Below are 121,896 nucleotides of genomic sequence, written 5' to 3' on the forward strand. Positions count from 1 at the left end.
GACCGCTGCGGATAAAAGTAGTCAGACCATTTTTTTTTTATGGGTGTTCTTAGGAGGCAACCTATTTTAGGGGTCTCTTACCCCTAAAATATTATTCACTAGGAGTTTCAGAATGTCTGCGGTTCCTCTTTCTTGCTTCCCCACATCATCATCCGCCCCATCCTCTATATAAATGAATGCGCAGTTGGCCAGGCCTTACACAATCCAGGAGAACATCTGTATGGATGCCTACATCTCTACCTCTAGGTATTCATTGTGTCACCAACTAGGTGGAAGCAGACCTGAAGAACCTGGGATTGATTGTACTAAGGACCTGGGCCATTGACGGGTAATCTGCTGGAAGATACGGTAAACGTTCCCCATAACATTATGGGCAAGGAAAGAAAATTCTGCTTTCAGGATCCATAAAAAAGGTAAAGTGATGCTTTTATTCTTTGTGTCGATATTAATCATTCATATGAAGATATAGGTGATGGGCAGAGACTGAGAAAAGACTTAGATATAGATATAAATAATTTTAACATCTCCTTCCACTTCCAACTTGTCCACTTGCTGCAAATTCCCCATCCGATGAGCGTAGTCGAAGCAGTGCCAGCCATTCACAAAGACTTTAAATTGCTTTTCTCCACTGCGGATAGAAATCTGGAAGAAACAAGACAAATCTTGAAGGGGTTGTCTCACTTCAGTAAGTGGCATTTATCATGTACAAGAAGTGAATACAAGGCACTTACTAATGTATTGTGATTGTCCATATTGCTTTTGCTGGCTGGCTTCATTTTCCCCATCACATTATACACTGCAAGTTTCCACGGTTACAGACCACCCTGCAATCCATCAGTGGTGGTCGTGCTTGCACACTATAGGAAAAAGTCAGCATCTCTGGTGGCTGGGACCATTAGAGCAGACATGGGGTAGTGTTTTTTTGCCTATATATTGTGCAAGCACGATCACCACTGCTGGATTGCAGGGTGGTCGCAACCAAGGAAAAGAGCAGCGTATAAATGTGATGGAAAAATTAATCCAGCCAGCAAAAGAAACAATATGGAGAATCACAATACATTAGTAAGTGCCTTGTATTCACTTCCTCTACAGGATAAATGCCAGTTACTGCAGGGAGACAACCCCTTTAAGTTATTTATTGCTACAGACAAACTAGTACTTTGGCCCAAACAAAAATCATTCAGATGTGCACTTTTGTTTGGAGAGGAAAGCTTTTACCACACTGTCCTGCTTAGGTCCACATTTTGTATTTCATTTCTTAATTTGTACGATCATGCAAAGTTCCAAATCCCTACATCCTTTCACAAAACCATAGTTAAAAAGGATACCATTCTAGCTACCTGCAGCCACCACTAGATGGAGCTTACATCATACTGTATATTAAGCTCAATAATAAAATCAGTACGCAGGAAGTTCTTTGGCTCCCTCTAGTGGTGGATTTAGATAACCATGAATTTATCATTTAAAAGTGGTATTCTGGTATGTAGATATTTTTGGCCTATGCTCAGGCTAGGTCCTTTGAGGCAATGAACCAGAAGCACATGGTTCCTTCCCCAGTGTAGTGGCTGTACGGGGGTACTGCAGCTTCGCTCCTATTCAAGTGAATGGGAGCTGAGCTGCAGTGAGTTAGCATTGGAAACTGCCCTTCCATCCACTGTATAGTTTCAGGTGATTTAATTTCCCCAGTGACTCACATCAATAAATTCTCCTTCTTTGAAGGGATTTTTCACCAGTTCAAGCTCTTCCTGTCCCCAGGCTCCATTTACAAAGCTGTTCCTGACCACGGTCTTCTTGTTAAGACGAGGGTTCAAGTGCAAAGCGATGTCGTTGTTAAAACCAGATTTAAGATTAATGAAGAAGCTGGAGAAACATAATAAATGGGTTAGTAAATAATAATTAAGTCGGCATGCTCCAAAAGTAACCTATCAAAACATGAAATAGACCCTGACACCAGTTAGGAGACCCTATAGTGGTGGTCCCTAAAATAAGTCACAGCTTGGGAGCCCTAGAATGAGCGTATTGAAAACAACTGAAGTCATGGACTGTCCTTCCATACTCATGGTGGCGATTTTGGTGCTATCATCCATCAAATATATATGGGGATCCAGCAATTCTCCCTGAATGGCAGATTGAATTTCAGCATGTCCGATTCTTTATTTCCTCTTGTTCGCCTCTACTTGTTGATAACATACGCACACTCTGAGTATAGCCATTTTAAAAGGGTACAGCCACACATTGTGGCTCCGCTGTGGATTTTTTCAATTTGTCTTTATTAAAAATATTGAGCCATTCTGTCAAAAAGGGTTAACTGTTTTTTCTAGCTGTGTGAATGGTACTTTTTACTTTCATTGTGCTGGTCATCTATTAAACTCTCTCTCTACGTTACTAAAAGGTCATAAACACCTATTTAAGCCATATCCTAATCATAAAAAAAAAAAAAAAAAAGCATCATAGCTCAATTATTATCTTGCTAAGGTCAGAGATCAGGGGCCATCAGCTGAACTGCCTGACGGAGCAGAGTGAAAATGCAGATCCTGCTACAAGAGAAACTCAAGGCTGCACAGAGACAGGGGTTAAACACTTTAAAGGCCAATAAAAAAAAAAAAATTATAAATTAACTTCTGCCCCCGATAGGTCAGATTTGCAAACCCTATGCATGTGAACATGGCCTTAACTAGGCATCAGTCTTTCATGGCGTTCTCTGATCACACAATCTGTAACGTCATTGCTCACCTTTTGGCTTTAGATTTTACCATTGCTTTCACCACCACAGTGCGTTTCGGGATCATCCCACCTCTGATAAATGTTGAGAATGGAACTGCCTGAAAAAAAAAAAGAAACACATTACAAGTTCAGTGGCGAGAATCATACTGAACTCTTGATGTGAATACCGACCAAGGCCTCATTCAGATGACAGCAATGTGCAATGGCCTATGCGTCCGTACAACAGCCACAAATCTCTGCCTGACTGCGGGTCTAATGATCCAAGCCAACTGCCTCATAAGGATCTATATGGCTGTAAGTTCTAATTATTAAATTCACGGTCAGGCCGGGATTTGTGGCCGACATACAGATGCTAAAATGCATCCACATAACACTAGACTGAATGTAGCCTAAGAGTTTTAATAGGAAGAACTGAGTACTTACTGGATTTGCAATAGGAGGTCCCATCATAGGCTGTATGAAAATAAGGAAAAACCGTGAGAAGCCGTACATCTGCTGCCCCATTATCTAGGCATTTCATAACTGGTTTCTTGCAATGGACATTCCCTTTAACTGTCTGGCACATTGTTAACTATTGTTCCCAATTTTCTAAATAAAATGATGTCAATATTAACCCTACCACCCACTACCCCGTATATACTGACCACGAGATTGGACTGTGCAGCCGACAACACGAGACTCTGAAATTAATACACAATGATTAGTAGGACATAATTTTATTATTATTCTTGTATCAGATTAATATTTTTTTTTAATTCAGACACATTCCAGGAAAAAAAAAAAAAAAAAAAGTCCCCTACGGGGTTCATTCACAAAGCAATTACCTACCCCCCCCCCCCCCCCAACTAGTAACATCCAGCTGGACCTTCATTTCAAACTGCTAGCAATTCATTGATAATGTCTAGCAGGAATAAAGAATAGATGCTAAAGAATGGTTACTACATAGGGGATGTAAGTAGATACTGAGGCAGACAAGTCACACTAATGTAATCGGGGTTGCCTTAGACAGAATCTATTGCCCATATATAACGATTACGTAAAAACAGTAAAAGTCTGATTGGTGGGGAATGTCTGACTGCAGGGACCTCTGCTGAAAGGGAGAACATGGAGGTCCAGATACCATTTCTGGCTGAGTAGGTTTGGGAGTCTTGCTGCATTTGCCCTTAGTATATGGTCAGGGATGGATGCTCGTTTCAGTCACTTTTTGTGGATTTAATATTTGAGCTGCGGACTAGGGCTGAAACGATTATTCGAATAACTATTAAATCGAGTCAAAAAAAATTCATCGATGCAGTTTCCCTGCATCGAGGAATCGTTTAAATCACGTGATCACGGAGCGGGAGTGAAATTAAGCGTCTCACTCACCGCTTCCGGGGGAGAAGGAAGGAGAGAAGGGAAGGAAGGAGAGAAGGGAAGGAAGGAAGGAGAGAAGGGAAGGAAGGAAGGAAGGAAGGAAGGAGAGAAGGGAAGGAAGGAAGGAAGGAAGGATGAGAAGGGAAGGAAGGAAGGAAGGAAGGAAGGAAGGACAGAAGGGAAGGAAGGAAGGAAGGAAGGAGAGAAGGGAAGGAAGGAAGGAGAGAAGGGAAGGAAGGAAGGAAGGAAGGAAGGAGAGAAGGGAAGGAAGGAAGGAAGGAAGGAAGGAGAGAAGGGAAGGAAGGAAGGAAGGAAGGAGAGAAGGGAAGGAAGGAAGGAAGGAAGGAAGGAAGGAGAAGGGAAGGAAGGAGAGAAGGGAAGGAAGGAAGGAGAGAAGGGAAGGAAGGAAGGAGAGAAGGGAAGGAAGGAAGGAGAGAAGGGAAGGAAGGAAGGAGAGAAGGGAAGGGAAGGAAGGAGAGAAGGGAAGGGAGGAAGGAGAGAAGGGAAGGGAAGGAAGGAGAGAAGGGAAGGAAGGAGAGAAGGGAAGGAAGGAGAGAAGGGAAGGAAGGAGAGAAGGGAAGGAAGGAGAGAAGGGAAGGAAGGAGAGAAGGGAAGGAAGGAGAGAAGGGAAGGAAGGAGAGAAGGGAAGGAAGGAGAGAAGGGAAGGGAAGGGAAGGGAAGGGAAGGGAAGGGAAGGGAAGGGAAGGGAAGGGAAGGGAAGGGAAGGGAAGGGAAGGGAAGGGAAGGAAGGAAGGAAGGAAGGAAGGTCTCTCCCTCCCCACTGTGCGCGGCTGCCGCTGAACACCAATCTAGGACGTAGGAGGAGGGGAGGGACTGTGGCCACTGCACTACCAATGAATCTGCCGGCCATATCCCACAGGGTCCCCCTCCTCCTCCTCCCCCCTATATCATTGGTGGCAGTTTGCAGTTCCGATCGGAGCCCCAGCAGTGTAATGCTGGGGCTCCGATCGGTTACCATGGCAGCCAGGACGCTACTGAAGTCCTGGCTGTCATGGTATGTTAGTGAGCAGAGAGCAGCGCATTATACTCGCGTGCGCTGTGGCCGCCGGTCGCTCCTTCTCATAGGTCTGTGCGGCGCATTGCTAATGCTGTAAGCATTAGCAATCCGCCGCACAGACAGAAGGAGCGACCGGCGGCCACAGCGCACGCGAGTATAATGCGCTGCTCTCTGCTCACTAACATACCATGACAGCCAGGACTTCAGTAGCGTCCTGGCTGCCATGGTAACCGATCGGAGCCGCAGCATTACACTGCTGGGGCTCCGATCGGAACTGACACTGCCACCAATGATGGGGGGGGGGGAGGAGGGGGACCCTGTGGCCACCGATGATTAATACTGGGGAGGGGGAGGGAGGGGGGGGGGAGGTTGCGTTACCCGAGGGGGGAGGCAGATCAGAGGCTGGAGGGGGGGGGGGGGGGAGGCAGATCAGAGGCTGGAGGAGGCAGATCAGAGGCTGGAGGGGGGGGGGGGGAGGCAGATCAGAGGCTGGAGGAGGCAGATCAGAGGCTGGAGGGGGGAGGGGGAGGCAGATCAGAGGCTGGAGGGGGAGGCAGATCAGAGGCTGGAGGGGGGAGGGGGAGGCAGATCAGAGGCTGGAGGGGGGAGGGGGAGGCAGATCAGAGGCTGGAGGGGGGAGGGGGAGGCAGATCAGAGGCTGGAGGGGGGAGGGGGAGGCAGATCAGAGGCTGGAGGGGGGAGGGGGAGGCAGATCAGAGGCTGGAGGGGGGAGGGGGAGGCAGATCAGAGGCTGGAGGGGGGAGGGGGAGGCAGATCAGAGGCTGGAGGGGGGAGGGGGAGGCAGATCAGAGGCTGGAGGGGGGGGGGGAGGCAGATCAGAGGCTGGAGGGGGGGGGGGAGGCAGATCAGAGGCTGGAGGGGGGGGGAGGCAGATCAGAGGCTGGAGGGAGGGGAAGGCAGATCAGAGGCTGGGGGGGGGGGAGGCAGATCAGAGGCTGGGGGGGGGGGGGGAGGCAGATCAGAGGCGGGGGGGGGGGGGAGGCAGATCAGAGGCTGGGGGCAGGCAGATGGAGAGAGTGGTTAATGGAGGCTGCAGGCACCACCTTGGTTTGTATAAAGTTATTGGTTTAGAGAGGGGTTAATGAAGGCACCTCCAAGGTGCTTCCATTAACCTCTTCAAACCAATAACTTTATACATGCCTAATGCCAAGGTGCTTCCATTAACCCCTCCAAACCCAATGGGCATGTATAAAGTTATTGGTTTGGAGGGGTTAATGGAAGCACCTTGGAGGTGCCTTCATTAACCCCTCTCTAAACCAATAACTTTATACATACCTAATTACGTACGTTATTTTAAGTGGCTTTTTCTTATTAGATTACTCAATGAATCGAGAAATATAATCGATAGAATACTCGATTACAAAAATATTCGTTTACTGCAGCCCTACTGCGGACCTACATTCTCCATGATAACTCTGGAGTCACAATCGCTCATTGATACTTACGCCCTTTACACCAGGTCCACTGCCCACAATGCTCAGCTCTTGGACGGTGATATCTCCAGACACTTGCAGCCAGTTCACTCTCTCCAGAGGAATTTTGTGTCCAAACTCGTAGAAAGACTCACCATTAGCAAACACCTGGATAATGTGGAGGAGAAAGTGCAGGAATGAGCAATTGTGTCACACGTTCAGGTTCAGCATCTCGTACAGAGGCTTTGTAGATAAAGGGCGACTCCTCCATTAATGTTTTTGCACATACCCTATGGTAGTGCGCATGTGTGACCATCCCTTCATGCACTGTCAGGCCTGATGTTGCTAGCCAAACACTGTACTCAACCATCTCAGACAGTCCCATACACACTGAATGGAGCATGGTCTATGCATGCCCACTGTAGTGCCCTGAAGCAAGGGTAGGGTACTTTGGACTATGGACATTTGTCCTTATTGCTACTATGCAAAACCCATCAACTCCCTACTTTATTTGCTGTGACTTATGCTGTTGTGTGCACTATATATGTTTATTGTAACATATTCTGTTCATTTGCACTGTTAATAAACTTTGTCTGCACTGTGGAAAGGGTTAATGCACATCCAGCTAATACTGGGAGACTTTATGACTTTCTACCCATGTAATGTTTTGATTGGGGGGGGGGGGGGGGGGAATATATACATATACTCAGAGCCCCTAGTCATCTGTCAATAGGGACTTAGTAGAAGAGACCATCAGAAGGGGACTCTGATAAGGATGCTGAGCCACAGATCCTGGGTCACCAGATTGACGACTGGCAGCTTTTCCTCAGCACAAAGCCTTCTTCTGCCTGGGAGGAGACTGGAGAAGCCAGCTCAGGGGCTTTCCTCCATTAAAATCAGCACACTGGTTTACTGCAGACCCTGACCGTCTGGACATATTTCTCATTGAGGAGCACAATGCCTTACCATTCCTTCCAGAGAGGAACAACACGTGGTGACACGAACTGTCAGGGGTACCCAGCATAGCATTGGGGAGGGGGGGGGGGGGGGGGAGGGTCACGTGTCACCCCCAAACCCAGGCACTGTGCCACTATTTGTGTGACTGCTGGGAACTCCAGTGGTTGGATCATCAGCAATCAGTGTCAGGAATATGGATCATCATTTAATGGCAGCCATGATTCTCATTTAATTCACCTTTGTCAGTGTACATGCAAAATAAGTTCTCACTTCAACCCTCTGCTTGCCACAGAGGGGCCCTGCTTCAAAGCCAGCAGATGGCAGAAGACCTTTAGCAGTCCACCACTGTTTACAACTTTTCACACTTCCATCCAGTCAGCCAGGAACCAAGCAGAGGTGACAGGAAGAATCTCTCAGCATGAGGTCTAAGCCATTCGCCACTTCATTTAAATGATCAGACAGGTTGGAACCAGCGGTTCATAAGGCATTATGAATCACCCATGCATTACATACATAAACCAGATACACATTGGTGCCCCTGTGGCCATGACGTACAGGCCCGTGGTCAGTCTGGCGGTGGGAGGCCAGGGAAGGGAGATATACACATCTCCCCACAGAAACCAAATAACAGTACCATGCTTGGACTCTACTGGTAGCCAGAAACTTCTCCCTGTGACCTTCTGGTCTGGAGCTATGAACCCTAAAAGGGTTTTGTGGGTTATTGAGCTGCCAGGATCAGCAGGGAAGGGGGGGGGGGGGACCCTTCCCAGAGGCAGGAAGAGGAGGGGCCGGATACAGTTTAAAAGGCTGGTGCCAGCAAGCGGGCGTGTCTCTCTGAAGGGTCACATCGTGCCATGTGTTTAGGAGGACCTGCAACCAGCTGACATCACTGCCCTCCATGTGACTACAGCAAAGGATTCATCACAACCCAAAAGGACTCATCTGGTAAACCGACTTGCGCTCTGTTTAATCCTGTTTGTACTATGCCACCGGTATTTGTAATCTCAGACCACTGTATATATCCTTGTGTGTATGGTGTATGGTCTAGTGAGCCCTTAAGGCAATTAAATATATAATTTAATCTTGTGCTGTCTGGTATCTCGATCATAATACCCCATGTCCGTGTTCTGGCCTAGTAAAACGCTACTGCGGGTTGGTTTCTTACCCTATATAATCCAGTTAGTGGGCCGGGCTTATATCAAACAAGAAACTGGTGGCATTCTTCCTGGGCTAAGAACTAGGGCAGTAAAAAGGCTCTCGGCTTGTTGTCTCTGTGCCTGTGTGGATAGGAGGAGTCTGAAAACGGTACCAAGACTGACCAGGAGGGTGTAACATCACGTCTTGGTTACCAGTGACCATACCGTATCTCGCTGGCTCGATGTCTGTCAGGGTACGGGGCATAGTATTCGTCACACATAGAATGACATATCCTGTGGATAGGTTGTTTGTCCCAAGACAAACAGCACCAGAGGTCAACAACTTGTCTGGCCAGACCAAGATGTCCATTATGGGATTGGATGAGGAAGTTGTGCACGGACAGGTAGTTTGTCTCAGAGCGATATCTTCAATATGATGCCTGTGTGCATCTTACCTGATAGTTGTTGTGAGTCACCTCGATCATGATGAAGAAGACCTTCCCGGATTTGAAAGGCATGTCTCGCTTCATTTCCTCTTCTCCCCAAACATCACCTTGTTTTGAGTTGAAGACGACGCGGTCACGGCCATCATATCGAGCACTCATGTGGAAGCCCTTGTCTGAATGCTCATCCTGTCCAGCGGACAAGTTGACAACAAACCTTAACCAAACCAATAAAGAAAGAATACATAAAACCAAAATCGTGGTGCAAGATAAGGCAAATAATTAGAAACCACACCTCTGATAAGCAGTGGGTGGGGTGATGCGTTCCCAGAATGGTGGAGAAGGTCATGCCTCCAACCCTTCCCACTACATGATTTGGCCAGATACTAGCTTCTAAATGTGGATATACACCAGAGATTTTGGTCAGCCAAAAAGGTCAAGGGAAACCATTTCCTGCCAACCTTCAACATACAAGGGTGACAGATGCCGACCAATGGCAGATATCTGTTGAAAAGTTGCTTAGCCAAGTTGGATTTATTTCAGTGACTGTTGGACGCTGTAATTGAGGAATCTGTATCCCTTCAGTGGAGGTCCAGACCAGGCCACAGCAGAGATCAATGAACTGTTGGTTTAACTTACAGCATGGTCGTTAAAGACAGCAACCTTCATAGACCAATAGTCAACGATAAGCCTTTCAGTAAAATGGACGCCCGTATTCCCTAATGGATTGAAAGCTTATCCAGAGCATGCTCACTGCTACCTGTGGGCAACACACTGACGATGCTGCTACTGAGGGCTCAGCTATTGTGTTCCAGACTTATTTTTTGTGTATACCCCGATGAGATTTCTCATTTATTAAATAAAAATAAATTTTGAACTAATCTTACATAAGGCCGTAGGAGTGGACTTACCTGTTATATTTACTAGGGAGCGTGGCCTGAACACACACAATCATCCCGGGGCGCAGGCCACCAGCAATTATAGAGGTAAATGGGATGGGCTGCAACAAATCACAGTAATACAAGTGATTAGAATCTGGAATTTCTTTCACATCAAATAAAGGCCTCATGCACACGACCGTTTTTTTTTTAAGGTCCGCAAAAACGTGGTCCGTAGGTCCGTGACTGTTTTTTCGTCCGTGGGTCTTCCTTGATTTTTGGAGGATCCACGGACATGAAAAATGAAAAAAAAAAATCAAAGTCAAGTTTGCCATTGAAATGATAGGAAAAAACTGACACTGATCACGGACACGGATGACAATCTTGTGTGCATCCGTGATTTTTCACGGACCCATTGACTTGAATGGGTCCGTGAACCGTTGGCCGTGAAAAAAATAGGACCGGTCATATTTTTTTCATGGCCAGGAAACACTGATCACAGATGCGGCTGCCAAACGGTGCATTTTCCGATTTTTCCACGGACCCATTGAAAGTCAATGGGTCCGCGAAAAAAAACGGAAAACGGCACAACGGCCACGGATGCACAACGGTCGTGTGCATGAGGCCAAACTGTGTAAAGGTCAGGAAAGTATTTCCCTAAACTAATTCTAAAGGAACTCTATCTTGAGGATTTCCTTAAAGAGGAACTGTCACCTCGCCGGACAGGTCTGTTTCAGTAACTAATTGCATTCCCCCCCCTCTTGTAATACCAATTCTGTAGAATGTATTTTAATGACTATGTTGTGCCATTCCTTTATTACTACTTCTAGAAGTTATTAATGAATTTCTAGCAGTTTTTAGTTAAGGTCCAGATGGTTGTTACCAGTTGGGGTGTGGTTAACACCCATCTGGACCTTCCCTACAAGCTGCTAGGAATTCAGTCACAACTTCTAGCAGAAATCATAAGGGAATGGCACATCATAGAGTCATAAGAATAGATGCTCCAGAACTGTCAGTACATGGGGGATGCAATTAGATACTAAACAGGAGAGGCGACAGGTCCTCTTTAAAAGAGGTCTTATCTATTGACATGTCTGGTTCAATACATACTTTGCTTTCCCCATAATATAACAATTCTGGATAATCTAGTATGTTAGGTTACTCTTACTAGAATTTTTAATAATTAAACAGGCAACTGGGTGTTACGTGTGTGTGTCGGTGGTGTCCTGCACAAGCTGACTGACAAAATCAGTGCTACCATTGTCAGACTGTAGGGATGCACCCTTTTAACAATGAGAATAGTAACACCCAGTTGTCAGTTTATTCTTAAAATTTGTAGGAGGAATAACAAGAGCAACACAATGTAGAGAGAGAGTTATAAATAAAAATGCTGCAGAACTGATATTTCATGGGGATTATGAATTTACTAAAATGGGCAAGAGGTCAGGGGAGGTGGTGGACTTTTGTTAAAGAGGACCTTTCACCTAAAAAAAAAAAAAGTTGGGAGAAGATGGAAGGCATGACCGGGAGAACTTTTAAAGCCAGCCCATTTGAGGCTGGCTCATTAGCATAAACGGCGGGAATTATTCTGGGGGGCATAGCGGACAAACGGGGGCACAGAATGAAAAAAGAATTAACGTTCAAGAAATCATGGGGGCATGTAAGTAACACTATAGTCTTAGTTTAAATTTTTTTTTTTAGGTGAAAGGTCCTCTTTAAGATGATTTAAACATTGGGTTTCTTGAGGACACTTTTGCAAAACAGAGTCAGTATGAAGTTGAACATAAACATCATATTTCGGATGTCTGTGGGGTCCAACATACAATTTGCAATTAATTTAGGAACAGGTTTTCTTCCATCTTAATCATCTACATCAGGGATGCGCAACCTGCAGCCCTCCAGCTGTTGCAAAACTACAACTCCCAGCATGCCCTAATAACTGTAGGCTGTGCATGCATGCTGGGAATTTTAGTTTTGCAACAGCTGGAGGGCCACAGGTTGGGCATCCCTGATCTACATTAACAAATACAGCAGCAGGATAGGTCACAACACATTGTTCAGTGAGGACCAACCTTTGGAACCCCAACTGTGTGAGGAGAGTAGGCCACATACTCAATCTCTTCTCATTATATAGCTAGTGCAGCGTTTCCCAACCAGTGTGCCTCCAGCTGTTGCAAAACTACAACTCCCAGCATGCCTGCACAACCAAAGACTGCCCAGGCATGCTGGGAGTTGTAGTTTTGCAACAGCTGGAGGCACACTGGTTGGGAAACACTGAGCTAGTGGGACCTCTTACTAGGTTCAACCTTCCTTGAATGTATGAAGGTTCTCATTCATCCAGGACATTGATAGTCATCTGATAGCCCAAAACACCTTCAAGAAGAAATACAGTCCATTTACTCTGATGTCTTACTGGTGACCACTTCCTCGAATGTTTCAGATTTGCTAACCAAGCTTTTGACATAAACCAGGCATCCTCAAACTGCGGCCCTCCAGCTGTTGTAAAACTACAACTTCCACAATGCCCTGCTGTAGGCAGATACCTGTAGGCTGTTCTGGCATGCTGGGAGTTGTAGTTTTGCAACAGCTGGAGGGCCGCAGTTTGAGGATGCCTGATAAACGAAAAGAATCTTCAAGTACCTTGTGCCAAGAGATGTCTGAGGTGCCTTCAGAATGATCCTAAAAGGCACCTCTGATAAAAGCAAGCAAATGTGAAATCCATTCCCTATAGTTTAGGCTGTGGGATTATGCCAGTCAAAAGAGCTTTATTACTGTAAGGTTAGGTTAGATGGACATAGACCTCAACATATTGTTGGCACCAATTTTGGCAGGGTCTTCCACAAGTCTCAGGTTTATAGGGACCTCTCATTTGCCATTAGGAAAAACGGGGACTTGACAATTTAGTTTTTTCAACCTGCCTGGACCCTCTGCTAGTTTCTTAGCAGAAAGTTATCTGGCAGATGCGTATGTCTGATGCCATCTCTACCAAATCAAATGAGAAGATAATTTATTAAGGAATCAATGGTGATCACTGTGGGTTATTCTGTAAAGTCCCCCAAGGGTCAATGATGTGCTTTGTACAACACCTTATGTTTCCCAGCCTGAATACAAACATGACTTGGAAACGAGACCTGTTCTTTGTTAGAACAGTTGACCTCATGGCAGGAGGGGTCTTTTTCTAGCATTGCAAAATTGGTGGTGTCCCTAGGAAGTCTCATCTTGTGGGTGGTAGCCTACAGATTTGCTAATGCAGAGGAGGACATCTGTTCAACTTTAGAACAAAAGCAGCAAGACCCCAGTGTTGTATTTGCCTAACATTGTCTCCTACACAGTAAACAGGAATGATATGCAATCCATACAAGTCTACATCCCCAGCTTCTTCTGGACCAATATATACTCTAGTATCTCGAGTCCCTATATGGACAAAAACATTACATAAACCCTAAAAAGCGCCTATACCTGGACTATGGAGGCAAAAATTGCTGGACTACCATAAGGTATTTCTTATGGAAGAGAACAGGATCAGGATCTCCTATGCTCTGGAAAATAAATAAGATAAATCCAGCCCTGTTTATTGAACCCTTCACAAGATAATTTGATATTTTTTTCCAAAAATTTCACCATGACCTGTGTGCATCCTGAAAACAAAAGTCATTTGCTACCAATGGGCCTCAGACTCAAGCCATTGAAAGAACAAAACCCAAACTGTTCCTTCCCTTGGGACAAAACTTCAGATCACTGCCCTAACCCTGTATCTAAACACTCTAAGGTAGCTTATTGGCACCTACATTAGCACCCCTCACCTATGGCTCTGTGTGCCCTCCCTAAACCCTACAGAGGACCGGACCAGAAGGCTTATTTAGACCATGAAAGTCATTAAGTTCTTTAACTTGCAGTATATAAATCACGCTATCATTAGTCGATCGCCTCTTCTACACGGGTCGCAGTTTGAGGCAGACCAAAAACAGTAATTTTGGCCATGGTTTATGCACCACATGTTGGGTGTGACTTGTTGCTGCTTTCACAATGCAGACCTTGTGATCGGTCTTCTCATGGACGGCATTTCAGACAGGGTGTCACTGAGCATGTGCAGGTCTTTACCCATTCATCCAACTACTGACTCACATGGGAGAAGAAAAAAAAAAGTTATGATTTAGAAAGAACATTTATCCTTGGAAGTACGTGTGTTTTTTGGCAGCAATTTCTCACACAATTTTCTGGGCAAAATCCAGCAATTTTGGCCTGTGTAGGCAAGTTTTCTAAATGGTCTAAATTTAAGGGGAATCGGTCACCATCCTCCACAGTTTATAACAGGTTGTACAGCTCTGTAGCTCTGCTCAGAATACAGCTGAATACAGCGTAGAAGCAAGGAGCCACGAGTTCTCTCCACCATTACCCTGCCAATGGCGGTTCAGTGCAGGCAGGCGAGATACAGCGACATCACCACACCTGCTGCACTGAGACATGGATAGCACAGACAGGCCCTGAACTATTCAGTGTGGAAACGTGGGATGAATATTCAATGAGGGAATAAGGTGGCATCACTGTGTATGAGGGCGCTTAAGGGTTTTTTCCAGTTTGCATCAACAGCCTTTAAATCTGATGAAGGTCGCTGTAATTTTGTAATTTATTTTACCTTTATTGCTCCTCTCTCCCATTCTGGGCTGTTGTCACCTGACCATGTCCATGCAGCTCTGTCTTATTTCCATGGGCGGGGCAGTGATAGGGGTGTGTCTATGTAACAAGCTGGGTGGGAGGGGCTATAAAGTAGGTGGGCTTTGTTAGCGAGAAACACTGATGCTGGATGATACGGATCTGGCGCACCTTTAGACTGTATAGAAGCATAGTTGCCAACGGTCCCGAATTTGCTATGATTGCCCTGATTTTCAGAGTCAGTCACTGCAAATTTGCAGTGTCCCTGGCCAAAAATGGGCAGGCTAATGCAAACCCCACCCACAAGTGGGTGTTTCTGGGAGGTTTCAGAGTATTCCCTGGGGCAGGGCTTACACGTCACGATTTTACCAACTGAAACGTTGGCAAGTATGTAGAACATTGTTGCCAACAGTCCCAAATTTGCAGGGACTGTTCCTAATTTTCAGACAGTGTGTGGGTGTGCCTTATACAAGCCCTGCCCATAAGTGGGTGGTTCCCAATGTTAAGTTCAGGGGGTGTTCCTAATGTTAGCAAGTATTGTTTATTTGCTGGTCTACTTTAAGAATTTTGGTCCAATTTCTGACAACAATTAGGTGCACTCAATAAGTGTGGCCCAATGTTATGCTCAGGCCCTGGGTATACAAGAACGTACTGAAGCATTTAGCCTCCATTATACATTTTGGATATGGTTGATATGTACGCCATTTTTTGGGGGCCAAGATGTAAAGGTTTATGTGGTTACTGTGCCAATTTCCTCCGTGAAATCATGTGATGACTTATGGCCCAGCACATGCGAGCTGCCTATAGAAGGCTATTCTTCATAACCACAGATCAGGTCTCATTGCTGCAGGTATAATGGACACATTCTGCTTGTACAACACTGAGGGAGACTTAAGAAATGGCCTCAAAGGAAAACAGACTGTTGCCTATAGCAACGACAGTGCAGCTTTCAGACTACAAAATTAAAGCTGCGCTGTGATTGGTTGCTATGGGCAACACAATCTGTTTTCATTTTAGACAGTTTCTGTAACAGGTTATGTCTAAGGATACGGCCTGATGGTGCAGCTGGTGGGTCATGACAGCCCACAGGAACTAATGACTGCATGACTATCACAAAATCATGTGGTCCTTGGTTGCCACGGGTGCATGTGGCAACCCGCACTGTCAGGCCATACCATTAAGGCCCCCCCCATACATTTTACAAGTAAGTTGGCAAGACCAGACGGCCATCTTCTGTGTATGGAGGCTTTCCTAGTCACAGAGGATGTCAGGGGAAGGATTGGGCATGTTGAATTTTATCCTGCCTGATCCTTCCAGTCAATAAGTCTCCATCACAGGCATCTGACAGGGACTCCCCCAGTCAGAGTGTATGTGTATGGGGGAGTTGGGAAGAGCAGCTGTATGCAAGCAAGAATGTGTGGGGGTTTAACCCTTTAATGACCAGGGATTTTTTTGCCCCTTGATGAACAGAGCAAATATTCACTTTTTGGAAAGCTACATACTGCAAAGAGTTTTTTTTTTTGTGTGACACATTTAAAATGAGTGGATACTAATTAGTCATTTAAGTCTCATCAAGGGACAAATTGTAAAATAAAAAGGAAAAAGTAACATTTTGCCTTTTTTCATGCTATGTTTATTTAAGAAATTACTACACCAAAGGAAAAAAAAAATTAATCCTTTAATTTTCCCCTACATCCCGTGTCATAACACATGACAGAGCAATTGGCCAAAACAAATGCCTAACTTCACACGGCTCTCCCTCCCTTAGCTTTAGAAACTGCCTCTGGACATGGAGGCTAATCATCCAAGGACAGAAGATTCTTAAGGTGCATTTACATGTGCTGAGGAGCAGCAGGTCGGCTGCTTGCTCAGCGGAGGAGGCCACTGCATTTACACGCAGTGATCTCCTTTACAGTATGACGACAAGGGATTGCTAATGCGATCGCTCGTCCTCATACAGCCGGGGGTGCACCTCCAATGAGGCCAGGTGAGGTGATTGCCTCAGGCGGCGAAACAAGTAGTGGCGGTGGCAGGGCTATGGAAAATGAGCGCTTCCATTGTGGAAGTTCTCTCGCTATAGTCAACTGTATCACAGTAAGCCTTTAACAGTAAGGCTGGAGGGGGGCGCAGTTTCAATTTTCGCCTTAGGCAGCAGAAAGGCCAGATGCACCCCTGCATACAGCTGCATTGTTTCAGGGCAGATTATGACCGTTTAGACGGCACGATCTGCTGCACGGACAGGAACACCCGATGAACTTGCTCATCGGGCAATTGGCTGTACCTTTAGATGGGCAGATTGATTGGAACGAGTGGTCGCAGGAAGGTTCGTTCCTAATAATCTGCCCAGTTATCTGGCCTTCTAAATCCACCATTGGTAAAAAGCCATATTTTTTATTTAGTGATTTTTCTATTGTTTATTTTTTTCACATTTCATTTATATTTACATTTTGTGTACACTTTACATTTTAATTGCTTATTTTTCACAATTTATTTTTATTTTCCCTCGTTATTTTGTAACTTTTCCTGTATTTTACTATGGGGCACAGATTGTGAAAATATGGGGGGGGGGGGGGGATTTATCAAGCTGGTGTAAAGTAAAACTGGCTTAGTTGCCCATAGCAACCAGATTCCACCTTTCACAGCTTCTTTGGAAAATAAAAGGTGGAATCTGGTTGGTTGCTATGGGCAACTAAACCAGTTCTACTTTACAGTAGGGCTGCACGATATGGGAATTCTGTGCGATTGCAATTGGGGCCCTAAAAATTGCAATAACGATATGCGATGCAATATTTTAAAGGAAATTGTGCTAGGGGTCTATTTGCTTGGATTTTCAAGGCAAAAGCACACAAATTACTGATAAGGCTGAAATGTAGTTATGCTCAAGTACTGAAATGCAGTGTTTTTAAAATAAAACATCTGCATTACTGCAAAAGTACAAAATACAAAACTTGCCATTTTCTTAATAGCACTGCACAGAAAAGATAAATAAAATAGATAGAAGAACATGTGTTCATTAAAATAAGATTTTCCGAACACTGAACAAACAGGAACTTTTTAAACACCACCATAGTCAGCAGCAGCAATATGAGGTAATATACCGTATTTTTCGCCTCATAAGACGCACCTAGGTTTTTGAGGAGGAAAATAAAAAATATTTTAAACCGAAAAAGGTGTGCTTTTGGTGTGTTTTGAACTAATGGTGGTCTGTGGATGGCACTGTCCTGGAGGGGGGGGGGGGGGAATCTTTGGATGACACATATAGCATCTTAGGCTATGTGCCATCCACAGATCCCCCCCATAACAGTGTCCCTGCAGTGTTAATGACCCCCAATAGAGGGGCCGGCATCTAGAGATTAGGAACGACAGCGGGGACCGGTGCGGTCCCTGTATTCTAATGCACCAGCCCCGCTCACTGTTGTATAATCTTATCTAACCTGTAGGCATTGTTAAAATATAATCATCATGTGTAATCCAGCTGTATTACTTACAACTAAATTAGCATGTATTGCTTACATCTAGTAACAGAGGGAGGAAGCAGGCCGGCGCGTCACTCACCATGTCACGCGCCCGTGCCGCCTGCTTCATTCATAAAGTGGGCTGCGCAGGTGCATGACGTAGTGAGTGACGCGCTGCCCGGCCCGCCTCCTACGGAATTTAGTTGCAAGTAATACAGATGGATTGCACATAATTTTAACAATGCCTACAGGTTAGACAAGATAATCCAACAGTGAGCGGGGCCGGTGCATTAGAATACATGGACCACACCGGTCCCCGCTGCCATTCCTAATCCAGATGCCGGCGCCAAGTCCCTCCTCCCTCTGTTAATACACCCGCCGCCTGCGCTGTGCGGCGGCCGTGTATCATTGTAGATAATCAGAGCATTTTTGGGTCGGCCATATCGCCATCATAGATTATCGCGATACGATTGCTTTGGCGATATATCGTGCAGGCCTACTTTACACCAGTTAATGAGAAATCTCCCCATATACCAGTCACTAATAACGGGGATCTAATGGCATATTAAAAGATCAGTGCTAGCAGCGATCTGTATACATAAGCAGGCTGATCACATTCTCTGCATGCCTCCAAGTCCCCTCTGCACAGAGGATCCATATGAGGTCATCACTGACATCATGGGGTTCTTTAGCAACCACCTGCAATTTGGGCAGAGCTCCTGCATCAGGAACACAGCATTCAATAGGTGTTGAGGGGCTCTGACAGGGAAGGATTATTTCTTCTCCCAGTACAGGATTAAGGCCATACAGTTGGCCATCAGCATGCAAAGCACCAAGTATATTAAAGGCTGCAGGCACAGGGACCATGCCATTATTCATTCATGTACATAGTCTGGTCCGGAAGGGGTTAAGAGGAACCACTGGTCCGATGGCCTAGAGTCAAGCACAGTAGTCCTCTGCCTATAGACTGCCCTGCGGGAAGGAACCTGCTGAAGAGTGTGTACTCCTATGTAAATTATGGATATCTGTAGGCCAATTAGACATCCAGGGAGGGACATGGGGAAAGGCTGCAGAAGGCATTAGATGTCATGTGAAGTGCAGACAAACATGTTGACACCATGCATACCTTAACCAGGTTTTGCAGTTTAGAAAACCCACCATATTAGAAAATTCTGCATTAACAGAGGGCGTCCACTGTTTAGGATCTTCATCTAATGACCAGCGTGTGGAAGGGTTGCATCTCACCCTGGAGGACATTCCTGTCCTGCATCACACACAATCTAGTGATTTCAATGGGTAAATGTGTAGTGCTCAACTTCCCCTGTGGTGGCGCTACAGGGAAACTGAATAGTTACTGCCAGGGTTCCCCACAGATTACAGCTGATTGCTGGGGGTCCCAGCTGGGGGAAACTTTTAGTCTATTGTCAGGAGACCCTACTAACAAATAGGAACTGTCCAAAGCAGAGAACCCGTATAAAAAGGAGAGGCCTACTTGGTCGGAAGAGTCTAGGATGCCAGATATGCCAACACGTTGTAGGCTGAGCATGTGCACTAACCCAGACCTGGGGTAGGGGGAGGGGAATCTGCAAATGTTATGTTATATTTTATGGTTATGTTTGTATACTAGCAATGATGAGGTATGGTTGGCAGGGACAGGGTTAACCACCCTGTTCCTCCCCTATTGGTAGGAGTGGGTTGGTCCTACTTCCTGCCAGGAGGGGTCTAGCTAGTGCAGTGAGGAAGGAAGCACATTCAATGGCTCCTACTCCCAAGGGTCTTAGAGACCAGCAAGACTCGAACACCAGAGAGACTGGAACACCACCAGGAAACCTAAAAGCTACAGCAGTTAGTCAGCAGAGTGACCAGAAATCCACAGCTAAACAGACCCTGCTGCATGTGAGGAATGGCAGCTTAGACACCCATCACAGATTGTATCCAGGCCGGACCAACTCATCTGGATCCCATTATAGTCAATAGGCTCTGGTGGTGAATAGCAGTATCTGGCTAAGCTGGATATGGTGACCACCGGATAGCTTTAAAGCATATGGGAAACTAGCCTTACCTGCAGCCAAGGGTAAAATGGACTGGACAGGTTGCATTTTACCCTATTGTTTCCCCTGCATGTTTGCCAAGAAAAGGTGGAGATGAGGGGACTATGTCCTGGATAAATACTTGCATCAGACAGACATTCATCCAGTCCAACCAGGGTTAACCATGACACCGGCATTAAGTTGTTGGCACATCATGCCAACATTCTAAAGTTCTTCCAGATTAAAGCTAATGTTCATGGCCAGGGTAAAGGACGTGTCTGCAACTCATTTCACAATGTTCTATTCACTGTGCCTTCATCCAGTAACATTTGGTTCAGTAGAGATTTCTATTTGCATCTATTGACAGGCAAAGACCTCTGCATTCCTGTGACCCGTCACTACAATACCCAGTGCACTCTGCAGGCTATAGAGCAGGAGGAGCTCTGCAGATTGATAGATTTTTAGGATTTATGCATTGCCTTAAAGGGGTTGTCCCACGAAAGATATTCTACAGTTTTCAAACCAGCACCTCGATCTGAATTCTTTTATAATTGCAATTATTCAACAAAATGTATGTTATGACCACTGCTGTAGCGCAGATACGAGGAGGCCAGGACGGAAGATGCTGGGCATGTGTACCTATGCAAGCTTCCACATTTATGGGCACCAGAGAGGCTGGAGCGTATTCCATAGTGTGCAAGCACGTCCACCACTGCTGGATTGCAGTGTGGTCATAACCCCTGGAAACAAAGCATCGTAAAAGGTGATTGAAAAGTGAATCAAGCAAGCAAAGGAATCAATATGGAGAATCACAATACACCAGCAAGTGCAGCATATTAACTTTCACATGCCATTTGCCAAAGTGAGACAATCCCTTTAAGTAAAGAAAAAAAAAAAAAAAAGGCAAAGATATAAATTTTGTTTTACTGAATCTTTTCCCGCAAAACTATAGCAATCTGCTCAGCTCCTCCTGGTCTATAACTTGCTGCCTGCTGATTGCACTGCATTTCATGGTGACAGATCATCTTTAGGCTGGGTTCACACGGGTGTTGCGGGAAAATGCACGATTTTTCCCCGCGAGTGCAAAGCGTTTTAATGGTACCCATGGTGATGGATCATGTGACTGACCATGTGATGAGTGCAGTGATGTCACCACAGGTCCTTTTCCTCAAAAGAAGAGAAGCTGGGCTCCGCGAACAAGTGGATTAAGGAGAGTTAATTTTATTTATTTTTTTGAATCCCTCCATCCCTATTTTACTAAGCATTCTGTATTAAGAATGCTATTATTTTCCCTTATAGCCATGTTATAAAGGAAAATAAAGATCGGGTCCCCATCCCGATAGTCACCTAGCAACCATGCGGGAAAAATCCCACACTTGCTTGCGATTTTCACTCGTGAAGAATGCACAATATAGAGCATGCTGCAATTTTCACGCAACGCACGAGTGATGTGTGAAAGTCACCGCTCATGTGCACAGCCCCATAGAATTGAATGGGTCCAGATTCAGTGCGGGTGCAATGCGTTCAACCCGCGCGGAAATCTCGCCCGTCTGAAAGAGGCCTTAAGAATGGAACTCAAGAGCACAATGCACACTGACACACCCTGACAAACCCTTCTTCCTTGTGCACCGATGTGAATCGCTTGCTCTGTGCTTGTCATGCTTACACTGTCAGCAGTGGTTTTTGGCAGAGTATCTAATTTTCTGCATTATATAATAAAAAATTAAAAAAATTAATGAAATGAGAGGTCGGCTGGGGGCTCTGCAGCTCATGGGTGCTCAGAGGTAGACCACAAAAATTTCAGTCCCATTAATTGATGCCTGTTTATAGGTTTCTGTGAATAATTGCAATTTAGGGGCCCAAGACAGACAGTCAATCTACCACTCATGCAGTCTCTCATTCACCAAAAATTGAAGGTGAAAAAAATTAAATCATTTGTGGAGATCCTAGTGAGGTGGGCACTTCTATATGGGAGGATTGAGGTCCTCCACCTTCTAGAAATGTACTCCAGTCCCACTGGTGCAGTAGACAACAAAATCTGTAACGATGCCCTAGAAGTATTATCCTTTCACATTCCAGACGTGCGTCCCAGCCCCACCAAGGGCTAATGACCCTGTGACTTCAGTCAGTCTGGGACACCAGTCCAGAGTATGGAATCCAGCCTTACACAGGGTTCACACCTGAGAGTTTCTGAGACGCGCGTTTTAGTCGTGCGTTTTTATGCGCGTTTTTTGCAATAGTAAACGCGCGTTTGTGTGATTGACTGCAGTGTTGTCCAATGAGTCTATGGGCCAAAACGCGCGACAAACGCCCAAAAAAAGCTCAAGAACTTGTTTATGCGTCGGGCGTTTTACAGTCCGTTCAAACGCTCTGTAAAACGCTCAAGTGGGAACCAGGGCCATAGGGAAGCATTGGTTTTCACGTGTTGAGCGTTTTACAGCGCGTTTGAACGCGCTGTAAAACGCTCAGGTGTGAACTTACCCTTATGGTACTGCTCTCCTCATATGGCCTGGATGGACCTTTTGGACCACTTTAGGCTCCAGGACACAGGCACGACTACAACCTCCGCACCCCTTAAATTTACCCTAATGACCATGCTATCTGTTGCAAAAACAACATCTAGAAGGATATCCATAGAAGTATGGAATAAATCCACTGTATAGAAACAAAAGCAAAAACCGTATGGGTCCTCACAGGAAGGTTGGCACAGACGCCCAGTAAAACAGTATACAGTACATAGAAATAACTGGGTGAGGCTTTGTCTTGTGTCCAGCACCATTCCTCTCAATTTCCCAGGACAACCCAGTAAAAAATTTTTGGGAGGGGAAATCACACACAGGTAGGTAGATTTAGCTGGTACCATTCTAGAATTAATTTTTGGGGGTTAAAAAACTTTTAGTAGTCAAAATGATTACAAAAATTACGTCAGTCTGCCATTATGGTGGCTTTCACAGTCTACTTGTAATAGGTAGACTAGATGTGACAGACATTATGCACAAGGAGATGGATGATGTGAACACAAGTGAGACACACCTAAAATGCCTGTCTGTTGAATTCCAGAAGACCTGTAAAATGATACAACCTGGAAGAGGCAGAAGAAGAATTGTGTGTAGCCTGGGGGTGGGGAGAGGTGTATGTGGCCGGTTCTGATGGGTCACCAACATACCGCACTGCTGTGACCAGGCTATCTAGATACAGGGTGAGGCAAACAACTGTCCCAGGTGAAGGAAAGTCTAGACCTGGTACAGAAGACCTTGTACGTCTCAGATTTTAATACATAAGGGTCGTACCAGGAAGTTTAAAACATATCCAGCTCTTAGAAGGTTGTAGATGTCCTACAGGTCAATACAGGTATGATATTGTACATATGTAGAGGTTGATTGATTAAGTAACATAGGTCCAGGAACATGCACAGATACGAGGGGGACCCATAAAAAAAAAAATGGGGATCCTCTCCTGTTGTATAATGCCGTCACTTCCCTGCCATTCCAAGAGGGTGTGGTCCTACGCTTCGTCCTTTCCATCCAGCCGAGTAATCCTCACTGCAGGTTTCCCACATTTTGTGATATCTGCGATAAGGGGGGTCCTTGTGCAGATTCACCGCACCAATAGGGAAAGAGAAGAGATGTGCCCCCCAATCTACATAGGTAAAAATACCTGTATGGTACATGCATAGATCCTTTCCACTTACAACCCCCCAAACCTGTGGTTGCCAGCCCTGTAACCCATCTGCATGTCCTATCCTAATACCGTCCTATGGAAAGTCCCAAATACTGTTCTCAGAGTAAACACTCCCAATATTGGCTTGTAAAAATGCTAAATGCAATGAAATGAAGGAAATGATTATAGTACAGCTGTACATGATCGCCAAGCAGTAAGTACTCACGGGGTTGTAGGCGGGTTGGTAGCCTGGAGCGGGTACAAATGCCATGTTTGCTGCGGTGAGGAGTTGCTCAATACAAAAATTTTCAAGAAGACGAAGGATGCTTTATACCCCCGAGAGAAGGGGCAGGGCCGGAGCTTGTAGTATGTCTCATTAAAACTGGAAAATCCACTTCATACCACAAGTCAGCAACCTAGGGAGACTCCTGCTGGAAGACACACACAGCGTAGTGGTCACGTGAAGCAGATCCAGAGCCGCTTATAATAGTACATCAGTGAGCTTACTGCTTCGTAATAACAGAACTAACAATACTTCACCAAGATGGGTGAAAAAGCATGGCCCTGATTTAGCACTTTAACTCCAGAATTCTGGCTTTAATGAGGCTTTTGCAACTTTTTGGACTTGTGCAACTTTTAGCATTTTTACGCCCCTCATTCTAGTTTTGCAGTATCTGAAGGAAAGTGGGCATGGTTAGCTATGCTAAGGGTACTTTCACACTAGCGTTATTCTTTTTCGGTAAAGGGTCTCAATACCGTTTGGTCCCAATGCTTTCTAAATGGAAAACAATCCGTTCAGTATGCATCAGGAGGTCTTCTGTTCCTTGTACGGTATTTGAACGGACAAAATACCGCAGCTTGCTGCAGTACTTTTTCTGGCCAAAATTACGGAACACTACTGCACTTGCTGGATCAGGCATTAACTTCCATAGAAATGTATTAATGCGGCATCTGGTACCAAGTGTTCCAGAAATTACTGCATCGCCGGATCCGGTTTTCCGGTCTGCGCAGTTCTTTCTAGCTTTGAAAAAAATAAAAAAATTATACCGGATTAGTTATTCCGGATGATAACAAAAAGACAGATCCGGTATTTCAATGAATAAGTCTAACGGATCCACATTCAGAAAAAAATAAAATTAAATAGATATCCGTTTGCATTAAAGTACCCTAATAAGTTTCACTCCAGATTTATCCCTGACTTTTTTTTTTTAAGTCACACAAGTCGCAATCTGACTTACGTAAGAGGGTGGAGTAGCAAACACAATAGTGTTAGGTTTACATGTGTGCACAGGTCCTGTCAGGGTTAGCAATCTGTAGAATTTATCATGAGGGTAATAATTTGGAGTCTGCTTTGGTGGACTTTATCAAATGTCTCATGTTTGATAGGTTTAAGGAAGAGACAAAATTTAACACTTTGTAGGAAAGCTTCTCCAGTTTTTCCTACTCCGCCCTCCTAACGGAGTGAGATTGCAACTTGTTGTGCTACTTAAAAAAAAACCTGGAGTGAAACCCATTAAGGCTAATTTCACACTTGCGTTTCTATTTTCCTGTATTGAGATCCATCATAGGGTCTTAATACCGGAGAAAAACGCTTTGACAAGGAATGGGAACAAAACATAACTGGACAGAACGGAATGCTCCAAAAAACATTTTGTTTGGTTGTATTCCCATACCTCAGAGCAAACTACAGCAAGCTGCGATTTTCTCTCAGTCATGGGATGCGGAGCAAAACTGATCCGGCATGACCCATAATGCAAGTCAATGGGAACGGATCCGTTTAACTCTGACAATCGAAAACGGATCCATTCCCCATTGACTTTCATGACAGATCAGTCTTGGGTATGTTAAAGATAATACAACCGGATCCGTTCATAACGGATGCAGGCGGTGGTATGATCAGTAACTGAAGCGTTTTTGCTGAGCCCTGCCGGATCCAGCAAAGACGCAAGTGTGAAAGTAGCCTAGCACAGCTAACCATGCCCACTGTCCCACCCACATTTCAAGTGAGTGGTGTAAAACCCAAAAAGTTGCAAAATTGTTGTGCAAGTTGAAAACAGTCAGCGTTTGTAACTTTTCTGAAGCCGGAATTTTGGAGTGAAGGCATGATAAATCAGGGCCATGGATCGATTGCTAACACCCACATGCCATGAATTGATCAACTGCCTCCAGCATAACCTACAAACATCTCCATTAAAGCACTTAGGGCTCAAGCACATAAGAGTATTTTTTCGCCTGTGTCAGTTTTGTTTTATTGCAGCCCATACACGGAACCATTCACTTCAACGGGATCGCAAAAAACAGAAATTACGCAGTGTGCATTCCGTATCCATATGTTTGCTCCGCGAAAAAATAAATTAAAAACAACATGTCCTATTTATGGACTAGGATATGACTGTTCCACTATGAGCCAGCCGTTCCACAAAACGCGGAATGCACACAGCCGGTAATTTTGCGGATCTGCAATTTGCGGACCACAAAAAAAAAAAAAAAAAAGGGGTTGTGTGCCCTTAGTATACGCGTCAATCAGAATGCATACACCCACTCACCATTTTAAGGTGGCCTCATGAGTGGGTTCCTACTCTAATTTGGCGCAGTGGCAGATGGCATCCACCACTGCAGTTAGTAGACCCAGCAGACAAACAACATTACTAGGTATCAGGCTAAGGCCCCACAGGCACAGCATCGCACAATGTGAACAGATCGCAAAAGCTCACCTCTCCATGTGATCTCAGAAACCTAAAGTGAGCCCAATTAGGAGCTTATTAACCCTTATGCAGACTTCTGCTAATTAAAACACCTGAATCGAATGGGAGGAGTGCTGACACCATGGAAAAAAATAAAAAAAGTAAAAAATGAGGGGATAGAATGCAAATTTAGCAATCTGTAGAAAAAAAGAAATGGGGGTGATTTATCCAAGACTGGCTTTTGACGTAGGTCTTTGATAGCTCGTGCTGCCAGAGGATGAGCCTAATTTAGGACGAGGCGCATGCATTAGGCCCATCCTCTGGCAGTCCATGCGCCAGGAGTGAAAACTACTCCAGTCCCTGATCGGATGCCTGTATCCAGAAGTAAATGTTAGTGAATTTGCCAGGGCCAAAATATTGTCACACGGGAGTTAAAAGGTTGCAAAAAGGGGTCTTGCGACTTTTTTTTTTATGCCAGACTGGTGTAAGTAAATGACCCCCATGGATCCCACATCCACATGCCATGCATTGACCCACTGCCTCCCAGCATAATCTACAAACACCTTTATTGAGGCACCTAGTATACGCTTCTGTCAAAATGCATTTATTTTGGCCTCATGCACACAACCGTTGTTTTGGTCCGCATCCGAGCCGCAGTATTTGCGGATTGGATGCCGACCCATTCACTTCAACGGGGTCGCAAAAGATGCGGACAGCACTCCGTGTGCTGTCCGCATCCGTTGCTCCGTAAAAAATATATAACCTGTCCTATTCTTGTCCGTTTTATGGACAAGAATAGGCAGTTATATCAATGGCTGTCCGTGCCTTTTTTTTCTGCAAATGGCGGAACGCACACGGACGCCATCCGTGTTTTGTGGCCCCATGTTGTAGTCGGGTCCGAATTACCAGGGGGTGGGGCTAACACAAGTAGACTGGGTCAGCAATACCATAATGCAACACAAAAAACCACAGTGCAGCACAAACTACTGCTCCAGCAGAATCTAATACTACAGTACAGCACAAAATACTGTCCAGGCAGCATAAAATACCTCTCAAGAAGCTGCCCATCTTTGGTCTTCAGTACCCGCTGCTGCATTCTGTCCTCCTCCTCCAGTTGTCTCTAATTATGATATGGAAGAAGGGGCTAGGCAGGTGAGACGTGGTCATAGCTCTGACCCATCCCTACCATCAGCAAGCTGTCTGTATTCCAGCACTACCAAACATAAGGAGAATATAGCACTACATACCTATTACATCCAGTGATCTCTTGTCTGACGTTCTCTAATGTTCTCTTTCCTCATCTTCTCCATTCTGCCCAGAGCACCATGATGACCTCTTTTAGGCACATCTCATCTCTGCAGAGTTTGCCTCACAGACATTTTTTATTCCTCATTTCTCCATCCTCCTCCTTACCCTCTCAATACAAACTCCCCATGCTAGTGCCCCAACAGTGTCATCCTGTTGTCACCCTCTATACTATGCCTACTGTGCTTCTTACTGCACCTAAATACTATGCAATAGTGCCTCCAGTAGTACGAATGCCCCCTATAGTGACCCCAGTAGAGTAGATCCCAGTTTAGTTTCCCTAGTAGTTACAAACCCCCTATAGTGTCCCTAGTAATAATAATGCTCCCTATAGTAGCCACATTAATAATTATGCCCCACTATAGTGGCCTCAGTGGTAATAATTCTCCCTATAGTGATCACAGCAGCAATAATGTCCCTTATAGTGCCCCCACTTATAATAATACCCCTATAGTGCCACCAATATTAATATGTTCTTCAATAGTGCCATTAGCAATAATAATGCCCATATAATGTCAACTTCATAAATAATGCACCCTGAATTCCTTGATCAATAATGCCCTAATAGTGCCACCACTAATGCCCCTATAGAGCCCCAGTATTAAAAAAGACCCCTATAGTTTCCCATATACTGCACCCTGTAGGGCCATGTGGATAAAAAAAAAACCTTACCACAAGTGTCTTTCTTGCCCAAGCCACTCTCTGCACCCTTTTCCCCCCTGCTTCCACTGCCAGTCTATGGATCTAATTCTGACTGATAGGGCCACAGTCATCCCACCTAGCCTGCCAATCAAAAAGGAGAGGGAGGAGCTAGCAGAGGAAGCAGAAGGAGCAGGGGTGCACAGAATGGCTTGGGCCCGCCCCCAGTGCACTTAACTGCTCATCTGCATATGGATTAAAAGTACTCTTTCTCCAAAATGAAGCAAAGGATTGCTAAGTGAAATATATCATTGCATTCAGCTAAGCTTAGCCATACTCATTTTAATTAAAACAATGTTTATAACAACTACTTCCCTCTATAAGTACAGGGTGGGCCATTTATATGGATACACCTTAATAAAATGGGAATGGTTGGTGATATTAACTTCCTGTTTGTGGCACATTAGTATATGTGAGGGGGGAAACTTTTCAAGATGGGTGGTGACCATGGCGGCCATTTTGAAGTTGGCCATTTTGAATCCAACTTTTGTTTTTTCAATAGGAAGAGGGTCATGTGACACATCAAACGTATTGGGAATTTCACAAGAAAAACAATGGTGTGCTTGGTTTTAACTTTATTCTTTCATGAGTTATTTACAAGTTTCTCTTTGTTTACAGCCATTGACATGTCGCCGAGGTTAACACGTGCGGAGCGGATAGAAATTGTGTTGATGTCTGGTGAACGCAGTAACCGGGTCTTTGCAGCAGATTTCAATGCAAGACAGCCTACGAGACCACCCATCTCCCATGCTACAGTTAGCAAACTGCTTGCTAAGTTTCGTGAAACTGGTTCAGTGTTGGATTTGCCAAAATGTGGACGCATGAAATCTGTCACTAATGAAGAAACATCAGTGGCTGTCCTAGCTTCATTCAGCAAGAGCCCACAGCGTAGCACTCGCCGCATGTCACTGGAGAGTGGCATTAGTCGAACATCCCTTCGGCGGATATTTGCTACTCACAAATGGCACCCTTACAAACTCCAGCTACTGCAGCATCTCAACGAGGATGACCCAGATCGGCGCACTGAATTTGCTGAATGGGCAAAACAAAAATTGGAACAGGACCCTCAGTTTACGCAGAAGATTTTGTTGGTGAAGTTAACAAACAAAACCACTGCTATTGGTCTGACACTAACCCACATTGGATAGATCCCTCCAAGACTGTTGTAACCGAAAAATTGATGGTATGGTGTGGTATATGGGGTACAAAGATAGTGGGGCCATTCTTCATCAATGGAAACCTCAAGGCCACTGGATATGCGAAATTGCTACATGATGATGTGTTTCCCTCTTTATGCACTGAAGCTGGCACGTTCCCTGAGTTTTTCCAGCAAGATGGTGCACCACCACATTATGGGTGTCAGGTCCGAGCATTCCTAGATGAACAGTTTCCTGGAAAGTGGATTGGTCGTCGTGGGCCAGTTGAATGGCCCCCAAGGTCTCCCGATCTGACCCCCTTTAGACTTTTATCTTTGGGGTCATCTGAAGGCAATTGTCTATGCTGTGAAGATACGAGATGTGCAGCACCTGAAACTACGGATACTGGAAGCCTGTGCTAGCATTTCTCCTGCGGTGCTGCTATCAGTGTGTGAAGAGTGGGAGAAGAGGGTTGCATTGACAATCCAACACAATGGGCAGCACATTGAACACATTTTATAAGTGGTCAGAAACTTGTAAATAACTCATGAAAGAATAAAGTTACGTTAAAACCAAGCACACCATCGTTTTTCTTGTGAAATTCCCAATAAGTGTGATGTGTCACATGACCCTCTTCCTATTAAAAAAACAAAAGTTGGATTCAAAATGGCCGACTTCAAAATGGCCACCATGGTCACCACCCATCTTGAAAAGTTTCCCCCCTCACATATACTAATGTGCCACAAACAGGAAGTTAATATCACCAACCATTCCCATTTTATTAAGGTGTATCCATATAAATGGCCCACCCTGTATATTCCACAGTAAATAAACAGATGTGTTTTTTGCTTCTTTATTGGATAGTTTCTGGAGATATCAATTCCTAAGAATGTTTGTTTCTGTTCCTTTGTCATCAGAATTTACTTTGAAATTACTTTTTTGCTTTATAAGACGCGCCTGATCATAAGAAGCACTTAGGGCTTAGGCTACTTTCACATTAGCGTTCAGGGCTCCGCTTGTGAGTTCCGTTTGAAGGCTCTCACAAGCGTCCCCGAACGGATCCGTCCAGCCCTAATGCATTCTGAGTGGATGCGGATCCGCTCAGAATGCATCAGTCTGGCTCCGTCTGTCCTCTGCTCCGCTCAGCAGGCGGACACCTGAACGCTGCTTGCAGCTTTCGGGTGTCCGCCTGGCCGTGCGGAGGCAAACTGATCCGTCCAGAGTTACAATGGAAGTCAATGGGGGCGGATCCGTTCGAAGGTGACACAATATGGCGCATTTTTCAAACGGATCCGTCCCCCATTGACTTTTAATGTAAAGTCTGGACGGATCCGTCTGAATACAAATTGTACTTAGGCTTTTTTAGTGAAATATAATGCAGACGGTTACGTCTGAACGGATCCCATCGTCTGCATTATAGGAGCGGATCCGTCTGTACAAATACCAGACGGATCCGCTCCGAACGCAAGTGTGAAAGTAGCCTTAGAGGGGGAAAATACGTTTTTTTTTCATCAGACCCCCAGTTTTCATAAGACCTCAGATTAGACCCCCAGTCTTTATCACACCTCAATTCAGACCCCGCCAGTCCTCATTGGACCTTAGATCAGACAGTAAAATAAATAAAACAACTTACCTCTTCTGCTCCGAACGACGTGCTCTTCCTGCACTCACCATCAGGTATGTGCACTATGTCCTGTCGCTATACGCAGTCAGGACAGTGCAGCGTGCGGCCCAGATGAAGACCAAGGAGGGGTGAGTAGGGTGGTTTCAGTCCTTTGGCTTTCTTTTATCTGCCACACTGTGGACTATACACAAAAGGTGGCTTCTGTTCATTGCACTGTCTCCCTGAGGTGAGTATGTATGCCAGGAAAGGTGTTCTAAAATATCTCTAGGAATTACAGTGGTAGTGGCCCTGCTGAAGTGTTGTGTCACTATGAACTCCCTCAGGCTGTCGCTCCCTGGTGATTGGTGCAGTGGAGATATAGTACTGAAGAAGGACTCTACAGTAAAATGCCACAAAGTCTTTTTTACAAAGTGTAACGTACCACTTGAAATGCATACATTTCACCAGGATGTCACCAGGATTTTGGGTATAATGCTGAGGACATGGGTTGCTAGATGGCCACTAGCACATCTGCAATATCCAGTCCCCATAGCTCTGTGTGCTTTTATTGTGTTAAAAAAACAAAACGATTTGATACATATGCAAATTAACATAAAAGAGTCATATCTTACTTGTGTGACCAGAGAAGAGTCATATTTTCAAGCTCTGACTCATCTCAGGTTAATTTGCATATGTATCAAATTGGTTGTTATACACAATAAAAGCACACAGAGCTATGGGGACTGGGTATTGCGGATGTGCTAGTGGCCATCTAGCAACCCATGTCCTCAGCTCTATACACAAAATCCCGGTGACAGGTTTCCTTTAAGTGCAATTCTCTCTGGCACCAGCAAGGATTTGGAGGCAATTCTGCACTTAGTTGATACTAGCCTAGTTGTTGTTTGGTGATGGGTGGCTTGGCTGTAGTCCTTCACCTTACAGCAGTGTCTGCAGATGCAGAAGTAGCCATTCACTCTGATGTCTGGAATCTCAAGGCTTTTTAAATGAGGACAATTTGGAGTAGTTATTGCTAGAGAAATCTGTAACAGGAGCACAGCAAGTTGCTTTCTGTCCTCTCTGTAGCGTCTCAGCAACTCTCCCTCTTGGCAGGACCAGCCCACACCCACCAAGAGGGTTAACCACCCTGGTACTGCCAACCTTTGCCATCTTTTCCATGCTGGGAACTATGGCCTGAAGCAAACAGTAAAATACACAACACATAACAATAAGAAATTTGTAGGACCGCCAGGTCTGGGGTACTACACAGTGGCTTGGGACTATTCCCCCCACACCGCCACCTTGGTGTTTTCTTGCGTTACAACCCGAAATAAAAATACATTTTTTTAAAATTTTATATAATGGATCTGACAAATCTGTACAAATCTGTACAGGGGAATGGAAAAAATACCCTGTATGAAATATCAATGACTAAATAAAATGACTAAATAAAAACTGAAAAGTTGTGAATGCATATGTATTCACTCCCTTTGCTATAAGGTCTGGTCCAACCAATTAATAGCCAGAGTCACATAATTAGGTAAATAAGGTCCCTATCACCACAGTAGCCTTCGCGTCTGCTTTGGGCCCTGCAGTAGACGTAGTACCTGGGTCATAATGGATGTTTGTCATCCATTACAGGCTGGGCCTCACTCCCTGGCCTGTGCGGTGACAGCATTGTGCCTGCTAGGCTAAGTAGAACAGGGTACCCGCCGAGGATCATTCCGCAGCCTGTCCTCGGCCCATGCACTCTCTCTTATCTCAGCAGGTACAATGATGTCACTGCATCAAGCTTGCTGGGCAGAGCATGAGGAGTTTCATTCATTGGGGGAACAGGGCTAGGTGAAGATTAGTGGGAGCATTTCTGTAGGGGGGTATTAAGAGGCCAAAACTACTGTTTGGGGGGCAAAAGGGGGCCATTTTACTGTGCATGGAGACACTAAGAGGGCATAACTACTGTGTAGGGAGCAGTAAGGCAGCAAAAGTACTGTGAAGAGGGCATTATATTGTATAGGTGCACTTACGCTCCTATGTGTCTGCAACACTACTGTTTAACTGGGGGGTCAAACTGCTAGGATTTGAGTTATCTGATCCCGGCAGTGAGAGCTGGCTGCCTGCTATATAATATAGCCAACTTCTACAAGTGATGATGCAGATCCCACTCCTGAGCCTGTGCCATTGCCATAATGTATTATAACAGTTTAGAGTCTATGACTTTGGCTTTCCAAAGCTTAGCCAATTCGATTCTATATGCAACAAAAGTATGAGTGATCGAAAATCGGGTCAGAGGATTCAATTTGTCCATGTTTAATAGTGCTAACTCAGGAGAGATCACCATTGATTTACCTGTCACCATACTAACTAGTGTGGTCATATCTTCTATTCTTATGGCTCTATGTTGTGCCATTCCTTTATTATTTCTACTAGAAGATATGAATGAATTGCTAGCAGTCTGCAGTAAGGGTACAGAGGGGCGGTAACCAGTTGGAGGTGTGCACCTGCACAGATTAACTCTATCCAATCAGGGTTGTCATTTTCAGACTGTGCAGGTACACAAATCCAACTGGTTACCACCTGTGATGGACTGAACCGTCACTGGGGATGCTGGAGAGGCCTGAGGGCTAGCCTCCTTCCTATGGACTATGGACCCAGAACTATAAAGATCCCCCCACTTCCCCCTTTCAGTCTCTTGGGGTTACAAGGAACTATTAACCCTGATTTATGTGTGGAGTATTATAGGCCATGTTATGTTTTATTAGTTCAGTAGAGGAATCTACCAACCCCAGACCACCCCCCTCCACTGGCTCATTATTCTAGAAAGGGAAAAGTGTGTAGCTTCTGCCTGTGAGTGATTACGTTATCCCATTGTGTTGGTTAATTGTATCACAGGTGGGTGTTTTCTGCCTCTAACTGCATGTGATTGGTTTATGTAAAAAACTGTCTCAGTCTTCCACAAGGTCCCCCATGGAAGTGTCCCTTGCTGAAGGACCTGCATAAAAGGCTGACATGTTGCCCCATTAAAGGGTCCTGTTCTACCCTTCATGAAGTCTGGGCTCATGTTTGTTGGATTGGAGAACTACACTCTGGGGATTGCTATAATCATTATACTCTCCAGAGTATAATCCCTAGCTCTTGTAAGAGCTGTTCCTGTTCCTGCATCGCTCTCTTCCTTCAGTGCACCCACTGGAACCTGGAAGCCTTGTTGTAGGTCCAGGGTGGGTAGAAGATGGCAAGATCCCAACCAAGCTGCGGCAGTTCGAGGGGTCTGCAGTGCTTATGGTGTCAAGTGGAGTGCTTGGAGTCCTCGGGAAGCACTAGGAACATCCATTAACGGAGGTACCTATTCAGGGTGCCAGGGGATCCGTTACAGTGGTGGCAGCAGTGGTATGGCGTCCTAGTGCGAGGAGAAGCAGCTCGGAGACACCGTTTGTGGATTTATAATTAGGGTAACGCTAGTACTTGTACAGCGACCCTGGTGACCGCAGCATGGAATCAGCTAGTTCTTGGACAGCGTTCCATGAGGAAGAGGAGGATCACCCAGATAACAGGGATGCAGTCCAGAAAGGCATATAGCACGAGGCCCTGGAGGACGTGCAGCGTCGGCGGGGCGAGAGTCTCCCGAGTGAGGAGCAGAGATTGCGAATGCGATAGGAGCTGCGAATGCCTCTACTGGGAGAGCAGCCCCTGAAGGGGTGTGTGTCGGAGCGCGAGACCCTGGTATAGCAGGAGACCTGGCTGGATGATGCATACCAGGCACTATGGGAGGACCCACAGTCTGCAGATGGAGATGGGACCGAGGTCTCCCTACCGGCCCTGCAGGGATGCTGGGCAGCCGGCCCAGATCCCCGGTGGCCGTGTGTTATAAAGGGAGAAAAGACAACCAGTCTCTCTCCCCAGCTGCAGCCCGTGTCACAGCAGCAAGCATCACTGGGAGTGGAGATGGTCGCTACCCCTACCCATCAGCATTCCAGGGAGAGGAGATAATCGGTCGATCTCCCCAGCGGCAGAGGGCATTCCAGGGAGAAGAGGTAGCCAACCTCTCTCCCCAGCGGCAGTGTGGTTACCCAGGAGATGATATGGGTGGCATCACTCTCCTGCAGCAGAGTCAAGTGGACCAGTTGGAAGAGGTTCTGTATGCATGTCCGACTAACCCAGGTTCAGACCAGTTGGGGGTCTGGTAACTGGTTAGTCTACTGTTGGGAGGGGAGAAATGTGATGGACTGAACCGTTACTGGGGCTGCTGGAGAGGCCTGAGGGCTAGCCTCCTTCCTACGGACTATGGACCCAGAACTATGGAGATCCCCCCACTTCCTCATTTCAGTCTCTTGGGGTTACAAGGAACTATTAACCCTGATTTATGTGTGGAGTATTATAGACCTTGTTATGTTTTATTAGTTCAGTAGAGGAATCTACCAACCCCTGACCACCACCCTCCCCTGGCTCATTATTCTACAAAAGGAAAAGTGTGTAGCTTCTGCCTGTGAGTGATTACGTTATCCCATTGTGTTGGTTAATTGTATCACATGTGTGTGTTTTCTGCCTGTAACTGCATGTGATTGGTTTATGTGAGAAACACAAGGTCCCCCATAAGAGTGTCCCTTGCTGGAAGACCTGCATAAAAGGCTGACATGTTGCCCCAATAAAGGGTCCTGTTCTACCCTTTATGAAGTCTGGGCTCATGTTTGTTGGATTGGAGAACTACACTCTGGGGATAGCTATATTCATTATACTCTCCAGAGTATAATCCCTAGCTCTTGTAAGAGCTGTTCCTGTTCCTGCATCACTCTCTGAAGGAAGAGAGGTGCACCCACTGGAACCTGGAAGCCTTGTCGTAAGTCCAGGGTGGGTAGAAGATGGCGAGATCCCAACCAAGCTGCGGCGGTTCGTGGGGTCGGCAGTGCTTACGGTGTCAAGTGCAGTGCTTGGAGTCCTCGGGAAGCACTAGAAGCATCCATCATGTATAACTTCTAGTGGAAATAATAAAGGTATGGCACAACATAGAGCCATAAGAATATGCTCCAGAATTGTTATTACGTGGGGGAATGCATAAAACTATTAAAACAGGCATGTCAGGAAAGGGGACAGGTCCTCTTTAAGAATAGACCCCCACTATTCTAACAAACAGAGGTCATGCATAAACAAGCAAGCAAGGATCTTCATTTTCCTTTAAAAATAAACTTTCAGATCAAAAGAATTAGAACCTTTGACGACAACCTTCTTACATCTTGGTTAGAAACCTCCTGAGATGCCTGGGTAAATTCCGTCATAGCAGTAGAATGCGCTGTGGATCTTAAACCTTTTCCCCAAGAAGTATTTCTACAAAATTTTTCAAATCCAGTTTATTCATATGGAAGGGTTTATGAATTGTATTGAGATCTAACAAAAGAAAGGTTGTACACCACATCTAGTGCAACCATCCGTATGTTCACGATGGTCAACAATCATCGAATTTAGCATTTACCAAGTCCCTGGGACCTCTACACGTTCCCAAGCTCATACTACTCACTAGTCATGTTGTCAAGGTCAGGGTAAGCAACAGTTGCAGGCTAGAAGAGGACAGTAGACAATATCTAAAATGGCAGCATTCAGGTAAGTAAAGGCCCCTTTACACTGCCTGATGTTCGCTAACGACCGATTGTATGAACACTCGATATTCTGCCGGTGTAAAAGTGCCGATGAACTAAAGAAACACTCACTCATCAAGTAATTGGATTGTCGATTCGGACATCTATGGGCCCCTTTACATGGCCCGATGTAGCAAGTCTGACCAGTGTCACTTTATGTGTGAATAACTTTAAAATGCTTTTACTTATCCAGGCCATTCTGAGATTGTTTGAACGGGCACACCGCAGAGCGCAGAAGGAAAGGAATGTCATACGGTTTTTGTAAGGCAGATTTTGCTGGACTGGTTTTTTGACACCATGTCCCATTTGAAGCCCCCCTGATGCACCCTTAGAGTAGAAACTCCAAAAAAGTGACCCCATTTTGGAAACTACAGGATAGGGTGGCAGTTTTGTTGGTACTATTTTAGGGTCACGGACGCGACAATACAAAAGCATGAAAAAAAAAGATTCTTTAGTGTCTCCACATTCTGAAAGCCATAGTTTTATTTATTTTTTGGGCGACTGTCTTGTGTAGGGGCTCATTTTTTTCTGGATGAGATGATTTTTGATCGCTTGCTATTACACTTTTTGTGATGTAAGGTGAAAAAAAAATGGCTTTTTTTTACGGTGTTCATCTGAGGGGTTAGGTCATGTGATATTTTTTTAGAGCAGGTTCTTACGGACGCGGCGATACCTAATATGTCTACTTTTTATTTATTTATGCAAGTTTTACACAATGATTTAATTTTTGAAACAAAAAATAATAATGTTTTAGTGTCTCCATAGTCTGAGAGCCATAGTTTTTTAAGTTCTTGAGCGATTATCTTGGGTAGGGTATAATTTTTGCGGGATGAGATGACGGTTTGAATGGAACTATTTTGGGGTGCGTATGACTTTTTGATCGCTTGCTATTACACTTTTTGTGATGTAAGGTGACAAAAAATTGCTTTTTTACACAGTTTAAAAAAAAAATAAAATTACGGTGTTCACCTAAGGGGTTAGGTCATGTGATATTTTTTATAGAGCAGGTTCTTACGGACGCGGTGATACCTAATATGTCAACTTTTTTTATTTACTTAAGTTTTACACAATACCAGCATTTTTGAAAAAAAAAATGATGTTTTAGTGTCTCCATATTCTGAGCCATAGTTTTTTTATTTTTTGGGTGATTGGCTTAGGTAGGGGCTCATTTTTTGCGGGATGAGGTGACGGTTAGATTGGTACTATTTTGGGAGGCTTACGCCTTTTTGATCACTTGGTGTTGCACTTTTTGTGATGTAAGGTGACAAAAATGGCTTTTTTTTACACCTTTTTTTATTTTTATGATATTTATCGGACAGGGTGGATCATGTGATATATTTATAGAGCCGGTCATTATGGGCACGGCGATACCTAATATGTGTGTTTTGTTTTTTTTCTGTTTTTATTATATCTGTTTTTTACTTTATAAATTTTATTAAAAACATTTTTTTTTTACTTTTTTTTCCTTTACTTTATTTCTGATGTTAACTTTTGGGGGTCTGATCCCCTCTGCAATGCATTACAATACATTTGTATTGTAATCCATTGCCTGTTCGTGTACTACAGTGAGTAGTACACTAACAGGTTGCCTAAGAGATCCAGCCTGAGGCTGGATCTACTCGGCTCCCCTAGAAGGCAGGTCCTGATGCCGTGCACGGCATCGGGCTGCCTTCTGAGACATCGAGTCCCCGCCACAGCAGCGCGGGGACTCGATGCGCTCCCTCAAACACAAACCCCTTCTATGCTGCTACCGCGGCATAGAGGGGGTTAATCCGCCGCGATCGCCGATACGATGTGGGTCACAGGACCCCCCTCGGCATTGACCCAAGGTGCCTGCTCAATGCTCTGAGCAGGCACCTTGTTCCGATCACTGCCTGCCGTGCGGCGGTGATCGGAAATACACAGGGCGTACAGGTACGCCCTGTGTCCTTAAGTACCAGGACATCAGGGCGTACCTGTACGCCCTGTGTCCGTAACAGGTTAAGTCATCGTTTGCAGGCAGCAGATCGTGGAGTCTAAACAGGTCTCTGCAGCAGACAAACAATGATTCTGTATGGGGACGAGCAATGGCATTGGCGATCACTAGTCACCATACTCTGGAGGAGATTGCTGCATGTAGTAACGGCGGTCTCTTTCACAGACGAGCAGGCGTCTGTCGCAAAGAATCTTCTGCTCAATTGAGTAGTGTAAAGGGGTCTTAAAAGGGTTTTCAAGATTTTTTTACTGAAAACCTAGGTCATCAGTATCTGATCGGTGAGGGTCCGACACCTGGGACCCCCGTCGATCAGCTGGCCAAAAGCTGAATTTTCGTTTTATGCCTAGGTTCTCATAGTCTTTAGGCTTCGCCCTTCCTGGTTATGGCAATGTGCAGCAACGAAGAGGATGAATGTGTTCCCTTTCTCCTGAGGTTATTGTATCAGGATCTTGGGAACCAGAAATACCCTGGCCTCAATTCTCACCCTAGCAGCGTTTACTGTGGCTGGGTCTGTACTCATTGCAAAAATTAGTGCACAGTGAATTTTGGGGATCAGAGTAGACCTGTGCCCCCTATAAACGCAGATTTTTTAAATTGAATGATCTAAATAGTAATTATTAACTATAGTAACCAGGTACTGTACATTCCCCACTGCTAATTAAATATTAACTACGTATAACTAATCCCGTGTCTTCTACAGTTTCAGTAAAGAATCGTGAAAATACAAGAAGCAAAGATCTCCTACATAAGCTTCACCTGCCCCCGGATTTAAGTTTACAATTGTGACCTGATCAGCAAATCAAAGGTTTAGGGCTTTTTTACAGGGCCCGATAGAACTGATCATTTATAATTATGGGAAGGAACGATCGGCACTGCGATCATTCGTCCCCATGCAGATTCATAGTTTTTTTGCTTGTTTTTTAGCAGCACATATGATGTCAGATGATTTTAGGTGCTATATAAAAGATGCAATCACTCAACAAATGATGGCTAAAACTAGGGTCCTGAGCCCACCATTCCCCTTCACTTCCCTTCGAGAGAGGTGAGAAGTTTGGATGGTAGAGCAAACAGAGAGGTGCACCCTGAAGCCCCATTCATAGTCTACCGGACTGATGGAAACAGTGGGGTCCTGCTCTGCTGTGTTTAATATGGATATCATGTGCTTCAGAAGAGTTTTTATTGTTCAGATTTTCCTCTCCTGAATTCTGTCCCTACTTTTGAAAGGTTTACATAGAAAGGTGAGACCCTGGATCCAGGCTACTGGGAGATGTGTAAGCACTCAGGAATGTCCCCTTACATGAAGTATTATAAGGAACAAGTACTTACCTGTTTATAAGTACTGAGACAGTTAACTAATTGTATGCCAGTCTTCTACCTGCAGAGCATAGACCATATTCTTTACCTTCTTTCCCTGGATTTCTTCTAGTTCCCAGTGGCTGGAAGAGCTGTAGGGAACTGGGTGGTGGAAGCTGCTGAAGGGTTGACCACCTTATACTCTAGCCCTACCTTAAAGCCCTCATACAGTATATGTAAGAGTGAAGGTGCCCGAATTTACCAGTCCCAAGCCTTTACAATCTATCCATGGTGTAGTAGACCTGGAATCAGTGGTACCCCAGAACTGACAAAGGTAGGGATACATCGATCAATGACATCCTCCAGCCATCTGTCGAGAGGTCAGGTATATCCGCAGTCCATTTACAGAGGGTGGGGAGCTTTATCAAACCATTGGTTATTGTTGGACTGTAATAAGACAAGGGCTATGTTTCTATGAGTAAGAAGTTCAGATAAATTTGGTAAATGAGATTGACTCTAACCTAGGTCATTGCAATCTGACAATAACCCAGGTTTTCCAAGAAGGTTTTGAAACTCAAGGGCTTCGCCTATCTCATAGAGAGGTAAGTGCTGAAATTCCAACATCTCATCATACTTACTGTATGTCTCCGATTTTGAAGAGTCTCCTCTGTTAACGGTACTTGTCTTTCAATCACCATGATTATGGCTGAACTATCTCAAGCATTGGACCACAGAAGAAGCTTAAAGGGGTTATCCCATCTTAGACAATGGGGGCATATCGCTAGGATATGCCCCCATTGTCTGATAGGTGCGGGTCCCACCTCTGGGACCCGCACCTACAACGAGAACGGAGCCGGGGAGAGTTGTGGCTGGAGGACCCCGGGTTTCCCAGGGTCCGTCCACCACCAGGCACAGCTCCCCGCCTCTCCCATTAAAGTGAATGGGAGCGCACCGCGCATGCCCGGCCACCGCTCCCATTCCTTTCTATGGGGCCGACGGAAATAGCCGAGCCAGCGCTCGGCTATTTTCGGCAGCTCCATAGAAATGAATGGAGGGCGGCTGCGCATGCGCAGTACGCCCTCCTCCACTTTCTCCACTCCGTTCTCCTTGTAGGTGCGGGTCCCAGCGGTGGGACCCGCACCTATCAGACAATGGGGGCATATCCTAGCGATATGCCCCTATTTTCTAAGATGGGATAACCCCTTTAAGTCCAAGGAATGAAGCTTCTGGATGGGTAGTCTGAGGCTGGGATCTACAGGGGGTCAGGCTTATTTGATAATCTGTAGTACCCCAGACCTTGGGGTACTACAAATTGTATATTCTTATGTATTATAATGTTTGCTTCTGGACATAGTTCCCAGAAAGGAATGGTTGGCAAGGAACAGGGTTAACCACCCTGTTCCTCCCCTCCTGGTAGAAGTGGGCTGGTTCCTGCCAGGAGAGGGAGTTCCTGTCTAGAGACAGAGAGGAGAAGAAGCAACCTGCAAAGCTCCTTCTCCTGTTACCGATTCTCCAGAGAGAACAATCAACAATTTCTCTCAAGTGATGTCATGAGAAGCTTAACAGCAGAGTGAACAGATATAGCTAACATTTACAGATACTGCTGTAAGGTGAGGGACTATGGGTAAGACACCCATCACCTAGAACATTACTAGGCCACTAGAACCTACTTACTAAACTGCAGCCATCCAACCTGTCTCCAGATTCCTTGCTGGTGCCAGAGAAGAACTACACTAAAAGCCTGCGGCTACTGTATATATTTCTAGTTCTATGTTGCACTTAGTAAAAATAAATTTGTTATGTTATGTTTCACACAACACTTTATCAGGGCCACTACCATTCCTATCCTCTACTCCAGCTCCTCAGGATGTCGCTGCAAATTTGTCTACCAGTGATGACCCATAGTCCGTAGGCGGATGAATGCTACAGTAGAATGGTATGTATTCACATTACACATTAAGTAGTTTGGAGCAGACACTGAATGCTTTGTACAGCAGCTTGGTTCCTAGCTATGCAATTTAGGTTATTTCTCCCATGCAGCTGTATTCTCCAGACCTGTCCTTCTTAGCTGGAGGCTAAATTCATGTATAACTCTGTGTGCAAGAAGCAAATGTGGGAGGTAAAGCAAGACTGCATAACCCCCGCCTGGGGTATGTACAATTGTTTGGTTTGTTATGTTTTTACTATGTTCCTGTTTACCCTGTGCACCAATCGATAAGGTCTGGTTGGCATTAGGAATAAGACTAACCTTCTCATTTCTCCCCTCTTGGTAGGAGTGGGCTGGTCCTACTTCCTGACAGGATGGGAAGCTCTAGCTAGACTAGTGAGGCACATGGTTGAGCCTATTCCAAGAGAGCAGTACTTGTTCTAACTCTTCTGTGAGACCAACACTCCAGAGAGACTGTAAGGATGCAAAAGATACAGATACCAGAAAAGCTACAGTGCTTACAGTCAGAAGAGACTGGCAAACAACAGCTGTACAGACCCTGATGCAGGTGAGGGACTATGGTTTAGACACCCATCACCTAGAGTACCTTCAGGCCAGATCAACTCAAAGCCTGCATTATACATTGGACACTTACATCCACAAGTCCCGACTTCCAGCTGTTAGCCAGAAGTTCAGGAAGGGACATCAACAAGACAGCATACTAGAGGTGCCATTATTTGCTACTTTGCAGCCAGCCTTACCTCATCATCTGGGGACAGAAATTGTACTTTGTACCAACTACTGCTGTATGTACTACAACTTATCCTTTGCAGCAAGTAAAGCGAGACATCTAACAGTGTAAAAAATATAAACTAACAGCCCTTGCCCTGCACAATACAGCGCAGGGCAAGGGAGAGCATCGGAACATGAAATTCTCCGATGCTCATATCAAAGGGGCTGCCTGGGTGAAAATGGGGAGATATGTACGGGTTCAGCTCTGAACCAGGACAACCCCTTTAAACCACCTTTCCATTGTACTGATTCCCAATTAGCAACAGTCTGAGGGAGTACACCATGACACATGATCTCATCAGGGCCACTATCACTCCCATCCTCTGCATCGGCTCCTCCAGGGCTCGCTGCAGAGCTGAGGAGGTTAGAGGAATCTACAGATGATGTCATGATCCATCAAAATCTATCCAGAGTCCAAAAGACCCAGACTTCTAGAGGTTTCAACCTCATGAGTTTTTTTTTTTTGCCTTCCTTTGGATCAACGTTGCAGAAAAATAGGCTGAACTGGATACATGTATTTTTTCAACCGTATATTAAGACTCATTCACACGTCCGTGCTTAAATCCGTGAAAAGGTGGTCAATGATGCCTCCGTGAAGATGTTCGTGAAGGATCCGTTTTGGGTCTGTTTGACCTCCATGTTTCATTGATACTTAACAGCTGAAAAATACTTTTCTCTTCCTAATGATCTGTGAAACACGGATTTTCACAGATCATTTTCACACAGAGCCATAGACTATAATGGGTGTGATGTATCTGTGAACACAGACAATAAAGAGCATGCATAAATTAGACAAGTCTTATGGCAGCTCAAAGGGGGAACTAAGGCTGGCGTAAAAAAACAATCTTAGTAAATGTGCCCCACTGTATACTCTTATGTTGCCTTACATTTAGGTCCTCGTTACATAGGGCCATGTTGTTACCTGTGGTCCAGAAGTTAGGATAGTTACTGGCAGCGGGGAGTAGAACCCACCATATGATATTTGCATTGCAGCCAGACTGTGAGCTCTTCTGCTCAGGAATAATCGGGGTCTGTACTACAGCCGACCTCCAGGATGGGACTGTCAGAGGCGCCTTCTTCGCTGCTGGCTAATAAAACATTACAATGCTAAATCCTGCGATGATCTAAATTCATCATGTGACGTTGTATCCTGTTTATCCAGGACATCTGCCGCAGTTTACTTTTCTTATGACACCTTGATTCACTGCGACTTCCCCGTAAGGTTGTGAATCTGCACAAAAATGCATACAATCAAGGAATTTGAACGGACACAAGAAGAAAATGAATTCTATTGTACATTTCTATATTATATTAAACTTCCAGGTATGTGTACAACCCTAAGGATCCATTCACACTTCCGTGGTGTATTGCGGATCCGCAATACACCCGGTCGGCACCCCCATAGAACTGCCTAGTCTTGTCCGCAATTGCGAACAAGAATAGGACATGTTCTATTTTTTTGCGGAGCCGCGTCCCGGAAGTTCGGGGCCACGCTCCGGAAATGCGGAGAGCACATAGTGTGCTCTCAACATCCCGTTCTGCCCTATTGAGAATGAATGGGTCTGCACCTGTTCCCGATATTGCGGAACGGATGCGGACCCATTTGCGGACGTCTGAATGGAGCCTTATAATGACCGCAGGTGGAGCCCAGATCCGTAGTCTCCATGTTGGTATTTTGTGGTTCCTGGCGCCATCTGGTGGATATTTTGTGTATTACATGGATGCAGCTAATGATCAGAAAACTAGAGGATTATATGCCTCTTTCCAGGGGCGTACATAGAAATCACTGGGCCTCACAGAAAGAATCTGTTCCTGGCCAGTATATACAGCAGTGTACTGATAGGTGAGGTATGAGTTCCCTCATCTATCAGTCATCGTACACTGCTGTATATACTATATATCTTAGCACACTGCATATATTATATCTTGTATCTCATAGAGAGAGAGCAGTGTACTGATGTGAGAAGGTCAAGGTATAATAGAAGCAGTATCTGTGTGTATATATATATATAGTCATAGGCGTGCGCACGCGGTGTGCCGGGTGTGCCTGGGCATACCCTAATCACACCTCTGTGCTCCGCCTCCTGCACTGCCGCCTGCCGCTTGAGCCCCGGCGGCCAGCGCTGCACAGCTTCAGTGACATACATCGACTGCTCGACGACTGACGACGAGTATAATACTGTATCGACTGTTCACTGCTCCTGTGCTCCGTGACTCCGGCTCCCAGCGGCTGGCCGCGTAACGTCACTCACTCCGACGTCACGCGCCTGCTCAGCCTGGGGGGAGCAGGCGCGTGCGGTGTGACGGAGTGAGTGACGGAGTGAGTGACGTCACGTTACGCTGCCGCCGGCCGCTTAGTTTGAATGTTTGAAGAGCCTGCCTGCCCGCCCAGTGCCCATGCCCAGTGAATGGTGATTGTGCACTGTGAAAAAGAAAAACTGATGTGAATGTGAATACTAGCTGGAGTCCTGACTGTCCCAGTAAGTTAGTAATAGATTATTAGATAGTAGTACAACTTGGCACAAGTTTAATTACAAGTTCACTTACATAAGGAACGGCGGTGTCTTACAATAGTTGCCGGCCTCCACCCCCTGTTGGGGGTCAGTCACTGTCAGGGACACTGTTATGGGGTGGGGGGGGGGGGAGATATCTGTGGATGATGACACATACAGTACAGACCAAAAGTTTGGACACACCTTCTCATTCAAAGAGTTTTCTTTATTCTTATGACTATGAAAATTGTAGATTCACACTGAAGGCATCAAAACTATGAATTAACACATGTGGAATTATATACATAACAAAAAAGTGTGAAACTACTGAAAATATGTCATATTCTAGGTTCTTCAAAGTAGCCACCTTTTGCTTTGATTACTGCTTTGCACACTCTTGGCATTCTCTTGATGAGCTTCAAGAGGTAGTCACCTGAAATGGTCTTCCAACAGTCTTGAAGGAGTTCCCAGAGATGCTTAGCACTTGTTGGCCCTTTTGCCTTCACTTTGCGGTCCAGCTCACCCCAAACCATCTCGATTGGGTTCAGGTCCGGTGACTGTGGAGGCCCGGTCATCTGGCGCAGCAGCCCATCACTCTCCTTCATGGTCAAATAGCCCTTACACAGCCTGGAGGTGTGTTTGGGGTCATTGTCCTGTTAAAAAATAAATGATGGTCCAACTAAATGCAAACCGGATGGAATAGCATGCCGCTGCAAGATGCTGTGGTAGCCATGCTGGTTCAGTATGCCTTCAATTTTGAATAAATCCCCAACAGTGTCACCAGCAAAGCACCCCCACACCATCACACCTCCTCCTCCATGCTTCACGGTGGGAACCAGGCATGTAGAGTCCATCCGTTCACCTTTTCTGCGTTGCACAAAGACACGGTGGTTGGAACCAAAGATCTCAAATTTGGACTCATCAGACCAAAGCACAGATTTCCACTGGTCTAATGTCCATTCCTTGTGTTCTTTAGCCCGAACAAGTCTCTTCTGCTTGTTGCCCGTCCTTAGCAGTGGTTTCCTAGCAGATATTCTACCATGAAGGCTGGATTCACACAGTCTCCTCTGAACAGTTGTTCTAGAGATGTGTCTGCTGCTAGAACTCTGTGTGGCATTGACCTGGTCTCTAATCTGAGCTGCTGTTAACCTGCAATTTCTGAGCCACTCGTTTTTCTTTACTTAGCTGCTTTTTTCTTGCCATAATACAAATTCTAACAGTCTATTCAGTAGGACTATCAGCGGTGTATCCACCTGACTTCTCCACAACGCAACTTATGGTCCCAACCCCATTTATAAGGCAAGAAATCCCACTTATTAAACCTGACAGGGCACACCTGTGAAGTGAAAACCATTTCAGGTGACTACCTCTTGAAGCTCATCAAGAGAATGCCAAGAGTGTGCAAAGCAGTAATCAAAGCAAAAGGTGGCTACTTTGAAGAACCTAGAATATGACATATTTTCAGTTGTTTCACACTTTTTTGTTAAGTATATAATTCCACATGTGTTAATTCATAGTTTTGATGCCTTCAGTCTGAATCTACAATTTTCATAGTCATGAAAATAAAGAAAACTCTTTGAATGAGAAGGTGTGTCCAAACTTTTGGTCTGTACTGTATATAGCACAAGATGCTGCTATATATGTGTCATCCACAGATCCCCCCCGGCCCCCCATAACAGTGTCATCCACAGATTCCCCCTGCATCTGTGTCAGATTCCACACAGATGCCCCCATAACAGTGCCATCCACAGATGCCCATAACAGTGCGTCATCCACAGATGCCCATAACAGTGTGTCATCCACAGATGCCCCAGTAATAGTGTCATCCACAGATGCCCCCATAACAGTGTCATCCACAGATGCCCCCATAACAGTGTGTCATCCACAGGTCCTCCATAACAGTGTGTCATCCACAGGTCCTCCATAACAGTGTGTCATCCACAGGTCCCCCATAACAGTGGAAGCAAGCAGAGGATGGGACAGCAGACGACTGAATAGCTTCTTTTGTAAGGCTTCGTTCACATCACCGTTCAGCCTTTCCGTTCTCCTGCTCCGTTTAGGAGCAGGAGAACGGAAAGGACGGAGAAGGCACATAACTGACGCCAAACTGAGTCAAATAGAGCCCTTAGGACCCCTTAGACTATAATGGGGTCCGTTATGTTTCCGCTCAGAAGATGATTTTTAAGCGGAGACAAAAGTTGTGCATGCAGGACTTTTGTCTCCGCTTAAAAATCATCTTCTGAGCGGAAACATAACTGACCCCATTATAGTCTATGGGGTCCTAAGGGCTCCGTTTGGCGTTAGTTATGTGCCTTCTCCGTCCTTTCCTAAACGGAGCAGGAGAACGGAAAGGCTGAACGGGGATGTGAACGAAACCTTAGTAAATTGTTTTATAATAAATGTAGTTTAATGTTTTTGTCTTTTATTATATTCTGGCTTTTGCTTAAAGGGACAGTAAAAAATTGTTATGTATGATGCTTTTTGATAATAAGTAAATGTAGTGGTGCTATAATGTGGACCCCAGGCCTCTCTGATGTCCTGCAGGCTGGCGCTGTGGCAGCATACGGTTGGTCAGGCAGCAGAAAGGCTCTGGGGCTGTCATTGTGCTCTGGAACTTTTCCCTTCACAGCCACTGCTATCTCTCTCTCGTACAGTGCAGACTCTGCAAGAGGCTTTCCGTTTGCTCTCCGTCCTCATAAAAGTCTATGGGAATCAAAACGGATCCATCTGGTTCCCGTTATGCAAGACAGAAAACAAAGTCCTGTCGACAGGACTTTGTTTTCCGTCTTGCATAAGGGGACCCAGACGGATCTGTTATGCTTTCTCATAAACTTCTATTAGGACAGAGCAAAACGGAATGTCGCTTAAAGGTTTCCGTTTTGCATTCCATCTGGCCATTCCGTTATATTCCGTTTGAAACTGAACCTATAACGGAATGGCATAACGCAGATGGGAACCCACCCTTAGGAAAAGATTGTTTCTGAATACTCAAGCGTACCGAGGAAGAAAGGAAAACTCTTAAAAAGCTTGTCTTTAAAGTATTAGGTTAGTACAATAAAAATTGACACACTGTTATGGAGGATCTGTGGATATAATATTTATATACATACATACACACGCGCGCGCGGCGTGTGTGTTTGTGCTTTAGGGTGCACACCCTAATGCAATAGGCTGCGCACGCCTATGTATATAGTATATAGAGCAGTGTACTGATGTGAGAAGGTCAAGGTATAATAGAAGTAGTGTATGTATAGTGTAAGAAGGTACCTGGAATCATCGTGGATGGAAGGTATGTGTCACTGAGGTTCCTGGCCTCGGTGCAGTAAGAGCCAGTATTTTATGTGTCAGCAGCAACTATTGATAATTGACACCTTGAGATTTAGCATGGCTTTCATAGCTGATCCGGGACAGCTTTTACTGGGAGTAGTCAAAGTGCTGGGTGGGTGACTACTCCCCATGTTCAAGGCCGGGTTTTGCCAGGCATAAAAACCAGCCAGCACTGCCAGGTGTGGTGGAGTTACCTCCCTCTGACAGTGGAGCTCAGGAGTCTGTGTGCTGTGTACTGAGGGCTGTGCTGGAATTTGAGGTTTGAGCCGGGCTGGAGGACTCAGGCCCCTCTAAAGGCGAACAGGCCGCCTATGGACTTGATGAGGCTGAACTGCTAACAGGGTGTGAATTAACACCCAGGAGAAAAGGTGACTTATTATTTATGGACTTTCCTTGTGTATGAACAAACACCAAGCCACCTGCATTTTGTGATACACCAATGTGTGAATAAACACCGCTGTTTGATTCAAGAACTGTGTACTTTGCCTCTATACTGCATCCGCTAGTCCTAACTACCAGAGCGAATCCCCACAATATATATATATATATAGTATATAGAGCCGTGTACTGATGTGAGAAGGTCAAGGTATAATAGAAGCAGTGTGTGTATGTACAGGGGCGTACTTAGAAGTGACTGGGCCACCGCTCAATTTTCGATATTGAGCTGTTGATATCATCATATTAGTCTCCATGATATAATTAAACATATGCTATTTTTACCTCCACCTGTCCTTTCATTTTTGATATAAATCGTTTTTATTTATATGCAAATTACCTTCCTAATGTGCCCAAGGGGCTGTCCCTCTGGCCGTTTGTGCCCAGCCGCACAGTATCGCCAAGCCCGGCGCCGTCCCGCTGCTAATTATTCACTGCTGTCCTCGTCTTTTTTTTTGGGGCGCCGTAGTCTCACACATGTGCCGATGTTACTCACGTCCGGGCCTGCGCGGTTTCCTGGCAGCAGCCTCAAGTAATGCAATCGCGCATGCGCCAGAAAGAGGAGAAAGCTGACGTATGCGCGATTACACTACTTGAGGCTGCTGCCAGGACACTGCATGGGCCCGGACGTGAGTAACATCAGTGCATGCGCGAGACTACGGCTCACTTAGGGGAAAAAAAAGACGAGGACAGCGGTGAATAATTAACAGCGGGGCGGCACTGGGATTGGCGATAATGGGCGCGGCTGGGCACAAACGGACGGAGGGACAGCCCCTTCGGCACGTTAGGAAGGTCATTTGCATATAAATAAAAACAATGAAACTTGACTGACACCAGGGGCATTGCTAGGGTCTCAAAAGATCCGGGCCCAAGCCCCAATGCATATGGCCCCAGTCAATGCCCCCTGCCCGCACTAGCACTAAAGACATTGCTTTACTTGCTGCAAAGACACTATCAAACATACAGGAGTATACAGCAGCACATACCTCTCACATCCAGAGCCTCCCAAGTGGCGTCTCTACTGATCTTCTCTGTCATCATCTTCTACATTAGGTCAGGACAACTTCTCTCAGCCGCCTCGTCTCTGCAGAGTGTGACACACAGACATCTTAGCTTCCTCACATTTCTATCATCAGCCCCAACAACCTGGACTCCCAACAGTGTTATCCTGCGCATCGCTGTGCCCCCCAATACTACCCTGAAGAAAAATTACTGCCATACAAATAGTCCCCCCATAGTAATAGTGCTCCTCCAAGTCCCACCAATAGTAATTCCCTTCTAGAATGCCCTCATTAGTAATACTGCCCCCCTACAATGCCTCCAATCGTGATAACGCTCTCCAAGAGTGCCCCCATTAGTAGAAGAGCCATCCAGTATTAAAAATGCCCTCACACAGCCCCCAGTAGAAATAAGGCCCCCCTATTGTTCCCCCAGTGGTAATAAAGCTCTCTACAGCCCCGATGTATAAACACTCCTATAGAGCCCCCTATAGCATTAAGGACCCCAATAATGTCCTCTGTATTTATAATACCCCCCTGCAGTTCCCCCTATAGTTATAATTCTACCTGTAGTTCCCTCAGAAATTATAATGCCCCAGACATTCCAACATACAGACTCAATAACATAATTTCCCTCCCCCCACCATACAGTCCCATGTAAATAACATCACGCCATCTCTCCTGCCTCCTCCAACATACAGTCCCATGAAAATAACATCAATCCCCTGTCTTCAGTCCCTACAACATACAGTCCCATGTACAAAACATCATTCTCTCCCTTCAGCCTCATCCAACACACAGTCCCATGTAAGAAACATCACTCCCTCCCAAACCGCCTCCATCATACAGTTCCATGTAAGGCTACATGCAAACGAATGTAAAAAAATAATAAAATAGGCATTGAGAAGCAGACGCACTGTCATAACCATTTTCTAACCCTTTGTGCGTCCATTTTCTCGCCATCTGGCTGTTTAAAAATGGATGAATTTCATTGGCTTATCCTAACCCCCCATAATGGCCCCAATTGTAAATAATTCCCAAATATTGGCCCCCAGCATTAATAATGTTACTCATAGTGGCTGCCAGCATTAATAATATGGCCCACAGCATTTTTTGGACTGCAAAAAAAAAACTAAAAACATACCTCATCCACTTTCACGCGCGGGGACACTCGTTCCTCATTGGATGCAGCAGGACCTGATGTGATCGCGCTGGGAGCGCAGGTCCTTCTGCATCCAATGAGGAGTCTGTGTCCCTGTGCTTTGGATGAGGTGAGTATTTTTAAAATTATTTTAACTCCTGAAATATCATTTATCCCCACTGTACCTGTTTTTATCCGCTGTAACGGGCACACTTCTGTCTAGATGGCTGTTAAAAATGGCCCCATTGATTTCATGGTCAAAATTAGGACATGTCCTATTTTTTGTTGCCCGCTATTTACTAGACCTTAAAAAAAAACAAAAAAAGCAACAACAAAAACAGCCGTGTCAACAGCCACATAGACTATAATTGGTTATATATGGACGCTACTTAAACTGCTGTCACATGACCTAAATAACATCACTCTCCTTCAAGATACAGTCCTATGTAAATAACCACTCCCCGCCCCTCAGCCCCTCCAACATACAGTCCCATGTAAATAACATCACCCCCTCCCTTCAGCCCCTTCAATATACAGTCCCATGAAAATAACACCACCCCCCTCCCTTCAGCCCCTTCAATATACAGTCCCATGAAAATAACATCACTCCCCTCCCTTCAGCCCCTTCAATATACAGTCCACATGTAAATAACACTCCTCTCTTCAGCCCTAACATACAGTCCCTTGTAAATAACATCACTCTCTCAACCTAGCAGGGAGGTGGTGTGAGAGAGCAGAACTACAACTCCCAGCATTCCTCTGGCTCTCACATTGTATCCATCCCTTCACTTACCTCTCCTCAGTCACAGAAGCCATCACAGTCAGGGTCTTCTCCACTAGTTCTCCTCTTCACAGCTTAGCTCCGCCCCATCACATGACGGTAACATCATCGAAGGTCCATCTCCATCACTGAGCTCTGTCTCTAGCACAGATCACCTGACTGTGATGTCATTACAGGTCCTTCAGCTCCTGCAGTGAGTCCCTGGTTAGTACTAGTCACGCTTTTTTTTCATTAACAGGCAGTAAATTCGGGGCCTGGGACAAAACATCTGGGGCCCAGGCCCCGAATGTTTTATCCTAGTGACGCCTATGACTGACACGCTGCCGGGCCCCTTGTCAGACCGTGCCCCGAAGCAGCCGCTTCCCCTGCTTCCCTGGTGGTTACGCCACTGTGTATGTATATATATATATATATATATATATATAGTACAGGGAGTGCAGAATTATTAGGCAAATGAGTATTTTGACCACATCATCCTCTTTATGCATGTTGTCTTACTCCAAGCTGTATAGGCTCGAAAGCCTACTACCAATTAAGCATATTAGGTGATGTGCATCTCTGTAATGAGAAGGGGTGTGGTCTAATGACATCAACACCCTATATCAGGTGTGCATAATTATTAGGCAACTTCCTTTCCTTTGGCAAAATGGGTCAAAAGAAGGACTTGACAGGCTCAGAAAAGTCAAAAATAGTGAGATATCTTGCAGAGGGATGCAGCACTCTTAAAATTGCAAAGCTTCTTAAGCGTGATCATCGAACAATCAAGCGTTTCATTCAAAATAGTCAACAGGGTCGCAAGAAGCGTGTGGAAAAACCAAGGCGCAAAATAACTGCCCATGAACTGAGAAAAGTCAAGCGTGCAGCTGCCAAGATGCCACTTGCCACCAGTTTGGCCATATTTCAGAGCTGCAACATCACTGGAGTGCCCAAAAGCACAAGGTGTGCAATACTCAGAGACATGGCCAAGGTAAGAAAGGCTGAAAGACGACCACCACTGAACAAGACACACAAGCTGAAACGTCAAGACTGGGCCAAGAAATATCTCAAGACTGATTTTTCTAAGGTTTTATGGACTGATGAAATGAGAGTGAGTCTTGATGGGCCAGATGGATGGGCCCGTGGCTGGATTGGTAAAGGGCAGAGAGCTCCAGTCCGACTCAGACGCCAGCAAGGTGGAGGTGGAGTACTGGTTTGGGCTGGTATCATCAAAGATGAGCTTGTGGGGCCTTTTCGGGTTGAGGATGGAGTCAAGCTCAACTCCCAGTCCTACTGCCAGTTTCTGGAAGACACCTTCTTCAAGCAGTGGTACAGGAAGAAGTCTGCATCCTTCAAGAAAAACATGATTTTCATGCAGGACAATGCTCCATCACACGCGTCCAAGTACTCCACAGCGTGGCTGGCAAGAAAGGGTATAAAAGAAGAAAATCTAACGACATGGCCTCCTTGTTCACCTGATCTGAACCCCATTGAGAACCTGTGGTCCATCATCAAATGTGAGATTTACAAGGAGGGAAAACAGTACACCTCTCTGAACGGTGTCTGGGAGGCTGTGGTTGCTGCTGCACGCAATGTTGATGGTGGACAGATCAAAACACTGACAGAATCCATGGATGGCAGGCTTTTGAGTGTCCTTGCAAAGAAAGGTGGCTATATTGGTCACTGATTTGTTTTTGTTTTGTTTTTGAATGTCAGAAATGTATATTTGTGAATGTTGAGATGTTATATTGGTTTCACTGGTAAAAATAAATAATTGAAATGGGTATATATTTGTTTTTTGTTAAGTTGCCTAATAATTATGCACAGTAATAGTCACCTGCACACACAGATATCCCCCTAAAATAGCTAAAACTAAAAACAAACTAAAAACTACTTCCAAAAATATTCAGCTTTGATATTAATGAGTTTTTTGGGTTCATTGAGAACATGGTTGTTGTTCAATAATAAAATTAATCCTCAAAAATACAACTTGCCTAATAATTCTGCACTCCCTGTATATAGAGAAGTGTACTGATGTGAGAAGTACAAGGTATAATATTGCACAGATATTGTATATGTGGTCAGTTATACATTATGGTTATTGTGTGAGGTACATGAGGTAATAGTGGTTGTAACTGTCTGCAGTACTATATACACTCACCTAAAGAATTATTAGGAACACCTGTTCTAGTTCTCATTAATGCGATTATCTAGTCAACCAATCACATGGCAGTTGCTTCAATGCATGTAGGGTTGTGGTCCTGGTCAAGACAATCTCCTGAACTCCAAACTGAATGTCAGAATGGGAAAGAAAGGTGATTTAAGCAATTTTGAGCGTGGCATGGTTGTTGGTGCCAGACGGGCCGGTCTGAGTATTTCACAATCTGCTCAGTTACTGGGATTTTCACGCACAACCATTTCTAGGGTTTACAAAGAATGGTGTAAAAAGGGAAAAACATCCAGTATGCGGCAGTCTTGTGGGCGAAAATGCCTTGTTGATGGAGGTCAGAGGAGAATGAGCCGACTGATTCAAGCTGATAGAAGAGCAACGTTGACTGAAATAACCACTCGTTACAACCGAGGTATTCAGCAAAGCATTTGTGAAGCCACAACACGCACAACCTTGAGGCGGATGGGCTACAACAGCAGAAGACCCCACCGGGTACCACTCATCTCCACTACAAATAGGAAAAAGAGGCTACAATTTGCACGAGCTCACCAAAATTGGACTGTTGAAGACTGGAAAAATGTTGCCTGGTCTGATGAGACTCGATTTCTGTTGAGACATTCAAATGGTAGAGTCTGAATTTGGCGTAAACAGAATGAGAACATGTATCCATCGTGCCTTGTTACCACTGTGCAGGCTGGTGGTGGTGGTGTGTGGAGGATGTTTTCTGGGCACACTTTAGGCCCCTTAGTGCCAATTGGCCATCGTTTAAATGCCACGGGCTACCTGAGCATTGTTTCTGACCATGTCCATCCCTTCATGACCACCATGTACCCATCCTCTGATGGCTACTTCCAGCAGGATAATGCACCATGTCACAAAGCTCGAATCATTTCAAATTGGTTTCTTGAACATGACAATGAGTTCACTGTACTAAAATGGCCCCCACAGTCACCAGATCTCAACCCAATAGAGCATCTTTGGGATGTGGTGGAACGAGAGCTTCGTGCCCTGGATGTGCATCCCTCAAATCTCCATCATCTGCAAGATGCTATCCTATCAATATGGGCCAACATTTCTAAAGAATGCTATCAGCACCTTGTTGAATCAATGCTACGTAGAATTAAGGCAGTTCTGAAGGCAAAAGGGGTCCAACACCGTATTAGTATTGTGTTCCTAATAATTCTTTAGGTGAGTGTATATGAGGGAGATATGAGTAAAATAGGAAATGGAGGGCAAATGAAGAGAAAGGAGGAGGACCTCCTCTTACCTTTCCATTCTAGTCTCAGTGGAGAGCTCATCCTGCAGATCTTCTCCATGTTGTTGGGGGTTAAAGGACCTGTGATGGTACTCTGTGCAGTTCCTTTACTAGATGTACGGGACCTGTGATGCTGAAGATGATGTAATCACAGGTCATGGCAGATGCTCTTATATAACCTGGGAACTACGCCATTCTTTGTGCAGTTCCTTTATTAGCTGTACAGGACCTGTGATTACATCATCATAGGTCCTTTAGCTTTCTCCACTGATGATAGGGATACTATATTGGATCTGGACAGTAATGAGTATAATTAAGGGGTGGGGTCTTTGGTTCACTGTGGGCTCCATGGACCCCATAGCAGCTGCGTGGTCTGCCTCTATTGGAGGTATGCCGCTGCATTTCTTTTGTTAAGACACATTGACATGTACACAATTGTCAGGTGATTTCAGCTTCTCTGAGAGAAGGATATGGAAGAGTGGGGAGAAGTTCACACTGTATGGAGGAAATGAAGGACCCATTGTGCCAACTAGCCAGTATGACAGGCTAGACCGAAGATCCTGGCAGTCGTATGGTTTTCACCCTTTAACCTCTATATAGAGATCTGGCCTTCACTGCAGTAGAGCCACCAGGCCGATACTTCTTGGAATAGTCGCAATGTGGTTGGCTGCTGAACCACAGGGGTCAGAGACAAAGCACCGAGGCAGGCAGAGTATGTGCAAATCCATGAAACAGTCCAGGGGTCATAGCAGGTGGCTCATGGTCAGAACGGTGAACAGGTGCAGTACCTCAAAGCAGGGGGGGGGGGGGGATATGCAAATGGTTTGTTATGTAATGTATTGTCATGTTAGGTAATGTTACGCCATGTATTGTTCCCAGTATAGCTATGTATGGATGGAACAGCCAGGGTTAACCATCAGCTTTTATAGGATGCTAGGTGGTGACTGGCTCCACCCCTAGCTTAGGCCAAGTTCATACTTCAGTTATTTGATAAGTTATTTCCATCAGTTATTGTAAGCCAAAACTTGTAGCGAATCCTACTCAGAGATATGGTATAATTGAAGAATCTGCACCTGTTCTGTGTTTTTTACCTGCACCTAGTCTTGGCTCACAATAACATGGAAATAACTGACCAAATAACTGAAGTGTAAACTTGGTCTACCAAGGAGTGGAGAGTGAGAGTTCAGAGAGAGATGAAGCTGTTGCCTGATGCTCCCTCTCCTTAGGGTACTTTCACACTAGCGGCACGGTCTTCCGGAAGGCTGTTCCGGCAGATTAACAGCCTGTCAGATCCGTCCTGCCGCTAGTGCACACGTGCCCCTTGGCTACCTCTCCGGCCCAATTGACTATAATGGGGGCGAGGTGGAGTTCCGGTAGCGCATGCCGAGAGGCCGTCGGAATAAAAGTACGACATTTAGTACTTTTATTCCGGCGGCATGGTCTGCAGTGCTGCCGCCGGAACTCCGCCCCACCCCCATTATAGTCAATAGGGCAGGAGCGGTAGTCCGGGGGCATGTGTGCACTAGCGGCAGGACAGATCCGACAGGCTGTTCACCTGCCGGAACAGCCTGCCGGAGTCCCTTGCCGCTAGTTTGAAAGCTCCTCTGTCTATCGTGGCACTGTTGGAGCCACAGGATTTTTTTTATTTCACAAATATGTTGAGCACAAAAGCCCTCTGGAGGAAACGAAGAAGATCGTTCCCTGTACTAATTTTAATTATGGGACTTTCTATAGAAAACTTCTCTTAGATTTGAAATTAATATATTTTTAGTGGATTATGGTCGTGTTTATATGCGTCTCTGATTTATTTTCTTTTTGGCTGATATGTTTGGTGTTAATTATGATGATATCTTGAAGCCCTGTCACAGTTTTTCTACCTGCTAGGTAATCACATACTTGGATTGCGAATGTGATAATTTTTTTTTTTTGCATGGGGTTTATTTACTTTTTGAAATAATTTCGCAGGATGTATTCTTATACATTTATATTGTCATAAAAAATAACATTTATAGTGTGATTAGGTATTATTACATGAATTAGCACTATTATTATTTATGGCTTTTTTTTTTATCACTTCTTCTATTTGCGCCAGGGCATAATTAGGCGTGTGTTATTCAACTTTTTCAACCCTTCAATGAAATTAATTGTTACAATTTATATTTATTGCATTACGGATTTTATAGAATACATATGTTTGGTATATTTCAGCCATAAAAACTATTCATCGTCTAGAGTCTTGTAACTTCTATTATGCGCATTGTGATGTATGGTAGCATTCATAATTTGGTATTTTCATTTAGTATACACTGTATGTTATGAATAAATAAATATTTATTACACAATACAAATACAGTCTATTACACTATATATTTATATATCAATGGTTATAAATATGTATATATCCAGACGCACACACCGCAGTACAGTAATTGCACTACAGTAAACACAATCCTAACTACACTACACACAATACAATATCGACACAATTCCACCCCACAAACTAGCTATACAATACACACACGTACATAGCGGCAGCTCCCACCCACCTGGCTACACACTGTCCCTATGGGTTGACAAAGGGTAAACACAATCCCAGCAAAGGTACTGCAGGGAATAGATGAAGGGTAACTGTTGGGATTAGAATACAGGGAATAGGGCTATTGCAGGGGATCAGGGGTACAGCAAGGGTTATTGGTGGCAGTGGGTAAAGGGTTAATGCAGGAAAGGGGGAATAGCAGGGGTTATAATGCTGGGGTAATAAAGGGGGTTAATATTGAGTTGGTGGTATAGGGGTTACTTAGCCATCCAAGGGTTAATGCTCGTTGTAGGGGAATATTCTTGCAATGATGCTCGTCTCGCAGAGGTTGATTCTCACTTCGGGCTGCACGGCTCAACTGAAGAGCGCAGTGCTGCTGGACTATTTAAATCTGGCGGCGCTTGCTCCCGAGCAGCCCGCGCTGGGACGTGCGCACGCGCCGCAGGCAAGGACAAGTGGGCCGGCGCGGCGATATGACGTCATATCGCCGCACCAGCCCGGGCATCCCTGCACGCGCCTTCCAGGGATGCGCAGCATGCTTCCAGGCGGGGATCTCTTTGATCTTCCCGCCTGTGAAGCCCCTGCATATCCCAGGTGCTGTAATTACCGCGGGGATATGCAACAAACAGAGGGAGGGGAACATTTGTTCCCCTATCTCTGTTATGTTAACTATCTCCAGATGTTTAACAAAAGGCACTGGATCTTATTGATGCCTTGCCTTTTGAAGTCACCAGAAACTGGACATAATTGTCCAGCCACCTGGTGACATTTCCACCTCCTGCAGGAGCTGGAATGCAGGAGGAGGGGGGGGGGGGAAGGGGGATGTGACTGGGGGCAAAGATTTGGCCACATTTAAGCATATATATCCACACATATGTATATATACAGTCCTGATAAAAAGTTTAAGACCACTTGAAAAATGGCAAAAAATCCTATTTTACATTGTTGGATCTTAGCAAGGTTCCAAGTAGAGCTTCAACATGCAAGAAGAAGAAATGAGAGTGAGACAAAACATTTTTTGAGCATTCTATTAATTGAAAATAACGATTAAACTGAAACAGGCCGTTTTTCAGCTGATCCATAGTTTAGGACCACATGCCTTTAAAAGGCCAAATCTGTGCAAAGATGTGGATTCATTGCCATTTTCTGTCAGGTAGTCACACGTTGTGATGGCAAAGGCAAAAAAACTCTCCCTTTTTGAACGTGGTCGGGTTGTTGAACTGCATAAGCAGGGTCTCTCACAGCGCGCCATCGCTGCTGAGGTGGGACGCAGTAAGACAGTCATTTGGAATTTCTTAAATGATCCTGAGGGTTATGGAACAAAAAAGTCAAGTGGAAGACCCAAAAAATGTCATCAGCACTGAGCCGGAGGATCCAATTGGCTGTCCGTCAAGACACTGGACGATCCTCGACCCAAATGAAGTCCCTTACTGGTGCTGACTGCAGCCCCATAACCATCAGACGGCACCTGAGACTGAAGGGCTTCAAAAACAAAAACGTCTTCAAAGACCTTGTCTCCTTGAACGCCACAGAACTGCTCGTTTGGACTTTGCAAGAGAGCACCAAACATGGGACATTCAAAGGTGGAAGAAAGTTTTATTCTCTGATGAGAAAAAATTTAACCTTGATGGTCCTGATGGTTTCCAACATTACTGGCATGACAAGCAGATCCCACCTGAGATGTTTTCTACGCGCCACAGTGGAGGGGGCGCCATAATGGTCTGGGGTGCTTTTTCTTTCAGTGGAACAATGGAGCGTCAGGAAGTGCAGGGGCGTCAAACGGCCGCTGGCTATGTCCAGATGTTGCAGAGAGCATTCCTCATGACTGAGGGCCCTCGTCTGTGTGGTAACGACTGGACAACGCTACAGTACACAATGCCCGCAGGACAAGGGACTTCTTCCAGGAGAATAACATCACTCTTTTGGCCCATCCTGCGTGTTCCCCTGATCTAAATCCAATTGAGAACCATTGGGGATGGATGGCAAGGGAAGTTTACAAAAATGGACAACAGATCCAGACAGTAGATGGCCTTCGTGCGGCCGTCTTCACCACTTGGAGAAATGTTCCCACTCACCTCATGGAAACGCTTGCATCAAGCATGCCGAAATGAATTTTTGAAGTGATAAACAATAACGGCGGAGCTACTCATTACTGAGTTCATGTTTGGAAGTTGGATTTCAGTTTTGGGGGGGTTTAGATTTTTTTTGGAGGTGTGGTCCTAAACTTTTGATCAGCTGAAAAACAGCCTGTTTCAGTTTAATCGTTGTTTTCATTAAATTGAATGCTCAAAAAATGTTTTGTCTCACTCCCATTTCTTCTTGTTGCATGTTGAAGCTTTACTTGGAACATTGTTAAGATCCAGCCGTGCTAAATATGATTTTTTGTCATTTTTCAAGTGGTCTTAAACTTTTGATCAGGACTGTATATATATATATTTAGTATAAACCTGGGCATAAATGGGCAGCAATAAGCCCACATACCCATATATATTATATACATAGACATGCATGCTGACAAAGGGGCATACATACATCTCTATGTATATACACGCCACCTGGACAGACCCATGTAAAAGGGCTAATATATATGCATATATATGAGGGCACATATATATTTAAATCTAACACCTCCCTTTACACTTTTATATTATATATATTTTTTTTGTATAGGGTAATGTATGGGAATATTTAATTGCTTTTGTAGATAACTTGTATCTTATTTAATTTGGCGGGTCAGGACTCTTCACCCGAACCTGGCTCCAGCCTGCTGGATTTCACTAGATCTGGTCTAGCTGGATATTGCTGTTCACCGCCAAACCTCATTGACTATGGGATATCGCAGGGATTCAGACGCTTTCCTGTAAAATGCTGGCTTTTCGGAGGGACAAACAGTTTCTGTGGCCGAGCAGCTGCATGCAAGCCTTACATCACCAAATAATACCAGGCGTTGGATGGAGTGGTGTAAAATGCGCAGTCACTGGACTCTGGAGCAGTAGAGACGTGTTCTGTGGAGTGTTGTGCATTTTCATACGTATACAATATTATCTAATGACATTATGATCAAAATGTATGCTCATCTCATTGCCTTTAAGAATAAAATCAGCCTGAACCAAAGTTATATTATGTGGCTGAGGAAGCCAAGATAAGTTCATGGCAAGTTCAGTTTATAAAAAATAATTGTGAATATAAACGGACATTGTGTTTAAAAGTTATTGCTAAAGATATGGGACCTTCTGTAAGGAGTAAGTCAACTCCCTAAGACATAAATGTCTGGAGGGAACAAGGTTACTTGATAAGGTCTTATGTCCTTGAGGCACACCTGCTGTATGAGATTCAATTTATATATTCATAATTATATTATATATATCTCTGCATGGTATATTTAGTTTACAACATATGCTAATCAATAATTCATATAATGTATTATCTATGTGTAACAATGTATTGATTTATATATATGTCATACCATGTATTTACCATTTAGAAGGTATAGAAACAAGTACGTTTATGTTAATTGGATTTCTGGGAAGAGTAAATGCCATTTCAAAACAATAGTTATTCATGGATGTAGATAAGTGAAATGTACAAGTTCCGATGCCAAGCATCAAAGCCGCTATCTAAAATTTTCATCAAGTCAAACTATATTTCAAAAAGATAGGAGAAGACAGTCAACTCCAACAAGTCCAGGATATAGGTAATTAAAAGTGTCAGGGAAAGACCTTCCTCAATGATTTATATAGAAAGGTCAACGAGGTCCTGAGAACATATTATTAGATATTTAATTTTAATGCTTAAAAGTTGTGATGTTCATCTGCAATACCGCAGTGCCATCTGGACGCAGATGGACAATATTATATTATTTCATTATTTGTTCTTTACCATATTAGGAGTTGATATGACATCATGGTATTATTAGCATGCAAGTACACCCACCTTACCTGATTGGGAATCCCTAATCTAAAGGGGATGATTCTTAGATAAGGGGGGGGGGGAATAATTACTTGTGTGCGGGGTAGCAAGGGGGAACTAGAGAAAGAGGAAAAAGATCCATATATCCGTTGATCCATTCATTCAATCAAAAAGAAAAACTTTATCAGAAGAAACTTAGATTATTCTTTTTGGATTACTAGGAAAGTTCTTCAGAACTGGTCCCATCTGAACTCTGTCTACCTTTGACCCTGTAATGTATATTTTGTTTACTACTCATGATATTAATAAGATATTTCTCTCGGTATATAGCCAAGAGTTCCCATACTGTGGGAATACATAGTCTTAGGTGCCTCCATAATGCTGATTATTCTCTTAGCAAAGATGCATATTGCTAATGGAAGGTCTGACATTATTTGAAAAGAGGACTAAATCCTTGGAAAGTTATTTTCCTTAGTCTGATTGCCGAGCTGAATATTTTATCATATTAATATCATATATTTTTGATTGGTCATAGGAAAACAGCGTCAAGGGATAACAGTTATTTTCCTGTAAATCCGTGTTTTATTGTTATAGCCTGTTTGATAACAGAAGATCCTAAGTTTCTCTTGATATAAGAGTCCGTTTGTTAAAAGTATGACACTGGTCGTCATAAATCATTAAATCATACTGTGCTGATCAGATAGGGGTGTGTTAACACCACCGCGTGGTACATTTTGGGTGTTACTTTGTAACTTCATCATTTGTTTTGCAGCTGTATTGTTTTATATTCTTGGGTTTTATAATAAACGATTATATATTTTTGCACATACAATTGTCCCTTTGTTTCACTGCTTGCACAAATCAAATTAAGATACTTGATAAAAAGAACTTAGAGGCGTTTTTTATGTCCGCCTGAAGGATAATACAATTTTTATATATATATTTTTTTTATCCTCTCTTCCATATGAAGATTCTTTCATATAGAAGATATATGACAGGAGTAACATATTACTTCTCTATCTGGCAGTCTGATGGACGTTGCTGGGTTTAGTCATTGCCAGGAGAACGTTTCTGACTGCTTTGTGCCAGATGTAAAGTTTGGTGGAGGAAGGGTGACGCTATGGGGCTTTTTTTCAGGGATTGACCTCAACCCCTTAGTTCTAGTGAAGGGAAATCTTAATACTTCAGCATGCCAACACATTTTGACCCATTGTAGGCTTCCGACTTTGTGGGAACAGTTTCGGGAAGGCCCCTTTTCTCTTCCAGCATGACTCTACCCCAGTGCACAAAGCAAGCTCCATAAAGGCATGGTCAGGGGGTCATGGCGTAAATGAACTTGACTGTCCGCACAGAGCCCTGACCTCAACCCCATTGGGATGAACTAGGACAGAGATTGTCAGCCAGGTCCTCTCCTCCAACATCAGTGTCTGACCTCACAAATGCTCTTCTGGATAAATGGACAAAGATTCTCACAAACACAATCCAAAATCTTGTAGAAAACCTTCTAGAAGAGAAAAGTGGGGACCAACTCCATATTAATGCCTATGGATATAGAATGAGATGACATAAAAGCTCCTGTAGGTGTCCCGATACTCTTCTCCATATAATGTAGCTCTATAATATACAGGTTTATAATATTTGGTGCAAGAGTAGAAAGCAAAGTAAATCCTGGGAGGACTCCTAGAAGAGACAGTGAGAGTTCTGATTACCCCACCAACAAAGGAAGACTGACATCTCTCCCTGTAGGAGTGTGTGTACACAGAAGGCTGTCAGTCACCAAGTGGGCAGGGTCAGCAGGACTCTCATAGTCTCTCCCAAGAGTCCTGTCAGGATTTACTCTGCTTTTTAACCCAGACTATCTGCTCCAAACCATATACACTTATATATCAGAGCTCAGCTTCTCTTCCTCCATCATACCCTGCTCTCAGATCAGGGCAGCAGAAATCACCTGACAGTCATTGTTATTACAGTCCTTCAGCCAATTGCTATTCTTCCCGTCCCCCTTATACATAAGCATGTTCTATTTGGCTGAGCATGCATGCGTTGTGAATGGGGAAAGGAGAGTAAGTCACAGACAACTCAGATGGTGGCTTATTTCACATGAGATCTAAAGCATAGGGTATGTTGGAAGTCCTTTCCCTGACATAATGTGTTCAGAGTAAAGTTGGCTCACACCCCCCCCCCCCCACCAACAAAAACCTGGCGGGTTCCACCAACTTCGCTCTTATGTGTCCGTGCACCTATAGAGTTGCAATCATGATTATGAATATTCCTTACTCGCTGGATGTGGATGAGAAATTTAAAGACGTTGGCTCAACTCTATCGCTAGGATATGCCATTAATGTCAGATAGGTGTGGGTCCCACGTCTGGGATCTGCTCCTATCTCAAGAACAGGGCTCCCAAAGTGTACGAACAGCAGCCGCGCATGTGCAGCCACCCTCTGAACACCGCTATGTGGAGTTCCAAAAATAGTCGGGGACCGACTCGGCTATTCCTGACAGTCCCATAACATTAAGGGCTCGTGCACACGACCGTATGCCCTCCAAGACATACGGGCCTTGAGCAGACCATATGTCCCGAAGCGGCATACATCGTGCGCACAGGAGCGCACAGCATCATAGGTTACTATGATGCTGTGTGCATCGGGCCGCCCGCGGGACTATTGTCCTGCATTCATATCATGTGAGTGCAGGACAATAGCCCCGCGGGTGGCCCGATGCACACAGCGTCATAGTAACCTATGATGCTGTGCGCTCCTGTGCGCACGATGTATGCCGCTTCGGGACATATGGTCTGCTCGCGGACTGTATGTCTCGGAGGGCATACGGTCGTGTGCATGAGCCCTAAATGTAGCACTCTCCATCCAGTGCTTTGGGACTTCCAAAAACACCTGAGTGCAGTCCCTTGGCTAATTTCGAAACTCTAACAGAGATGAATGGAGAATACCCTTCACTTTAGGGCCCCCGACTTTGGAGATAGGAGCAGGTCCCAGCGACATACCATCAATTTCTCAGATGAGACATCCCCTTTAATATGCTAAAAATGTTTTTTTTTTTTTTTTTAAAGGGAATACACCTGTAAGGATACAGCCAAACGTGGTGTTAATGCTGCGGATCCTCACCAACTTTGCCGCTACTGAAAATGCTGAGATTTCAGACATCTTATCCACACGCTGACGAGAAAACCCGCAGAATAAACTGATGTGCTGCAGGTTTTCACTCTGCAGCAAATCAGATTGTACCATGGGTGTCACCTGCGGCTTTCATCCATTGCAATTCAAAGGTCCGCTGCAATCTCAGCAAAGATGCTGTTTTAGGGAAGGTGGAATTCAACCATACCCGCTGCAGAAAATCCATAGGTTACACGTGGCCATACACACCCTAGCACTGTGATGGCCAACCTCCGGCACTCCAGCTGTTGTAAAACTACAACTCCCAAGATGCACACTTGCTTGGGCGCTCTTAGAACTCCATAGAAATAAATAGAGCTTGTTGGGAGTCGTAGTTTCACCACAGCTGGAGTGCTGGAGGTTAGCCATCACTGCCCTAGCATTTTGCATCAGTATTTAAGCCAATGGAAATATTTGTACCTCTTCCAGGGTTTTATTTCCTTCTCTTAACAATGCTGATACAAGGTACCAGCCGTGTGAAAGTGGCATAAGGCAGTCTTCAGTCGTTGCAGTTACATGTATGTTATGTTTTGCTCCCACAAAAAAAAAAGGTGCATTTTTCAAGCAGACTGTCAGGAAAATAGCAGCTCTATAAAACAAACTCCACAATTTTATTATAATCATTGATTTAGTTCATCTACCGTATATTACATTAGCCAGGGTGTGCCCAGCATTTCATCCAGAATGAGCCAACATCAAGGGCAGCTGCTGAACCTGCCAGCAACTCAGTGTACATGCTGGCACAGAATTTGAATCCTCCTGGTCTCTTGAGGAATAGCTGCAGCTGAAACGAACCAGTCAGGTTCCCTCTGCACCTGTTCTCCCACTAGGATTTGTCTGTAGGACGTCTGGAAAGGGCAAGTGAGGTGAACATCATCTTCATGGTGAATTCTGGAACAGTATGGAGGATCACCACATTATTATTAGAATGCATTTTAGGAGAGGTTTCTTTCTGGACTATTTCCACATTTTACGCTCACATGAACCAACTGTCCAGACCCAGAAAGTCCTACAAAACGACTTTCAGCTCTGATACTCAAAGGCACATTTGCATGACAGTAGAGAAAGAAAAATAAGAAAAAGCTTGTTAAAAGGCAATATGGCTCATGCACACAAACATATATATTTTTTTTGTCCGTTCCGGTTTCTTTTTTGTGGCCTGTATGCAGAACCAATTACTTCAATGGGCCTGCAAAAAAACGTAAACAACTCAGTGTGCATTCAGTGTCCATATGTCCATTCTGCAAAAAAAATTAAATTAATTGTCCTATTAGTGACCGCCTTATGGACAAGAATCGATAATTTGTTTTCCCTTAGTCCTAACAGTGGCACAGATGGGGCATTCCGCCTCCCGTGGACTGGTAGGACAAGTGGAAATTTTATTGACATTTAAATAATTAACTAGACCCTTCCACCTCCAATAAAGAGGGGGTCAGCCTCAGTCCCCTTGTGTAGTTACAAGTAGAAATAAGCAAATATATATAACAACCAATAACTAAGGGGGGGATATTTGTGTGCCACTGTTAGGACTAAGGGAAAACAAATTATCGTTAGACATTAACAATTCTCTTACATCCTAACCAGTGGCACAGATGGGGATTAGCAAGTAGAAACCCCCAAGGGAGGGCCCTCATGCCTGGCGGAGGATAACACTGTCCGGCCAAATGAGGAATAGCCATCTATCCTAGAATCCACTATAGTGTGAGAAAAAAGTGGAGTGAGAGAACTCCAGGAAGCTGATTTACAGATGACATCCAGTAGAATCGAGCTTCTTTCTGCAAAGGAAGTAGGCACCGCTTGAGTAGAAAGAGCCTTTATAAACTCAGGTGGCTCAGAACCCTGAGACACAAGACTCCCGAATTGCCTCTTTAATCCATCTACTGATGGAGGGCTTAGAGGCTTTCCTACCCTTGTGGGTACTGGAAAGAAGGATAAGGAGATTTTCATCTTTCCTAAATACCTTGGACCGTTCCAGGTAAATCCTGAGACATCTCGGGTATGGAGCCCTCTTTCTTCTGAGGAGGGGAGTGGAGCCAAAACTGGAAGAGAAATTACCTGGTTGATGTTGCTGAATGAAGGCACCTTTGGAATAAAGGTAGGCAAGAACTTGAGCAGCACCCGGTCTTGCAGGAACTTGGTGTACGACTCAAAAGCAGAAAAAGCTTGGAGTTCCCTAACTCGCTTTGCAGAAGTGATAGCCAATAAAGTAATATTCCAGGCAAGAAATTTGAACTCCACCTCCTTTAAAGGCTCAAAGGGGGAGGGGGATGATAACCCCCTGAGCAAAACCGTTAAATCCATACCGGAATAGGTCTGATTACTGTAGGCTTTAACCTTGAAGTTCCCTTAAGGAACCTCTCGATAAGGGGTTCTTGAGAAATGGACCTGTTGAGACAGGCCGAGATAGCAGAAGTTTGCACTCTGAGGGTAGACGGTGACAACCCCTTGTCCAGATCGGAAGCCTCCAAAATTGACCCCGACTCATTTTAATGAGTTGGGTAAACCAAGCTCTTTTCGGCCAGTATGGAATGATGGCGATGACTGATGCTTGGTCCTGCCTGATTTTCATTAATACCCTCAGAATCAAGGAAATTGGAGGGAAGATATAGGCCAGCCCGAACCTCCATGGGATTGACAGTGCACCTATTGCCACCCGGATGTCCTCCCTGTAAAGGGAGCAATACCTCTCCACCTTGGTGTTGGACCTCGTTGCCATAAGATCGATCTCTGGCATGCCCCACCTGAGCGTTCTCTCTTTGAAGATGTCTGAATAGAGAGAGCATTCTCCGGTTGGAAGACCTCGGCTCAGGCGATCTGCAATCATATTGTGGACTCCACGAATGTGGACGGCTGATAAATGGGTGAGGTTCAATTCTACCCAATCCAATATCACCTCTCTCTCTCGGGAGACTTTGTGCTTCCCTGCTTGTTGATATACATTACAGCGGTCATGCTGTCTGACTGTACTTTCACCACTTTGCCTTGAATGCAGGGAGCAAAATAAAAAAGGGATAGTTTGATCGCCCTGATTTCTAGGAGGTTCAATGACAATAACTTCTCCTGAGATGGCCAGGTTTCTTGAACTGTCTTGTTTATAAGATGTGCTCCCCAGCCTACGCATCTGGGGCAAGTATGATCCAAGAGGGTTGGATCAGAGACTTGCCATCCTCTAGATGGGTCCACCATCTTAGGGAGGACCGGGCACGATAAGACAGGGAGTGCACGGAATTTAGTCCCACCGGACTGTGATTCCACTTGGCTAGTACCTTAGATTGTAGCGGACATAGGTGCCATAATACCCAAGTAACCGCCTCTGCGGTTGATAACATTAGTCCCAACATTCTCATCAAAGTACAAATTGTTACTTTCCGAGGTACTGAGAGAGCGCGGGCTGTCTCTTGAACAGATAGCCTTCTTTCGGGAGTAAGATGAATAGTCATTTCCACTGAATCCACCACGAATCCCAGGAACTTCACTGAGGTAGCTGGCAGGAGATGGGACTTGTCCCAGTTGATTATCCAACCTAGCTGGTGGAGGAAGACTATAGCCCGCTGAATGTGTTGGGACAGGATCGCTTGGGAAGGAGCTCTGAAGAGCCATTCATCCAGGTATGGAATGATGCTCAGACCCTGAAGTCTTAGAGCTGCCACCACGGAAACCACCACTTCGGTAAATGTGTGTGGGGCCGAAGAAATTCCAAATGCAAGGGCCACAAACAAAGTGTTTTAGGACTCCCCTGACTTGCACCGCGATCCTTAAGAATCTTCTGGACCCAGGATGGATGGGAATATGGAGGTAAGCATCCTTGAGATCCAAGAAATCTCCTGGCAATAGAAGATTGGTCACTAACTGGATAGTTTCCATCTGGAAATGCTTGCGTTTGATGAACTGATTGAAATATCTCAGATCTATGATCATCCTCTAGTCTCCGGTCACCTTGGGTACCAGGAAAACTGGGGAATAGATACCTGCTCCTGAAGAGGCACCCCCTCTAAAGGACCCTTTCCGAAGATACTCCAGATTCTAGAAAGTGTTGTAGGCGACCGCCTATGAGAATATGGGGTGCAGGGAGTTCCGAGAATCCAGTCAGACCGGCATGGTACCAAGAGCCTTGAGGAGGCCCGCAATCAGAGCATCAAGGATTTCTTGGGGGGCTTAGAGACCCTGGAGGATTTCCCCCCACTACGGGAACTCCAATCTCTCTGGGTTTTGGGCTGAGGTCCAGACCTGGACCCATACCTTTTGCCCCGACCACGAAAAGACTGTTGGGGAAGGGACTTGCCCTTATTATCCGACAGTCCCTCCATAATATGGTCAAGCTCTGTCCCAAAAAGTTTACCGGGTTCATATGCCATGGCGCAGAGGTTATGCTTGGAAGAGGTATCAGCCTTCCAGGGTTTTAGCCAGAGCAGACGCCTGCCCGCGGCTGAGAGCGCCATAGTCTTGGAAGCCAATTTTAGTTGCTCTGGAGTAGCGTCACACAATTAAAAAAAAATTATAAATCAATGGCCAGACCGGCCGTCTTACTAGAGGCCAAGATGTCATCCCTAGAGACCCCCTTGGTCCAGGTCAGACTGAACTTGGGCAAACCTGGCCTTGAGAAAGTTCGCCACTTCAGAGGATGCTATTGCGACCGAGGCAGAAAATACATCTAAAAGGCGCAATCAGCCTTGTGGTCCATCGGATCCTGAAGAATTGATCCGTTGTCCGATGGTACCATGGTCCTCTTGGAAATGGCCATATCCACTTTTGGTACTGGCCCCCAAGAGGACAATTAATCTTCTCTTAACGTAAAGACAGACTTAAATCTTTTGGTCAGCATGGGACCTTTTTTTGGTTTCTTCCACTCAGTCTTAATTAATGACAGGAGGGAATAGTCTGCTTTAAAGGCGCTGATCAACATCCTGGTCCTCCGACCGAAGGATCTCAACAGGCGGTGGGCTTTGTCGGGAAGGAAGAAGTAGGAAAAAACATCCTCATCCTCGGAAGACGAGATAGATCCCCTCTAGCATCCTGCGGACATCGAGAAAATAATCTTCAATTTGAAGGTCGTGGCATTGAAGATGGCATCTTTTGCCAGAACTCTTCCTGCCTGGTTTTGCAGAACTGTTAAGTCTGGAAGGAGGAAAGGAAATCCAAGCAAATAGGCTTTTACCCAGAAAAACTGAGACCTGCTTCAAGCAAACCCGCAAGGGTAATTAGCAGAGGACAGCAATAGCTGATGAAAGCAAAACCGCTTGGAAGAAGGGAAATTGCTTCACCAATATCCAAGATAAGCAGAGTAAGGAAACCTATACACCTGCGCTCCAGGAGGCCGAATGACCACTGGTGCAGGAAAAAATAGGCTCCGTCCAAAAGGGGCAGCGCTAGTGCTAAAATCTAATCATCAATAAAAAGAACTTCAGAATAGAGAAAATAAAAGGTAAAAACTAAAAGGGGGAGCCTATAATAGCTTAATTCGCCAAAGCCGGCGAAAAGAAATACATTATAAAAAGGAGGGAAACACTTCCTCTTAAGAAACAGGAAGTGACGTCACAAGACGGAGACGTCACTCCCGGAAATGGCGGCACCCACAGGAAACGCGTGGGTCGCCGATTCCTAGCTCCCAGCACTCCCTAAGAGCATCTAGATAGAGAGGACAGAGGCGTGCGAACAAGCGGGCCGATCACAAGCATCCTCTCCGCCCTGAGACGCAGCACGGGAGCGGAACAGAATACCCTGCGGGCAACTGCAGGAAAGAGAAAACAGCCACCAGAGATGGCAAAGTTAACCCCAAAGGTTAAGTATCGCGTTCATTAGAACAGGGATCCCCCCCAGAGGGGGATCTCCACCAGTCCAAACCTGTCCAGAGGACAGAAGAAAAAAAAAAAAAAAAACAACACAAGGGGACTGGGGGGGTGATCCCCCTCTTTATTGGAGGTGTGACGGTCTATTTAATTACTTAATTGTCAATAAAATTTCCACCTGTCCTACCAGTCCACGGGGGGCGGAATGCCCCATCTGTGCCACTGGTTAGGACGCAAGGGAATAGGAATGTTCTATTATCGGCTGGCCGTTCTGTTCCGCAAAATGCAGAACACACACAGCCGGTATCCCTGTATACATAATGTCCCTGAACATTCAATGGCTTTCCCACAGTGCCCCAGTATTGGGCTAACCCCTGGTAGTGCCAACAGGTCCTTAAAAAAAATACTCAGCTCACCACTTGCACACAGGTTCCCGCCGCCTTCAGTGTGGAGAACGTGTTCCTTTGCATCATGCAATGTTCCCTGCCATTAGACAGGTGCACTCCTGTCTAAACTGCCATTAGAACAGGCCCATTAATTTCAATGCCGTCCGCCTGGCTGTGAAAATAGTCATGTGGCTGCCTCCATTTGGACTGTGTACACTTGCCCAGGGCTTCTAATCAGACTATAATACAGTTGGATTCTACATTGCCCTGAATGCTTCAGGTCCAGAAGAGGCAAGTCTGATAGATTAGGTCCCATCTGTAGAAGTTACCTTGTCACTGGTAGATCGTCCCGATGCAATTTTGATTAAAAATGTGCGCAAAAAGTTTCTCATTTTCATATAGTATGAAAATTAATATAGTGTAGCAGTAATGCAATTTAGATTTATTCACATTTCCAGCGTTTGTATGTCTCTTGGTGCATGGAGCAGTGTGCTGCTGCATATAGTGTTTGCTTTTTGCATTGCAGCCATGGTGGCATGCACCTGCATTTTATTTCATATTGTTTGGAGGTGCTGGCCTTTGTTTGTTTTTTTTGCAATATTCTATTTTTTGACGGCTGCTATTCACTGGTCATTAAAAATGGCCATGTGAAGAGCCCCACAGACTTTATTTGGTTCTGAAAACATCTGTGTGACAGCCACTCTTCTGTTACGTGAACATACCCAAAGGCACATCTGTAACTTCCCAGCATAAGCTGTCATCGCCATTATATCCTGCATTCACCACCTCTGGATCCTCTAAATATCAGTTTTTCATGGGCTCGTAGGTAAAGACTAGCTGCTATAGACAGACCACAGGAAATGCTGCTCCCCTATCTCTCCGTAACACAACCTTCAGAAGCATGTAGGGAACTATGCAGCAATACTGAGCAGTGTAGCTGTGAATCCTGCACTGGGGAAAGCTAAAAATATAAAAGAGCCTGAAGTAGGCTTTGTGTATGTCTGTAGGTAACATAACCTGATCCCCCAGTGAGCAGCGGTCTATTGCTGGCATAATGCTAGAATTTGTCACTACTGTCTGATTCATGGTGGTCCAGTTGCTGTGACCCCTACTGAGCAGTGGTGCAGCAGCATTAGGAAATAGCCACTTCATAAACATAGTCAATAGTGGTCTATAAAGCACCTTGATGGACAAAAAAAAATCAGCAGGGGACAATGTGGACCAGCACTTTCCAAGGGTTCCTACTACTTTGTTGCAGCAATCAACAAGAATCATAACAGCCGGACAAACATGACAAATCCCAGATAAAAGGCCCTGAAGGGCTGTTAATATTCATTTTAAGAGTACTTTGCAGGGTTTTAAAAAACAAAAAAAACTTTTCAGTATTTTTTGATTCAATGTGTCCTGCTGATATGTGCTGCTGGGGGCAGACTCTGGTCAGAATCAGTCTTCCCCTTCTGGTGGCTGACTAGAGTCCATTTCTATGCCATACTAACATGCTTCTGCAGAGGCTCTGCTGCTTCCCTGCTGAACCTAACAGAAAGCCATGTCTTTTGGCTGCCCTGCGATGAACCCGAGGATTGCTAAGCAGAGTCCAGGCCGTGAAGAGAGTTACCAAGCATGTGTCCCCACCAAAACTCAGTTTGCCAAATGGATGTGTACAATGCAATCCCATCAGGTGGTAACAATCTGGTAAATCTCACAACTCTTCACTGGATCCTTTTTTATTTTTATTAAAAGCATATAATATTTAATGGCAGACCCCCACCTCCCAAGTGACCAATGACATTACAAGTGGTGGGGGACATGAACAGTTGCGGCCAGTCAGGCTAGTATGCTTCCCTCCACAGGTCCAGTGCTGTGGGGGTATGTGCCCAAAAGGCCCACTGAGGTGAAGAACCCCTTTAAGGCCCCCTTATTAATGTAGTTCACCATGTACAGTGCTGCCCATAATTATTCATACCCCTGGCAAATTTTTGTTTCATCTGACTAACACAGAAGACCAGAAGTAGTAGTCTTTGTCCAGATGAGCTTTTGCAAAGGCCAAGCGAGCTCTTGTGTGCCTTATCTGGAGAAGTGGCGTCCTCCTTGGTCTGCATTGTGCAGTGTCCGTTGGATTGTCTCCCTTGAGACATTGCCACCAGCAGAGCCCAGATTCACCAGGATGGCCTTGGTGGTGATCCTTGGATTCTTTTTCACCTCTCTAACTATCCCCCCGGCCAGCACAGGTGTCACTTTTGGCTTCCGACCACGTCCTCTGAGATTTTCCACAGTGCGGAACATCTTGTATTTTCTGCTCAAATGTAAATAAAAAGCTGAGAAATGTTTTTTTTCCCCCACAATAATGCCTCTTGTACATTGTCTTATTATCTTTTGGGAGACACCCATGTCATTTCCCGTCAAAAAATTACTTGCTGGTTAAATAAAAGTAACTTCAAGTCGAAATTTGCCAGGGGTATAAATAATTATGGGTAGCACTGTAGATACTGAGGTAGAATGTGCTTTTTTTTTATCCAGAGCTATAATTTATTCCAGTTTCTAGTGTAAATTGTGAACCCCCCGACATCCTGTGCACTGCTGAGGCCAGTGATGGGCTGCAGCGGTGACCTGTGTGCATGGAATGGAACGTCACCGCCGCAGCCAGGAAGAGCATGTCAGCAACGGGATGGACCAGAGCTCAGAGAAGCAGGGGAGAAAACAGAGTATCCATTAGTTATTTTTAGGCCATTTCCAGAGACTTCTGAGTTTTTATATAAAACTCAGACAACCCCTTTAATGCCACTTTTGCGACATAAAAGGCTTCCTATACCTCCCCCTTGATTCCAATTACTGTATCTACAAATGCTTCAGTCCATCAACCACAAGAAATACAAACTGACCAGATTTATCTTAAAAATATTACTTTTATTGTTCTGTATGGAGTTGTAGGAGGTGCAGGAATGATAGAAAGAGATGCTGCCCCCTGACATTGTTCCCGGTGGGCCGCTGGTATAAAAAGATGAGAAGGAATGTTACAGACCTCGTGATAAACAATCAGCAACCTTTTCTTTTATTATTTAGAAGACAAAAAAAACTGCAAATATAGGTTTTACTAGGTGAATATATATTTATATCATAAATCCCCCTAAATTAAGTAAATAGTAACCCTCTTAAAGTTTTATTTTATTATAATTTGTTTTTTTTTTGGTCCGTAGGGGAAAAAAAAATAATTAAAACCATTATAGGGCTTAGGCAAGTAGCGAGATGAAGAACAGAGCGCTTTCATGATCTGATGAGAACATACAGAATACCAAAAGGGGGTGCAACTCAGGAATGGGTGACCGTCACCAAAAAGGTCATGCAAATGTCGACCTGGAATGATAGGCTTGTGTGTTTTGTCCACCAATGTCAGGTTGAAAGCATTGGAAATGAAGTGAGTGTTATGTGGAATGACATTATAATTTTTTATCTTTCTGGCCTGTCTATGGTATTGTAACAGATCAGAGCGTTTCATACCAGCTGCCTCTGGTCAGTAGAAAGACCGGTGTGCCCCTTTCTTAAAATATCATAAGGTAAAACGGCTGGACGTATAGCACCCCCCCTTATTGTGGATCTCTCCCCTGCCTGCAGTGCGGAGCCCTCTATGCTAGGACCTCACCATGAGGTCACTGCTTTATGAAACTATGAGAAACAAAGTGAAAAGACGATAGTTCTGAACTGCGTAGGCACGGACCGCATACCTCTAGCAGGGGGTTCATAGGACCAGGAATAAATAACCCAAGGAACGGAGAGAGGGGGGTTTGTGAAAGAACTGTACAAGGTGCGAGATATGAAAAAAAGAGTTACCCAGAAGCGCAGTCTACGTGCCAGCTTTGTGTGGAAGCACCCCTGCCCCTTAGCCATTGCATAGATAGCTTTGCAAAGGGGGAGGAGTGGTCCTGCAGCTTCTGCTCTGTCTTCTCCTCCCTCCTTGCAAAGGGAACGAAAGCCAATATGATCCCCTCCCTCTCCCCTTTGACAGGGGGACGCTAGTGAACCCATCTATCCCCCTGACCATCTGGCGCTATTCCCCCTTCTGCAGCCGAGACATTAGTAGCTGGTGGAGGGTGGTAGGGCAGTGTTGATTTCATCCCCATTAAGCTCACAGGTCGCTCTCGCCGTACAATGCAGTAGAAAAGGACATGTAATCCAGTGCTCCAGGCACTGCATCAGGACCGTGGTAGGGAGCCATACGAGAGATGCAATACTCTGCTTGATCTGGCGGCAGCTCCCGGCGCAGCTCTGCTGCCGTTATGTAGTTCTGAAAAACAATGGAGAAGAGCAATGAGTAAATCTGTCGTTTAAGGGAAAAAGCCTTATCTGTGGGGGGACACAGACAGACCCCTGCCCCAGACAGGACGCAGACGGCAACACAACTCACCGGATGCATCACTTACCTTATCTCCAGCAAGGACCTTAAAGGATGCAATAACTTGGTCAGCGGTGTCAGTGTCTGTGGTCTCTCTTGACATGAAGTCGATGAACGCTTGGAATGTCACCATGCCTGAATTGTTGGGGTCAACGTTGGCCATGATACGGTTAAATTCTGCATCACCCTGACATGATATAACAAGAAGACAGTCAGACAGGTTAAAGCAATAAGATAAAAGCTACCGCACTAAGAGATCACAAGGGAACACCAGAAGGTATCAAAATAAATGAAATAAAACACAGATGCGAGAAGCATACCAAGCTGTATCCAGTAGATATAAGGAGAGCTCGCAAGTCATCAGCATCCAGAGCAGAAATTCTCTTCTTTTCCGAGAATCAGTAATTAAGAAAAAGTATCGAAAAGACGAGAAAAAAATAGACAGAACCAGCAGAGGAGGAAAAGATGAGAGAGACGTGTAAAATAATGCAAAAAAGAGTGAGAAATATAGGAAAGAGGAGCGCAGGATGCAAGGAAAGCCAAAAAAAAGGAAAAAGGCCATAAAAACAAAGAGAGAGGAGAAAAAGCAGCAGAGCATTAGTTTGGCTTTAGCAGGATAAATTTGGTACCTGTTTCTCATTTTCCACATCATAGCCCAGACTGATGAGACAAGCTTTGAATTCTTCAGGTCCCAGGGCACCCGTATGATCCTGTCATGAGTAGCACATGGTGGGGGAAGGACATGAAGGCCCGAAGAACAAGCGGTGGGCGGTAGACAGAAGCGATGAAATGGGGTGGAAGGCGATTGGTGGAAACCGCGGACAATGTAAGAGAAACAAAACATTACGTTACGGACGCATACAATGACCTGGGACAAATGGGAGATGTACTCGGACACATCTGAGGGGTGGTTTTTTTGGGAGGGAAACAAAAGGGTTTATGAAAATGGGATTTCAATTCTACATCCTCATTAAAACTAGATAACTATATAAAAAAAAAAAATAAAAAAAAAAAAATAAATTGCCACCCAAATGTCATCCCTCCTCCTAAAAACCATTGTGTTCTCACCTTGTCAAAGTGATTGAATGATGCTCTGTACTCATGCATTTGTTCCTGGCTGATTCCCTTGGCGTCACGTGTTAGGATCTGATTCTCCACCTCATTTATGGTCCTTGCAATAGTGGTGAGGAGATGCTCCGAACCAACACGAATGTGCTGCAAAGGACAATGTGAAGATTAACAACCAGATCACAAAGCAAAGTCCACCGAAAATAGTTGAATGGCGCAGCGTCTCACCTCCATAGTGAAGTTTGTGTGCTTGTTATCGAAGATCAGGGCTTCCTGGATGAGTTGATGCTGCTGCTCCAGCTTGTCTATGTTGGGCTTGTAATTTAAGACACTCTGTTCATACTGCTTCAGGTGACTCATCTGATCCTCCAGGGTGCCATGCATTTCAATGGCGATTCTTCCAATCTCCTGAACAGATAACATGGACACTTGCCATTAGTAACCAAATAAGGCCTCATGCACAGCACAGTCTTTTCGGTCCACATACAATGTGCATTTCTGCAGATCGGATGCAGACCCCTTTTGATTTTAATGGGGGTCACAAAAGATGTGGACAGCACACTGTGTGCAGTCTGCATCCATATGTCTGTTTGACAGCACAGGAAAAAACTAAAAAAAAAACAAAGGACATGTTATTCTTGTCCGTTTTGTGGAAGGGGAAAATGCAGGATGCACAACAGCGATATCTGTGTTTAGGGCTAAAAGTACATCTGAAACCAGATTCTATTAAATATTCACAGCATCATAGCATGCAGTACCAATCTGCTCCATTAGGTGGCACTTTCACACATTCTTACCTTCTGACACCACCCGACACAGGTGGCAAACAAAATGTAGTAAGCCATGAATAGTTACAAAAATTCTACAAAAGTGGCAAATGTTAGATACCTCCATCTTTGCTTGGATCCAAGGTCCCACCACATTTGCTTGGTTAGCGAACTGCAGACGTAGACGCTCGTTGGACTGCTGCTTGTCTTGCTCTCCTTTCAGGGCATTGTCTCTCTTAGGAACCAACTGCTGGACCTGGAAGAAAGAATAGACACACTGTAAATGTGGACTATAAAAGGAGCCTAGGGGCTGTTAACCTAAAGCACAGCAGCCTTCTCTTTTGCAAGCTAATGGGCCCAGGGTATGAAAGAGGAGGACAATCCAAGGAGTGTTTTCCATACTAATTTGGCCGATTAACCCAAAGAAGCTTCACTCTATCGGATCCCCAAGAAAAATGCAATATGGCACCGTTCTCTGCTTCACAGCAACAACATACAGTACCTTCAGCACCAAAGGCATATACATGAAGGAAAGAGGACGGTTCTGCACCTGGATCTCCACTATTTAGAGTCATCATGAAGGTGCGAGTCCAGGAGGCAAGTAAGCAGAGTAATATAATATTAAAGTGATAGGGCCATAGGAGCTGCTTGAAAAGAAATCTGAATACATCAATTTTGATAGCATTCATTTGCCCAAAACATGAGGATGATGGGAAGATCTTTCAGCGATTGCTTAACCCATAATGTACATCATTTGCAGGAGAATGTATTGTTCCCGCTCTATATGCAGCAGGTGCTGGCTGTGAAACACAGCCGACACCCCGCTGCAATGACCAGGATTAGAGAGAATTCCAATCCCAGTCATTTAACGACTCAGATAGCGACTGCTGCCTCTGGGCATTTAAATAGAGGGAGGGGGCTCTCAATGTCCTTTGAACAAAACTCTGTGGCAAAATTGTGGGGTCCTGACCGGTTGCTATGGCAGCCTGGGGGTGTTGTGGTGACGTGTCACATCACTGCTGAGTCACGTACCGCTTGGGGACAATTGTATAGTTTTCTATAGCTTTGCAAAAATACATACTCCCAAGTAGTGTAGGGCAAGTGATCTCCTATGAAAAGCAAATTGTTCAAAAAAAGGTTTTACTTCTGCAGTGGGGAGGTAAAAGGATGTTTTAACCTAGTCACGGACACCTACCTTCTCCCACTTAGAATTGATGGTCTGTGGAGTGACTGTAGTGTAGGGGTTCCCGGACGTTAACTTAATGTGGTTGTAGTCAGCAATCTTCTGAGCTTGGCTTTGGATGTCAAGAATGGCTTCTCTCTCCCGGTCGGCATCGGGCAGTGTAGATTTAAACTGCTCATGAGCTGCAATAAGCCCCTGAAACAAAAACAGAACAGCCATGTTTTCTCTGTATACTAAGGTACAAATATCGGCACTGCCAAGGAATGTTGTAGACTCCTTACCTCAATCTCTTCAATTGTGTGCACAATAAACATGTCTTGCAAGTCCTCCATCGCCCCTTCCATCCAGTTGTTGAATGGTGCTGCTCTTTTGGCATATTCCAGATACAACTGGTCTATGGCCTCCAAATGCTTCTCTGTTTGCTAGGACCAAAAGTTTAAAAATCATGAGCAAGCATAGGGAAAGTGCAATTGTATGAACTTGGCACAGCACCCACACTGTCCTCACCTCTAAGGCTTCCCGTCTGCCGTGTGTCAGAGACCCTAAAAGATCCCACTGGTCGCAGATCTTTTGGCAACGTGCGTTTACGCTGGGAGAGTCGTAATAATCGAGTTCACTAGAAGAGACAAAAAGATTAGGTATTACTATTAGAAACAGCAAGCCTAAGAGCACTTGGTTAGATATTCTGGGGAAGATGCACTTACTCCCACGTGCACCCGACCCCCTTCTATCCACGTGTCAGGGAAATAAAAGGATCTATTCACTGCAGCTATGGCAAGCTTGGAGACGTCAAAATTGTGAAACTTTGGCCTTGGAATTTCTTACAATAACGGTGTGTAAGACACGCAGACAATGAATGCACTGTGCTATAAACACACCTATGTCAAGACGCAAAGAAAACCCACGTGGCATCTTCAACTGCAAAGCCAAAGCAATTTGTGCAGGTCCCAAAACATTTCATGCCTGAGTGTGGCAATTTCTAATACAGAGAAGCCTTGAATAAACTCAGACTTGCGTCACAGCGTATGGTAGACCAGGAAAAAAAATACATTAGATGAAACTTTGTGCCGGGTAACAGGGATTGTATCCAGTTATCAAGTAATCCCCAAAATAAATAAGTTAGGGAGGATCCTGCACTGTCAGCGGGAGGGTTTCCCGCCTTCTACCACTGTATTCAGCGACATGCTTCGGAGGTATATGTTGCTCATGGGCTCCCATGTTAAAGGGTATTCCCATCTGAGACAATGGGGGCATATCGCTAAGACATGTCCCCATTGTCTGATCAGAGCTGGGACCCACACCTACACTGAGAACGGAGCGTGAAACGTGGCGGCCGGAGGACCCCGGGTCCGACCACCCCCAAGAGGTCTCCTCATAGTAGTGAATGGGAGCGCACCGTGCTTGCTCAACCACCGCTCTCATTCATTTCTATGGGGCGAATGGAAATAACCAAGCCAGCAGTGCGCCCTCCACAACTTCCAGGGCTCCGTTCCCCCTTTTAAATAAAACGTGCAGTGCGCAGAATATATTTAGAAATTAATACTGCAGTACACTACTGCTGTTCTATCCAACAAAGAAATAAAAATAAAATCATACAGTGACATATCGGCCCAATACCCAGATACTAAGCGCCATACCCATGTTATAGCTGCACAGACTGTATAAGCACTTGTGAATAGTAAAACCAGTGGAGTAACTGGTGGAGCTTTCAGCATCCCCATACTATGAGGACGCTATAGATCAGCCTTTTAATGCCTCATGAGTAATGTGTTTTTGATTTCAGTTCAAGTATTTCATGGCAACTCACTTCAGCTCCTGGGCGATGGCTGCAATCTGCTCCACTCTGTCCTGGTGTGCCGCAAGGTCGCTCTCAAAGGCTTCGTGCTTTCGGATAAGGGCTTTGATGTCTGCAAGAGTGGCAGTCTCGTAGTCCTTTTGCGTCAACATGGCCTCTTTGCCTATTGAAAAAGAAAAGTTGCGACGTCCATTATACTACACACAAGAATTGGTAATGGTTTTTAATCAGCTTTAAAAGACCTGTCACCACAAAATGCAGTGCAATCTACAGACAGCATGTTATAGAGCAGGAGCTGAGAACACCGATATATAGTTTTCTGGGAAAGGATTCAGTAAAACACTTCTGATACAGATAGATCATCTGATCAATGGGGGTCCAAAACTCAGCACCCCCACGATCAGCAGTTTAAGGCACACCTATAAACGCTGCTTCTTGCCGCTTTCCCTAGACCCGTGATATCACAACCATTGGTCATGCGGCCTAGGAGTAGCTTAGCCTTATTCAAGTAAACAGGGCTGAGCTGCAATGTCAAGCACAGTGGCTATACATGGTACCATACAGCTGCAGTGCTCACAGGAGCGCCATTGCCTTTTCAAACAGCTGATCACGGAGGTTCCAGGTGTCGGACCCTCACTGATCAGACATTATTTACCTATCTAGAGGGCAGGTCATCAGTTAGAAATAGTCAGATAATCCCTTGCTCCTCAATTGCTCCAAACACGCTCGGGTGTATAGTGACAATACCCACCCTCAGTCCACGATTCATGTATAGATGCTTTCTGGCGAAATTTCTCAGCCAAGTGATCCAGCCTTTCTAACCTCCGAATTTCATTTAAGAGCCATTCTTCATATCCCTTTTCCGCCTGCTCCAGTTGCTGCCAACCATTATTAATGTCCTGAAATTGGGAGAAATCTAGTTTTACAAGAGGCAAGTAACGGACACAAAACTAGCCCTGCCCTAACCAGTGGCTGCAATTCTGTACAATAACCCGTATCTATGCAGTTATTGCCATAAAGTGAATAACCCATTACATTTGTCAAGCAGACAGGATCTGGCTTAGGCTACTTTCACACTTGCGTTGTTGGATTCCGGCAGGTAGTTCCGTCGCCGGAACTGCCTGGCGGATCCGGAAAACCGTATGTAAACGGATAGCATTTGTAGACAAATCCAGATTAGTCTCACAAATGTATTGCAATATTGGATCTGTCTCTCCGGTTGTCATCCGGAAAAACGGATGCAGTATTTATTTCAGGGTATTGAGCCCCTAGGATGGAACTCAATACCGGAAAAAACAACGCTAGTGTGAAAGTACCCTTACTTAAAGAGGTCCTGTCACCACAAAATGCAGTGCAATCTGCAGGCAGCAGGTTATAGATCAGAAGGAGCTGAGCAGATTAATAAAGTTTTGTGTGAAAATAAATTCTGTAAAATTTGTACTTTATACATTTACATGGGGAGATGTGATCAGCGATTCTCTACATGTGTACAGAGATAGCGCCACAGCCTTCTGTGCTCACCAAGCTGTATATTGTACAGTGGCTGTGCTTGGTATCGTGCTCAGCCCCACTCACTTTTCCCACAAACTATATATCAGTCTGCTTAGATTCTCCTGCTGTATAACATGCTGCCTGCACATTGCATTTTGTAGTGAAGAGTCCTCTTTAAAAAGGTATGTCTCACATCGTCTATCCATTCAAAATGCAGCCACTAGGGCAAATCAGCTAATAGACCCAAGTCTGGCTCCCAACAAATTGTTGTGTCTCCAGTGGATGATGCAGAGAAAATGTACTATTACATGGAGACCATTTAGAAAGGTTGCCCATGCAATACAAGGGGGCATCCTGTACAGAACAGCTTCCGTTGTGGCTTGGAGACAATGGTCCAGAGCAGGACCCTCCCTCCTGAGGCCGATATGACTTAACAGGATATATGGACTGGTGTTGCATTTTTGGGACCACCCCTTTAAACGACAGCTACCAAAAATACTTGCACATTTATGGTTAAACCATGGGAATTATGCTCTGAGCATTCCTCCTTATAACACTTGAAGCAGACACTGAAATAATCCCACGGCAGAACTATCATTACAGCATTGTGAGATATACCTACTCCTTTTCACCCATCACCCTGGTACTCACCGATACCATCCTCCCCTCAGAAGGCATGAAGGCCGGCCTGTTACTGAGCCTCAGCTTGGTCTGCAAGGTGTTAAAGTTGATCTCCAGCTGACACTTCTCCTGGACTTTTGGTGGTTTGTGCACACGGCGATAGTCCCGGAAATCTTCAAGTTTTTGTTGCATATCGGGCATGGTCTTCTCTGGCTGCCGATTTTCCAGCCATGGCATTGTACGCTGAATCCACTCCAAGAGCTAGAAGAAGAGAAGGGCTTCAGTTACAAGGAATACGGAATATAGAAAAAGACTAAACATAAAATACCAAGTGGGGTGAGTAGCAAATAGCTGCAAAACTCCGGGGACCAGCTGGTGTGAACTTTGAGCACAAATCATTGTAAAGCCTGTATTAGATGGGCAGATCAGCAAGCGATTGTCAGGAGAGAAGAGTCTAGTGGAGGAGAGATCGCTATGCCATCACTTGTCCCCATACTGTTTACGATCTGCCGCCGGCAAACCACTAATTACACAGCACGATCTGCCGCCAGCAAGAGCTGGTTTTTCAGAATTGCCTGATTAATTTCATGTTCATCGGGCAATCTGCAGCAGTATTAGGCCCCTTTCACACGGGTGAGTTTTCCGTGCGGGTGCGATGCGTGCGGTGAACGCACTGCACCCGCACTGAATCCTGACCCATTCATTTCTATGGGACAGTGCACACGAGCGGTGATTTTCACGCATCACTTGTGCGTTGCGTGAAAATCGCAGCATGCTCCTCTTTGTGCGTTTTTCACGCAACGCAGGCCCTATAGAAATGAATGGGGTTGCGTGAAAATCGCAAGCATCCGCAAGCAAGTGCGGATGCGGTGCGATTTTCACGCATGGGTTCTAGGTGACAGTCTATTCACTGTATTATTTTCCCTTATAACATGGTTATAAGGGAAAATAATAGCATTCTGAATACAGAATGCTTAGTATAAAAGTGCTGGAGGGGTTAAAAATAATAAAAAAGTTAACTCACCTTATCCTCTTGTTCGCGTAGATGCCGGTCTGTTCTTTATCTGTGGGCTGAAGGACCTGTGGTGATGTCAGATCACATGCTCCATCACCATGGTGATGGACCATGTGATTGGAGCATGTGATCTGACGTCACCTCAGGTCATTCAGCCCACAGCTAAAGAACAGACCGGCATCTACCTGAACAAGAGGAGAAGGTGAGTTAACTTTATTATTTTTAACCCTTCCAGCACTATTATACTAAGCATTCTGTATTCAGAATGCTATTATTTTCCCTTATAACCATGTTATAAGGGAAAATAATACAATCTTCAGAACATCAATCCCAAGCCCGAACTTCTGTGAAGAAGTTCGGGTTTGGGTACCAAACATGCGCGATTTTTCTCACGCGAGTGCAAAACGCATGACAATGTTTTGCACTCGCGCGGAAAAATCGCGCATTTTCCCGCAACGCACCCGCCTCTTATCCGGGCAAAAAACATGACGCCCGTGTGAAAGAGGCCTTAGGCTACTTTCACACTTGCGTTCGGGGCTCCGCTTGCGAGTTCCGTTTGAAGGCTCTCACAAGCGGCCCCGAACGGATCCGTACAGCCCCAATGCATTCTGAGTGGATGCGGATCCGCTCAGAATGCATCAGTCTGGCACCGTTTGTCCTCCGCTCCGCTCAGCAGGCGGAAACCCGAATGCTGCTTGCAGCGTTCGGATGTCCGCCTGGCCGTGCGGAGGCAAACGGATCCGTCCAGACTTACAATGTAAGTCAATGGGGACGGATCCGTTTGAAGTTGACACAATATGGCTCAATTTTCAAACGGATCCGTCCCAAATTGACTTTCAATGTTAAGTCAAAACGGATCCGTTTGCACTATCATGAACAAAAAAAATAATAATTTTTTTCATGGTAATGCAAACGGATCCGTTCTGAACGGATCTAAGCGTTTGCATTATAGGTGCGGATCAGTCTGTGCAGATACCAGACAGATCGGCTCCGAACGCAAGTGTGAAAGTAGCCTAACACTGCAAGATGATTGCTAACGAGCATTCATGTGAAAGCTCGTTAGCGATTATCGGCCAGTGTAATACAGCCTTTAGCCTTTTAATTGTTCCCAATGTAAAGCAAATCTTCAGACTAATATTAACAGGGTAGTCCCATCTTATGAAATACTGGCACACTGCTAGGATATGTCATCATTTTATGATCAGTCGGAGACCCCCTTAGATCCTGAGGATAAAGGGCTTATAGCGCTGGTGTAGCTCCTTTAAACTTTTTTGGCAGCGCTCCCTTCCCTTTAATGGGGCCATGCTGCTGTTCTCTATAGGCCCTTTTACACGAGGGAGTTGTACACTCCGTACTCAGTGCGAGTACAAGACAGCTGCCGTCCTGAACTCCCAGCACCGCCGGGGTCGCATAGAATTATATTGATTTATGATGCTATGTAACCCTTACAGTTTTGGAATGTATTAGATGACACTGACATATTGCTGTCAGTGTTATCCAATACATTCCAGAGCTGTAAGGGTTACATAGCATCATAAATCAATATAATGCCATGCGACCCCGGCAGTGCTGGAAGTTCAGGACGGGAGCTGTGTTGTACTCAAGCTCAGAGTCTGTAGTCTACAACTCACTTGTGTGAAAGCGGCCATACAGCGAACAGCACTGCTGTGCAGAGAAAAATAGTGAAGGGGATGCAGTGCTAAAATCGGCACTGCAACCCTGTATTCTTAGGCTATCTGCATACGAGTGTGGGTAATGCTTGCAGAAATTCCATGCAAGTTTCTGTACGTTTCTGCACCAAAATCTACAGATTTGTTGCTGATTTGATGCAGATCTCTTTAATTGAAAAAGGTGAAAAAACTGACATCAAAATCCGCACGGCAGGTCAATTTCCGCATGAAAAAGAAAAAGAAAATAAAATAAAATAAAAAGCAGAGAACATGAGATTGGTTTAATCTCACACACTTTGCTGGTACTGTATTACGGTACAGTTTTACCACGAGTAATCCGAAACATGCGCAGGTAGCCTTGCAATTGGTTTGGGTCCCATATTAAGCTGCAAACCTAGCACTTAGTTAACTAGATTAAACAATAGATAATAAAGGAAGTAAAAGAAAGCGTAACAGGTGAATGCATCGCATCCTTAAATTCACAAAGACGATTTACTAGTAATAGTGGAGACAAGGGAGAGGTGAAACTTTGAAAGCTAAGGAGACATGAATGACTCACATCGCTGGCCAGTCTCTCGTAGTCTTCCATCAGATGTTCGTTCTCTTGATTCACAGCCAAGACCTTGCAGATTCTGTTGGCTGCTGTCTCAGCCTAAAGGACGACATCATGTTTAGAAAGATCTGACAACTCCTGTGAAGAGCACTCTCAAAAAGTCATCATTACCAACAATAAATCAGAAGTGTGACCCAGGCAGCAATACTAGGAAACCTCCAACTACAAGTCAGCAGCCAATAACAGAGATAAGAGCCTGGACTCCCAGGAGCAGAGGCACGAACATACACCAAGGCAGTGATATCTGTGCACGCAGCTTGAAATATAGTGGAAATCCTCATACACAATGCAGCAGTGACAGCTTGCACCAAGTGCTGGATGGTTTTGCTTAAAAATTGCCGACATAGCTTTTCCAGGACGCACATATTAATGACCTACTCATTGGATGGGTCATCAATATGAGATTGGTGCTGGCAGTAAAGAGCGAATGGAGCCGTATAAAACCACAGCGCCATACACTGACCATTCTCTGGTACCGCAGCTAATGGTCCCATTCACTAGAACAGGAGTAGAAGTATCCCAGAATGGCCACTACAGCGGAATCACATGCAGACAAATCCAGCAAAGATCCTGTAGCAGCAAAGCGGATGGGAAATAGAGAAATTTAATCCATACGCTGCAGAAGAAATTTACAGCGGATACTGACCAGCAGTGTATATCTTAATTCTGCAGGATGGCAATTTACTCTACAAATATCTAACGCTAATGACACCATTTGCAACACAAAACTGTGGCAATTTAGCAGTGAAAAATCTGCTACCGTACGCTTAAAGGGGTATTGTGGTTATATAAAGTTGTCCCCTTTGCACAGAACAGAGGAAAACTACGGTATTAGATCAGTGATGGCCCTACTGATAGGATCTCCACTCATCATGAGAAGGGCGACCCCTTCCCAAAACAAATGGAGCGGCCGCTCGGGCAAACACTCAGCCATTACATTAATTTCTTTGTGAGTAAAGCTTGGCTATCTCTGCCACTCCCATAGAAATTAAAGGAGAGGATGGAAAAATACCTGACCGGCTGCTCAGTTCATTTTGGGAGATGCCACAGGGTATGGGGTCTCGGCGGTGGGACACCTACTAATATAAGGCCTAGTTCACACGAACGTGTGTGACCCGTGCTGCGGCCCGCAAATTGCGGGCCGCTATGCACGATCGCCGGCCGTAGGTCAGCTGCATCGGATCGCGGACCCATTCACTTTAATGGGTCCGCGATCCGCAAAAAGATAGGACATGTTCTATCTTTTTGCGGAACGGAAGTACTGGACGAAACCCCACGGAAGCACTCCGTAGTGTATCCGAGGGTCCCGTTCCGTGCGGCCGTTCTGCAATTCCGGATTTGCGGACCCATTGAAGTGAATGGGTCCGCATCCGTGATGTGGAATGCACACGGAACTGTGGCCGTGTATTGCGGCCCGCAATACGGCCACGGATCACACACGTTCGTGTGAACTAGGCCTAATAGTTATCACCTGTCCTAGGGATGGGGATAACTTTATATAACCAGAATACCCCTTTAAATTCTATAGCAAGTTAGTGTAGTGTACATATACAAAAAAAAATTTAGGGGGCATTTTACAAAACCACCAAAACGGCTAAAAAAAACAACCCAAAAAAAAAAATATATATATTGAAAAAAAAAAACGGGCTAGGGAAAAAGAAGAATCTTAGAGATGATTAGCCATCTATCAGGAGGAAACAAGCTTAACCAGTGCTGTAAGATAATTTGTACTGTAGAAAATATGAGGAGGTTGCAGTTAATTAAAGTCTTTAGTAATTAGGAAAGGCGTTGCTCTGAGGTTATGACCCCAAGAGAAGAAACAAGATCAGGACAGGTTAACACCCAGTAAGAAATGCCAGCAGAAGCTCACCTTCTGAGCCCCAGAGAAAGCGTGGTAGAAGCAGGAAACGTAGGTCATTATGGCTTTCTCATCAGGCCTGAGAGTGCCCACAATATCTGTGCAAAGAGGAAAGAAAAGGACAAGTGCCAGGTGAGGTGGTGCAGGACCAGCCAGGAGCCAGGCTAAGGGCTTCCTGTCCCAGATCTGCACCTCTCTGCCCTCTTGTCTGCGCCAGGAATAATAAGCTGGGCGTAGTTCATCTTATCCCCAGAGTTAAATAACTCTTTAGTACTTTGAGAAAGTGTCTCAAACACTCCAGCTACAAGATTCCCAACACAGAGGTGACAACATGCCGCGCAACTGCAAGAAAAGCATATGAGGCATGCGGAAGAGATAAAGAGCAAGAGGAGACAGGTGGGGGCACTGTGGTCACCCCAAAGACTACCTTCTGGGCTCCTGAGAAGGCGTGGTAGAAAGAGGACACGTATGTCATGATAGCCTTCTCATCAGGACGAGCGGTGCCGACTATGTCTGTAAACGAAGGAAAGAATTAAAAAATAAAATAAGAAAAGTGGTTAACATTCAGGGGCCTTTGGAAGGGGCTTGTGCTGAGAAATTAAAACAGCCAATGCCTGAAGAACGTGAGAAGGACAAGATTATAATGCTGACTGGCCTTTGATTAATATTAACTAAATAGAGCAGCATTGTTTCCAGTTATTAAAAAAGGGTTTTCCAACATTTTAGTACTGTATCTGATCGGTGAGGACCCCTGCCTATGAACTGCTTGAGAAGGCACCAGTGCTCTGTACATTGTATAGTGGCCGTGCTCGGTATCGCAGTTCAGCCCAATTCACTTCTACGGGGCTAAGCTGCGCCTATGCCATGTGACTGATGAACGTGACGTCTCTGGCCTAGGAAAAACTGTGAGAAGGCTGCGGTACTCACAGGAGCACCGATGCCTTCTCAAACAGCTGATCGTTCAAGGTCCTAGGTGTTGGACTCCCACCGATCAGATACTGATGACAGGTCATCAGTAGTAAAATATCGGAAAACTCCTTTAACTCCTGAGAACCATACCTTCAGCATCCAACATCTTAGGAATATCCAGATACTTCTCGGCCACCTCAAAGGCATTGTTCAGGTTAGTGATTGGGTCATCCTAGGATATGAGCACAAAAACAAACATCAGGAAATTGATCAACATATGAATGAGGTCTGGGTGACTAGAGACTATAACTGATCTCCACTTACCTTTCTCAATTTGTCATATTCTATAAGCTCAGGCCTGTGTCTGTGGATCAAGGCATTGAAGGCAAGGCCGTCCTTCCAGCTGCAGCAGGAGACAACAAAAACTATTAGTCCACAAGTGCAGTTTGTAAATTACAGATTGTATACAGTTTTGTCACGTCTTCTGCCATAATCAATTTTTAGATTTTAGTTTGCAGTTTTCCACAGTAAACTGGGGCATACATAGGAACCCTGCCATAGCACTCAGTGGTATACAGGCTGCAAATGAATACGGAAGCGATAAACCAACTAACATTTACCCAGGGATCCCAACCTGCTCTGCTAAACTGCAGAAGTTTCAAAGCAGCAATGTCAAATAACGCTGCTACGGAATTGGGATCTATGCCACCTGCCGTCAAAAGACAGGTTGTCAGATAGCCAGGAGTATAATGCAAAAGTATAAAGCTTAAAAGGGGTATTCCAGTTGTTAGAAGTTATCCCCTATCCACATGCTGGGACCACCACCAATTGTTAGAACAGGATGGAGGGCGGCTTCACATGCGCTGTGTGCCTTTCTTCACTTTCGGGGCTCCATTCTCGATATAGGTGCGGGTCACACATATAAGACAAAGGGGGCATATCCTAGAGATATGCCCCTATTGTCTGTCATGAGACAACCCCTTTAAGGGCTTCAGTGCACCAAGGTGTGCCCCCTTCCCTTGATAGACAGGGCCAGGCATCTTCATTGTGCTCTTGCCTGGCCCCGTCATCCACGGTAAGCGACGAAGATTTCTGTATATATCTACAGACATCAAAGACTAAGGCACAATATCTGCAACCGCAAAAGCAGATCTGGGCAATAATGAATGACATATTCCATGAGAATGACCGCACTACCAGAAACAGTGACTGAATGCTTATAGCATTAGTGGAACCCCAGTTACAGAGGGTCGTATATTCTGCATGCAAGGCGTCACCTGATGTGGAAGTTCTGTACATTGACATTCTTGTAAGGCGCAGTCTTCCGCTGACACCAGAGCAATAATCCCTCCTTTGCAGACGTTTCTGTGGAGACACCAAAAGAAGAAGTTCAGCACGAGACAGGAACACGGAACTGATGACAAAATAATAAGTGATGCAAGACGAAAAAGCACTTACCTTCCACAGAGATATCCTGAATGGCAAAACGAAGGATAATGGTCCAGATCATTCCTAAAGTCATCTTTGCGTTCCCATCCACAATTTCTAGAAGAAAAATAAAGCATTAAGGGCGCTCCAGCCAGTACTCAACCTCTGAGCACATAGATGCAGAAGGATCTGCCCACCTTCAGCACCAATGGAGACCAGCTTCACCCCTTTACTGGCAATGAAGTCCAACGCTTTATTGACGTTGTTGATCTTATGGACTCTCATCTTTCCTCTCTCTGGTTTGGGAAGACGTTCTCCTAAAAGAAAGGCGAATGAAAGAAAAAAAGTCAAGTACCTGACACCCGCTTTACCGTCTCACGTCTGCAGTGCTCAAGCACAGCGGGACCTGCCAACCATGCTTTCACCTCTCCTCTGATATATTGCTAAGGATTGGGCAAGCTGGATTTCAACTGCCCGATCCCTTTGCCCTCAGGAAGATAAATTGCAGCTTCCTCCACCTCTTCCTATGTGTTTGGCCGAGCAGACCTGTGTATGAGGGAATCGAGAGAGATGGCCGAACAAGTGCCTTGTGTGTGCCTGACCTCAGCCAAGACACATTTTATGAAAAACCCACCTGAAATAACTTCCAGGAGTAACATCAGCTTTAACCCATCTCTGAAATCCTGCTCTATGTTCTCGATCTGAGTGCCGGCCTTCCTCAGGTGGGAGTTACACCAAGCCGTGAACGTCTGCGGAGAGAAGAAGTAGTTCAGTCAACAACCTGGAGAAGTAGACGCATCAAAATACAATGAAATCCGACTGATGATCAACTAAATGTACGGACATCACTCTCCACAATGATTCCCTACAGGTAGTTTCACACTAGCGTTTTACAGATCCGGCAGGCTGTCCTGGCCGGAATGCCGCCCGGCCCATTAACTATAATGGGGTCCAGCGGAGATCAGGCTGCCCCAGCAAATATGCCAGGAAATCAGCCGAAGCAGACAGCTGTTTTTGCCCAGCCGTTTCCCGGAAGCTGGAAGGCAGTGTGAAACCAGCCTAAGGCTACATGTACAAGCCAGGGATGGCCGAGATGCAGCCTAAAAGTGTGCCACAATGCACTGCGAATCACGACTGATTTCATAACGATTGATGTGCCAAGTATGCAAGTTATCCCTATCCACAGGACAGGGGATAACTAGTCGCTGGGGGCCGAGGTCGCACTACATTTTTTCTGGAAGAGAAAAATACTCCTCACACCAGTATTTTTTAGCCGATGAGGAGAACAAAAGTTACAGTAATTCAAATATTAATACGAAGGCCTACATAACATTAAGTGGTTGCTATTTATGCAGGGAAAGCATTACTAGTATCAAGAACTGTCTTCCATGCATAAATTGGGGGGGGGGGGGGGGGGGGGGGGGAAGTTTGTCGGCACCCCTGAGGTCACTGTTGCTCTGAGGGGGGTCGGCACCACTGAGGTCACTGTTGCAGTGATTTTATGAGGTTTAAAAGGTTTGTCCTAAGATCGATATTTATCACCTGTCGTTAAAGGGAATCTGTCACCAGAATCACCATTAAACTAAAACTATTGTCTTGTAGCACTTACTACCTCCTTTCCAGATGTGCTTTTCTTTCCATCTCAAAAAAATCCACTTTATTCCCTATGCAAATGAGGCAGTAAGGAGCCCAGAGGGGCGTTATTTTTGTTCAAAGGCGCCCAGGAACACCCCCATTGAGTGCCCAGGCCGCCCTTCAGCAGAGCCTAAGCACGCCTCTCCTCGGCACCTACTCTACGCCCCCAGCAGTTATGAATGACTTGCTGGCAGTTTGCAGTGAAGGTCCAGATGGGGGCGTCTCTGCACAGCCTGACATTATTCAATCAGTGCTGTCAACTGGGACCCCCGCTGACTTCTATAAGCAGGAGTCTGAAGCACTCAGCCCCTTTTCCCTCACTGCTCAGCGCGGTAGTGAAGACTGTCCCCGAGACCTTCTATTGAGGCCGTCTTCAGTACCGCGTTCAGCAGGGAGGTGAGACCACGCTCAGCCGAGAGCTTCAGACTCATCATTATAGAGAAAAACAAGGCGATCAGATCCGGGACCCCCACTACACAGCAAGGCCACTTATCCCGCCAGTGAGGATCGAGCGCCTCCTTCCTCACCAGAGAGGTGTGCCATAAGTTCGGCAGCCCGCTCAAACTGACCAATCACAAAGCTCCTCACTGTAAGGAGCCTTGTTATTGGCCGTTTCAGGCATCAGCAGCATCGCTGCACTGCCTGTGCCGTTCACAGCGCTCACTGCGCTGATGAATGGCAGGAAAAAGTCTAAGGCGTATCGTCAATGCGCTTGTACAGGTGTTATTGCAACCTCTGGCTGGGGGATTGACTGCTGGGACACCCGTCAATCCTGTTTCCCTGATCTGATGGAACGACAGGTTGACCATGCGCCCCGACACGCCACTTATTGTCTATGGCACTGCCGGACAGAGTACAGCACTCTCATGGAGAATGAATGGAAGGGTGCATGCTCGGTCTGTCGCTCCATCAGATCAGGGGAACAGGAACGCCATTCCCGGGATGAATGGAGATCCCAGCAATTGGACCTTTACCAATCTGCTAGTTATAACTTGCAAACTTGGCACAACCACTGCCAAATGGTTGCACAATTTTACAGGTAAAGAGCAAGGGGCCGCATTGTTTTGCGCCTAAAACGGCTGTTTATTTGCAAAAATGTGCAGCCCTTATTTTGAAAATGGCACCAATCGGCAGTAAATGCATGGCACGTGGATTTTGGCCGTTGTGTGTTTGTACCCTTGGATGTATGATCACATTTAAAAAGGGACAGTCTGGCAACATAAAAATGTTCTCCAAATGTACCAGGCAGGTTTGACCTAAAAAAATAAATAAATAAAATCGAAAAACAGATAAATTCAGCGCTTCTTTCCAATTCATGTGTAAGGCTACTTTCACACTAGCGTTCGGGTTTCCGTTCGTGAGCTCCGTTTGAAGGAGCTCACGAGCGGACCCGAACGCAGCCGTCCAGCCCTGATGCAGTCTGAATGGAGGCGGATCCGCTCAGACTGCATCAGTCTGGCGGCGTTCAGCCTCCGCTCCGCTCGCCTCCGCACGGACAGGCGGACAGCTGAACGCTGCTTGCAGCGTTCGGGTGTCCGCCTGGCCGTTCGGAGGCGTGCGGATCCGTCCAGACTTTCAATGTAAGTCAATGGGGACGGATCCGTTTGAAGATGCCACAATGTGGCTCAATCTTCAAGCGGATCCGTCCCCCATTGACTTTACATTGAAAGTCTGAACGGATCCGCGCAGGCTACTTTCGCACTTGCGAATTTTTTTAAAGTTATTAATGCAGACGGATCCGTACTGAACGGAGCCTCCGTCTGCATTAATATGAGCGGATCCGTTCAGAACGGATCCGCCCGAACGCTAGTGTGAAAGTAGCCTAATCCGTGTCTTAATTTGGTAGAGGGACAAGGCAGCGACCTCCATACCTGCCATTAAACATGGTGAAGCCGCTGTGTACTTACTGTCCCTACAAAGCACACAGGGGCAGACACCCCGTACAGTCCACATCCGAGAATTAGTCCAAAATCCTGTCTAACCTTCAGCAATGACCACCGGGGACTATAGCTGATCATACACATTAGACGTATACCGACCCCAATTTTGGTGGGACTGGCCAACCACCTAATGTGCACAGGGGCCTCCCGACATGTCCAATCCGTTTGGTTTCAGGGAAGAGGAGACTCTGCCAGAGCGGCATATTTAAAGGCCATCCTTAGGTTCCCAGCAGACCGCATGCTTTGTGGGCCAGTTATCGGGAACAAGCATTCAAAGCAACTTTCGTTCCCGATAATTAGCAGGTATAATGGGCCTCTATCATCAGGGTGAAGGATGCCAGATTATCGGCGGCACATCTCCCTGTGCACTGGCCATAATCAACAGAACTGAAGGAGGGAGGAATGACCGCGGTAGTGATCCTTCCTCTCGCACTTGCTTTGCACCAGCCTGTGTAATCAGGACGATGCAAACTAGCGCCGATTGATGTGTTATCATTAGTGTTGAACTTGTTTTCAAGTTCGGCGTACAAGGTTCGGGATATCTAATAATTCCGTTATGATCCATGGTAGCGGAATTCTTAGATAACTTGAAAAACACAAGTTCGCTCATCCCTAGTTATCATCCAGTGCCGCTCACAATGTCCAATTTACAAAAACTGAAACAATTTACCAGATTCTGTAACCAAATGCATCCTCGGGGATTCTGAACGTTTCATCACTGGCGCTTCACACAGAGATCCGCAGAATTGTCATGTCCTTTGGTTTGGACAGTGCCACATGAGAAACACGTCAATCTATAAGTCATAGGATCTGAATGTCTTAAAAGAAGTATCAATGAAACCTTCTCCATAAGCCAGGGCTGGGTCCCTCTGGCATCCGGCCCAAGGTGGCGGGCTCTACATTTACTACATGCCATAAATGCTTATCCCGGAATGTCATATAGCGAAGCACTGGGTAAATTATTACACTGGGACCTCGGCCTGCAGAATGAATGATTCACAATATGGTGCAGAGCACAAAAAAATAAAAAAAATGAAATAATGAGTGGAAAGGTCTCTGAATCAGTGCGTGACATGGAAGAAACGCCTCATGACATGCCACCACCCAAGACATGCAAGCTGGACAGAGCCAGTGGGTGGATCCGCCATCTCAGAAGAGGAGTCAGGTGCCCGCCAAGGGACCTTCTAGTAAGAAAAACATTTTCTGGGTCATTTCCTGGGGCCCCCCCTCCACGCACAAACCAGACTGAGTCACATCTCCCTAAATAGGCGCACAATTATCACTCACTGCAAATACAAGCTTAACCCCCGCCCCCCTGGATGCCGACTCCCAGCAGAGAAACTGGCATTTGCCTGGCTTTACTCCATTTACAGGCCTGCGGCCTATTTCTACTAAACATTTTCTTGCCCACAGAGCTGACACTTCAGCTAGATTCTTAATGTGGGCCTTCTAAGTTTTCTGCACAGTGGGGCGGCGCTGCCGTCACTCTCAGGTTCGCCCGCAGGGCGAGGAAGGGGGTGGGAATACCTTTTCAATTACAAAATCTTGAGGCAGCGGAGGGTGTTGTAGAGGAGAGAGGGCACACCCCTTTATTGCATCAATACGGCGAGGGTGAGGACATCCTTGGATGCAGCACCTGTTACGGCGCCGGCTTACTCATACCACACTGGCAGATTCTTTCACCTGCAGAGCAGAAATTTCCATTGTTCTGTTACGACACCCTGTCCCCGTATCTGGGAGACCTGCCCAGCCCGAGCACGCACATACTCCAATTCCTCACATTCTTGCACCTTCCAGGTCATAGTTTCACGAGTAGGATAGGGGCGTCCTTGAGAAGGGGGCAGGTGAGGTGTGAGGAATGTGAACCGGCTGCAGTAACCGGCGCTCATTCCCCCTTGTACACACCCTGAACTCTCTATGCAATGACTTGCCCTGCGCTCATTACTGCCTGCCACACCTAATGAGCTCGCTCGCCTTGCGAGACCTTCGGTGCTGGAGGAGGTCTGCTGCTTCGCATTAATGTCAGCGCGGTCTACAAAAACAAGTCAACCCGTCTGATAGCAGCAGTCTAATCAGGATTTAACTATTAAATTCTCTGCTAACCCCCCCATAAAAAGCATTAGGGCATGTTCACATTAGCACAGGTTATTTCTGTTCTGCTCCAGAACAAGTGCCGGATCTGAAATAGAACTGGCCCCAGTAAATAAAGGGGTCTGTTCAGGTGCCCACCTCACAGAGTCCTTACTATGCAATGAATAGGATATTTTAAATGAAATATTACTGCAAAATATATATGCAATAAAAATACTGTTATGTTTTATTATGTACGGTAGATTTCCCTCTGGTAGCGCCCCCTGCAATCAGAGGTGGACACACATGCTCCGTAGCTTCCCTGCTCCCTTCTCCTCAGCGCTGGCGTAGTGATCTCAGAAGCAGGTGAAGCGCCCCAGACACCCATTATTCATCCCCCACTTCTAAATATATAGCTATATCTCTCTCTAGACATGGTGAGGGCATCTCTGGGGCTTTAGGTGAGGGGAAGAGTACAAACAGTTAAATGTAAAGCTATAATAATACACACAGTCTATATAAATGTTACAGTATAACCCCAGAACGTAGGCCGCAGACACACAGGAAAGAGGGTCGTGTGTGGTCCGGAGAACAGCGACACCAGTCACCACTCCAGCGCTGTAGAGTTTATCGCGCCCTTGGGGAGCTGCCTCAGCATTTTGTAGGAATCTCCTCGGATGAGTCAGAAAAAAACTGAATGGACGTCCTATGCTCTTCATCTAATCCATCTACTGGGAATTCGGAGCTATGCACTAATAATCAGGGAGGGATATTTCCTTACAATTTTTTAAAAATCTGCTTTCGGATTTCCGTCTCCATCACAGAAACAGAAATTATGGAGGTTGTAGATCAGTCACAACTGACAGAACCCATCAACTAACAGCATTAATTTCGTTGGGGAAGGGGGAAAAAAAATTAATAAATAGCGATGCTTGCGGAATCTTTGATGGAATCCGGAACAGTGTGAACAGAGCCCAACACATTTCTGAAAGGAGGTTACAATATGCAGGCGAGGTTGGGTAAAAATGGTGTCAATGGGCTTTACAGAGCTCTACAATTTTTACCTGAACATACGGGGGAACCAATTGCTGAGCTTTTATCTATATACACTATCAGTGTGAACAGTCCCGAGATGGCTTCATTCCTGTTTCTCAGACGGGTGCGTTCACAATATGCAGATTTCACCCATTACAGAATCACGAAATACAGGGAATTTACACCAATTTAAGGGGTTTTCAAGGCTTTTTTGGAAATCCAGCCTCTCTTCTGTCCAGTGGAAGTAGTACTTCGTAGTTGTCCGTGTTTCACACAGCCAATTGCGCCATCTCCATTGAACTCGCACTGACTGCGGGTCCCAACTGGATGTGGGCCCTTTTCTTCCTGTTCAGCTGCTTCATAGTAAATGCGGCTTAACAGGAAGAGAAGGGAAGGCAGCGGCGGCGGAGTAAGAACTAACTAAACTATCTTTCTTCCACAGGACTAACAAAAGGGCCAGATTTCCTAAACCCTTTTAACTTGTGACATTCAGGGCATGCAGCAGATTTTAATTTCCCTTAATCCCCCAGAAACAAGGATGAGACCTTGCTCACGTCCATCAGAACCAGGCAGACCGCCCTGCTGAAGGAACTGAAGGAATACTTCAATTCACTGTCTGCAAGCAGTTGAAATGTCTGAGCGCCCCTCCGACCTTCAATTAAGATGCAAAAAGGGACACAACTAGCGTCACCAGAAAGCTAACTGGGGCTTTGGTGCATACCAAGGACATGACCATCCCCACCACACTATACGCTTCTGGTGGGCACGGCGTCCCAGCATCAGGTAAAGGGGGGGGGGGGGGGACGGGACTGAATGGGAAGGATGAGGCCAGCTGTCCCCACCCTTCCTGCCTCAGGCTAACCAGCATGGCAGGCATTAGCTCAGCCCGGAGGAATGTGGCACAGGCAAGTCGTGAAATCAGTCAGTCAGTCATTCATCTGAGCAAGGAAAGGGGGGAGGAAGATTCCCATGAATGTGGCATCAAAGCCCCTGCTTGTAAATCTAAATCCATTACTGATCTGTGAGCTTTCTGGCTGGACAAACAGTTGTATTTTGACTGGGAGGGGGCGATGACAAAGGAAGTTTGTCAATGGAAGAGTGTAGGAACGGGCTTGAGAAAAATGCATGCTTAAAAAAAAAAAAAAAAAAAAAAAAAAGTTTGCATTGCACCCAAGAAAGACGCAATTGCAACTAGCTTCCTGGACTCTAATGAAATTTAGAAGAGAGGTGCGGCAGGAAGCGCACGCTCCCGTCATGTTCCATCCCGAGTTCTGCAAGCACCTTATCTCTCGGAAGGTATGGGGCAAGGCAGGAAACCAGCGAGTTCAAGCCGTTAGGATCCACGGAGGAGGACGGCCACCCCGCCATGAGACGCTGGGTTTACTGTGGCCGGTGTTTTTGGAATTCTCTGGAACACAGAAGCAGAAACAAGTTTTCCCTGGGAATGATGTAGTGCTTCCTGGCTGGGACGGCGTCCAGCAAAACTCTGCCGATCAAGACATAATCAAGCTGAACCCTTCAGCGACAGGAGGAATGTTAAACACACAGGACAGGAAGGCCAGGAATGTGCGGGGACAAAGTCCCACGCATCTAGGTTTAACCCCCTCAGCATCCCACCATGTCTCTGGTCTGCAGACAGTCTAAAAGGTGTTGACATGAACCACCATTTGCAAGGACACACGTACGAACCTCTCCCCCCCCCACCCAGGCCGACAAATTTCCTGCCGGCCGAGCATTTCCGTCGTAACGCGCCGAGCAAACTGAAATGCTCTCTGGACAGGACACTTGTGAAATCCATTTTGGACAAATTAACAAGGGGTGGATTTTTGCATTACAGAAACTTGAAGTATTACTATGAGCTAATGGAAACTATGCATCCAATGTATACTCTGCTCTTGTACAATGTAAACGCTAATGCACAGACACGTCATAGGCATGCCGAGCGCGTCCTGTAGGTGACATCTGTGGAATGCCGTAGGAAAAACACGAGGAGTGAGGGGTGTCACAGGACAGGGCGGTTAACGATCAAAATAGTTAGGGTGGTGTCCCACGAGGCTGCCTCCGGGCGGCCAAGCTGCACCAAAAAGTCAGTATGGGTTGCCAAAGTAATGTGTGCCAACTACTTTATGCCAACCTTACGGCCATTAACAGGCATTTATTATCAGTAGACAAAGCAGACGTGCGGTTTTTGGCCTTGTTGCGAAGTGTAACATCCACTACACATGCTTGTAAAAAAGTCAATCAAAAAGTCCAGAATTTGCTACTAGGATAGGATCACACATGGCTGCCAGAATGCACCTGAAACTACACTACCGTGTGCATGCTCCCCTAAGGCCTCATGCACACGACAGTTCTGTTTTTTGCTGTCCGCAAACCGCGGCTCCGCAAAAAAACTGAAGCCATCCGTGTGCCTTCCGCAATTTGCGGAACCGAAGGCCCATTGTAAAAATGCCTATTTTTGCGGGGCCTCGGAACGGAGCAACGGATGCTGACAGCACACGGAGTGCTGTCCGCATCTTTTGCGGCCCCATTGGGGAAAAAAAAAAAAAAAAAAAAGGTGACTCTGATGTGGACCCAAACAACTGTCGTGTGCATAAAGCCTAAGGTGTAGGAATATGGCGCAGACTTGTATGCAAATGTAATAAAAACTGCACAGAAACCTTTGCCATTTATTGCAGAAACACATAAAACCACTAAATTGTCTGCTGATTTTCTGTGCATTTTACCTGCCCTACTGAGGGGACGGGGGACGGATTCTGAAAGTCGCACCACAGGTCAGTTTTCACACGTACAAAATATGCACCGTGTTGATGAAATTTGGAAAACCACATTAACCTTGCTGTGTTCCCTTAGGTAGGTTCATACCTCCGTATAACTGATCCAGCAGAGAGCAACCTGCTGGAGTTTATCGGATCTGGCCTAGCCAGGTGCTGCGTTTACAGCCGGACCCCTTTGACTATATGACTATAGTGGGATCCGGCTAGACGCAAGTGCCAGTTTTCAGCCGGACAAAACCAGTCCATGCAATGGTTTTTGTCCGGCTTCAGGGCTTATGCACACAAATGTATTAACCCCCCCCCCCTGTCTTTTTTTTTGCGCCCCATATGCAAAACCATTCACTTCAATGGGTATGCAGAGGAAATGGAAAAGACTCTGTGTGCATTCCGTATGTCCACATGGCTGTCCCAGAAAAAGGATTGTTTTGCGGACAAGGATAGGAATTGTTACAAAACGGATGCAATATGGATGCCATCCGTATTATTTGCGGATCTGTGTTTTGCAGACAGCAAAATACATACGGTCGTGTGCATCAGGCCTTACTGAACGGCAGCATCTGCTGGATCGGTAGACCTACCCCTACAATCCTCACATGCACAGACTGGAGGAAACACTTCTGCAAATCGAATAACAGCTCAAGATGAGAAACCATAAAGGAACTGAGGCGCCCAGCGCTGAACACATCTGTGGTTTTCACACATTTCTAGTCGTCCTGATGCAGCTCTGCACCGACACTGCGGCACCTCGTGCTGGAGTACACTGCACTTCACCAAAAAAAAATGAAAAAATACCCCCGACATATGGCATTTATTTCTCACACTACATTCATGCAACTTTCGAAATAAGCTGGAGGACACGGACGTCTGTGCCTGGGATCACAGGGCCCAGCACATGTGTAGACACTGACTGCCACCATCTGCCCAGTGCCCTCCCACACTGGGGATGCAGAAAAGTTGTGTTCGATAGCGGCACAATTTCCCGACCCCATATACACCAGTAAATGCTGCAAGAGCTCAGCCTAGTGCATTGCACCCTGCAGGGCACCGACACCATCTATGCAAACAGTTACAAGGCCTCGGAAACTGGTTTAGCAGCAGAAGGGCAATATGCATACTGGTCTGCGACAACTTCAGTCACAAACCTGGAAAACTAGTAAAACAACTGGGTGTGCGGGAAAGGAAGGGGCCTGCAAACACAGAGCGAGGGGCGGGGGTAAAGCTAGGAAGGACACGCTCTAAAATACCCCATCGTAAGCTGCATTTACCATGATCGCATCAGTTTTTCAGCCTGCAAATCACATCTTGGGGTGTATTTCGCGTGTTTTGTGGGCACCAGTGTAAAAAAAATATAAAAAAAATAAAAAGCCTATTCTTGCCTGCAAAAATGGAAGAGAATAGGACATGTTTAGTGTTGAGCGGATTGAGCTTTGGACCCAAGATACAAAGTCGATTTGTTCAAAACTTCGTTTGAATGCTGTACGAAGATCCGTCTCCGTGCAGCATTAAAATGTATGGGCTCCAGTGAGGTGAAATTCGTCATCACTGAATAACTTCGGCTATCAATTTTAAACTTAAAAAACAACAAATTTTAAAGCTTGGATCCATAGTCTGCTTTGGGACGGGCTGCTGCCTCAGCAAAGCCAACTTTGGATCCAAGTTTTAAAATGGTTTTTAAGTTTAAAAACCGAAGTCCGAAATTATTTGCCAAAGTCTTGTAACGAATTTCCCTCGCCAGAGCCTATACATTTGGATGATGCAGAGACGAATCTCTGTACAGCAGTCAAACGAAGTTTTGAATGAATTGACTTTGGATCTTGGATCCAGAGCTCGATTCGCTCAACACGTTCTACGATTTGACATTTGCCCGCTGTCCGCATTTTTTGCAGCCCCATAAAAATGAATTGGTCGGCGTCCTATCTGCAAAAAAAATGTGGATTGGAGGTGGTGGAAAATATGGTTGTGTGAAGGCAGGGTGTGGTCGTACCCCGACACCTATGGGCACTACCACGAAGGCCACCTCTAGTTACCGCTCTGCTCTTGGTACAATGAGTGCTCATGGACCTTTCCAGGTGTGAAGGAAGCGCTCTATTACACAGTGCAAGCATCTACACACTCGTAAGAACTTTTCTGCTTATAATTAGGTCGGAAGTGAAACTTTAGCACTTAGAGTGGGACAACGGCTTTTACATTTTCACATTCAAAATAGGTTTTTGCAAAGGAAAGCCTTTTTTTTTTTTTTTACACTTCGGCTACTTTCACATTAGCGTTCGGGGCTCCGCTTGCGAGTTCCGTTTGAAGGCTCTCACAAGCGGCCCCGAACGGATCCGTCCAGCCCTAATGCATTCTGAGTGGATGCGGATCCGCTCAGAATGAATCAGTCTGGCACAGTCTGTCCTCCGCTCCGGTCAGCAGGCGGACACCCGAATGCAGCGTTCGGGTGTCCGCCTGGCTGTGCGGAGGCAAACGGATCCGTCCAGAGTTACAATGGAAGTCAATGGGGGCGGATCCGTTCAAAGGTGACACAATATGGTGCATTTTTCAAATGGATCCGCCCCCCATTGACTTTCAATGTAAAGTCTGGACGGATCCGTCTGAATACAAATCACACTTAGACTTTTTTAGTGAAATATAATGCAAACGGTTCCGTCTGAACAGATACCATCGTTTGCATTATAGGAGCGGATCCGTCTGTACAAATACCAGACGGATCCGCTCCAAACTCAAGTGTGAAAGTAGCCTAAACTGCAAGCAGAGCATCTACACCGAAAGCAGAGCATCTACACCACCCTCCACACACTATGGCCCACATTCACCAACGTCGGTGCACCCAGACACTGTCTAGGGGTGCATTCACTCAACCGCATGTATTTTGCAATCTGCAAAATATGGATTGAATGTGTGTGGCGTCTCTGTTGCATCCATTATTTTGGGGAACCCACTGACTTCAATGGGCGCGTGGTCCACATTTGCAGCTAAGAATAAGATATGTTCTATCCTTTGTCGAACGCACACGGTGGTGCATCTAGTTCTTGAGAAATCCTTTGCACCGGTGGGCATGACTGACTTGTCACATTAGACCAGATCACATAGTTCGACAAGTCTCCAACTAAGTCAACCAATAGTTCTTACTTCCATTCTTACCGTGGAGCCGTCACCTCTCCCGATTAGCCCCATTTTAGTAACTAGAGATCTATTATGATTTTAAGCCGTTTCATTCCTACTAAAAGTTTATGAATAGATTGTTAACTGGGTGTCTGATATTGTCAAATCAAGTGTCAGTCTGTGCTCGGAGACACTCCCAACTAGTAATTACGAGTTGGCGATTCATATACATGTAGTAGGAATAATAAAGGAACATAATAGAGTCAGAAGAATAAATGTTCCACAATTGTTATTACTACACAGGACATAGCAGGAGGGGTGACAGGTCCACTTTGAAGGTCCCCTGTACTATGCTGTCACTTCTGGGTGCTGACAGTCAGTACTGTTATAATACTAGCATGCTGTACCTGAGAGAGGTGAGCCCGGTGAGGCTCGCTGCCCCCACGTTCTCCCGCCGCTGGACCATGACAGACATGTCAGTCATCGCCCAGAAGCAAGAGAGCGTGGAGACAGCGAGCCTCACCTCCCTCCCTGCACTGGCGCACGCTGCAGTATTTGAACAGGTGCGCAGGGATTTATAAAAATGTCCCCGATGTGCCCCAGTATACACCACTCTGCATGATGTCTTTATATCTAAAATACACACATAATAACTTAAAGAGCTGAAGGCATCCATGTTGGTCCCATGTCCATATGTGCCAATATTGCTGAGAAAAATGATGTTTTAATATATGCAAGTGAGGTTCTAGGAGCAACAGGGGCGTTGCCGTTACACCTAGATGCTCTGCTCTCTGTACCTGCTGCCCCCCTCTGCACTTTGACAGGGTCAGGCAGTGATGGCAATTTCACGGCCTGACCCCGTCAATGTGGAAAGTGCATGGCAGTTGCAGGAAGAGCAGAGCCTCTAGGTGTAATGACAACGCCCCCGTTGCTCCTAGAGGCTCATTTGCATATATTAAAACCTCATTTTTCTCAGCAATGCGGGCACATATGTACACGGGACCAACACAGATGTCTTCAGCTGCCAAGCACACATGTAACAGGTCAGATGAGGTCATAGGTACAAATCTGCTGACAGTTGGGCTTTAATAGAATCAGTTTCTCTGTTGTTGGACGTCCTATAGGCTTTTCATTTAGAGTCTGCAGCGTGATGTCATTAGGGACAGCATGCCATCACAGACAGATTGAAGCCAATGAATGCCAGTGACCCCTAAAGACAAGGCACTGAGAACCAAGGTCCATACAATACACATATATGCTGCGCCCTTGTTGAGCGGGCATCTTCACGGGTGCACAGGCCATCATCGCTTCATTCTTTCCAGACTTCATGTAAAACAATCCTGTCTAAATCCGCTGAAATTCCAGGGCCGCTAAGTTTAGGCACTGCGAGCGCGGGGGCACTCAGGACTTGCCGTATTTGGGGCTGCAGCACAGGAGTTTTTTTTTTCTTTTTTTTTAGAAATATCTATGACCCTCGTCCCTTTAGTGGCAGGTTCAAAACCAACATTCATCCTAGGGGAGGACCGAGCGAGGCATGATATCACATACACATTTGCGAGAATAATATGGAGGGGGCAGCCGGCATATGGGGGGGCGGCAGTGTGAGAAAGAATTTCCTCAACCTAAAATTCAAAAGTTTGCAAATGCCTAATAAGGATGAAGAATGAGGAGAATTCCCACAGCCTGATCCTACTGGACAAATCCTATTAAGCAGCTGCTCCAGGAAATGTGAGCGAGGAGGGCAGTATCTGTAGGAAGCAGGAGTCACTCGCAGCCCAAACATGGCTGAGGATGCACAAAGCTGCCGGGACGCCTTCCGGTCAGACCTTTCATGTGAACAGCTCGGATGGCAGGAACTCTGCAGAGACGGGGCATATGGCAGGTGCAGCACTTTAGAGTCTCCTTGTAGGAGGAGATTTCTAGCCACAAGGGTGTAATAACAGGCGCTCCGCTCACACGACAGTCTACCTGTCAGGACACATTAGTCGGCCCTCCCTAAGCTGTACAAGACCAGGGGAGTGTGAAATATTCAGAGTCTTCTCAAGATACAGAACCCGACCATCACACCCACAAGTGATAAAAACCAGGGGAATAAAAATCCACAGGATAGCGGAGAATCATTAGATAGGTGGGACCACCCTCAGATCAGGAAAACGGGAGCTCCGTAGCCCATGGAGCCCGCCCGAAATGGACAGAGTGGCTGGTTGGAAATGTGCGCCGCCGCCTCTCCATTCATTTCTATGGGAGCGCTGTACCTGGCTATCCCATAGAAATGAATACAGCGGTGGCACACGCTATCATAAAGTGATGGCATAATACCCTTAGCAATATATCCTTTTAAAGGGGTATTCCTGCTGTATCAAGTTACTCCCCATCCAAGGGTTCAACCCTTGGGACCCCCCCGACACAGAGGCAAGTCAGTCAAGCGCACTGTCGCTCCATACATCTCTTTACGAGACTGCCATTTCTTGCAGTCTCAAAGATGAACGGAGCAGCAGTGCGAACGCTAGACCTACAAATTCATTTATTCGGGGGGCCCCAGTCTCAGATGGACCCTTACCGACTTAATAGTTCCCCCTTATCCTTTAAGACTACAAATAGGGCGAGAACTCTGACGCGAATTTCGGTTGTCCAACCTGAAAGTTTCTCGGTGGCGATAGTGAGGCAGCAGTGCACCTGTGGGAAGTGCACCCAGCAGTCAGCATTTAGGTTACCTTTTGTAGGAAATGTGGGCGACCACCGAGATGGCTACTATTACAGAGGTGGTCACTTTCCCAATATCTGAATTGCAAATCTGCCTGACAAGGCAGAGCAGGACGTTCAGGAGTCATATTAATCATATTTATTTAAAAAAAATAAAAAAATTTTAAACGCACTTTCAATCTGAACGAAGCAAGGACCGCTCATCAGACCAGAAAACCTCCAGCCTGTCCCGACTTCTGTGGGACACACAGGTTCAATGCACAGGGCGAAGCCAAGATCAGATGCTTAAAAAAAAAAAAAAAATTGGCAGGCAACGAGCTGCTGACAGGGGCCCTTGAAAGCAATCAGAGTGTTTATCTGAGACTTAAAGCAAGGAAGCTCTGACTTCCGGATCACAGGCAGCCCCCTATGAGACAGGATGGGGGGGCATTTGCATGTTTGCTAAAGGCCAAGACAAAGGCCACGCATCTCACTGGCCAACAGAGTACAACTGAAGCCACCTATGTGATTTGCATTGCAAAAGTGCTCCGGAGTATCCCAGAATTAGCCTGTGTGCAGAGCGGCTCCTCGGTGCCAGTGTTTGCATCACCACCCCCGACTGGCACCTGGGTGCAGAGCCCTAGCCCAACCCTCCATACAGGTCTTTTCCACATGAGGAGAAACAGCCACAACCTGAAATATCTGCAAGTCCAGACCTGCAAACACAGACCTCAACCGCCGAGTTTACGGCCCGGCTCCATGCACAACGTGCGACGACGCTCTGCGGGCCCAGACATAATCTCATGGGAAAGCACTTTTTTTTTTGCACGCCGCTTCTGGCACATTTACTGCAGTCAGTTTTGCATTACACCAGGAGATGTGATGCAGAACACAGTACAGGGGAGGTGCGCGGCCCGGAGAAACGTCCCCACTCCCCCAAATCACACACTAATTGGACTGTACTGAAAGCCGCCGCCGAGCACACACAAAGCTCCTTTACTCCACGCTGCCACAATCCTGCCTTTATTACACATTCCAACTTCCTAACACTGGGTGGGGGGGGTGCATGTCCCAATTACGGCACAAGTTAGGGCAGAGTGCTTTATAGACGTGACCGCAAGTCATGCAAACTCAATTGCCTGCACAGGATGTTCGGTCATTTTGCAAATTGGATTGCCCCCTGTGGCAAATGTGATGCAGATATTCCAGATATAAAGGATAAGTGCACTGGGCAGGGTCAATGCGGAATATATGACGGAACTGAATATCACGTCCCTGTGTGGCCCATGACAGATCACCTTTAGTCCCCGGTGTGTCAATCACCTTCCCCTGCAGCCTTGGGCCTCTCTTATACGTCCATGATGACAAGATGGTCGGTGGTTCATCCAAGAAGATGTCAGTGAAGGATCGGCGTTTGGTCCGGGTGTATCCATAGTTTTCACAGACCTATGCACTTTAGTGTATAGGGGGAACCATAATCGCGGACAAACATAGGGCGTGCTTCCGGTGTATGATGATGATTCAGAGGTTAGCGCTGGTGTCCTGGGTTCAAATCCGACCAAGGACAAAATTAGCATGGAGTTTGTATGTTCTCCCCGTGTTAGGGCATGTTCACACAAACGTGTGATGCCCGTTGCTGTATTGCGGATCCACAATACAGACACCATTCCGCGGCCATTTCGCATCATGGATACGGACACATTCATTTCAATGGGTCCGCAAATCCGGAGATGTGGAACAGAACACTAGGGAGTGCTTTCTGAGGTTCCGCGCTTCTTCACCACAACAAGGAATTTTTGCGGAATGGAAGGATCGCTGACCCATTCAAGTGAATGGGGCTGCAATCCCCATGCGGCTGCCCCACAGTTGGTGCCCGTGCATTGCGGACAGCAATTTGCTGTCCACAGCACAGGCTTCATACGTTCATGTGAACGAGCCCTTAGTGAGGGTTTACTCTGGGTTCTCCGGTTGCTTTCCGCACTCCAAAGACATACTGATAGGGACCTTAGATTGTGAGCCCCATTGGGGGACCGTGCGATGCTAATGTCTGTAAAGCGCTGCTATATAAGTGCATAAATGATAAAGACGCACAGTCCATTAAAAAACACAACATGTGAATAGACACATTAAAGTCAATGGATACGTGTGGTGATCATGGACAGCACATGTATGCAATTCACCGACGTGTGGAAGAGGCCTTACTGACAGCCCTGCAGCTCCCCTTATACCTCAGCACATTCTATGACAACTTACCCTGAGGAAACCACAACTAATTCTGAATCTGCTTTTCCATATCAATGTGTTGTAGGCTGCAGCAGCGCTCCTCAGCTCCAGTCCTCAAGGACCATCTGGCGGTCATGTTTTCAGGACCTCCTTAGGTGGTATAATTGGTGTCCATGTATCAGGACTTCATTCTGTGGGATATTTTTAAATCCTGACCGGCAGGTGGGCCCTGACGGCTGGAGTTGGGGAATACAGCATTGCACAAATTCTAGGTATCCCGACGGACTGCAGTAATGGGTCTGACCACATTCTGCGTCGCATGAGAAGCAAAATCCACACGCAACACATCCGGATTGTGCACCAGATTTGTGGACTATCCACTGCAGAAAATCTGCCCACGAGGTTGTGCCCTTAATGTGTCACCATCATCCATATGGTTCCCATAAGGGTAAAGCCCAGCGGGTACACAATGTTACGCCATCCTCTGGTAGGGGCACACCTCAGCTGTAAGTGATGCTGCGGTTATGGGCCCTTTAATTGGCAGCGCCAGTCTCAAGGAAGCTGATGGGAATCAGTACTTTGCCTGCAGTTATCAGATCAGTCTGGCAGCTATTATTTTTATACTACCGGTATAGCGGGGACGGCATAGCTCCATGTGAGAGATAGCAGCAGGACGCCACGGCTGGCGGTGCGCAGCGATATCTACCGTCCTGTTCTACCACAGGCTCACATTCTACACATTCTAGACCAGAGGACAGATGAGCTGATCCCGCCATGTAAATGTCGTACGGATCTGCTTTAAGAAGGTGCGGGGGTCAAATATACACAAAGCGTGAGGAGATGAGAACAAGGAAAAATATAAAAGTCACATTACCTGTCTCACAAGGGGAGAGGCCCGGGAGCACAGACATGTCCTTACTTGGTAAAAAGAGTGAGGACGGCATTGAGAAAGCAGAATCCACCCTATTTTATATTCAGGAACCATTTTATATTGACAGGCATAACCAGCAGGAGGATGCAACATCATACCAGTAAAATGCACAGGCTGCTGTGTACTAAGAGGTACAGCAGACCACCACCTGCTCACAAGGGGTCCACAGTTTGTCCAAACACGCTGTGCAGACCCACACCTGACCTCTCCCACAGGACACGTCCACATCTCATTAGTATCCAATATAACGTGAACAAGGAAAGTTTTAGAAAGTTTAAATTTCCTCTATCCATAATAGGTGAAACAGTCCTTAGAGCAGCGGTCCCTAACCACTGGCCTGGGAGCCACATGTGGCTCTCCATGGGAGTCCTGAGTTCTGTCCATATGTACTGGCAATTGACAATCTTGCAGACCTATCCTAGATTAACCACAAAACAGCGCCAATACGGATGGTATAATGCCAGCGTCACACTGCACACTGAAATATGTTGGCCGGCGCATGCGCAATATGAAAAGCTGTTCATCTGCCCATAATGGGCAGAGCAGTGCGCAGGTGCGGGCCAGTTCCCAGCCCGCCGTCCTCTGGTGCCGCTCGTGACGTCCGCCGGCTGGAGGTGTGTTTTTCTGGGCACATCGCCCAGTAACGCCGCCCCTGGGCACCTTCGGAAGGTAATTTGCATAAGTTTAAAAAGTGTTATTTTCATTATCTGGGCGAGGGACACATAAGAGAAAGGTATGATCGTAATGAGGGTTGAAGAGTCTATAACCGGATCTGAGCGGTCTAAAACGCTCAGATTAGGTGAAAGACTCCCTTTAATGTTTTTTTGCTTCTCCGCATTTTATACACTATTTAGAGGTGCAAACCTAAAAAAACAAAAAAAAAAAAAAAAAACACACATGCTCTATTTAGTAAAGTTGAATGGGTCTGCATCCATCAGCGTCAGCCACACGGATGGGGACCTCGATTTACAAAAATGCATGAGCCCTTAATTTGGTGACGTGCCACTAATATATTCATGCTACATAGGGGGCCTCCCTAGTGTGGGGATGATGAGCGAGTCTATTACACACTGGGTATTTCTGTATAAGCTTCACACTACGTATTTTTATGTATATTCTTCATATTTATGTCTAAGACCCCTGGAGGATCTCCGTTGCAGTTATGTATTTACATTACATGCCCGCCGCCCCCCCCCCCAGCATGTTCTGCCACTTAGTAATCTCAGCAAGGCCCACACAGAATACGTATTCCCCACGGTGCACCCGACCGTTCATTACTTAGCAGAAAGTCTCCTACGTCACCCAGTTCTCCGATATGTCTGAGTACTATCAGTTCCTTCTCTTGACACATAGGGACTGCTTGCTCTAACATAAAACGTAATTTTAGTTAATATTAATCAGCCAATGCACCTGCGGAGCGCATGCGCATCAATATCCAGTTGCCAGGCTGCTGCAGATATGGTGGCGAGGGGGCCAAGCAGCGCACATGGGCCAAACTCATTGGCAGTCCATGCACCTAAAGAGCCGGCATAAATGTGCCAGAGCCCATGGCCGGCACACACTCCGCCATTCCCCCTTTCCAAAGAGTGGAGAGAACGGTGCAGAAGTACCACTTGTACTGAAATTTAGGTGCTACCTTTGTTACTGCACTTTATTCATAGTCTCCATCTCCTGAAGAAAGGGCCTTTGAGTCCAGAAAAACCTTATATCCGAAATTGAGCTCTCTCTTTTGGATATACTCCTGCTATGGACGGCATGCGCCCCTCTGATGCCATCTCGTGCACTATTTTGTCTGCCATTTCTCTGCTGCAAAATCCTCCCCCTCTTGTTAAGCGAGCACGACCAAGGAGACCAAGGCATTGACAACGGCTACCATTTAATGAAGGTGTACATGAGGTGACGCCCACATATGAGGGGGTGATCACACGGTACTGGCGTCCTAACCCTACGGGAGCCTTTCACTGTATTTATGCAATAAACGCTGTTCATCAGTGGTCGCTGTTCATGGCAAAATGACCTTTTTGGACTGGGTGCACTTCATGTTTTTGGCAAACATTAAATAAAAAAAAGCTAGAGATTTTGGAGAACAGTGGTAAAATCTAAAGACGACTGTCACTGAGCGGCGCCACATTGGAGACTGAATCTACAGTAATGGAAGCTGTCCCTCTCAAATTCTAATTTGGCAAAGGCCAGAGGACACCCTGCCACAGGCCTCTTGGGGTATGTGCAGCCTCAGATTTTTGCAGTTTGTCATGCATATAACCCCACTGCACCCGCCACAGAATCCACAGCCAGAGCGGAGATCTCAATTCCTCCCCAACCCAGAGGGCAGACTTCCATGATAGAATCCACCGCGTCTGCATTCTTACGCCTTTTGTGCCTCAATTTCAAAGCCTACTGTTTAATGTCACCCTATGGGATCTTTAATTCAGCGTTATGTCACCTGAAAGATGCATGTTCTGATTTCGGTCGCAGGAACGCTCACCTACGGGGGGGCGCCTAAACTGTCACGCAAATCATGGAAGTTGCAGCGACACTCTGCATACGGAGTAAGGTTCCGATATATTTTCTGTGGATCTGCAGGCTGCAAGAGCAGAGTTGACACAGGCGCAAGGTGGGGTGCCATCCGAGAAGCTCGACTGCACCTTTCGTGAAGGTTTAAGACCCCTTTAATACTGCATGACTAAGTAATAAGCCCCAACGTTGCGATATGAGAAAAGAAAGAGGGCTGGATAATTTCTTGTCAGGAGACAGCAGCTACTATTGCTATATCCGTCCCTTTTAGATCGGAGCTCCACTTGATGCTTGCGGTTGCCTTTTAATTGCACATTTTGCAAATGTGAAGCGGCAATGGACCTCCTGATGATGGAAAAAACAAAAACGCACATTCCATCGCTGCAAATTGGAAACCGCTTAAATAGAAATCTGTGAGGAGAGACAGCAAGCTATCTTTCACATGAAGCGAGAGTAAGGCGATCTGAGGGAGGGGCGCAGGACGCATTTTAATTTTATTAAAAGTTTGTGTGCGGGACATCAAAGCAAAGAGCATTTTATGACCCACAAAAGCCGGCAAGTACACAAAAACTCCCCCTATAAACACTGCAAGCGGGGGTCTGACATCATACGGTGGTCCGCCCACTCCAGAAATAAAAAGAGACTGAAAACACTGACTGACTGCTTTGTTTTTTTTTTTTTGCACATGCATTGAAAAAAAAAATCTGAAGGGTCAGGAATGAAATTTAACATACAAGTGAGAGCGAGCAAGCCACCGGGACTACTCCCCTGCTTGACACACCCTGGAAAGAGCGCGTTGTGATGTGCTACTTGTGCATTCATTGCTTGCCGGTGTGCCCGGCCCCAGGCTGGCGAGCAGCTCTCTTCCCTGCCCCCCTCCTCTCTAATGGGATTAAAACTCATTTTATGGCCTCTGCAGGGCTGCACAAAGTTTTACTACAGCCATGCAAACTAACATATGGGGGACAAGGCAAGGGGACACAGGAAAGTCAGTAGTTTCTACATTTCCTCTTACAAAACTGCTGCCTTGCAGAGGTGCCCGCACAGCCGATATTTTAGAAGAAAACATGCGCTCCTGGGACAGAGGTTACCAAACATGGAAATCTGCTATTCCTCTAAGTAAACCGCCAAGAAATTTGTAATTGCTCGGCACAGAGAGACACAAAAGACTGACTGGCTGAGCTCGTCCTACCTGTTACCATTCAATGCAAAGCAGCTTAACCTGAAACCATCAGGACTCGTCGTCTCTAAGGGCAGTATTAGGGTACGGCCACACACATGCTTTTTGGAGGAAGGTTTGAGGCTTGTAGGATTTTTCACCAAAGCCAAAAGTGAAAATATGAAGGCAGGATTTATACTTCTACCTGGTGGATCCACTTCCGGCTTAGGCTGCAGATCTGCCTAAAAATATTATTAACCAAAAATAAAATTATGCGTGGCCGTACCTTTGGGCTACCTGCGGGTAGACTTGTTGAAAATCTGTGAATTTCCATGCATTTCTGCACCAAAATCCACATGCAGATATTGCATGAAATTGATGCGATTTCACCGTTCTATTGAAACCGGAATAGCCCTTTTACAACCACCACAAAATTATCGGTTAATATGACCCCCCCGTTGCTTGTATATGGCCACCACGCCTTGTGTCCGTAACTTTACAAGTCGCATATGAACCAATAACACCTGATAAACGGGTACCGCAAATCCAGATGAACAGAGAGGGGAAGTTATATATTTCACAAATACAAAATATCTATATTTGTGTTAGGTTCTGTCCTTTCAATTATCACATCCCAGTCCATCTACCTTCCTAATATATGTGACATTTGAGTTTCACTTTACAGCAATAGTCATTACACATACTTTCCTATAATCTTCTCGAGGCACCAAGTCTTATAGAAATGTTGCCACACGTATAGGGCGAGGCTGGTGAGCCGTACAGACTTTACACTCCCACCCCTGCAATCACTGGCTGACCACATTCACCAACAGCCTGGCACAGATCTCGCTCATGGCTCTCAGACACAAAGCAAACCAGTATAAATAAGGAGGCAACGGTCACAATGTAAAAAAGACACATGACCATGTAACTCTGCCAAGTGCACCGTCATAGGCATAGTAAGGGTAGGTCGACGCAGATAAAATGCGGATTGGCATACTGTAAATCCACAGTGTATTACAGAACCAGCGGTCACTACCAACCACAAAAGTTTCCAAAAATCTGCAGAGTAAACTGATCTGCAGTGCAGGTTCTAAAATGGTCTTCTCACAATCCCCCTTGTTTTGTCCCTGACCTGTGACTGGAATTGCAGCATTCAAGGGAATAGGACTAAGCTGCCATACCAGGCACGGCCGATAGACCAGGGCAGTGCCAGTGACTGGAGGGGAAAAAAATAAAACTTCTTTCTAATGTTAGCCAATTGTCCTAAAATAAATTAGGTGGGAGTTCAATCTCTGAGGGCCCTGCCACTGCTGAACAGAAGAGGATACAAGACGCCGCGACGCGGCCTCCCGCCTGGGCACAAGACGCCGCCACGCGGCCTCCCGCCTGGGCACAAGACGCCGCCACGCGGCCTCCCGCCTGGGCACAAGACGCCGCCACGCGGCCTCCCGCCTGGGCACAAGACGCCGCCACGCGGCCTCCCGCCTGGGCACAAGACGCCGCCACGCGGCCTCCCGCCTGGGCACAAGACGCCGTTGATTGGTGGTAAATCTGGGGACCTGGCAGGCCAAGAAGGTGTTGTAATCTGTCAGACATTCCTGGGAAACACTTGCTGGTGCATTAATGAGTGCACATAACTTGCTTATTAGCCGGTGCTGTTTTGTGTATGTGAACGGTAGTTAGGAATCCCCTTGTTACGCTAGTCTGAGCAATGCCCCCCCCCCCCATATGCTGCTGGCTCCAGCCTGGGCTATTAACACAATACAGAGCCTAAATTCATCTTGTGTTTCTCGGCTGGCACGTACCCAGCCACAAGTTGGAGCAAACACCAATATTACACCCACAGCAATAACAGAGGAAAAAGCTGCTAGCAGCCAGGTTTGTGGGAGCAGGGTCTGGGGGGGCCGCAAGACGCTCCTTATCCCCCCCTTCTGCAGCAGCCTGGGAAATGCTAATTATAGTGATAAGACAGCCGAGCGTTCGGATCTAGAATAGAAAATGGAAATGCATCTTTACTGGCACGGTGCGGATATCTGGGAAAACAAGCAAAGGGCGCACACATTTTCTGCTTGGCTGTTTAAAAAAAGTGCATAGCTGAGATTCCTGTCCAGCAACCCGAGGGAACCGACCAGCGAAAACCACAGGAAGACTTGGCCTTTTGCAGCAGTAAATTAAGTCCTGCGCCGAACACCTTCCTCAATAAAGGGGGCTCAATAGAAGCTCGTACGCCAGGGGAGGCCTCACTTTTTAGACTGCAAGCTTCTGAGGACAGGGCGTCCTGTGTACACACCTCAGCCTGCCTCACAGATGTTCAGATTATTATAGCTGCCAATAGGAGAAACACAAAAGACACATTATGAGCAAGCAACTTTCCGGCGCAGGCTATTTTCAGGATACTGGTTACCTCCCTAGGGTGGTTTTCTGGGGAACGAGCCACAGTACTCCAGTAACCCTGACAAGAAAATGCTACAAAACCAGACTACCTCACCTTGGGAATACAGGGGCCTATAATCAGCTTCTCATAGAAAACCCTGGAGATAAAAGTCTCACAAATGAAGAAGGATCTTAACCTTTAATGCGTGATCTGTACAACAGGGCTAAAAACTGACAACCTCTCTGGGCACCATGTGGAATCTCTCCCAGCAGCTGCCCACAATGCATGGGCACCGGCTGTGTGCCCGCTGTTTGTGGATGCAATGAATCTGATCCGCAAGATTCAGTCCACACTGCAAAAAAATAAAAAGAGAACATGTGCAAAGGCACGGTCCAAAATCCTTATGTAAGCAATACGGGCAGGGGCACACATGCTTTTAACAGACAGGGAAGCATTTGCTGCCTTATAGTATTTTTAAAGAGGTATTCCAGTAGTTTCGCATTATCCCCTATCCACAGAAGAGGAGGTACAATTTAGGCCCTATTGCTGGGACCACCACCAATAACGAGAACAGAGGGCCCGCAACACCTGTAGCCCCCTTGAAATGAACAGAGCAGCCAGTTTGCACATGGGCGTGGAAGGGGGGGGGGTCCCAGTGGTAGAACCCCCACCAAATAGTTATCCCCTATCCTGTGGGTAACCAGAATACTCTTTAAAGGGGTTTTCCAATATTTTGATAATGACCTATCCTCAGGACAGGTCATCAGTATCCGATTGTTGGGGGTACAACACCTGGGACCCCCGGCCGATCAGCTGTTTGAGAAGGCACCAGAGATCCTATGAGCGCCGCGACCTTCTGGCTGCTCATCAAGCACAGCGCCATACATTGTATAGTGGCTGTGATTGGTATTGCATTCCGTCTTATAACTTCTATGGAGCTGAGCAGCAATACCAACACAGTCCAAAACCAAGCAGAGTGTCCACAGAGATCAGGTATAATGGACAGACCTGCACCTGACCAATCTAAGGCCTGAGAGCAACCTGTATGATCCCCAAGGGAGGGGGTCTAAGAGACTTGCAAAAATTCCAGTTATGTTAATGTCCTTGTGTACAGAGAAAGACAGGCTGTGTAACCCAAGGTGACCATGGAGCCCAATCCTAACACTAGACCGGATTTACATAGAGTCGCTGGAGTAACAAGCTTGATTATTCCGCGCAGTGAGACACAGACAGATGAAAACATAGATTTACAGAGAAGAAACTACTGAATAAACCCAACTCCTGTTGTAGAGCATCCACATTTCGAAGTAACCTATTAAATAGACTGTGGTAAGATCTCAACATATCCCCTATCCACAGAATAGGAGGTAAGGGCCCTATTACACTGCACGATATTCGGGTAGGGCGATATACCGGCCAATGCGAAATGAAAGTGAAAGCAACGACTACTGATAATCAGAACACCCCCGATTACACAGGGAGATGTGCTGCCGATAATGAGGCTTCATGACGGCTGCGCGATTATACGGCCAATTATTTCCAATTAGCGTTCCTATGAATGCTCGTTCCCGATAATTGACGCTCTTACAGGGCCTTCAGCATCATATCAGTGAGCCGTAGATAGAGTATTCCTAGCAGACTAAGGCCACGTGCACACGACCAAATCCATTATGTGGTCTGCAAATCATGGACCCACAAAATACAGATGCAGCCGTGCGCTGTCCTCATTTTATTTGTGTTTTTTTTTTTAATGGGTCAGCGGTCCGCATTTTGTTGACACGGGCTGCTTTTAGAAGAGCGAGTTGCACACTCTGCACTCCCAGCCCGAGTATGCGGCAGCTCCCATCCTGACCTTCCAGCACTGACGGGGGGGTTGCATAGCATTATATTAATTTATGACGCTATGTAACCCTTAGAGGTCGGGAATGTATTGGATAGCACTATACAATACATTCCAGAACTGTAAGGGTTACATACCATCATAAATCAATAGGAATGCTATGCGACCCAGTCAGTCAGGACGGGAGCTGCCGCAGTCCAGAATATGCAACTCACTCGTCTGAAAGCGGCCATAGTCTACCTTTTTGCGGAGTGGACATACGAATGATTTTTGTGGCTTTCCGCATCCGTATGTCCGTTCCGCAAAAAGACAGAACGCATGTGCAACCATATTTGCAGATGCGGTCGTGTGCATGAGGGCTTTATTATTTTTTTTTAATACAGCCAGATGACTCGTACTACATCCTAACTTATCAAGTGACCATTGTGTATTCATAAATGTGTCACATGAAAGAAGGGGAAACATGGCTGCATATGAGGCCAAAGCAAACACCGGCATCATCTCTCATGTTGGTCAAGAGTTAAACCATTTCTGCTAGCACAAGTTGGCAAAAGAACCACTCGTTAACCTATTCTCTACTGACAGGGCCTTGATGAAACCTGTTAATGATTAAAGAGCTAGAAGGTTAAAAGTACAAGTGCCCGGCTCACCAGTGCCAGTGCAGAGGACACTGCGGCGCCCCTCCATAAGAATATGGGTTAAAGGGAACCTGTCATCTGGATTTTGTGTATAGAGCTGAGGACATAGGTTGCTAGATGGCCGCTAGCACATCCGCAATATCCAGTCCCCATAGCTCTGTGTGCTTTTATTGTTAAAAAAAACCTGAATTGATACATATGCAAATTAACCTGAGATGAGTCCTGTATGTGAGATGAGTCAGGGACAGGACTCATCTCAGGTTAATTTGCATATGCATCAAATATTTTTTTTTACACAATAAAAGCACACAGAGCTATGGGGACTGGGTATTGTGGATGTGCTAGCGGCCATCTAGCAGCCCATGTCCTCAGCTCTATATACAAAATCCCGGTGACAGGTTCCCTTTAAGAAGGTCTATGATCTGACTTACAAAACATGCCCTCCTATAGGAGGAAGGGACATCTGTCACCCATTGTCAACCGCTGCACAGTACATACAGGGCTTCCTATGGGAGTTGTCAAACAAACATGCAAAGACTGACACTTTCAGGCCCGGCCTCCATGGGGGCACCATGCCACTATTAGTCTATGGTCAGATGATAGACCCGCCATGTTGTGTGCCTGCAGGACTAAACCTGTGATCCTACAGCTGGACAAATCCAAAGGCGGGAAGTCACCACTTCTAGAAAATCGTTTCACGTGGATTTTGGCATGTAATCCCACCACTAAATTAATGAGTTTCTGCAACCCTTTCACCTATGTAGGAATATTCCGGCATGGTATACCACCATTTTTTCCGTAAGTGGTACGTGACCTATAAATAGGCCAGAAAATGCAGGGCTGGGCCTCCTTGATTGACAACGGGACTAATCTTTCTGCATATCCTGGGCAGTTCACCCTGCAAACCACGGCAGAAATCAGAAGACGTAGTCGTCATCTTCGGATCTGCGTAGTGAAAAATATACCTCCGTCGTGTGCGTATACCCTAACTTTTAAAGTGACTCTCCATCGATGTATATGAAAGCTTCTCATGGTGGACCATCTCCAGCTATTTGTCAGTTGCGGATGTGAGAGAGAACAGGTGTGCAGCAGCACGTACGGGGTTAAAGTCCTTCCAGGAGGCCCTGGAAAGTGATCTCAGGCCTTTATGCCAGAGGCACAGACGATCCCGTATGTTACTAATCTATGAGGACAGAAACCTTAAAAAAAATATAATAATGTGAGAATTCAGGTCCGGCCAGCATGTGAACACTGAGCGCCCTTCTCATCGGTGGCCATTGTCTGCCACAAAAAGGCAACTCAGCTTCACAGGGAGAGCCCCCCATAAAGAGGTCTTTCAGACAGGAGGAGGACTGTGCCCACTGCGGGGCGGGGGGATTTAAAACACAAACATGAAAGATTTCCAGGCGCTCTGTTAATAGGTCACTGGTTTCACTTACAGGTTTGGACACACTAAAACCGTTCAGCACTGGGAAGAAAAGCCTCCCGATTGTGCATGCATCGCATGGCTGGCCCCGACCGGGACCACAGGGGCCACGCCATTAAAAGGAGTTATTCATCAGAATAAAATAAACACAGAAGACGCAGACACAAGTCCATGTTTATACAGCCGAAAATAACCCCGTGGACATTTACCTTTCCCCCTGTCACCCGTACAAAAGCGGCTTCACCAGAACAGCCAACAGAGGAGGTCTCTTCCCAAACTTCTAAGCCCTGGCCTGTTGCCATGTAATGCAGATTATCATTGCAAAGGCTAGTTAGATCTTGGGTTAAAAACCATTACCACCCTAACTAGCCCATGTCTTCACGCTGCCCAGCCCGGACGCTCATCTCCGAGCCCAGCCCGACAACTGACAGCTTGGCAACAATGGCCGACTCCCACCGTGGGATTAGGTGATCAGCCCCACCGCACTGTTAAAGCGGCAATATAGGCGAATTTTATACGCGTGACTCTCATTCATGTCTCACTGATCTCTCACCACACCCTCCAGTACATTGTGACACCCAACAGGTTCGCCCCCTCCACGCCACAGACCAGGGAGCGGCTTGTGTGGCCTCGAAGGGAAGCTTGTCCAATAGCTATATGTGAACATAAGGGTCCTCGTGTGGCCACGGGGGCAAAGTCTGCAGAGATCACAGCATGGAGAAGAAGCAAACAGTTGTGAAATCATCACAGGTTCCTCCCTTCTCCACGGGTGGCTCTCAGCAAGTCTCCATACCAAAGAGATGTAGACCATCAACCCCAATAGAAACCTCCTCCGGGGTTGGGTCTTCCTTTTGCTTAGTTTCTTGGCTCTCACTTGTAAGAAGCTATTTTCCAGGAGCATTAGACATGAAGGCAACATAATTACATTACTTTTCAGGGCTACAACCATCCCTGAGGGCTCATGTCCTCTGCTCATCTCTGGTATGGACACAATTGTTGCTGCCTAACTTTTTGAGTTCTAAATCTACTCCATTGCTTTCTATGGAAGGGTTGCCAATGGCAGACGAGGACAAGCCTCCCTAGCGTCACCAAGCGCGGCTCCCATAGAAGCGAATGGGAGCGCACTGCGCACACGCAGCGCCTGCTCCTATTCATTTCTATGGGGCAGACTGAAATAGCCGAGGGCTATCTTCGGCAGCCCCATAGAAATTAACTGTACAGCGACTGCGCATGCGTAGAGAGCCCTCCGTTCGTTTTCCCGCTCTGTTCTCATTGTAGGTGCGGGTCCCACACCTATCAGACAATGGGGCATATCCAAGCGATAGCCCCCCCCATTGTCTGTGATGGGAACACCCCTTTAGGGCTCATGCACACGACAGTATGCATTTTGCAGTCCGCAAAACACAGATGACGTCCGTGTTGCATCCATTTTTTTTTTTTGCAGATTCGTTGTAATAACGCCTAATAGGACATATTCTATTTTTTTTTTTGGCAGAACAGACACAGAGTCAGTCATTTTTGTTTTTTGGTGGACCCATTGAAGCGAATGTCTCCGCATACAGGCTGCAAAAAACAACAGAAAGAAAATATGGTTGCATGCATTAGCCCTTATCCTGTGGTGAGGGGGATGAGTTGAAAATGGGACAACCCCTTTAAGACTTAGCAGCCATGAGCCAATCAGAACTCAGACAGATCAACAGAGTAAGGTGACATTTAACGTCCGGATGAACGACTTCTCTGGGAGTCACCCAACCCCCGGCCCCACCCATTACATACATATGGAGGTGTCATGTATACAGCAAACCTCTGAGACGTCCACCTCAATACTGCACTGAAAAGCTTTCTACGCCAATTATTATTTCAAGTAGCCCATGCGAAGGGCATAAAATATCGGAGAACTGTAACAGCATGCTGGGAGTTGTAGTAGTAGTAGTGAAGGGGCGCTATGCTTTATTTACAGGTGGTCGGGACTAGTGCCTGGCAAAACTCTATAAGATTTTGACACCGACTTTGCGCTGTCAGTGGGACAGACATATTGGAGTGGGCAGAAGAACTCTATAGATGCAGGCAATGCCTGATCGCAACAACCAGGAGGGTTCAGTGCAAAGACGACTGTATAATAACCAACTTATTACATGAGGCCAATCTGAGAAGCATTTACATATAGTGTAATATAAACACACACTATTATACAGAGGGGATAGATATATATATATATATATATATATATATATATATATATATATATATATATACACACACACACACACACACACACACAGGTGACAAGGTACAATATCCCCTTATAGACAGCCACCATCTTGCACACAGGTTACCCTTGGAGGGCCACATAGAATGCATATGAAGTGTCAAGTCAGCAACTTGTGGCTCTCCAGTTCTTATGCAACTACAACTCCCAGCATCCCCAGGGAGTGCAGGAGTTGGAGTGCCACAGGTTGCAGCCCAGTCTCCAGGAGGAGCAGTGCAGGTAATGACTGACCCCCTCCTCCGGGCCACTCACACGGATACAGGGGTAGGGCTCACCTTGCGTTGCTGTTTTTCCCAGGCCGGGTCGAGCAGCAGGTCCCGGTCCCAGTCGTCTTCTTGCTCCATGTATCTGCCATCTTGCGTCATGTAGTAGCCGCCGCCACCGCCACCACCACCACCGCCGCCGGTCATGTGATAGTCCACCATGGCGGGACCCGGAGAGTGCAGAGAAGAGAAGACAGCCGCTGGTGTAAAACGTGAGAGGAAGGAGGGGGGTGTCTCTCCGGTGTGTGAGAGCCACGGGGTCCTCTCCTCTCCTGGGATCAGCGCCGAATGCGCATGCGTAGTGGACGTCCTCCGCCACCACAGCGTCTACTCACTCACCTCAACCCGGCCAACCAATGGCTAAGCACTACTGCGACGGGGACACGCCCACCGAGATGGCGAGCCAATAGAGGACGGAACAGGAGCCTCCCGCTTCAACTCCTTGGGAAACGCCCACTTCTAGCTGACGCGACCGACCACACCCAATGTCCCACACCCTGAGAGGCAGTTCCCGCCCTTTTCTCCTGCCAGGTGTCTCTGCGTAGACGGGCGGCCCTAGCAATAGCGATACTAGGAAGGATTTGCTGCTGTTCCCAGCTGAGCCATGTCTGAGGCATCTCCACACCTAAAAGTTATACAGAGTTGTGACCTAGTGCGCTAAGAATGCCGCCATTGCGCACTTGTCCTTAAAAGTATCATTATTTAGGTCCTTGTTATGTCATGACGACTATAAGTCACCTCAGCTGTTTCTTGGTGATAATTTGTTTCCATAAACAGTTGGGTGACTACCAAGATCGCCACGGTACTAAAAAGAAGTCACCGGGCTCCCATCACTTTTACCAGAGGTGACCACCCAAACTCATTTTACTCCCCAGGGGAGCGCTATGGTGGTAGAGACCCCGGGCACCACCGTGTAGATCACTCATAGGACCCCATAGTAAGAAGAAAGGAATGTTCCCAGTGAGTATTCCAAAAGTAGTTATCCACTCAGGTGTGAACAGGGCCTTATGTTCTAACGCGTGGGGTTTTCAACATAGTACCGCAGCTCTCAAGGATCAGTGCACATTTGGTTC

The 121,896-nt window shown here is 45.8% G+C and overlaps 2 protein-coding genes across 3 annotated transcripts; both read right to left on the bottom strand.

The window, feature by feature from the left end:
- Positions 1–409: 409 nt before the first annotated feature.
- On the bottom strand, positions 410–43,883 carry LOC122946828 (galectin-4-like). 2 transcript variants are annotated; one of them, XM_044306679.1, is made up of 10 exons: positions 43,748–43,883; positions 23,967–24,171; positions 9,976–10,064; positions 9,077–9,281; positions 6,562–6,696; positions 3,369–3,404; positions 3,148–3,177; positions 2,734–2,822; positions 1,695–1,860; positions 410–642 (listed from the first exon to the last, which is right to left on the bottom strand). In XM_044306679.1, exons 2-10 carry the CDS (start codon positions 24,009–24,011, stop codon positions 496–498), a joined length of 942 nt encoding a protein of 313 aa, XP_044162614.1. In that variant the 5' UTR covers positions 24,012–24,171; positions 43,748–43,883; the 3' UTR covers positions 410–495. The 2 variants fall into 2 exon arrangements, with proteins under 2 accessions (XP_044162614.1, XP_044162613.1); XM_044306678.1 differs by having other exon boundaries at positions 23,967–24,168; positions 43,748–43,882.
- Positions 43,884–74,020: 30,137 nt separating this feature from the next.
- ACTN4 (actinin alpha 4) lies at positions 74,021–121,118 on the bottom strand. Its single transcript, XM_044305342.1, has 21 exons — positions 120,836–121,118; positions 90,577–90,691; positions 90,140–90,259; positions 89,973–90,059; positions 89,792–89,879; positions 88,839–88,917; positions 88,665–88,746; positions 88,033–88,118; positions 85,694–85,786; positions 82,480–82,710; positions 81,089–81,236; positions 80,350–80,500; positions 79,050–79,158; positions 78,824–78,964; positions 78,555–78,737; positions 77,481–77,615; positions 76,821–77,000; positions 76,593–76,739; positions 76,154–76,234; positions 75,553–75,711; positions 74,021–75,416 (listed from the first exon to the last, which is right to left on the bottom strand). Exons 1-21 carry the CDS (start codon positions 120,983–120,985, stop codon positions 75,258–75,260), a joined length of 2,724 nt encoding a protein of 907 aa, XP_044161277.1. The 5' UTR covers positions 120,986–121,118; the 3' UTR covers positions 74,021–75,257.
- Positions 121,119–121,896: the final 778 nt, after the last annotated feature.

The sequence above is a fragment of the Bufo gargarizans genome, chromosome 9 (assembly GCF_014858855.1).
Source record: "Bufo gargarizans isolate SCDJY-AF-19 chromosome 9, ASM1485885v1, whole genome shotgun sequence".
NCBI classification, from domain to species: domain Eukaryota; kingdom Metazoa; phylum Chordata; class Amphibia; order Anura; family Bufonidae; genus Bufo; species Bufo gargarizans.

What these genes read in the sequence shown, in the direction of transcription:
- LOC122946828 (XM_044306679.1), bottom strand. Translation starts at nt 24,011, where the DNA reads ATGGCATTTGTACCCGCTCCAGGCTACCAACCCGCCTACAACCCC. An exon ending in CTCCCTAGTAAATATAACAG is followed by an intron (nt 9,282 to 9,975) that starts GTAAGTCCACTC and finishes GGTTTGGTTAAG; the next exon opens with GTTTGTTGTCAACTTGTCCG. An exon ending in CTGCACAGTCCAATCTCGTG is followed by an intron (nt 3,178 to 3,368) that starts GTCAGTATATAC and finishes ATTTTCATACAG; the next exon opens with CCTATGATGGGACCTCCTAT.
- ACTN4 (XM_044305342.1), bottom strand. Translation starts at nt 120,985, where the DNA reads ATGGTGGACTATCACATGACCGGCGGCGGTGGTGGTGGTGGCGGTGGC. An exon ending in GGTCTCCATTGGTGCTGAAG is followed by an intron (nt 90,060 to 90,139) that starts GTGGGCAGATCC and finishes TTTTTCTTCTAG; the next exon opens with AAATTGTGGATGGGAACGCA. An exon ending in GGATCCAAGCAAAGATGGAG is followed by an intron (nt 77,001 to 77,480) that starts GTATCTAACATT and finishes TTATCTGTTCAG; the next exon opens with GAGATTGGAAGAATCGCCAT.